Source organism: Podarcis cretensis (assembly GCF_951804945.1).
Source record: "Podarcis cretensis genome assembly, chromosome: 11".
NCBI lineage: Eukaryota > Metazoa > Chordata > Lepidosauria > Squamata > Lacertidae > Podarcis > Podarcis cretensis.
In genome coordinates this window covers 8,313,201-8,457,379 of record NC_137180.1, presented here as the reverse complement: position 1 = coordinate 8,457,379, position 144,179 = coordinate 8,313,201, and the positions used below count along the sequence as shown (strand labels likewise).

At 41.9% G+C, this 144,179-nt stretch overlaps 1 protein-coding gene across 2 annotated transcripts; it reads right to left on the bottom strand.

Annotated features, from left to right (window-relative positions):
- Positions 1–25,833: 25,833 nt before the first annotated feature.
- On the bottom strand, positions 25,834–112,762 carry DAPK1 (death associated protein kinase 1). 2 transcript variants are annotated; one of them, XM_079996003.1, is made up of 26 exons: positions 112,575–112,762; positions 111,155–111,331; positions 80,075–80,296; positions 71,999–72,137; positions 71,056–71,185; positions 63,906–63,954; positions 63,793–63,819; positions 63,182–63,334; positions 60,915–60,960; positions 60,689–60,778; positions 58,231–58,323; positions 55,433–55,552; positions 54,074–54,172; positions 53,605–53,703; positions 52,396–52,494; positions 50,475–50,672; positions 48,035–48,232; positions 43,667–43,765; positions 41,031–41,108; positions 40,383–40,605; positions 38,173–38,361; positions 35,436–35,633; positions 32,771–32,909; positions 31,383–31,503; positions 29,151–29,339; positions 25,834–28,232 (listed from the first exon to the last, which is right to left on the bottom strand). In XM_079996003.1, the coding sequence occupies exons 2-26, from the start codon at positions 111,214–111,216 to the stop codon at positions 27,000–27,002; spliced, it is 4,293 nt and encodes a 1,430-aa protein (XP_079852129.1). In that variant the 5' UTR covers positions 111,217–111,331; positions 112,575–112,762; the 3' UTR covers positions 25,834–26,999. The 2 variants fall into 2 exon arrangements, with proteins under 2 accessions (XP_079852129.1, XP_079852128.1); XM_079996002.1 differs by lacking the exon at positions 112,575–112,762 and adding an exon at positions 111,917–112,050.
- Between the last annotated feature and the right edge of the window lie 31,417 nt (positions 112,763–144,179).

Genomic DNA, 144,179 nt, shown 5'->3' with positions numbered 1-144,179 from the left:
AGAAGTGTGCATGCACACGAAAGCTCATACCAAGAACTAACTTAGTTGGTCTTTAAGGTGCTACTGGAAGGAATTTTTTTATTTTGTTTTGACTATGGCAGACCAACACGGCTACCTATCTGTAACTGAAGCCTTCTTTGTGGTCCAGCTCTCGCTACTGGGAAAACCATAGCTTTAACTATATGGACCTTTGTTGGCAAGGTGATCTCTGCTTTTTAAGATTCTGTCTAGGTTTGTCTAGGGGTTGGTTAGATTGGCCCAATTGGCGTAGACAGGATTTTTGCTTGGGGAGGGGGGGACAGAACCAACGTCATTGGTCAGTAAGTTAAGTACTGTACAGTATTTTTATTGTTTAACCTGAAGGGGGGCAGCTGCCCTCCGCCCATGGTTGGCCCCCACCATGGGCATAACAATAATGACATGAGCAGGTAATCTCTGCATTGTAGCAATGGTGGCTCCATTTTTCTCCATGTCTAGGTGTTTGTACAGAACCCAACTGCCCATCAAAAAGGCAGAGCTGGTCACCTACTTCTCATTCCTGTTTATGCCACATCCCATCATCATACCCAGGACAATACGAACTAGGCCTGTTCAGTTAATGATATCAGAAGTTGCTTTGGTACTGCTCAGGCTGCCTGGCTGCAGCTCCTAAAGATCTCAGGTGCCATTCTTAAGTTTGCTATCCGAAACCCAGATGGCAGAGACTGAACCCAGGACTTTATTCCATGCCACCAACCTACGGGCTCTGAGCTCTGCTGGCTACAGATCAGGCTTGAAACATTTTTTAATTCCCCGCAGCAAATAAATGAAAAACTCTTATTGTTTTAAATGATTGTATGGAAGCCACTCTGGGAGCCTTTTTGGCTTAAGGGTGGTGTACAGACACTCAAAATAAATAAAATTTTGAGTTGTGCAGCCCAAAATTCTCCTTGATTTTACTGCTGAGCAGTTGATATGTAGGATCATAGTCTTAGAAAACATTTTTCATTGACATCTGTGCCTTTCCCTCACAGAGGGAAACATTTTCTTTCTTTATTTTAATGAAATAAAAGTAAGAAAGTGATGATAACTAAATTTAACCTGCGTCAGACTCTGTGGTCTAGTATTGTGTACTCAGGCTGAAGGTGCTAGGGGCTCCATCTGAGACCTTAAAATGCAAGTAATGTCACCTGTCATGGACTGTGACCCTTTCCTTCACTCATTATAAAATTCTTTATTCATCTTTAAACTTACTGGTTTTGATGCAGATTTTTCAATACCTTCAGAACTCACAAAACAGGTGCACACACACATTTTTTTACATAATTCCATTGGTCTCTCACCTTCCTTAAAGCAGCTCAGATGCAGATTAATATTGTATATATTAAAACAGCCCTCCGAGCCTGTTTCCTTTTGCCCATTATCACCCAAAGAGCTCCATAGCCAAGCAGAGATCTCAATGTTCATTTCTGTGTGCTTTCAATCATAACACAGTACTCAAACAAAAAACTCCAAAACGCAATTTAGAAGTTATTGTAGCATTTTAATTTCCTTAAACGAATGCATAAAATTTTGAGGTAAACACCATAATACTCTCTGTTTGGTGTTCTAATAGTACTATCCTATGCAGGTTTACTTGGAAGCAAGTATCACTGGATTCAGTAGAAATGCTCAATGGGATTTTGCTGTAATTCTGCAATCCTTTCCTTAGGTCTTATTTTTGACTAGGCACACATAGAATTAGGATGTTGCTTAACTGTAATCCAATGCATTTGATAAATACAATCAGTATTACACTGAAAATAGCATTTCTGTTGAGAAGCAATTTCTATGTACAACCATGCAAAGGTTTAATGTTGAACAAAACCCCAAATCTAAACACATCTATACATGTGCACATGTCAGCCTCTAGTTCTCAGTAGGCTTACTTTGACATATATTTTACTGAACCATTGTAGAACATTAGTGTAAATCTCAATAAATTTAGTGACAGTTGCCTGTGGGTAGAAACATAAGTAGTTGCCTGTGAGTAAAAAACACAAGTAGAAACAGATTTGCTTTCACATATGTAACTTTAATATGCATTAATAATCCAGTTGTGCAAACAATAGTAAAAAAATAATAATTTAAAGTTTGACAGTGAAATTGTGTAATTAATAACCACAAATGGCTTAAGTTGCATTTAAGTTCAGATATTATTTTTGAAACCAATAAGACTATATCAGTGTAAGTGTAAGAGGGGTATCCTTAGATAGGTTCACATTATATAAAGTTTCCAATCCTTTGCTTCTTTTATATTTGGACTTTTACAAACGTCTGACACTTTAAACAACATTCAGGAGATTCATCTGGTAATTATTGTTATTTATATCAGGCAAATAAGTCAAATTATTTATTTAGTAATTATCAGTTGTCCAGAATTGAAGTTTTCGTGTTGACAAAGTGGGTGGGACAAATGGAGGTCATTTACCTTTAAGTTCTGGCATCATTCAGCCACTCTTACGTTAAAAAGCACATGATTTCTGAAGTCATGTGAGAATTTCAGCTGGTCTTTGAAATGATTGGATTTTCACCCTAAACTAAACTGAAAAGTTTCAAAGCACATTTTCTTCCAATTAAAAGTTAAACAGTAGCGTAGTTAGTCTGAATAGTCTGAGCTGAAAACCAAAGGTCCTTTGAACTGGGAATTTTTTGTGTAAATTTCCACAACAGCAGTGATGATTGTAGTAGGACATATGTAAAAAGGATTGGCTTTCGTTGAATTGGCAAAATGGCTTGTTAGCTAGCCAAGCATATGGAATTGCTACTAAATTTTAGGGTACACACACATAGCAGACACACACTCCACAGAAAACCACTCCTTCACCCTTCATAATGAAAGACCAGTTAACCCACCAAGGCCAAAATAATTTATTTATTGCATTTCACTTTTTTCTTCATGGTTAGGCTGAGAAAACTGGCTCAAAGTCACTCAGTGAGTTTTCTGGCTGAGTGGAGATTTGAACCCTGGTCTCCCAGGTCCCAGTTGGACACTAACCACTACACTGCACTGCCTTTTCTGTGTCCACTTTTTTTTGGAACCCATTGAATGAAATTGGACTTTACATCCACATAAGCAGGAATAGGAGGATGTAGCTACATGGTTAAGATAGTATTTTAGACAAGTCCTTTCAAACTAAGTATTACTTATTTCCTAGTGAATATGTATGGATCGTTAGCATACATTTCATGAAACAATTACCACTTAACTAAGTGGAATTTAATTCTGAGTAAAGCTACTTAGCAGAAGACTGCAGCAGGCATTTAAAGCCATGCTGACTGTTCTACAGAACCATGTTGGCAGGTGCTATACATATTTAACAAACATAATGTAAAGGCAGCATATAACAGCAGGAAAGCACAGCCCACTTTCATTCTTTTAATAATACCAGAGCAATATGGTTTTGCAGGATCTTGGATTCAAGTAGCAGCCTATATGTCAGAGGTCGGCAACCTAAGGCCCATGGGCCATAAGCAGCCCATGGGGGTCATTTAACTGGCCCATGGACCCCCGTTGCCCTCTCGGTTGGCTCCCATGTGCCGTGCTAAACCGGTGCGGAGCAGAGTGGGAACCACCTCCCGCAATGCTGGCCGGCTTCCCATTGGCTGCAGGAAGCTCCAGCCAATGGGAAGCTGTGCACGCCTCCTCCGCGCTGGAAGGAGCGCTGTATATAGCGTTTGCGCATGTGTGCATGCGCACACATACACTGGCCCACCGCGGCGTCTGCGGGACCGTGAACTAGCCCAAGCCACAAAAACTTTGCTGACCCCTGCTATATGCTATTAAGGGCTTGTCCACACTGGAATTGATAGTGTATTTGCAGAGGTTTGCATTCCCATTTTGGCCACCTCATGAGAAGAGAAGACTCCCTGGAAAAGACCCTGATGTTGGGAAAGATGGAGGGCACAAGGAGAAGGGGATGACAGAGGATGAGATGGTTGGACCGTGTTCTCGAAGCTACAAACATGAGTCTGACCAAACTGCGGGAGGCAGTGGAAGACAGGAGTGCCTGGTGTGTTCTGGTCCATGGGGTCACAAAGAGTCGGACACAACTAAACGACTAAACAACAACAAGCATTCCCATTTAATGTACAGGTATTTAGTCCACATGATATTACCACCAAGCAGCACCAGTTTCAATGTTTCCCCCCTGTAAATTTGGATTTACCCAGTGCTTTTTTTCTACAAAAATGTTTAGGGGTGCTCTCATTTTGAAACCACCATTTTATAGTTCAAATCAGGAAAAATAAATACAGTAAATGGACAAAAGTACAAAGATTCACAAAATGTTTAGGGGTATGCGTACCCCTACGTACCCCCAGAAAAAAAGCACTGGGTTTACCCAATACAGGTATAAGCTGATAAACTGAGGGAAATCTCCAAACAACTTCACTTGGGACCGCAAATGTTTTGGGGTAGGTTGATCAGCCAGCACTTTCTGCAACTCTCCTTCCCACTGCCATTACTTATTAAGTACTTTCATTTATTTTTTTTACGGCCATGCTCATAACTATTGCCATATCAACAGACAACTGTTTGGTCTCTGCTCAAATCTCTGTTTCGTCACATTGGATTCACCTGGAGGCATATTTTAACCTCAGTTCCTCATCTGCAAAATGGGAACTGCAATAGTCTCCTGGCACATGACTGGATAAAGATGAATGCGTACTTTGCACATTAAAATAGGCCGTGGTTACACAGCTGCTAAAAATAAATAGTGCCATGAGTTAAGCAGGCGGCAGCTGGGGCTGGAATTGCGTCTGGCACTGCATCTTCAACAATGAAACAACATGCAGATATCAATCAGTTCTCTTTCTTCTCTCGCAGTGGAAACTTGCCTTCTTTGGGTTCTAATGTTGCACAATACAGAACAAATTGCAGAGATCATGGGACCTGCAGTTTACTCACTTCCCAGATGCTAGCACTGTGGTTTTGGGGAAAACATTCCCTCCTTCTAATTTGTATGGGTCCTTAAAAACTGTTACTGTTATGGATATTCTTTTTAGCAGCTGTCTTTAGATCTATGGAGGGGGCAGATCTCAGCGGAAATATGGGCCCCAAATTTATTTTGCTAGTCGTGCACAATGCACAATTCGTATTATGTGCGCTGTCTTTGAAGATGTTCTGGAAATCACAGTTGCTCCAAAATAAGACTGCGAGACCACATTATGCCTGTAAGTTGTACCGGCTCTCAAGTCTGTTTCTGGCAAGAGTGGACACCCGACAGTGGCACAACTGCCATGTCACCATCCCTGTATGCGTCTGCAAGACTGCTGTTGGGTGGGTGAGGGCAGATCCATGGCACCGACCCCACCAGGGGTGCCAGCTTAAATAAAATATTGGGGGGAGGCAGGTAATCTCCACCCCACATAACTGATCACAAGATGTGGCACGCACACACTAACACACACCATGAACTTTGGGGGAGCCTCAGTCCCTCCAATATTTTATTGGGACGACGACGAAGAGAACTTAGGCCCTAGGAGTTGGCTCATATGCCAGCAGCTACTCTTGGGCCAAATTTAAAGTACTAGCTTTAGCCTTTAACACCGTGAACTGGTTGGGACCAGGTTACCTGTATATACTTAACTAATCCTTAAAATCCTTGTCATGTGCGCTTCTCTGTGTGCCCCACAAGTTAAGATGTGGCAAATTACTAATTCTAATTGGCAGCATCCATTACATATATATATTAAAACACAACAATTTAAACTTCTTTGGCGTGGATGTCCTGGTTAGCTGTTGAAAGCATGGCTCTTACTGGACTTTACTCGTCATTTTAATTCCATTTTCATCAATTTTAGGAATTAAACATCTGCCTCAGAAAAGAACAGGGACCTTTTATAGAAAGTGGAAGGCGAGGCTAATTTTACACCAGATGGGAAGGTACCTTTTACAGTTGAACTACACAGTACAAAAAATGGTCTACAAAAATTGGTTAAGCCTGGAGACACACTGCTCCGCATTGAGAAATTCCATTGTAACCTTATCTTGAAAAAGATGCCCTTGGAATGGGAGGCACCTTTTCAACTTGTCAGTAATCCTTCCCTTTTTGCATATCAACTGGCTCTTCTGGTCACAAGTTTAGGTCGACAAACAGTCCTCAGAGTGATGAAATTAAATGCTTGTCTTGCATGGGGGGGGGGGGGAAGAACTGTAGAGTCACTCATAGAAGTAGACTGGTTGGGAAACAGCAAAACCTTCTCACTACCTGCCCAGGTCCTTGTCTTTATTACACATATTTATTTATTTATTTATTTGCTTAAAAAATTTATAAAATGCTTCAGAGCCTAAGGCAAGCATGTCCAAAGTCCGTTTCGGGGGCCTAATCTGGCCCGCCGGTCAGTTTAATCTGGCCCCTCTGGCAGTTTATTTCCTGGGGTAAAATCCTAAAAAAAACTTTAACAACTTCAATCCCCCACGGCCCTTCACTTCATCAAATCTGGCCCTCTTTGAAAAAAGTTTGGACACCACTGGCTTAAGGCGATCAAAATATAGATGGTGTTGGGGGGGGGAGCACGCAGGAGTGGCAACCCCCCCCAACAAGCCGCTGACTTTCGCACTTGCCTCCCCTTGCTGCACTCCTGTCATCAACATATGCTGTTATTTTCCTTTCTCCCCTACCTAGAAATTTCCTTCACCTTCCCATAATTTTTTCTCATGCTGCCGCTGCATCAAAGCAGTGTACAACAAGATTAAGAAAATAGAAATTCTAAAAATAGTTTAAACCATTTCTGCAAACTATTAAGAAACCCCATAAAATAATCCCCACAGATGTACACTGATTAAATGGGTCATGCCTCACAGAAAGCTTTCTTAATAACAAACTGTAAGTCATTTCAGCGGGAAAATCCCCCAGAGGGCTGGAGCTGCAACGCCAAAAGCCCAGTTTCTAGTAGAAACTAAGCACAATTCTGGGGCACACAGTAGCTGCAGGAGTGCCCCACATGAGGTCTGTGAAAACAGAAGCTTCTCGGCATGGCCTGAGTGTTTGTAATCTTATCCTTTTCCTTTCCTTTTGTTCTAAAATCTGCAGACTCAGCAATGTTGACACCAGCACAGTTGTATTATTGCACCAAACCCCTAAGATTAATTCCTGAAAGTGTTCTAAAGTGGCTTTTTTGACGCTTTTCCTGTTGTTGCTGCTTTTTGTTGTTGCTGTTAAAACCTATCGCTCAACTTGACAGTTTGCAATTTTTCGATAACCAATGGTTGTTAGCAAATTTGACTGCATGACTGACTCAATGGTTGGCTTATATTTACGATTCTGATTTTTACCATCTGTTGCCATTTTATGGGAAGCCACCATGGATACACTTTGGTGTAGAAAGGTGCCTTAGAAATTATTTTTAAAAGATTTATTAAAAGCAAAAGAAAGAAAGAAAGAAAGAAAGAAAGAAAGAAAGAAAGAAGAAAAGCTTGGTACTACAGTGGTACCTCGGGTTACATACACTTCAGGTTACAGACTCCGCTAACCCAGAAATCGTGCTCCAGCGGCACGGCAGCAGCAGGAGTCCCCATTAGCTAAAGTGCTGCTTCAGATTAAGAACAGTTTCAGGTTAAGTACGGACCTCCAGAATGAATTAAGTACTTAACCTGAGGTACCACTGTACTTGAAAGATTATTTCCAGTGTTTCAAGTGACTAGCTGGTTCCACAAAAGCTATTATTGCATTTACTCTGCATTTAAATTTTTACCTATGGAAACTACTTTTGGTAATAATCAATACAATGTTGAAGCTTTAGTTCATAAAAAATTGTCCAGAGCGTCAGAATTGAGTGCAGATCAGCTCAGCCCTATAGGCCAGGAGTAGCCAAAGCAGTGACCTCTATATTTTTGGGACTACAACTCCGATGGTTGGGGCTGATGGGAATTGTAGTCCAAAATACACAGAAGGTATTATGTTGGCTCACCCTACTGTAACCTAAGTTTTTAAAATTGATGATTACTTTTGTATTTCTGCCTACGTTAGTCGTGATCTTAACTTTCAGTGGGACTGCTCTGAATATGATGCTGTAGCTGAGATTTCTGCACGGCAGATTAAATGACACTCCCAACTCTACAATTGTATGATTCTATGATTCTGTGACTAACATTGAAAAAAACCGAGAGCAAGGAATTGGACCTTGTGGCCCTCCAGATGTTGAAAACCACTCACATCACCCTTGACCATAGGCCATGCTCAATGGGGCTACTGGGATTGATGCCACATGCAGGGTGGCAAGTTCCCCATACCTGCCCTAGGTGAACATTCCAACACTCAGACCATTCAACAAACATTTTAACCTTTTAAAAAATATTCCTTTTTAAAGCTCCTAAAGTAGTTTAAAACAAAACAAAACACCTTGCAACATTATTTTACCTTTCCACCTATTTTGCACCAGGAAGCCTGTTTACATTTCAAGCCCTCGGCTGCTCATTTTGTTAAAAAAAATAGTATCACTGTCGAATTTGGCTTGGCATCGATAGCACAATACTTTTCAGCCATCAGCCACAATTGCCAGCCTGGGAAACAGCTGCCTGCCATAACGAAGCACCAATTAGTCATCCTTGCTGCTGAGAGAATAAAAAGCCATGGAAACACAGACTGTGCTTTCACTGCAGTAGCAGTCCACATACCCTCGAGAAATTCACCACAGTCAATGACATTTGAAATATTAATATACAAGCATCTTGTTCGTGCGCTATAATACATATAGCATTGTACTGCTAGGATTCATGATTGCCAACCTTGCTTTCATATACAGTGGTACCTTGGGTTACATACGCTTCAGGTTACATACGTTTCAGGTTACAGACCCAAAAATAGTACCTTGGGTTAAGAACTTTGCTTCAGGATGAGAACAGAAATTGTGCTCTGATGGCGCGGCGGCAGCAGGAGGCCCCATTAGCTAAAGTGGTGCTTCAGGTTAAGAACAGTTTCAGGTTAAGAACGGACCTCCGGAACGAATTAAGTACTTAACCTGAGGTACCACTGTATATTGTTACAGATTTGGGGTAACAGAGTTTGCGGGGTACAAGAGCACCAATTTCTGCTGGAGTTAGTGAATGTTAGAAATTGATAAATGGTAGAATTTAGATAATAGCTAAGTTTCTTTTCCAGGCCAGGACCTCACCTGGGGTAGAAGTTACTATCACAAAAGGTATTGGAAGCAAGGCATTCATCCAGCAATGGAAATCATCAACCAGTTTCCTCTTGTAGTCTTCAGTTGAAACATTTTGGCAGAAGTATGACAACTTTCAAGCCTGTTATTGAATGCCTAGGAAAATTGCTCGTAAATTAGACTTGTGAATATTGGTAGCCTCACTTTTTCACAGGTGTGTCCGTCCCCCCATGAGCTTTGGGATCACGCCTCTTCATAGAGCTTCTAGAAGAAACTCCCTCTTACACACCCTTTTGTGCTTTCCAGTTATCCTGTCCTTGGTAACTCTTGAGACAGTTGGTAAGGTCTTGACATCGCATGTCACCGCCTTTCCTGTACAGTGTTTCCCTTGCCTGTTTCCATTTCTGAGAGTGTTTGCATTTTAAAAGTGTTCTACTCTCCAGTGACTGTTAGTACTTGGCTGTCTTCTTCGTAAATAAACAGAGAAAAGCAAGCTTTTTATGAATATAGAAGGCCAGTAGCCACTGCAATTATATAAGAATACAGAAGCCAGAAGTACAACATCTTATATATAAAACCTCAAGCAAAGTCTTTAAAGTACCGTTCTCCAGCGCAGACCAAGTTAAAAGAAAACTCTGTGGGGAGGAAGGTATATCTATCAATGGAACAGTTTTCTGTTTCTCTCCTCCACCTTGCACCCAAGCTCTCAAATTAAACTTGGGGAATCTTCTGGAGAAGAAGGAAGGAGAGTAAGGAGGGAACCCATTGCAATTCTTGCTTGGAAAAAAAGAAACTCGACATAGCAACTCTATTACCATTGATTGGCTTTGCAGATCACTTAGGCTGAACATAGGCACATATGACCTTTCATATTCAAGCCTTCTTAGCAGATTTGCAAATCTTTTTATCACAGACTTCTGCTACCCCAACCCCTGCTATGTGAATAGCAATTTTAAAATCTCTCTCTCTCACACACAAAGTATAAACCTCTTGGTTATAAGGATTATTTTGAAAATAGGGTATTAGTGTACCAGTGTACACTTGCACAAGAAAACCCACTTTTGTAGGCTACGATGAATACAAAAGGGTAGTAACTGGAGAAATGAACTTTCCACTGCCTTCTTGATGTACACCAGCTGAAATATTCTGTAGGAACTACCAATGTGTATGACAGATTGCAATCTTTCTGAAGACACAAATCAAGTGACTAGGGTTAAGACTGGTCAATCAGTCTACATTCCTGAGTGTTTGTCATACCTTTGTCATTCAGATCTTTGCTCTTTCTCTCTCTCCCTTCAGAGATGTCACATGCCATCTGCCCTTCCCTAAAGTGCTTGCCTTTTGTTTGACCAGTAAGTTATTTACCAGCTCAGCCAAAAGGAGATAAATCTGTTATTTTCCTGCAACTAAAGAACGCAATATTGCAATCGCTTTTTTAAAACTAACTTCTTAAAACTAGCACCTCTCCTATCCCTGTTCACTAAGATTTCAGCCCCACTTAACTTCCCATTAGACAAATATTTGTTCACTTGTAAGTATTTTAAGAGTACCTGAAATAGTTTTGTTAAGTGAAGCACAAAATGTCAAAGAATGACTAAGAGACTCAGGTAATACACATGTTCTGCTGTTGGTAATGCATGGCTACATAGTCATTTTGCTAGTTTTAAAGAGTCCGAATAAATATTTGTTATACACAAACTTTAGCAAAAGAGAAGTGGTTTTTCTAAAAACCTGGAACCATTGAGAACACTTGGTATTTATTATAGGTTATTGCACTATTTCATCAGTCTCAGTTAGGAAACGTATACTGGCATTTACACGGGGGTTACGTTCTAGGCTCCCACATGCATAAGTGTAAGTTGCATTAGTGGGGATCACCCTTTAAGAAGCCTCTAAATGCTTGTTTTTCCTCTGCTCTCCCTCCACAGAAGTAAGTAACTAAAGTTTATGCTCTGGGGCTGGCTGGAGGCTGACTGGCTGCGCTACCACACATGTCAGCTGCTAGGCAGGGAGGCTGAGTAGTCTAACCAAAGCCCTCCGGTCTTTACAGGGCTGACATCCTCTTTGGGCTCTGGAGAGAGTCTCTTCACGAGCCACAATGACTCTCCGGTTCTCTCCCGCCATTTTCAGGTTTGAATATTTTTATTTTTTTATTTCATGGCGCAGAGCCAATATGTGGTGACATGTGAGTTGATCGCACGTAAATGGGGAGACGCTTGTATATTACTTGTGATTACCCATGCTCATGTCACCACCATTGGTAATCCTTGCAATGAGACCCAGGGCTACAGTTCAAGATAGTTAAGTGCATGTGGGGGGAAAATACCTTCAGGTATGCCCGAAATTATTACCACATGTCTGTGCATATTATTTACCAGTCTGCTGAAATCATGAGATTCGTGCTCCCTTCCGGACGACCTTCCAACAGCCAGAGACAAAAGTGAGTAAAGCAACAAAGGCACATATTGCCCTTTTAAAGGTAAAGGTAAAGGGACCCCTGACCATTAGGTCCAGTCGTGGCCGACTCTGAGGTTGTGGCGCTCATCTCACTTTATTGGCCAAGGGAGCCGGCGTACAGCTTCCGGGTCATGTGGCCAGCATGACTAAGCCGCTTCTGGTGAACCAGAGCAGCACACGGAAACGCCGTTTACCTTCCCTCCGGAGTGGTACCTATTTATCTACTTGCACTTTGATGTGCTTTCGAACTGCTAGGTTGGCAGGAGCAGGGACCGAGCAACGGGAGCTCACCCTGTTGTCGGGATCCGAACCGCCGACCTTCTGATCAGCAAGTCCTAGGCTCTGTGGTTTAACCCACAGCGCCACCCACGTCCCTATTGCCCTTGTACAGTTGTCTAAATTCTAGACACAACCTTCTTTATTATCCATCTATGCAAGCCAGAGGCATCCTAACACACCAGAGTTGTTGTGAGGATAAAATAGCAAGGGGAATATGTATGCCATACACACATAAATATGTAAGCCAGCCTGAGCTCTTTGGAGGACATATAAAATAAAATAAAATAAATCTAGAGTTTGCACTGTCGCCTACAGTATTAGTTGGTTGCTAAACTGGCAGAGAGTATCCCACACTACGACTCCCTCAGCAATTTATCTTCATGCAATGATCTCAAATACGTATAAAACTGTTACACCAATTTTGTGCAGTATGCAGCAGAGTTCAAACAGTTCAGAGATAGATACCTTTTATTCTGTACTATAACTTGCTACCGTCTTCACAGTTAACCAAGTAGAAATGTTGAGATGCTTTGAATGCATGAATAATTAAAAACTATTTACTGTGAACACAAATAAAAGGAGATGCAAGAGAACATTCCAGAAATGATTTGGAAATGCAATTTAGATAGCAGAAGGGCAGCCTGCCAGAGGCTGCCTAGATCAAGGTAGTGTCTCAGATCTATTAACTTATTTTCATTTTATTCTGGAAAGTCTTTTTGAAAAATGGTTATTGAGTATATTATATACACTCCTAATTTTAGTGTCCAAATATTTTCATAATATACATGTTCATGGCCAGTGGGCTACAATCTCTGGTCGACTCCCTGTTCTTTATAGAATTTGGTAAACAAACCATGGTTTAGTGTTACGTGTGTCTGAGGCTGTACCACTTCAGAGCTTCACATCACTGAATGCACATAGAAAATCTCCAAAAACTAGATGTCAGGCACAACACGTCTGGTAAATTTTGTATGGAGTTGTATTCAGTCATGTCAGCTTACACCTGCACTAGGCAGGGTGGGTATAGACTAGGGGTCAAGAGTAGGGAATCTGTGTCCCCTCCAGATATTATTGGACAGCCACTTCCAGCAGCTCCACTAGCATAGGCAGTAGTCAGAGTTATTATCCAACATCATCTGGAGGGCAACATGGTCCATACCCTCCAACATTTCTCCGATGAAAATAGGGACGTCCCATTCCATAATGATAATTTTACTATTGATATCCCACACATCTTACTGGGTTGCTCCAGACACTCTGGGCAGCTTCCAGCATATATAAAAACATAATAAAGCATCAAACTTTTTTTTTTTTTAAACCCCTATAAAAGATTGCCTTCAAATGGCTTAAGATTTGGCAGAAAGCGTGTTCTCCTTCATGGAGAGCACGTGTTGCGGTGGGGGCCGCCAGGACACTCCAAAGTTGGGGGGCGGGCTAATTGATCGTTGGCCACTGATGCGATTGGGGTTTCCCTTGTTGTTGGGAAGAAGTTAATGTTGCCATTTATTGACTGACAGCCAGAAATAGTAAAACTCCTTGCACGAGGCTAGGGCTTCCTCTTTTCGCCCGTGCATTGGATTGCCCGTCCCTCCCTCCGTAGAATAGGGTTGTTCGCTTTGACCTTGCTATGCCTGTCATGGGGTCGTCTGCTTTGGAGCGGGGGCCTGGTAGGAATTTTGTCCATCTGGCTGATTGGCTGGGGCCATTTGGTTTTTGCCTACTGCGTAGCAAATCGTCACAACTTGTAAGGTTCGCAGTTAGGCATTGGTGTATGGTTTGGTTGGTTGAGGGGCATGGATTGGCTGTGCCTGCCCCTCTAATGCTGCTGCTGCAAGGGATTCCGTTAAAGGAATTGGGAGCTAACTATTGCTTGTCCACTCTGTCAAGGGGGCTTGGGCCATAGCAATGAGCTCCTGGTTGCATTTGGGGTGAGGGCAGGTTCCCTGCTCCGCGTAACCCCCAAGTGTATTCTCCCATTCTGACTTTCGCAGGCGTGCGGAATGTCAGTCTGTCCCCCACGGTGGGGGCAGATAGTCGCAACCAATGCCTACGCAACCACTCACAAATTTGTATTTTAATAAAGTTGTGGCCAAAATTATGCCAAAAATCTTAAACAAAAATTTCTGTGTGATGTGTGAGTTATTGGGGTGGACCTGGGGACCTCGACACACAATAACTGCATACCCTCCAACATATCGCCAGTGCAAATAGGGACATCCAAAGGAAAAGTGGGACATTCCAAGATCAAATCAGAAACCGGGACAGCTTTTCTAAATCAGGGATGTCCTTGGAAAATAGGAACTTTTGAAGAATATATTCCGTCAATTGTAAAGACAATTTTGACTTTACATTTTATGCTCAAGCTATGGCTAGCTAATCTATGATATGACTTTTCTCCCCAAAGGCAGGATAAACATTTCTTCAGAGTATTTCATTTCACTCCACAACAAAGCCCCTTGGGGCCTTTAAGGTAGAATGTGTTAATATTATGGGATTGCAAATGGAAACATTGCTATTAAAGATAGGTGGTTTGTTTTGAAGTAGCTGGCTTCTGTTCTACGTTAATAATAACGTTTCTAGGAGGGGGGGGGAATGGATAAAAGCACATTGCCTCAGGGGAAGTGTTTTGTATACATGAGGGTCTGTTTCTCATTTCCACCAAGCCTGCTGAGAGAAAACACTGCTGTGTCCGCAATCCCGGAGGTGTGGTTCCTGCTGAGTCACCAAAGAGCCTGAATATGCTTAGTCAAACCAGTAGAATCTGCTACTAAAGGAGCTCAACCAGCTTGGCAAAACAATTTCACCTCATGCATCATTTTGAAATAGAAGAAGCATCGCCTTTTTTTCCTATTGTCAACAAGACAAAGTCAAGGCTGGTTTACAATCAATCATGTTCTATTGTGGTCTCCAGCATATGGACCAGATATTCTTCTCCCATAGCTGTCAACATTTTCCTTTTTTAAAGGGAAATTCCCTTATTCTGAATAGGATTCTTCGCAAGAAAAGGGAAAAGTTGACAGCTATGTCTTCTCCACTTCCACCAAGGATCAATAAAAGAGATCTGCAACCAATTTACTCCGTGTGGCAAGAGCCCCAACATGGAGTGAATTAATACATTACGCGAAAGAAGGAACGTGTAGGCTTTTCCTAAGTCACTTGCGATTGTGAACAACCACATTAAAAGTCAAGTAAGAATTTTAAGGCCCAAATGGAAATAGAATAAATCCCAATTTGAGGCACAAAAAAACCTGTTCGTCTTGCTTGTGAAGGTAGTGGATCTGTAGATCATTGGTAGTGCTGTATGAATGGCATCAAGAATATTGGAAAGGCTATCTCATGTGGAGGATGGAGCAAGTTTTAAATTAAAAGAGGATTTTGATAATAGAACATTAGGATCGAGGAAGTTGCTAGCTGTTTGACAGTGGAACAGCTTTCCTCAGAAGGTGGTGGTCTTTCCTTCAGTAGAAGTTTTGAAGCAGAAGATGGGTGACCACCAATCAGGGATGTTGTAAAAGTAGATTTCCTGCTTCAGAAGGGGTTTGGATTAGAGTAGTTTTGAGGAACCTCCCGACATTATGAGCAATATTCAACAAAGCCACCGCATTATTGCAAGGACTTCAAGTCCACACAATGGGCATCTCTTCAATCTGTTCTGGGTTTCCCCTCAGCCCTCTGGATATTATTATTGCTATTCTTATTGTTACGGTTATACATTTATTAAGCATCCTTCACCAACAGTTCCAGGTAAGGTTACAACAATCTAAAATTCAACGTTAAAACAAAACACATCTCAGAGGTCAAAGGCCAGGGTCAAGAGGTGTGTCTTCAGCATATAACAAAAGCTGTACAATGGAGGTGCCAGCCACACCTCTGTGGGGAAGGAAATTCCACAACCTAGGGCAGGCATAGGCAAACTCGGCCCTCCAGTTGTTTTGGGACTACAACTCCCATCATCCCTGACCACTGGTCCTGTTAGCTAGGGATGATGGGAGTTGTAGTCCTAAAACATCTGGAGGGCCGAGTTTGCCTATGCCTGACCTAGGGGCTACCACAGAGAATGGTCACTCACTGGCCTCTACCCTCCCCCACCCACAAATTTCTGCGGGTGGTGGAACTACCAAGCTGCCCCCACTTCACTGATCTTAATACTTGAGAGGGTCTGTATGGAAGGCAACATTATTTGAGATATTTGGGGTCTAAGTCATGTAGGCCACTGATGTGAGCACCTTGAACTAAAGACTCTTTATGGACTAATACGTTGCAAGATAGAAATGTTATGTGACGGCTAATGTTACCTCTTGCAATAAATGGTTAGGAAACTTGAAAATGAGGTACATTTTCTGTATATTCTGTGGCTTCTATGTGCAGTGTGTGTGTGTGTGTGTGTGTGTGTGTGTGTGTGTGTAAATCTACATATAAAACAACACCCTTCTCTAGGAGGCCTAACTTGATTAAGCAAGCAACTGCAAAATAACTTCAAGTCTATTTCACCTTGAAGAACCAGAGGAAGTACTTCCTCAAACGTGAGTCAGTTTTTTAAAATAGGATGCAGCCTACTAGGAATTTATCTCCTCCACACCTACATAATAGAGCATTCAGAGTTCAGTCATACCTGCTATTAATAACACATCACCACTGGATTTACTGATACACTCCTGCAGCCATTATACCAATGTAAACCAGTGATGCAAACATGCTGCATTTGATAAAACCATGTAGTATACTTCAGCCATGTGTAATAACACCTCCAGCATTATCAATTACTTTTGGAAAGAGGTGATATAAAAGGGATTGGGGGGTGGGGTTTAACCTTTCTTTTCTCCTGAAACTGCACTTCTACAGCTGCTTTTTCATTTGTGTTTGATTTCAGAATTTATCTCCATCATCACCACCATCACCATCATTAGGTACAGCGCCACCTGCGTCCCTAAATTACCATCATTATCATCATGTATCCATCTATATCCCGGGGGACGCAGGTGGCGCTGTGGTCTAAACCACAGAGCCTAGGGCTTGCTGATCAGAAGGTCGGAGGTTCGAATCCCCGCGACGGGGTGAGCTCCCGTTGCTTGGTCCCTGCTCCTGCCAACCTAGAGGTTCGAAAGCACGTCAAAGTGCAATTAGATAAATAGGTACCACTCTGGGGGGAATGTAAATGGCGTTTCCGTGTGCTGCTCTGGTTCACCAGAAGCAGCTTAGTCATGCTGGCAACATGACCCAGAAGCTGTACACCGGCTCCCTTGCCCAATAAAGCGAGATGAGTGCCGCAACCCCAGAGTCAGCTACGACTGGACTTAATGGTCAGGGGTCCCTTTACCTTACCTATTTATATCCCACCTTTTTCCCTGACAGGGACTCAAGGCGGCTTACAGATAAAATCATTAAACATCTCCACAGCTTGACCAATACTTATTTTCCAGAAAGCTTAAAGTGTGTTTGGAAATCCCGTACTCTGCTTACATTCATAGCGAATAAGTAACATATCGGAGCGTAAAATTTGTAAATAAAACACAGCTTGGATATGCATGCTGCTTTAGAGATATAGAATCGATGCCTGAAGACATATGAAACATCATTAACGGCTACCGAAGCTGGATAATTATTTTAGGGAGGGAGCTCTGTACTTTACGGTGACAGATTAGTGCACAGGTCTGTTGTGTTCCTCCTCAGAATCCACACCCAACTCACGCGAAGTTCTACAAGGTGGTGAGAGTGGGCTCCCTTTTGCCGTTTACATCTTTCTTTCGTTCAGACTGGTAAATTAGGGCTGCTGGAAGTGTGGCTCTTACTGCTTGGATTGTAATGGGCATTTGGGGAGGTAGGACATGATAGCCTGTTCACTTGTGGCTCTGCTTCAGCCAAATTAAGCAACAACAACTGCTGGAAGAAAAAAAGAATGTAAAAGGCAGTCCATAATAATTTAAGTAGGTTGAATTGGTACCCTATTTGCAAAATTTTACAATTCCCAAATACAGACGCGCTTTCAATTTCGCAAGATTCAATATACTGCCTTTGGCTGTACTTGAGGGTCGATTTCAAAAAAATCCGCTCAAAAAACGATTGCCGGTATGTCCCTGTGGAGATGGCAGTATGGAGTCAGTGGCTCATGTGCTTCTGGCTTGCACTCTTTTATAAAGATTTGAGGAGTGATGGGTCGCTCAACCATTGATACTGTTCCCATTCTTCAAGCAGATCAATAATAAATAATAAAATTTTATTTATATCCCGCCTCCCCAGCCAAAGCCGGGCTCAGAGCGGCTAACAACAGTAAAATAAATACAACATTCTAAAATCATTTCATTATAAAATTAATTCAAATCAGATTAATGGCAACCATCATTGGGCTAGAGTTCTGTGAGGATTGCCAAAGGAGGGGGTCAGGCTGTGACCTGGCCAAAGGCCTGGTGGAACAGCTCTGTCTTGCAGGTCCTGCAGAAAGATGTTGATCAAGATCAACTTGATCGGGTGACAGCAAAAACTGCAAGGTTTTTAGCGGGCGCAATTAGAATAAGATCTATTATTTGATTATTGATATAAACCTTCAAAATGTATTTTGTATAGTCAAGTTTCTACCTCTATCTTCAGTACATTTTATTTTATTGCAGTGGCCAGTGGCTGAGGCAAATAAAGATTCTTCTGATCTGATCTAAGTAGGGTGAACATTTGGAGTGTCTATGTGGATTTAAACACACACACACATTTAACACTTATGCAGAAATGTGATGGAATGGTCCGAAGGAAGGGCCCACATGGAATGGAAATAGGAGGTCTGTTCATCCCAATAGCGTTTTTTACACGACAAGGAATGAGAGCCAGGGCCACACAAGACAGTGTGTTGAATGCACAAAAGCATTTGAGGCATTTTTAAATTTTACTTTGAGAACAACAGCCTTTGGGGAGCAGGGTGGTAGGAAGGAGAATTAGGATAAGGGCTACAGTATGTCGAGGTGGGAGTAATTGTATTGGAGCTGCCCAAGTGAATAGCAGATGAGTTGTGGTGTTGGGGATCACAACGCAGGAGCAAAGGTTTAACCCCCTTCTCCACATGCCAAACTGCTCTTATTTTTAAAGTAAAGGCAAGAGTCTTTAATAAACACACACACACACACACACACACACACACACACACAATAAATGCATACACACACTTTATACAAGGTTGGTAAAGCTGTAGCCCTCCAGCTGTTGCTTGACTCCAACTCCCACCAGCCCAAGCCAGAATGGCTAATAGGGATGACGAGAGATGATCTACAACAAAATTTGAAGGGCCACAGGTTCTCAGCTGTTGAGGCAAGTACTGAGTAGCAGTCAAAACTACTTCATGATCCATTTAGAACTGCTCCGGCACATGATTGTCTTAAAAAGAGCAGAAAGCATTGCTACTGGTTTTTATCTGTCTGGGCAGAATGACACACCCTATCTGCAAGAAGCTGATTTGGCTACCATTTGCCACATTATGAAAATTAGTGGTTTTCTAGAGAACAGAATAAATTACAGGTGGAGAAGAAAACAAAACTCTACAATGGTTCAGAAATCACTCTATGGGTTGTGTACTAAATTATATCTCAAATGGAAAGTTCTTCAGAACCCTGTCAGTCACTCTTCTTAGTGGGCAGCAGCCGTGGTCAGTTATGAGCCACCATTTTAAATGTGCCACAATTCCCAAAAGCAACACGTTGGCAGCATTGTGAGACATGGTGGCTCACAGATCCAGTTGCCTGGTAGATGTTGTCACTAGGCCTTCAGCAGCATTGGATTTGAAAAGCAGTTTTTTTAATTCACTGGATGTAATTGGAGTCAATGATTGCTGGAAGGGTAGGAAAGGGAAAACAGGAAGTGGGTTAGAGAAGGTTTGAAGAGTTTGAAGGGTGTAGATTACATTAATTTCCTAACAGTTCAGCATATAAAAGTAGCAAACCCTCCAAGTGTCCCTATTTTCCAGGGACAGTTCCGGATTTACAGAAGCCATCCTGGTTTCCGATTTGATCCTGCAATGTCCTGCTTTTCCTTAAAGGTAAAGGTAAAGGTACCCCTGCCCGTACGGGCCAGTCTTGACAGACTCTGGGGTTGTGCGCCCATCTCACTTAAGAGGCCAGGGGCCAGCGCTGTCCGGAGACACTTCCGGGTCACGTGGCCAGCGTGACATCGCTGCTCTGGCCAGAGCCAGAGCCGCACACGGAAACGCCGTTTACCTTCCCGCTGGTAAGCGGTCCCTATTTATCTACTTGCACCCGGAGGTGCTTTCGAATTGCTAGGTTGGCAGGCGCTGGGACTGAGCAGCGGGAGCGCACCCCGCCGCAGGGATTCGAACCGCCGACCTTTCGATCGGTAAGCCCTAGGCGCTGAGGCTTTAACCCACAGCGCCACCCGCGTCCCCCTGCTTTTCCTTAGGATATCCCTATTTTCACTGGAGAAATGTTGGAGGGAATGAAGTAGGGAATGAACAAAATGAAGAAATCAGTCTTCCTTTCTACTTTATGTTAGCTGAAATACAAGCAGCAGCACAAACAAGATATTTGACTGTGACGTGTTGTAGCTGTGAGTCAGAAGATGGAAACTGCAATCTTAACAAGACCAGCACTACGTATGTCACTCCCTTACTCCTTTTTGTCGTGCCTCAGCAGGACAGTTGGGAAAGAAAAACACTAAACCTCACATTTCAGTCATATGATTGATTGTTGCACAAGTCATACTTGCTGTTCTTCACATTCTTTCAGATTGTAAGCTTCTTGAGAACAGGCACCTGGCTTTTACAAATAAAACCCCTCCACAATGCCCCACATTCATGGTATGGTGCAAATATAGGCCTAATAATTATTACATTCTCAGGGAAGGACTTATGACAGTCCTAAAGAGAGCTTTAAATGACACACACATTGATTCTACTTAAGTTGCACATTGGCCACAATAAGACTACAATAAATGTTACGTGTAAAACATATTCCAGGTAACATCTAAACATATTTCCCTAATGCTAAGATCCTCAAAGGACGCAGGTGGTGCTGTGGTCCACACCACTGAGCCTCTTGGGCTTGCCAATCAGAAGGTCGGCGGTTCAAATCCCTGGAACGGGGTGAGCTCCCGTTGTTCGGTCCCAGCTCCTGCCAACCTAGCAGGTCGAAAGCACACCAGTGCAAGTAGATAAATAGGTACCACTCCGGCGGAAAGGTAAATGGTGTTTCCGTGCACTGCTCTGGTTCCAGAAGCGGCTTAGTTACGCTGACCACATGACCCGGAAAAACTGCCTGCAGACAAATGCCAGCTCCCTCGGCCAGTAAAGCAAGATGAGCGCCACAACCCCAGAGTTGTTTGCGACTGGACTTAACTGTCAGGGGTCCTTTACCTTTACCTTTAAAATCCTCAAAAAGAGAAGGAAGTTGAAACAAGGATTTTCTTTCCATCTTTTGAGGGGAGGGGTATTTGTAACACCCTCAGTGAAGTAAGTTTGATTGTCCTAAGCTCATCATTTATTTATTTATTGCCCAATATATAATTTCTTCCTCATTCACAAAATGAGAAAGCAAAACTATGAATACAATAAAGGGTCATTCATCTATCATCTGTTTTTCTGGAGAGGTCTTTAAACTGAACTTTATTAAAAAAAAATTAAGAGAAATCCTGAGCCATTTTGTACATCACACTTCTGGTAGCTTTACTCATTTTTAAAATGCCACTTTGAAAAACTGTGGCTGGAAAATTATCTTTAAAATGATATAGAACAGGAGTACTGTTATGTACTGAAGTTCTCACCCTGGGCCAGCAGGAGGATAATGTAGATAGTTATGCAAATGAAGGATCGAAAAGTGACGTTCAGTGATTGGATAGTTTGTATGCAAATGAAGGATCGAAAAGTGACGTTCAGTGATTGGATAGTTTGTATGCAAATGAAGGATCGAAAAGTGACGTTCAGTGATTGGATAGTTTTAGAAAATGGCAACAGTTACATTGTTCTGGAGCTCTATATAAGCAGGCTGACTGAGCTCCTCAGTTAGTTAGGTTCCAGCTTACAATAAAGAGCTGCTTTGGAAGAATCGCTGTGTGGTCTGATATGTTCGCCCACAACTTAACACTGGCGACGAGGATGGGATCGATGGACATCAGAGCACAGCCAGATGCGGCCATCCTATGAACTGAGCTGAATCACTGAGCAAAATCACTGGACAGAACCAATTCAGAGCTGACTGTTCTGGCTAGAGCACTGCGTTCCATCCATCGCCCTGAACGCCGGCATCGGAATCATGGCTTCACTTGTGCCTCTACCACCGATTGCGCCAGCCTCTGAATCATGGGACTCCTACCTCGCTCGGTTCGACTGCTACCTCCAAGCCAACGAGCTGACAGCAGCATCAAAGGAACGGAAGCGGGGCCTATTCCTCAGCCTCTGTGGGCCTGAGGTGTTTGAGACGGCCTGAGCATTGGTTGCGCCTGAAGCAGTCCAGGCAACACCGTGGGACACGATCCAAGAGAAGCTCCGCAACCACTACGCACCAAAGCCGTCCAAGATTGCTGCCCGCCATGCATTCTACCACCGGAACCAGGCAGAGGGAGAGTCAATCAACAACTACACCACCGCCCTGCGACAGGCTGCAATGCACTGCGAGTTCCGAGACTTAGACGATGCCCTGATGGATCGAATCGTCTGCGGGGTCCGGGACATCCATCTGCAACGGCGTCTCCTCGCCAAGCCAGACCTCACGCTACAGAAAGCCATTGAGGAGGCTGTGGCCTCAGAAGCTGCTGAACGCTCCGCCCAGGAGATCCGCAAGTCCAGCAGCCCGCGTCTTGCTAGGAAGCCAGTTCCAGTGCGTCACGAAGAGGCCAGCAGTGATGAGGCATCCTCCAGAACTTAACAAGTACCAACATGAATAAAATGTTGGGGGGCCCAGGTAGGGCCCCACCCCACATAATCAATCACAATACAGCACCCTCATTTGAATAGCAATGCTCATCAACTCGGGGGGCAGCCCCCTCAAATATTTTATTGAGGGAACCGAAGGGATCTCAGCTCCTAGGAGTTGGCTCCTATGATATAGAATATGCAAATTAAAAACGGTTCTGTAGGTTTGCCATTTTCATGGAACTACCTATTATTTTAAAGGTAGTTCTCACTAACAAATAGGAAGCTATTAAAAATGATTGCTACCGCAACAATGGTCTTTTGATTGAAAATGGTACTTCTTGGTAGGCATTACAAGGTCCTCATGATGAAATCTATCATAGTTTGATTTGCACATTCCTTTGCTGTGTGGCTTGTTTTGTGCGGCTGCGTGCAGTTGAACTTTTCTCAGTTCAAAGGTTAAAAAACAATTATAGCTAAGCTATGTGGAAATGTCACTGAGTTTAACAGGACTTAATCTCAGAAAACACCTTACCTGTGTAGGCACAGGCCTGGACTAAACTGGAACGCTGATTTAAATAGGTATAAGGCGGCTTCCTTCCCTTGAAGACAGGAGAGGAACACCTATCTACCTATGGAGATACTTATATATTATATATACCGTATTTTTCCTTCTATAACACGCAGATTTTTTCTCCTAAAAAGGAAGGAGAAATGTCTGTGCGTGTTATTGAGCGAATGTGTGGTCCCTGGAGCCAAATGGTGCAAGGGGAGGCAAAAAAAAGCAGGCAAAAATCAAACCGCACGTTTCCTAGAAGGGAAACTTGAAAAGAGGAAGCGGCTGCTTTCCGGCATTCTGCCTCAGGGTCTTACTGCCCACCCACCTCTGTTTCCTTGCTGTGTTTGCTCAAACGGAACAAAGAGCAGGGAAAGCCCCTCCCCTCCAGGCAAGCAGAGGGGAAAGCAGAGTGAAAACATGCAGGAGGGAGAGAGAGAGAGAGAGCGCGAGCTGGCTGGCTTGGGTGGGTAGGTGAGGGAAAACTTTTGCCTTCCTTTCCTCCCTCCCCTTATACCCCTCTCCTGCATTCTTAGCCAGCTGCTTCTCTGCACACCCCTCTCCTGCTCCTTGTCCCTTCTGTGTTTTTCCTTCCCTCCCCACTTAAAATGTGGTTAAAAAGCATGGATCCACATGGATCCTCAGGATCTTTGCATTGGGTCAGCCCAAATTCATCATCAGATCACACAGCATGTCCATGGCTACAGCCTGCCCCCAAAAAACCACGCACCCACTGTTGCCTGGGGCTGCAATGGTGCAAAAACGTGGTTAAAAAGCATGGATCTACATGGAGCCTCAGGATCTTTGCATTCAGTCATCCCAAATTCACCATCAGATCACATAGCATGTCCATGGTTACAGCCTGCCCCCCCAAAATCACGCACCCACTGTTGCCTGGGGCTGCAATGGTGCAAAAACGTGGTTACAAAACATGGATCCACATGGATCCTCAGGATCTTTGCATTGGGTCAGCCCAAATTCACCATCAGAGCACATAGCATGTCCATGGCTACAGCCTGCCCCCCAAAAATCACGCACCCACTGTTGCCTGGGGCTGCAATGGTGCAAAAACGTGGTTACAAAGCATGGATCCACAGGGATTCTCAGGATTTTTGCATTGGGTCAGCCCAAATTCACCATCAGATCACATGTCTGTGGCCACAGCATGAAGCACAAAAATGATACATCCACTGTTTCATTCAGAATGTTTTTTCCCTTGTTTTCCTCCTCTAAAAACGATGTGTGTGTTATGGTCAGGTGCGTGTTATAGAGCGAAAAATACGGTAATAAACAAACAGGTCCTCAAAAGGGCCACATTGAGGACCTTTGAAAATCTAACTTTTCATGCTCTGCCAAAATATAGACCCTGCAAAGGAGCCAGACCACCTGGCTACCAGACCTCTGTCAAAACAAGCATATTCTGCCAGAGGAAGATTTGTTTTAAGTGCCAAATAAGATATGCCTTAAGGCATATTTTCATTATAAGCAGTGGGTTTTTATAAAATCAAGTAATTGCAAAATATCTTATTCCTAGAAGCAGCACTGCCATCCCACTGTGGATTTGTAGGGTGCACGTAAGTATTAAAATGAACACAGAAAAAAGAAATCTCGCTGCATTGAAAAATCATATGACTTTTAGAAGACATTTGAAAGCAGCCTGCATAGGGAAATTTTCAATGTTTGATGTTTTACTGTGTTTGATCTTTTAATTTGTTGGAAGCCACCCAGAATGGCTGGGGCATCGCAGTCAAATGAGCAGCATGTAAATAACAACAACAACAACAACAACAACAACAACAATAATAATTGAAACCGTGAGATTCCTGTCCAAAGATCCCTGGAAATTGAAACCGAGATCCCATACTGATAGGAACTACTGCTGAAAAAAGGAAGCTTAATCACAAATTACGTTTTATGCACTCATGAATGCAGCAGATACCATCTGCAGAAAGTAATCCTGGATTCTGCTGTCTGGTGATGGTGATTCACTCTGCATACTTAAGCAAAGCCACACCCTTCACTGTCACTGCTGTTTCCAACTATGCAGAATCAGCACTTTTGGAGGAAATTAACACAGACCTTGGCCAGAAATCATTGTATTTACACAAGAAGTCATTTCCTCTTCACACACTTTAAAAAAAAAAGATGATTCAGCAGAGGAAACTCTTCAAAAACATGTTTGCATATGTTTTCACCTTTGTGTCTTCCAGAGTCCTCCTCTAGTGTGCACAAGCTATTTGTTCCCTTTTTGCTTGACTTACTTGCAATATCCGAATCACTACCAGAAGCAAATTACAGCCTTTATCCTAAATGTTTTAGGGATGGCTCACAAATCACGGCAGACTTTGGAAGAAAGGTGGAACATAAATGTAATGGTGGCTACCAAGTTGGCATGCCTACAGGTTAAAAAAGCAGGCCATGCCTAAAGGATAGCCTACAGCAACCTCTTAATATAAAAACTGCAGGGAGTAATATAGCCCTGCAGAGTTCACAGCTGCTGCTAAAAAGTCAAGTTGTTGGAACCAACAGCTAGCAATGCTCAGTTTGCTGGTTTACACGAATGCAGCTAGGAAATGAGGAATGATGAAAAAGTTGCAACAGGCAACCATTTATTTGTAAAAAAAACTTTAAAATTTTACTACAACAAAGATTAAGGAAAAACAGTATTAATATATATACATACATTGTATATGTATATACACATAATGTATCTTGTACAATTAAAATTACATGCTTTTCGGAACAGAAGAGTCTTGATCCCTCATACCAACTTCTCTGACCGCAAGAAATTCTTGCTTTCCTTAATTAAAATAAAAATAAAAATCAAACTTTCAAGTATAAGAAATAAGCACACTAGTATCTGAAAGTGAAAAAAACATTTGCTTTGCACAAATGATCACTGTTAAGTACAGAGTAAATCTGTTTAGCTAACACTTGTATATGTGCCTTGGTGAACTTTACAACTGTGTAAAATCTTTACCTGAGATATGTGGAAAGAATGGAAGGTGCGAGTTCATGGGGTTTCAATTTTCCATTCCACTTCAACGGAAATAAAAACTTAATGTTTGTCTTAATGTTTGTACTTGCACGGTATTCAACATGAGAGCTCTTCAGCAGAACAATTTTCATGTTACCAAGTATCTTAAACTCCAGAAAAACACAGAGGCAAGCACCACTTATAGCAACCAGCATGCAGAGACAGTGAAATAGAGGTAGCATTGTCTTATAGCTTCAACAGGATCACTTGATTTTAGCCACATTATCTTCTGCAAAAGGCACTCACTTTTTCATTTCCAAGTCTGGTGTTAAAATTGAAATATACTAGCATTGTTTTACTAGAAATGTTTTTTTCGTTTTTAAATTAAACAAGCACGATAAAAAAGGAGAGGACTTAGGAAACGAACTTTGTATCACTAAGTATACTTCTTCTGTTTGGAAAAATGACTTTAAAAACCTCTAGGTACCGAAAAGCTAGAGTCCTCCCAGTTAAAACGTCAGTATTTAAGCAGCACGATGTATAATCAGAAACAAACTGTGAAATACCCAGAAATACACCAGCCTTTTATAACTAAAATAAGAGCAAGAGGTCACAGTAAAAAAATAAGATGATTGGTCACTTAAAAAGTGGTGCTGGGAGGCAGCGGCAACCCATGAATGTAGAAACTTATAAATACATACAAAACTGTCGTACTTAATCCTTTGTCGCTATCTGCTATTGGAAAAGTGTGTGCTTTCTCGTGTTTGCTTTTACCGAGAGACAACTGAGCTAATTGAATTATAAGATGTCCCGCTGTTACAGCTTGAAGCATAGGCTTCTTGGCCATTCACATCTAAACTGACTCTAAACACAGAGGATGCTTTCATTAAAAAGTCAGCTGCATCTCTGCGCCCCAGTTCCCTCAGTTTAGACATTAGGGTGCCCACAGTACTTTCAGGGCTATTTCCCCATTCCTGAAGAAGAGCATAGGATGGGCTCGGGACAAAGTCATTCTGACTCCCATTGTTTGTATTATATTTCGCAACCAGATCAGGAAGGCCCAAGTTCATAGCAAGAAGGCACCAGTCCTTGCCCATGGGATCAGGTGGATCCAGAAGTCGACTCAGTTTCCTTCGTGTAAGCAGATTCAGATCAGACACGTGGATATCCATCCCCAAACTCCCCTGTGAATAGACATCTAGACACCCAAAGCACAGTATACTGCTAAAGCTTTCTTTGTAGCCACCCATGGTATTAGTCAATGAGGTCTCCTTTTGACTTTGTGCGCGGAAAAAATCTCTCGGGTGGTAGATCATTATTGGCTCATGGTGTTCCCTCAGCTGCTGAGGACTGAGATAGTGTTTGACTGTCAGGAGTCCTGGTAATGTTGTGGCCATCAGGTTATCAATCGTACTGCACACAGAGTCCAGGAACAAGCAGCATTTTATCTTCTCTGTTTCCAGGCCTCTAACTTGAACCTCAATACCCTGACCATTGTTCACAAGGAGGACAAGGAGCTCAGCTCCACGGTTCACAATCTTTGATCCATTGATCCACAAGCGTATGTCTGCATCTCCCTCTGTGCTCTGTTGGTGGATCCATCTACAAAGATTCACCTGAACTTTGTGGAATATCCCACAAGGCAGTGGGGTGAGGTGTTCCACAGGAACAATTCTAACACCACCATAAATCATAACTTCATCCTCCTCGTCAGCCCAAGACCTATGGAGGCTATCAGTCTTGATTAAAGCAGGAATGTCAATCATTGTTCCACTGCTGAGATCCCTGGCACAGATGTCCATAGCGTCCAAGATTTGGATGAGTTCTTCTATATCACTATCTGGGACCAGGCGCTGGATGTCCTCTATGGTGTAACGGCCTCTGTAGTGATGGAGGGCCTTGGGGTTCTCCACGGACAGGAGTCTTCCAAGCACATTTGAGCACAGCCAGCGAGGATCTAGCAGAACAACATCTTGGACTGTCTCGCTTTGCATGATATTGATCTGTTGAACAGAAGAAAAGCCACAAGTCAAATCCAAATATGAGAGAAAGGAATAGTTTCGCAGACATCGCAGCTTTAACTGTAAGAGGACTACAGGTTCTCATACGGTCCATTATCTACATCCAATGAAAAATGTGAATTTGAGAAAGGGAGGAGAGCTTCTCCTTGTGCTGGCATACAGCACTTACAGGTCAGTGCAGACCACAAGTTATGGCTGGGTATCAAGCTGAGCCAAAATCCATTCACCTCTTTTGATGGCCAAACTGCAAAGAATGCAGAGTTACTGTATTTTTCGCTCTATAACACACTTTTCCCCCTCCAAAAATTAAGGGGAAATGTGTATGCGTCCTATAGAGCAAATGCAGGCTGCGCGGCTAAGCCCAAAGCCAGAACAGGGAGACGGAGTGCTGCGGAGAGCTCTGTCTCGCTATTCTAGCTTGGGGATGGCTGTGCGCAAAGCCTCTGCAGGGCAGTGGGGTGCCTTCACCCCACTGCCCTGAAGAGGCTAGAAAGGCTGTTCCCAAGCCAGAACAGGAGGACGGAGCGTTGCGGGGAACTCCGTCTCGCTCTTCTAGCTTGGGGTTGGCTGCACGCAAAGCCTCTGCAGGGCAGCGGGGTGCCTTCACCCCGCTGCCCTGCAGAGGCTACAAAGGCTGTCCCCGAAGCCAGAACAGCGAGGTGGTCTCACTGTTCTAGCTTGGGGATGGTAGCCACCTGAAGCCTCCAGAGTGCAGCGGGAGTTCCCGCTGCGCTCTGGAGGCTTTGGGTGAATACACCTTGAAAGCACCTTGTTTTAGAGGGGAAGAACAAGAAAAAAAATTTCCCCCCTTGTTCTCCCCCTCCTATGGTCCGGTGCGTCCTATAGAGCGAAAAATACGGTACCTATAGAATTAAAATTGAATTAATGAAGTTTACTTACTTCTCCTATACTGTGTAGCTGCTGGGCAATGTGCCTCAGCTCATCTTCGCTTGCTAACGGGTTAAGCTGATCTTGCACATCATACACAAATTGCTGCAGTGACATGAGCTGGTTGGGTCCATTCACTTTTCTCCATGAAGGTAGCGTGGAGACGATTTTTTCGCACAAGTGTGTCATGGGTGGACATGTCTATGGAAAACACCAGATTGGACATTAGCTCTAATTTGAGAAGGTAAACTGTTATCTTTTCACTTAAAAAAAATATATGCCATCAATCACTCATATCCTAGCAGGAACACACCCAGTGCGGTGGAACAGAGTCACAGAGCCGCACTTCTGAGACTGGTGTTACTACAGCTTAGCCAGATGGGTCTGTGGCAGGGCAGGTGTGATGCTACACAGACACAACAGCAGAGCCAATCTGCTGCCGCCACTGGTGCATCTGCACAGTCTCTACCTGGCCAGGTAAGCTGAAGTACTGTGAGGGCTGGCTCCATGGCTCTGCCACACCTCACTGGATGCTGAAGAATAGAGCATTGATTCCATTTGGCCATGTATACTCCTCTATTGGTAATAATGCTAGAAGTGGAAGCTATTTCCACAACTGATGCAGCCCTGGCAGTACTAGCTTGCATGCTCATTCTGCTGAATGTGAAGGCTGTGCTATTCTGTCATTCCCATTTCAAGGCGATGCATTCTGTAAAGGAATACAAGAATGAAAGAAGCTATCAAATCACAGATTATGCTAAGTACTTAGTCATAGTCACTCCTGCTCCAGGCATCATGTAAACTGTATTTTCTTAAAAAAAACCAAACAAACCCCAAAGCAAACTGCGACAGCATAACTGTAACACTCATCCTTTTTATATTTGTAATGTGAAAGTATGTCACAGTACATTATCCTCAGTTTTTGACAAGACAGTTAACAAGCCTTTTCTTTTATATTTCAAACGTTTCATAAAGACAGCACAACGTGTTAGTATGGCTTGCATTAAATCTGTACTGGCATAAGGAGACAGGCTCTTGAAGTCTTTTTAATGGAAAAACTGTGCAGTACCATGAACTTTCTGAAACAAAACAAACCCCGTTTCTTGGCACCATTTGCACAAGTTAACAGAATGAACTTCAAGTGCATGCATATGCTGTAGAAAAAGAGCAGTAAAATGATCACTAGTTTAGCTGAGTGGTTCTGGCAAAGAAGGACCAGCTTTTCACCACAACATTACAATCTACGAAACACATGAAAGCAGGAATCAACACACACTGCTTAAAAGGGGTTGCATTCTTCAGAATCCTGCCTCTGGCGAAAACTCATACTGAAACGAACTGTATAGCTGTTTGACAGCAAGAAGCATTGTTAAATACTTATTCTGGGAGTGAGAAACATTTTATACACCAAAAAAATCTGGTGCCAAACCCAGGAGTAGAAGAGTGTAAGAATTATGAAGCAGAGGAGAGATAGTTGATCTACACAGAAAAGTATGCTTCTGTATGTATACTATGTTTTGTTTTTTTTTTACAAAAAACCTCCCACACAATTGGATGCCAGACAAATTCATCCCTTTTCAAATTTGTTGGAAGTGAAAGCAGCTGAGTAAATAAGCACCACTATGGTATGCTGTGTAAAATATTGGACTAGGACTAGTGTTCAAACAACCACTCAACCATAATACTCAGCACGTGACCTATGGCAACTCATGTGATATGAGAATAAAGTGGAATAGCTCATTTATTCCACCATGAGTTCCTTGGAGGAACGGCAAAGTATAAATGAAGAAAACAAAGATGACTCTCACTGAAAGGTTCAGAATGGTTTGGTCACATGGAATTCAAGTGGCCCAAAGCGTTTCAATTCAACACTGCAGACACATGTTAAAAAACTTGCTATACTTCAATAAAATATTTATTAGGCCGTTTCTGCAGAATGAGACAAGGATATTTTCTATCTAAATTTACTTGCCCCCTTTTTTTACAAGGCATAAGAAAGAGCTGAAAGAATTTATGGGCTCATGATCTATTTAATACTTCTTGCTCGCCACCAGAGGGCACTCAGGCCAGTGAATCTAATTTATCCCATAAAGACCTTGTTTGTACTTGATCCATATTTCTAACTGTCTTCCTTCCTTCCCATACTTATAACCACAAGGCAACTTCATAATTCAAGGTGCACTCAAAATGGAAATACTCTCATGAGGCTTGGGCCAATGGATGTACTAAGAAGACGTGACTTACAGAAATAATTTGACTACGTAATTCTTGGAGGTGGTTGCGGAGAATCTTCATATCTTTAGAACCAGATGCCCCAGCATCCAAAATAAATAACCTGTCTAAAATGTGAAGGTCATTTCCAAACCTGAAAGGAAAAGAATAAAGAACCTGTTTATCATTTTACAGTACTGAATCCATCTTTTTCATTCTTATTCCATGTATTAATTGAAGCAGTTTGAGGAAGCAAGTTCTACTAGTATCACATATCTACTAAAAAACAACAACTTGTAACTTGATCCTATTTCTATATACTCAGATCCTTCCAAATTTAGTGGTGCTTATCCCACAGTAAGTGTGCATATTTTTGTGGTACACAGTGCCCTGGTTTAGTTGAAACTACGTTGACCCCCTCATGCATGAGGGAAGGAAATTGAGACCTTCCCACTTTCTATTTTGAATTAACTGCGGTTTCCCATTATGCCTGGACTTAGAAGGCTGTGGGTTACTCTAACTGTGCTCACTTCAAACACTATGTGAAAACCATGGCTTAGTGATGCTTTGCTTGACTTAAGAGTTCAAACAAAATAGAAAATGGATTAACAAGTAAGATCCACCCTCTATTGTGTGGGCAGGTAATCCCTCCCCTTACCTGGCCTGGTTTCCCTGGCAACGCTTCCCCCAGGTGGGATTGGACAACTCACTGGGGTTAGGCGGGGACCTCCAGGTATCCCACCTGAGGGAAGGCAAAGCCTATGCTGATGGGGCCACTCCAGATCCAGGGCTGCACGCGTCCACGCAAAAGGCGCCCCCCGTTTTAAGTGGGGAGCGGTCATTATGCCTGGACTTAGAAGGCTGTGGGTTACTCTAACTGTGCTCACTTCAAACACTATGTGAAAACCATGGCTTAGTGATGCTTTGCTTGACTCAAGAGTTCAAACAAAATAGAAAATGGACGTCTGTTCAAAATGGAAAGCAAGCAGATGCTTGTATGTGGAAGTAGGGAATGCCTGAGCTCATGTTTGCTGTGGCACGTTTTCATAATGGAAATCCATTGTTTTAGACATTTTAAAAAAATGCCCAGGATTTTATATCTACTGATTTTTGTATTTTTTTTTACTTTTGCTACAATAATAACTGTTTTGTTTCTGATGTTTTTGATCTGTTTTATATTTGCTTTATGGTTCTCTATAGTTAAAGATAAAAAAGGGAATCCACTGTTTCCTTTCTGCGTCTGAACCGGTCCAATGAAAGGTGTAGATTTTCTTTATTTGTATGCAAGTACAGCCTTTTCTTTTTTTTAAAAAAAAAAAAGTTTAGCTCAAGGTCTTAACATGCACACAAGTTTTAAAATATACTAATTTCTTAGAAAAGAAATCGTTCCTTTTTAAAAAAATACAATTCCCCTGCCTTACCTGTTCCTGATTTCTTTCAGAAGGGATGTATCTTTGTCATACTGGAACTCTCCTCCAGCAGAACGCGGAAGATTGACAATGTCGGCATGAGTAGCCACCAGTGCAACATGGAGTGGGTTTTTTAGCTTTCCTCCAAATGCTTCAGGAGAAAAAAAACAAACACAAGGAAGACTTTGAGGGGGAAAGCTTTCTCTTTAACTTTAACATAAAATGTAACATTTTATGGTATGTTAAATTGTTATAATTAGTTGACCATTTGAACTTGGACCAGCAGCTTAACCACGGTTTGTTAACCATGACAAACCATACCTGTAAGCCATGGTTTGTTACTGGTCTATAAACTTTGGCTTAGCGTTATATGTGAACCTGGCGCTCAAGTCAGGGATTGATTAAATGTTTCCCCAAACTTAAGAGGCTGACTGTGGCTAGTGTGGTTACATTCACAGCACAAAAAACAGACGTTCATCATTCCAAAGCAAAATTGATGGTCCATGTCATAAAACAGAGACATATTACAAATCACAATAAATCTTTGTAAACCATCTATTTCGTTTCTAACAAAAAATATATTTGGAGAAGGGGCAATGCTTTCTTTCAGCTATAGCTACTTTTTAAAAAGATCATTGACCGCACTAGTCTACAATACTATGGTTGAGAGTATTATAGGCAGGAAACAAACGATCTAAAAAACATTCATACAGTGGTATGAATGCAATTTTACAGTACTTACACAAACAAAGAATTCTCACATAAGTGAGAGTTAAGTAGGAAAGCCTGGGAGATACCATGAAAAAGAATGAGAGAGAAAGAGATACAAATGGGGTATGAATGAGGTAACAGCACTGAACACAAATTTGTACAGCCTGCTTGCTTATACATCATCTTGATAAGATGAAAGTATTTTGCCAAATTTCGGAAAATACTGAATTTAACTTTATTGCTATTACCTGTATTGTGGCACATACTCTAGAGGCAATACCACAAAAATCCGTATGAGCAAGGGCCATCATATGCTAAACACACACATTCTTCAAATGCAGAATACAGATAAGCATACTTCAGACTTCCATGGAACATAAGCATGCCCAATACAATCCTTGGTTTCTGTTTTGTGCTCTTTGAAAATTCTATGCAAATCTAAAGGTAAAGGTAAAGGGACCCCTGATCATTAGGTCCAGTCGTGGCCGACTCTGGGGTTGCGGCGCTCATCTCGCTTTATTGGCCGAGGGAGCCGGCGTACAGCTTTCGGGTCATGTGGCCAGCATGACTGAGCTGCTTCTGGCAAACCAGAGCAGTGCACGGAAACGCCGTTTACCTTCCCGCCGGAGCGGTACCTATTTATCTACTTGCACTTTGACGTGCTTTTAAACTGCTAGGTTGGCAGGAGCAGGGACCGAGAAATGGGAGCTCACCCTGTCGCGGGGATTCGAACCACCAACCTTCTGATCGGCAAGTCCTAAGCTCTGCGGTTTAACCCACAGTGCCACCCACATCCCATGTGCAAATCTAGAACACCCCAAATCCCTATATTGGTTCCAGCACAAATATGATCTGTATTCATTCTAATGTGTAGCAGATCATGTGCTTTGCATGCAGAAGGTCCTATGTTCAATTCAGGTAGAACTGGGAGAGAGCACTGTCTCAAACTCCAGAGAGCCATTGGTAGCCAATGAAGACCAGCGGTGTTGTCAGATGACAATTCCCATCAGGTCTGACCATTGGCCATGCTTGCTGGGGCTGTTCAGCAACATCTGGCAGGCCAAAGGTTCTCTACCCCGATATAGACAATGTTGACCTAGATGGACCAATTAAGTGGTTCATCTTATATTCTTATATTCATAACAAGCACTATGGTCTTTGTTAAACCATCAGTCCCATGATCGTTTAATTAATGGCTTTGTTGCACACATTTCAGCAACTTTGCTGTTGATGAAGTGAAGACAGACATCATGGCTTTGTTCTTCCAAAAAACTTCCACAGTAGGTGAAGAGTAATTTTACCATAACGAAGCTAAATTTCTGCCCCTAAAGGTAAAGGTAAAGGTACCCCTGCCCGTACGGGCCAGTCTTGCCAGACTCTGGGGTTGTGCGCCCATCTCACTTAAGAGGCCAGGGGCCAGCGCTGTCCGGAGACACTTCCGGGTCACGTGGCCAGCGTGACATCGCTGCTCTGGCGAGCCAGAGCCGCACACGGAAACGCCGTTTACCTTCCCGCTGGTAAGCGGTCCCTATTTATCTACTTGCACCCGGAGGTGCTTTCGAACTGCTAGGTTGGCAGGCGCTGGGACCGAGCAGCGGGAGCGCACCCCGCCGCAGGGATTCGAACCGCTGACCTTTCGATTGGCAAGTCCTAGGCGCTGAGGCTTTAACCCACAGCGCCACCTGCGTCCCTATATATTTAATACTTCTCCAAAATATGGAGCAACTAAGTTCGTTGGCATACGCAACTTTAAAGCAACATGCCCAGTTAAAATATTTGACCAGTGATCTCATTTAAGAAGTATATTGAACAGCAAAGAATTCTAAAAAGGTTAATTTGTATGAATCAAGGCGGTAGAGTAAAAAGAAGGATGGAATGGTTCAACATAACTACAAAACCATGAAGAAATACTGCTTTCTCTCTCCCATGTTGAAGGGCTGGCAGAGATAAAGTACTTGTGGCATACCTATGGATTCTTCGACTGGAACAAGAGATTTTAGGAAACTAAGCCAAAAAGTCACTTGGTTCAATTGTATTTCATAGGGCTCTTCAAGACTAAAAAGTACAACGTGAACTGAGGTGGGATCATTTGCAGCAAAATAGTCATAGCAGCAGAAATACACAGGATTCCCAGAGAATTCCCACACACTGAAATCACCAACTCCTGCAACGAGCAAATATATATATTATCAAGACATTAAGTAGAACAAGTTTTACAAACATTTTTATTATTGTTGTTGTTGAAGTATACATAACAATCATTATTGTTATTATTATTAGCTATTATATTCAGAGACAGAGGCTGAAATCCTGATCACAGCTACATTTACTGATTTCAAAGAACCAAGCCATGCATACTGGGTGCAAGACTGCAGTCAAAATAAGACAGGTTTATCCACTGAAGAAATTCAAGTCTTTTTTTTTTTTTTTACCACAGTGCATCTTACACTAGAAGACAAACTTTCCCCCACAACTTTTCTGTAAAAACTATAGAAAACAAGGCACAATACACCTACCACTAAAGCTGTAGTTTGTGCAGAAGTACACATTAAGACCACTGCAAGAGAGTTAATTGCTAAAATATTAAATGAGTAATTTTACTAGTTTTGTCTTGTTTGACAGAATCTGAAGCATACTATTACACAGGCATATTACTGTGCTATATAAAGTGTCAAAACAGGGGTTTTTCTTTTTTAAAAAATCAGAACAGGCCATTTTGTTTCACAAGACAGTAGAATAATAATGTGTAACTGTAAACTAAGAGAGAGACTAGAATAGACATAGTTCATTACTAACTGCCATTTTATGCAACACTTTATCATGCAATTTTTATTTTTTAAAATTTTCTGAAGCTGAGAGAAGCATATGTTTATTCTCTGTCCTCCCGAGAGTAATAGGCATTTTTACAAACTTTAATTAGCAGGATTTATAAATAAATGCATCTCAGGAAGGCAGGAGCACTAGAAAAATCCCTCAGCATTTTAAAAGGAATTGTAATTTCAGATATTAGTAGTTCATAAATGTTATCTTTATTAATCTGGAGGATTTGAGCCAATACTTTGGCTAGTGTAATAATCTCAATCTGTATATATAAACAGGATGTCAGGCTACAGCTGGTAGTGACAGTATGCTAATTCCAGGCTGGAATTTAAGCCCCAATGCATACTATATTTAGGAATTCCTTCAAAAATTGTGACATTTTCCTAAGCTCCTGGCACCTTTGACAAATACTGTGTTCTACGACGGTAGAGATGCAATCTATTCCTCCTTCTCGTGGAATATTTGGCTGCTGTTTTTCGAAGCTTTGAAGAATAACAAGTAAACATCTGAAATATCTACCCATTAGTACACCTGCAGGTTGGAAGGAATCAGCCTTTCTTTGGGTACAGGTTGGCTGAATGAGAGCTTCTTAAACAGCAGTGAGTAAGCCCTGAGTAAGCACCTCACAGTGTTTGTTCATCAGTGGCAGAGTGAATCCCTCAGACTACAGATACAATGCTCCCATCATGTCTGTTCAACGCTACGTTGAATACCCTGGAGAAGACCGTCCCTCGTATAAGGGTTTCTTTGCAGGCTGTAAAAGGGCCTATATCTCCTCAGACAGAGAATGGCTCTCTCCAGCTTGTATTCCTCATAGAGATGCTTGTACAGAGCAAACAGCACGTTAAATCACACTTCTGGGATTCCATCAATAAATGCAGCTCCAGCTGAAAATGTAATACCACCACTGGCTTTGGCCCGTATCTCTTGGCTCTCAGAGGATTAGTGCTGGATTGAGATACTACGCTGACACTGAAGAAACTTTAAAATAGTAATGTTTCTTGAGATATTGTGTTGACATAGCAAATGTTACACCTAATTGTAAGCTTTTATTGTGCTGGTAGAGAGTCTGAAATTAGGGATAAAGGTAAAGGGACTCCTGACCATTAGGTCCAGCTGTGACCGACTCTGGGGTTGTGGCGCTCATCTCGCTTTATTGGCCGAGGGAGCCAGCGTTTGTCCGCAGACAGCTTCTGTGTCATGTGGCCAGCATGACTAAGCTGCTTCTGGGAACCAGAACAGCACATGGAAACACTGTGTACCTTCCCGCCAGAGCGGTACCTATTTATCTACTTGCACTTTGACGTGCTTTCGAACTGCTAAGTTGGCAGGAGCAGGGACCGAGCAACAGGACCTCACCCCATTGCGGGGATTCAAACCGCCAACCTTCTGATCGGCAAGTCCTAGGCTCTGTGGTTTAACCCACAGTGCCACCTGCATCCCTGAAATTAGGGATAAAGCACTGATATCCTTAAAGTGTGCCCCCTCTTAGAGAGGTTTGAAGGGTGGAAACTATAGGGGAACTATTATGTCTGTAGAATGCTCTCCCCAATGATGCTCACCTGTTTTCACTGCCAGGTTAACACTTTCTCATTCCCAGGACACTTGATGGAACATGATCCAGCTGTGCTCTGGGTTACAGATAATTTTTTGTTGGTTTTCTGTGGCGGCTGGCACTGTTCTATGTATTTTGTTTTTTGTTAATTTTTCATGGGTGTTTCAAACAATTATGGATTTTTTCAACCCAATGTAAGCCACCTAGAGCTTGCTCTGTGTTCAGCAACTAACAAATTAACCAATAAATAATTTAAGTGGATTTCAGACTGAAGCGTTTTTGCACAATTAGTTACATTAAAAGAAGAGGATTCAAGTTCATGTTTTACCATTCAAATATGCATTCTGAACGTCAATGGCCTTGGTTGACTGGTCATCTGCTGAGCAGTGGGAATGGTGAGAGGGCGAAACAAAGACTTCCAACATCCCTTTGGTAAGGCCTGGCTCAAACATCATGCTCCGGCTTCTCACACTAACATTCTCACAGCCAGGATACAGATTTGTAATACTTACTGAAACTGGATCACAGGAAGAAAAGGAGAAGGGCAAAAGAAGATTATAAACCTTGAATTTTTAAAAAGAGCATTGTTACAAAACCATGTGGACAGACCATTGTGGTAGTCTCCACAGAGCAGGTTCAAGCGTTGGTGGCAAAAATAAGGCGCTGATGCTATCAGCAGCTGCCTGGAATATTCTCTTTTCAGATATACAAGTACACAACAATCAATCACAACCAAAGCCCTCCTATCTCCTCTAGAGGTGAATCAGCAGTTCAGAACAGCCCCTTAGTGCCAAAGGAGGCCACTCCCAGTTCACAGCTGGGTAGATTACATATGGTTGGAGACCTTCTTTTTTGAGGGGGTAGAGGCACTGGTACTTTACTTGTGAGAGCAATATTTTATCCCTCACCAATTATTACTGCAGGGATCAATGATTTGAACAAGTATGTTATTACAGTGGTACCTCAGGTTAAGTACTTAATTCGTTCCGGAGGTCCGTACTTAACCTGAAACTGTTCTTAACCTGAAGCACCACTTTAGCTAATGGGGCCTCCTGCTGCTGCCGCGCCGCCGGAGCACGATTTCTGTTCTCATCCTGAAGCAAAGTTCTTAACCTGAAGCACTATTTCTGGGTTAGTGGAGTCTGTAACCTGAAGCGTATGTAACCTGAGGTACCACTGTATCTAAATATTAAGGAGACTATCTATAAAGCATCAATTTGAATAATAAATAGCAAAGGTGTATCTTTTCCAAGTGGAAGCATGAAGGAGCAGAGCCATTTCATTATCCGTAACTTTTTCAGGATTAACAGAAACCATGCAAATTTAGTAAATATGTATAATGAGTACTTTTGGTATTGAACTAGCCTCCTCTAGTGGTTGAAATAATTAAGGCACCCCTGACATTTCTGAAGGTGCAAGTCAGCTTTGATCAACTTGGTGCCCTGTTTTTAGACTACGACTCCAATCAGCCCCAGCCAGAACGGCCCTGGAGGGCACCCAGTTGGTGAAAGCTGAAATAAATATAAATACATATTTTAATGTGAAAAACAGTATTAACTGCACCTTTAATGCTACACTGTAAAGCATTCTCATCCATCTGAATAGTGATGCATCCACTCTTGTTAGAAACCAAGTACTATGTTAGTGTACTACTGAAATATAAAATGTAAAGTGCCAAAAATGAATGGTGCAGACCATCACCACTCCCCAAGCAAAGCTCTGCCATTTTGTGGGTCTTTCCTTCTAAAAAACCCAAAACATTTCTTTCCAAGAGTTTAACACCTGCCATCTTTAAAGCTGCTATGCACCGTATTTTTCCATCTATAAGACGCCCCCATGTACAGTGGACGCTCGGGTTGCGAACGTGATCCGTGCGGGATGCACATTCGCAACCCGCGTCTGCGCACGCGTGGGTAGCGATTCAGTGCATGTGCAAAGCGCAATTTAGCACTTCTATGCATGTGCAACTGCCAAAACTCGGAAGTAACCCATTCTGGTACTTCCGGGTTTCGGCAGTCCGCAACCAGAAAAAACGCAACCTGAAGTGGACACAACCTGAGGTATAATTTTTGGGGACTCAATTTTAAGAAAATGAGGGGAGCTGGCCCAAAATTGTTGAGCTTCTCCTCCTATGCAGCTGTGGGCAGGAAACATTCCCTAGATCGTTTCCCATATGCGGCAGCATCGGGGGAAGTTGCGCGCCCGCCAACCAGCTGGCTGGCGGGCGCGTTGCTTCTCTCCCCCCCTCAGGCCACTATCCGTGTATAGGACAACCCGTTTTTGAAATGATTTTTGAGTCAAAAAACCTTGTCTAATACACGCAAAAATATGGTTTCTAGCAAGCCCCACCTTCCTGCAGGAAGGCTATTCTTCTGCCTTCTCCAGCTTTGCATTAAAAGTGATCACTGCATTACTGTAACTAGATTAGGCACAGCACAAACACCACAAATTAAAACAGTTGCTGTAAACTAGTAAGTTCACCCAATGCACTGAGGTAAAAAACAATGACTATTAACATAAAAGGCCTTAAAATGGTACCTGATGGCTTATTAGATAAAGGTGAAGGGGGGAAACGGACAGAGTTTGTAGAGGAAAGCCTTGGTCTGCGCCTTCTGAAAAAGCTTCTCAGGAGCCCACACTTCAGAGACTCCACAAGAGTAGTTTTCCCAGATGCCGAGTGTCCAAAAAGCTTAAGTTTTATTCTCGGCTGCAGATTATGAGTAGGTCTAAGATGCTGGATGAAAAGTGCTCTGTGTGTATCCTATAAGGCGAAAGCCAAGAATAAAACAAACACGTAATTGTGAAGAGAAACGCCAAACATCAAAATGCTTCTAGTTCTTTAAACATCCCATAATTTCCAGAGTAAAGCAGTTGTGCAGGAATTAGTATTCTGATTCAAGTAGCAGAAATATAACGAATGACGGGAGGGATAGGGGAGACAAAGCCCCATGGAACAAGGGGAAGCCTTTGTGCTAATGGGACAACTTTGCTGGATACGACCCTGCTTTCCTCTAGGGAAAAGGGAATGCTTTACCCTTTGGGCGATTTTATTAAAATTAAAGTGATATCTGTTAATGAATTAATAACCATTACTAAAAATTATTTTTTTGATCTATTATTTTTCATAATATTTTAGGTTCAAGTGAAAAAGCGAAATAAAGTTCGATTTCTCACTCATCTCCTCACCTTTTTTAATCTTGTAAGCAGACTGGCTACGTGTTCATGTTGCTCTGCTCTAGCCAGATCTTCTGCTGTTTTTCCATCCTGTTAGAAGACAAGGGATTAGCTCCAATGACTTTTAGCCCACAAGAGAAAAATAGAAACAAAAATGTTCCAATATCCTCAGGGTGGTAAGAAAATAAATTATGTCAGAAGCAAATGGATTAAGGAAAGAAATAGCAAGGAGCTCCTAGCTGGAATCTCTATTTTGTTATCTTTCTGTTCTTTTTTCTCTTAATGCTTCTTTTATAGAAGCATCCTGATATGACAGAAACATTTTCAGCGTGATTACTCCTGTGTTTACAAAGAAACACGCAAAATGCTTTTTCCAAGCCATGTGTTCCTAATACTGCATATGAACAATATGAATCTTTAAAATGCAACTACGATGATCTGTTGGTGCTCATTTAAACAGGATGCAAGAAATCATGAATTGTGTTTATATAGCTATGAGAAATAGAGAGGGGGAAATGAATTACTTGGTTACTTAGTCCATCATCTCTGGGAGGTGTTAGTGCAGGGAAGATGACAGCACAGCTTTAAACAGCTTAAGCAAACTCAGAAGCGGAGCAAATCAGTCTTCAGCATTCTGCTTTTGACTTTTAATTACCCACATTTCATGAGTCAGCAGTTTGGTGTGAAATGAAGTATAAGAAAAATTGCTTACTGCAGTAGCCTCTTAAGGCTGCATTCGTGCAACTGTTATACCTTGAGGACCTACCCATTCTGTATTTACAATCTTTTCTGAAACAGAACTGCATTTTCGATTTAAGCAAGGAGAGCTAATGCAGTCCTTCTGATAGTGTGTTAGCATGTCTTCAATTAAGACCGCCAAGATCAACAAAATAGCGGAACTCAAAGTGGTTCTTTTCTGCTAACCATTTGAAGACACTGTGGTACCTCATCTATCCAAAACTATGCTTCCATAATCACATATCCCTTAAGCTACTTAAATGAATGCACTTTATACCCATCCATTAAATAAAACACAAGAGTGTGGTGAAAGAATGAAAAAAGCAAACTCCCCTCCCCCCTAGTTTTTCAATACAACCTTATGATGCTGACCAAGTAGTAATTCTAATTGTTATTAGCTAGTGTGCATGCAAGTGTGGACATAGGTGGAGTTATTCTGGATTCTGAGTTCCAAGTAAAAAGTTAAAATCTTCAAAATGAGGCCACTTTATTTCCCTGCTCTGTAGTACAGTTCATAGAGATTCCTTTGAATATGTGAATTAGCTTTAAATCACTGCAAGTGCTGCAGGGGTGATGATGATGATGATGATGATGATGATGATGATGATGATAATAATAATAATAATAATAATAATAATAATAATATATTATTATTTGTACCCCACCCATCTGGCTGGGTTTCCGCAGCCACTCTGGGTGGCTTCCAACAAAGATGAAAAATACAGGCACATAAATTGCACACGGGACGTGGGTGGCGCTGTGGGTTAAACCACAGAGCCTAGGACTTGCCGATCAGAAGGTCGGCGGTTCAAATCCCTGTGACGGGGTGAGCTCCTGTTGCTCGGTCCCTGCTCCTGCCAACCTAGCAGTTCAAAAGCACATCAAAGTGCAAGTAGATAAATAGGTACTGCTCCGGCGGGAAGGTAAACGGCGTTTCCGTGCACTGCTCTGGTTTGCCAGAAGCGGCTTAGTCATGCTGGCCACATGACCCGGAAGCTGTAAGCCGGCTCCCTCAGCCAATAAGGTGAGATGAGCGCCGCAACCCCAGAGTCGGCCACGACTGGACCTAATGGTCAGGTGTCCCTTTACCTTTACCTATTATTTGTACCCTACCCATCTGGCTGGGTTTCCCCAGCCACTCTGGGCGGCTTCCAACAAAGATGAAAAATACAGGCACATAAATTGCACGCAAAAATTATCTCTTACTGGTTCTCTTTACAGCAATGTTGTGAGCCTATGACATATAACTCTTTGGCTTGCAGCAGGGGAGCCCTGACAACTATGCAGGTAGACCGAGGGGGGGGCACACATTTTGGGTGCAAGCTCTATGCGCCTCCTGCAGAAAACCCCACACGTTACTTAGTTAAAATGCAGGCGATGATGCGTGTGATAGCTATTTGGTTCTTCAAGAAGGTCAGTTTTAGGAACATTACTCAACCCTGGTGAGAGCTGAGAAGACAGCAGGTGGTGCTGATTGGAGGCAGTGGCGCAGATCCGTTGGACAAGCAGTAATTGTTTTACAAGCTCACCTGCAAGCTTGCTGATCCATTCACTCTGCCTCCCACACATGCCAGTACACTGTGAATTATCCTTCTTATTTTTAGCATGAAAGCTTTCCAGAGGAACTAATTTCAAAAAGGCCTAAATATTGTATTTATAGGTTTTCAACACACATTGTCAGGGGAATAGCTAACATGTTACTGGAAACGAAGTAGCTGTGTTCTTAGCAAGAATACTGTCGCTAACCGCGTTCCAAATTAATTTATTTTAGGCTTAGTGTCAGAAAAGCCTGTATATTGTGTGTAAGATTTTTTAAAAACCTAAGTGTTATAGCTCAGAAGCTCTTTGTGTGTGTGGGGGGGGGGGAGATTTCAGAAAACTGCCAAACCCATATCCTAGGTCATACTTACAGAAGTTAACGCCTCCACATTTGCTCCACTTAGGCAAAGGTACCGGACAACATCGAGAATTCCATTGTTCGCTGCCAGATGTAAAGGTGTCCTACCATACTATAAAAGATAAAATAAGACTTCTGCTGAAACAATAATCCAGTCAAAATAGTAAAATGTTGTGATTGGCTTGCAGACAGAGACATGGTCTTGCACTCATTCCTCCTTCCATGCAGCTGAAAGGAAGTGTTTGGTGAACAGCAGTTTCCTGTTTTTTCCAAACTAGGAATCAAAGTTTATCACTAACTGCGGCTGGTTTAAAGAAGTCTCATTTCCTGAACCATGGTTTGAAGTTAGCTTGTTTTGAAACTGGACCATATCGTATTAAACTATGATTCCTGGATAAAGTGGATCGTATTAAACTATGAGAGGGACACAGGTGGTGCTGTGGGTTAAACCACAGAACCTAGGACTTGCCGATCAGAAGGTCGGCGGATCGAATCCCTGTGACGGGGTGAGCTCCCGTTGCTCGGTCCCTGTTCCTGCCAACTTAGCAGTTCGAAAGCACGTCAAAGTGCAAGTAGATAAATAGGTACCACTCCGGTGGGAAGGTAAATGGCGTTTCCATGTGCTGCTCTGGTACGCCAGAAGTGGCTTAGTCATGCTGGCCACATGACCCGGAAGCTGTACGCCAGTTCCCTCAGCCAGTAAAGTGAGATGAGTGCCGCAACCCCAGAGTCGTCCGCGACTGGACCTAATGGTCAGGGGTCCCTTTACCTTTATTAAACTATGATTCCTGGTTCAAAAGAAGTGGGTAGCTGCAGTTAAGCAAAAATGAAAGGTTTCAAACTTCCTCTTGGCAATGTGAGAGAAAGGAGAAGAGGGAGTTTGCAAGACCAAGGCTCCTTATGCGCAGCATTATATCTGAACAGGGTCATACTCTAGGAGCCTCTCAATATACCAGTTTGATATAATCATGCCTCTTGCAGTTTAGTGACTAAACCATTCAGCACACCGTAATCTAGCAAGGCAGTTTGTAACCCAAGAAGTGAACTCCCAAGGCTTAATCTTCAGCAGAAGCAAGCAACTTTACAGTGGTGCCTACTCACTTTTTCCTCCTTAAAGAAACCTTTAAAACTTCCATGAATCAGTGTTTAGAAACAACATCTGAAAGGAATGTTGAGGTCACAGTACTATAGTAATTCATCTTGCTGTTTGGAGAGGGGAACTATGGATTCACACTAAACACATTAAAGGAATTCCTACACTTGATAACTTTTGCTTGAGGTCACTCTACTGCCCAGTCATGAATACTGCAGTACTAAAATCCTAGATATCTGCATTGTTTTTTATAGGCAGCTCTCATTTCCTCGGGGGGGGGGGGGGAGGAGAGAGGGGGGAAAGCATCTAAAACAGCAGTGGCATCATATATATACAGTGGTACCTCGGTTTAAGAACTTAATTTGTTCCGGTGGTCTGTTCTTAACCTGAAGCACCACTTTAGCTAATGGGGCCTCCCACTGCCGCCGCGCAGCCGGAGCACGATTTCTGTTCTCATCCTGAAGCAAAGTTCTTAACCTGAAGCACTATTTCTGCGTTAGCGGAGTCTGTAACCTGAAGCGTATGTAACCTGAAGCGCATGTAACCTGAGGTACCACTGTGTGTGTGTGTGTGTGTGTGTGTGTGTGTGTGTATATATATATATATATATATATATATATATATATATGGATTCTGCTATGACTATATTATTTAGGGATTTCTATCGGAGTGCAGAAACACAAGTGTTTGTATATTTTAAAGCTTGTATTAAGGCTTCTAAAGTTTTACTTTTAAAATATGAAGTTGTTGCAAATTACATACAAGTCTGTGTTCTTTTTGTAGGATAATTACAACCATGTATGTTGTTAATTCTTCCATCGTTTTTGTTAAATCCTGGCTTTACTGCCAGACACAGAATGAACATTTACTTGGTTAATACATTTTCTGTGCTCCTTCTGGGCAAAGCTGCTTAGTGATATTACCTTATCTGTGCTGCTGTAATTTCATCAAATATTATGACCTTTTTGAGCACATGCACAGAAATATTTCACCTTTCCTTAATTAATCTGGAGCAGCAGCAGCAAAGAAAGAAAGTTAATAAGAGCTTGGTGGTTTGAGAACTACTTGCATTTATAACTCCTGGCATCTCCAGTCAAAGGATCTTCAACTGAAGAGCTGGGAAAAATATTTTCCCCAAACTCTGCAGAACCCTTGTCAGTTAGAGTAATCTCCACTAGGCTGAACAGATTATTTACCTGACACTATACAAGACTGTGACATATCCAATAAACTGCTTAATGTCACGTTTAAGGATCCAGAATGGATGCTTCATTAAGTCTATCATTCCTTGTCAAAAGATTTGATTGTGAAGATGATTTACAGTTAGAATGTTTTGTGCTCAAAGTCGAACAAGCAAGTTGAATAAAATTCATGGCATCTAATGATGTCACAAACCGAAAGAGCTTAAGGTGCAAACCATCATACATGTGTAACGAAACTACTTGACCTCTTTAGATATAGGGGTTTGCTTTTTCCCCCAGGGGGAAACTGGTGCCAAGCCATTGAGACCAGTATAAGATTTTCAGCCATAAAGTCAAGCCTTTAGCTGTATTAACTCTGCTTCCCTGAAAGCACAATTTCTATCATGGTTCTGCATTTAATTGCTCAATCAGTCAGGATTAAGCTAACATAAGAGGGCAGAGGGCTTATTATCATAAGCTTTTTACTTGGCAGCTGGTGACACTTAAATTTAAAAATAATCCAAATAAATGATTGCACAGGGTCAGCCAAAAACCCGCAACTTTCCATGGTGGGTTGTAGCACAGAAGGTCATGAGGGGTGTTTAGGTGGTCAGGTTGTAACTGCAATATTACAATGTTCCTTGAAAGGAATGCAAGGAATCTTGAATTGAACAGATTTGTGTCATATAAAAGCTGCATTATCCTCCACTTCTGTAGCATTATAGAATCCAAGATTTGCCTCCCTCCCTACCTATACACACACAGTGTGTCAGCTTTAGGATCTCTAAAGCCATTGAAATTAGCTCCAGGAAAAATCCGGAAGTTCTACAAACTCCTACATGGAAAGTCACAAGAGTCAAACCTGTTAAGTACTGTATTTCGCTTTCCCACATACTGCCGAGCCATTTTCACAAAGAAGTAATACCAACACCACAGAGGCATACAATGTTTTTGCAATGCAATTAACAGCAATCTTCTAATGCGCAAAGGAACAAGAGTTGCTGAGATGTATTATTTACCAGCTGCATGGAAGCAAAATAAAACATGAGAAGCTGTCTAAGGGATCTAAGCTTTTCCACCTTAGGACCTAAAAGCATCCTTACACCCACATGCTACCTATCACCAATGCACCTTTCCCCTAGTTAATTACTAGTTCGCTTAATGCAGCAATTTTCTTGCTCGCTTCTGCTACCTCAGAAGCAGCTGAGCACTGCCAGAAGGTAAGTGGCCAATCTGCCAGGAGGTGGGTAGGCAATGTTGCTGAGAAATAGCTTGAAGGGGTCTATCTGCCTCTATAATGCCAGAACCGAAAACTGCACCGATAAATTTCTGATTGCACAAGAACAGTATGAAGAATTTTGTGTAAACTGGGACTGTGTGTCAAATTCAGATTCTCAGCAAATAAAATGAAGAGTGACTGAACCTGGCAAGATGAAATAAAAATACAACTGAATTAATGAACATGTCTAGAAGATACAGTGGTACCTCACTTTAAGAACACTCCTGTTTACGAACGATTTGGTTTACAAACTCCGCAAAACCGGACTTTACCTCGGTCTAAGATCGGAATCCGAATGGTGGAAGGGCACCGGCAGCAGAAGGCCTCATTTGGGAAAGCGCCTCAGTTTAAGAACGGTTTTGGTTTAAGAATGGACTTCCGGATTAAGTTCGTAAACCAAGGTACCACTGTATAAGTATATTAGCCTGCTTAGTATGTGAACAGACGAGGGAGAATAGAGTGTAACTTCTCTGGATACTGAGGCTATTCAAGTAAAATAATATAAAATTCACCAAAGGGCATGGGGGGTAGACAATCATGAGAACTACCTAATAGGTACTAATTACACTGAACAATGAGCATTCACTCTTGAAATGGAACCACGAGCTGTAGAGAAATATCCCCTTCCCTCCCTCAGAGATTAGCAATTGCATTTTCGGTACTCAGAAAATGGGAGTTTTCATTTAATTGTAGCCTTTTTTGGAGGAAAAAGAACTGTTTGATCCCTCTCAAGTGCAAACCTACTGTGCATTCAGTGCTGGAATGATTTGTCATCTGGAAAAGCCCTTAGTACAAACGCTGTAGGGTTGCTGTTTTTTGTATAAGTACCTTATTGGTTATATCGATGTTACAGTTTGCTTCACAGAGTGCCATCACAATGGGAATGTTTCCATCTTTGCAGGCCACATGGAGAGGGGTGTTCCCGTGTCTATCCTGGAAATCTATGAAGCATCCCTGTATGATAAGCATTTTAACCACTTCCATCTGACATCTTCGGACTGCAAGGTGAAGGGCTATGTGTCCATCCTAAATGCACACAAAAAAAGAATGACCAGCTATTTCTTGTATTGCAAACAAAATCAGTAACTGTTTTTTTAACATGTTTCTATCAGAAGCAAATACAATAATATTCAGTCATTTTGAGCACCACAGAGCTCCTTTTGGGCTTTGTGGAACCTGATAACTTCCTAGTTAAGTCAGTGTCTGCAGTTGGATGCAACACTAAACCGTGGTTTAAAATTACTAGAACAAGATTAACCTCCCTCTGGACTGCTGTGCTCCCTCTGTCCTCACATGACTGTGAGGAGGCACATTACTGTGAATGCGTCTGGAATCTTCCATTTCAGATTAACTGCCATTGGTGTGTCAACTGAACTCTAAAGTATGGTTAATGTCAACTATGTATATAAACTAGCTTAATAACCCATTAACCAACGTTAAGATTAATCACACTTTAGAGGTTTCAGAAAGTATCCTAAACCGTAGTTAATTCTAAAGAGGAAACCAGATGCTTCCATTCTTTCTTGTGGAACACCAAGGAAGGAGGAAAATGCAGGAACCAGAGGCTAGGGTTGTTCTTGTATGCTAAATTATCACATTACTTCTGAACCAGCCCCACTGTGGTCCAGTGGGCTGTGGGCTGGATTGTAGAGGAATGTTCTTAATGCCCTGCTTGACCATGAAGCCCATTTGATGATCGGGAGTCATCAACTTCAGAGTTGCGGTTAGGATAAAATGGCAGTCACCATAGGTTCTCAATCGTGACCACCTTGGACTGAGGTACAAATGGTTTTGTCCCATAAAAAGTTACATCCTTTCCTGGCTTGTTTGGGACCCAAATGAAAAAAAGAAATGTTCTAGATAAATGAAAGAGTAGATTTAAATAGCACAGCTTAGCCCATGTACATTTCCCTGGTACTGAAAGCTACTCCTTGCAGGTGTCAAGAAAAAGACCAAACAGGAACTTCAAAACTACCTCATGAAAAACTAGTCCTGTTTAATTAGCTGCACATTCAGTTAGCATTGTGCAGTGCTTAAAAGGTTATGAGGAAATTTCTATATAAATCTATCACAGACAAAACCACTTAATTTTTTCCACTTTCCACAATGATTCTTTTGCTGTAAGTACAGTACAGATGCAGAGAACTGCAAGTAAGTCTCACAATGAAAACTCTTAAAACTGCAAAAGAAACAGCTATTTAAAGAAACCCCGAATTTCTAGTAAGAGAGAGAGAATTGTATTTTTCTTCTTCAGTACGTCTTGATGATAATGAATACTGCTGAGTTTGTACTCATTGTGACACTTCTAAACAGTAAGCGGAGCTTTGCTGGAGAGACTCTAACCTCATATATTGGAAAGAGTCCTTTTTGGTAAACGCAGGACTCAAAAATACACTAGAGTTTCCTGGATTTCAGATACTTAAAAGTTGGAAATAAAAGATACATTTGCTTGCTCCCGGTATATGGGAAAGCATCTCTGAATTATTCAAAAAGGGGGCCCAAATCTAGGGTTATTGCCAAAGACTTTTACATTTTTGACTTTGTTTCTTATACTGCTCTATTGCTCTGTGTCTTAGAAGTAATTCACACTGAATTCAATGCAGCTTACTCCCAGGTAAGTGGGAAAAGGACTGAAGCTTGAACTTCTTATTCAGCTAAAAATGCCTTGTTTCTTTCCCCACTTTGCCTTTTAAGTGTCTCTCTGATTGATAAAGAACCAAACTGAGCTCCTGCTGCAGGCAGGATAGAGGGCTCTGACCATGGATGAGAGCCCATCAATCCAGACTATGGATTATCCTTTCATAGGGTCAAACTGGAGTCAGAGTTGGATCAATCAATCTTCAAAGACTGGATGCGGACAAGGAAGAAACTGCAAACTTCTAGTAATCTATCTGTATGCTGAGCATCATATATTTTCACCATCTTATTTCTACTTCAAGTATTTAATAAAAATTTAAAAAGTCTTGCTATCATTTGGGATGTTCTGGTTATTTTCAGCAAAACATGGAAGAGCCTTAAGTCTCCCAAAATGAACAGCTGAACCACAGAGGAGATCACTATACAGTTATATGAAATAAGCATAGTAAATGCAATTAATTAATTTTTCATAGTGCTGTATCCTACTTCTTAAGACAGCCTTCATTTAATGATTAACAATGACATGCAATATCCAAACAAGTTATGAAAGCTATTGAAAGCTCTTCTCTACTATTCAAAACCTTTATAGACAATTTCTTGCTAAATGCGACTCAATTCAACCATAACTAACCTTGTCAGTTGCATCAAGGTCAGCTCCATGCTCCGCCAAACATTCCACAATATCATGGTAACCTCTAGCCGAGGCTGTCAAGAGTGGAGTTTCCCCTTCCTTATTTTTAACATTCACATTGCAGCCTGCCTTGCAGAGCGCTTTGGCAACAAGGTAATATCCATGCCAAGCAGCACAGTGCAAAGGAGTTTCTTCTTCCTATAAAACAATTTGGTAAGATTGCTATTAACAAAGCTGACCTAATGCTTAAACAACACTTCCAATTTTGACTCAGTAAATCTAACTCCTAGGCAAATGTCACAATCCCATTAAAAAGTTATTAACAGGATGTGCTTCGTATTTGTGAATTAGTGCCCTTCAATGCATCAAGCAGGCATAGTGGCCCATGCGCTGGGGTCGATATCTGAAGGAGGAAGCACACACAAGTAGGAGATTTGTGCATAGGCTTCATTCATGCAGATGTCCTTGTCATGATCTCCAACAGCAGTGTGCTCCAGCTCCCCAATCGACACGCGACTGACTTGTGGAACTGCAAATTCTATTAGTTTCATATCTATAGATCACAAACAATCCCAATAGTTAATTCCCCCATCAACAAACACTGAAAAGAATATTATTACTACTACCACCATGATTAAATTGGATGATATCACTAGTAATACATGCAGTGAATGTACTACTGGCCTGCCTCAAGGGATACATGGTAAATCCCATGTAGCACAGCTATGAATGGGATAGGGAAGGGGGACTCTTTATAAAAAGGGGGGAAAGCTTATCATTTATTTGCAGAATTTTTACTTAGGACCAGATAGCCCAACAATCTGAGTGAACACATGGGACGTCCCAGCCATTCTGGAGCAATCACAGCGGGGGAAAAACTCATAAGACTGCATTAAACAGAGGAAATAAGAGTTGCAATTTATTAAATCAGCAATGACTATATTTGTGATTGACTGGGTCAGATATGCTTCTCTACCAAGTTGGCAATTATAATATATTCACAGAAACATTCAGTGAGAAGTAGCCTTAAACAGGCCTTTTCAATCCATTATTAATATTTAGTGTTGGTGTTTATATTAATTATATTAATTATATTAATATTTAGTGTTGGTGATTAGTTGGTAAAGGGCCAAAGTTCAGAAGTAGAGCACGTGGTTTGCATCTTCAGGTAAGCCTGGGAAGGACTGCTGTATGAAACACTGGGAAGCTGCATGCTGTTACGTAATCTTGCTATATTTATAGTACTGAAATGTGGCTTTTGGTATGTTATATTTTGTTTTGCTTTGTTACTATGAAATTGTTTTGTAGCTTGTTAGAAATGCATCCCTGTTTCTTTGCTGTAAGCCATCTGGAGCAGGCTTTCTTGTGGAAAGTAAAGGTAAAGGGACCCCTGACCATTAGGTCCAGTCGTGACCGACTCTGGGGTTGCGGCGCTCATCTCGCTTTACTGGCCGAGGGAGCCGGCGTACAGCTTCTGGGTCATGTGGCCAGCATGAGTAAGCCACTTCTGGCGAACCAGAGCAGTGCACAGAAATGCCGTTTACCTTCCCGCCAGAGCGGTACCCATTTATTTACTTGCACTTTGATGTGTTTTCAAACTGCTAGGTTGGCAGGAGCAGGGACCGAGCAACGGGAGCTCACTCCGTTGCGGGGATTCGAACCACGGGGATTTATTTATACAAATAAAATGAACAAATGAATGAATGAAATCTGCTACTAGTACGTGCATAAGCATGGACTACAGGCCTCATTAGGTGGTTGACAACTAGGTTTTGCGCACAGTAGACCGATAGAAACTGGAACGTTAGGCCCACTAATTTCTACTCCAAGTAAAAAACCCACATGGTAATTTCAAGTACTGAATGGGAAGGAATCCTGGTTTTCCTTAGCAGCAGAATAAAGCTTAATCTCTACTACTCACCTTATCTTGAAAATTTGGATTTGAGCCAATGCTACACAAGACTTGAACCACATCAACGTGACCATACCGAGATGCCACATGGAGTGCAGTTTCTCCAGACTGAGAAGAAGACAAAACATACACAAGCGTTATTCTTCATGCCACACTGTTGAATACAGTGGTACCTTGGGTTACATATGCTTCAGGTTACATACGCTTCAGGTTACAGACTCCCCTCACCCAGAAATAGTACCTCGGGTTAAGAACCTTGCTTCAGGATGAGAACAGAAATCGTGCAGCGGCAGCAGGAGGCCCCGTTAGCTAAAGTGGTGCTTCAGGTTAAGAACAGTTTCAGGTTAAGAACAGACCTCCAGAACGAATTAAGTTCTTAACCCGAGGTACCACTGTACTCCCAACATCATGGATTATATTGGTTCCTATAAATACTGGATGGGAACAATCTATAGAGAGATGTTTGCCCTTTTTCTCCCATGCCAGTTTCAAAGAAAAACAACAACAGCAGCAGCAATAATATGAATACTACAAATAAACAAAAGGGTTCTGCTTTGGAGCTTGTTGTGGGCTACTGCTGGCTGGAAAATAGCTTGGGATAGCATTACCTACAGACATCCACACTGACTGGTGGAGAAACCACCCCATCCCAGTGCAGGTCAACAGACCTGTGGCACATACTAACCTTACTCTAACAGAAAACTTCAGGAGTTAGCATAGAACAAGTACTTTAACAGAATTAATGTTATTTAATTTTTAGAAACACTGTAAAAGGTAAAGGTAAAGGTACCCCTGCCCGTACGGGCCAGTCTTGACAGACTCTGGGGTTGTGCGCCCATCTCACTTAAGAGGCCAGGGGCCAGCGCTGTCCGGAGACACTTCCGGGTCACGTGGCCAGCGTGACATCGCTGCTCTGGCCAGAGCAGTGCTCTGGTTTCGCCAGAAGTGGCTTAGTCATGCTGGCCACATGACTCGGAAAAACTGTCTGCGGACAAACGCCAGCTCCCTAGGCCTGTAAAGCGAGATGAGCGCCGCAACCCCAGAGTCGTCTGTGACTGGACTCAACTGTCGGGGGTCCTTTACCTTTACCTTTCTTAGGTCCCACTGAAGTCAGTGGGGCTTATTTCTGAGTAGAGAAGCTATACGATGGCACCACAAGGCTACCTAAAATAGAAGTTCTAAAATAATGCTCCAACAGATTTAAAAGTTTGCCCTTACCTTGTCTCTAACATCCAAAGGACATTTATTTAGATGGAGGAATTTCAGAGTTTCGACGTGACCATGTCGAGATGCCCAGTAGATTGCATTAGATCCTGCCTGTCCAAAATATTTGATGATGGCAATCAATAAAACCATAAGCAACATATTCCAACACACTTAGGATAATGTTACACGATGAGGAGAATTATCAAGATCTAACAAAGCGACTTTTCCAAAGTGGAAACATTTTGTTTAGGTATTCATTCAAATAAAATGAATTCATATGGGTATTAACTTGCTGATACTAACAAAAGGGTGAGAAATGCAATTGCTCTTTGCCAAATTTAGAATATGACTGAGCTGCAGGAATGACTGCAATCTATAATCTTCATTTACAACAATGTAAACAAATGTTCAATCTGTTTCCTTCTAAAATGCACTGCAAATAAGTAACACATTTAGATACCAATCTAAACAATTGTCTCACCTTATCTTGGACATCAATGCGGGCACCTCGCTTTAGGAATAACTGAAGCATTTGAATATTTCCACATCCAGCAGCAATCAGAAATGGAGGTGTCCCATGCTGCAATGAACAAACTGTTAAAAACTGATCACTTTTCTCAATAATAATAATTTATTATTTATACCCCACCCATCTGGCTGGGTCTCAAGAGATTATGGAAGAGAACAACATTATATATATATATATAGAGAGAGAGAGAGCGCGCGCGCTAGTTGATAGTCTCTGATTTATTTTTTTAACAGATTTTATTATATATGAAGACAAGATTGTAAGCTGCTTTGATTTTTTAATGATATAGTGGTATATGGATATTTATAAATACATATAAATGTTTTAGCTGATGCAAAATCTGTGTACGAAGAGTAAGCGTCTGCTTTTGAAGAGCTGCATCAAAATCGCTCTGAAAGTCCAGATACATTTAACAAACATCCAAAAATGCAATGCAATGAGGTTCTGAGAAAGATTTAGAATGGGTCTGGTGCACCATGTACGAAAGCTCTCTATGTGTAACAAAACCTATACCAAACATGCAGTGTCTTTATTTTTCATTATTAGGATTATTGTTTTCATAATGTAGGTGAGAGACAGCACTGCTAAATTTAGCTTTGTGAACATTTATCTAGAGCATTGGCATCGTATTTCAAAAAGGATATTGACAAATCATGAAAAACCAATTCACTGGAGCGATGCAAAGACAATAAAAGATTCGGAAGATAAATAATGATTTAAGAATAAAGGCACTGAGTATTTTAATTATACAGAAAAGCAAGTTTTTCAGGGCTGGATGTACACTGGCGGTTTTCAATGAAAAGGAAGAGGAACAGCTAACTATGCAACACCTCATTCTCACAGCAACAACCATCCATTCTACTCACTTGTGTAGGTAGCACCAGGAACCTCCCTCCCAGGACCACCCAATGAGAGGAAGGAATGGTAGCTTTTTGGTTTTTTTTTGGAGGGGAGGCCTAAACTGCACATAACAGCCTTAGATTTTCCTTCTACTCCACTCATCACTGCTAGCAAATCTGGGCAAGGACATCAAGAATGGAAGTAACTGTCTATAGATGTTGTGGTATTTCTCAAAACGGGTGTTAAAAGCTAGATTATATAAATTGATATAAATTATCAAGTGGGAGAGATAGGTCCTTGTCCACACATGCAAATAAAAAACGCCAAAGAAAACTGCTCTGTAACCTTCCCAGGAAGATTTTCCTGAATTGATATTGGAATGCTCACGAGTCTTTGGGCTGATCTTTGTTTGTCAGTAAAAATGATAGCTTCTTCTTCTTTAGCTGCTAAATCTATTCAACAACAGCATACCTTATTAGGCTGATTGACATCATAATTGGTCAAAGAGCCCAGAAGGTGCTGGAGACCAGGAACGTTGTCATCATTGATGGCATGAATGATGGCTTTCATTACAAATGAATCTTCCTCGTCCTCATAAATTAACCAGAAAGTAGATGGGAAGGGAGAGACAAGAGAAAAGAAGTTATTAGCTTTGAGAGGGAGGACGGTATGGAAAGGAAATAAACTCTTCAGAAGCAATATATTGTCATTTCACAGTATGACTGCCATTCCCAATGGGAAACAAGCTGTTATAACATCTGCTTAAATTCTGGAGGTAATTTACTTTCTCTAATAAGAGTCTCCTTTTTTATGCATCAGCACATATCTTTGACCCTGATTTAAAAGAGCTCTATTATGCATTTCACAATTCATTTTCTGAAAGCTACATCAACATAAAAACAGGAATAAGAAGCATCTATTTCCCAAGAACAACATCTTGAAGCAGAACAGTGCTATAAATTACTCCTATCTAGAGTTTATAAGGTTTTAAACTACAGAGGCACAAGGCTACAATCCTACTGGGAGCTGGTTTTGCAACGGTTACGATTTCTGATTCAACATTAAAAAATAACAGCACATCAATTAGCAGAGATTTTATTTACAAAAATGTGGAAGTTAGCAAAGTGAGATAAAGAGTGTAAGACAGATAGACTTGCCACTCTGCAGAATTTTTAATGCCTAAGGACTTTTAATTCTGAGGGGAAAAATGTTTGCATGATACTTATTAAAACTACTATAGTGGTACCTCAGTTTAAGAACAGCTCTGTTTACGAATGATTTGATTTACGAACTCCGCAAAACCGGAAGTAGTGTCCTGGTTTGTGAACTTTACCTTGGTCTAAGAACAGAATCCGAAAAAGCGCGCCTTGGTTTAAGAACGGTTTCAGTTTAAGAATGGACTTCTAGAACGGATTAAGTTCATAAACCGAGGTACCACTGTATTTAAGAACACATTTCATAAAGTACAGAATCAAACTTTTAAAAAGAAATCTACAGGATTTATGCACCTCCAAGTGTAAATCAGAAAACATCAAATCAAAACAGATAACATACCTGCTTTCATGTGAAAGCAAAAAAAGGAAGTGTTGCTGGTTTAAGCTAAACACGCAATACATTATGATGTCTAAATTAAGAACAGCTGTTTCAACTATGGTTTATTAAAGCAAACCAAGACCAAATATCACAATCTGAGCCTGGTTTGTTTCAAAAAACCATAGTTCAAAGTAACCACCCTTTTGCTTAGTGTAGACATGATGAGAAGCTAAAGCAAGTTTAAAACCAGGAAGCAAATGCTTCCAGTTTCTGCATTGTGGTCACTAAAATACGGTTTAGCCTTAAAACCATAAACTATGGGTGCTACTCGTGTTTTACTCAGCAGACCCACGGAAATTAATGGGTCTAACAGTTATGTTTATTAATTTTAATGGGTCTATTCTAAGTAACATTTAGTTGGACATCCCTATCTGAGAACCACTGTGGTGTAGTGGTTAGAGTGTTGGACAAGGACCTGGAGGAGTCCAGGGTTCAAATCCTCACTCAGCCACGAAGTTCACTGGGTGACCTAGGGCCAGCCACTGCCTCCCAGCCTAACCTACCTCACAAGGTTGTTGTGGGGATTAAATGAGAAGGGACAGAAAACTTGAGCCCCTTGGAGAGAAAGGTGATATATACATGCAACAAATAAACAATATTTTGTGTGATAAACTATAACTTATGACAAACTTTTGTGGACACACATGCTGGGTGTTCAACATGGAGTTCATAGCCTGTGGAGTAATGTACATGAATTATATATCTGGCATGGGTTCACAGATCTGGGTTCTGAGTGCAACGCAGCAGCTGGTCTTGGGAGTTGTACAAATCTATAGTCATGCTGCCTGCCGACATCTTATTGGGAATGGCAGAATCTCTCCTCATATCCCTTGGCCAGCTACATGGTTACACTAAAGCAAATAAGGTGGCCACACCTCTCAACTGTATCACACTGATGGCAGCTCAGACAAGCGGAAGGGGGAGAATCTTCTTACACTTTGGTACCCCAATGTCCGCCAGCCAAGCCACTGCTGTAATTAAGGTGACTGGTATGAAGAAGGGAGACAAAATGCCAGCCCAATTTTCTGCTTGATACCTGCTGTTCTCCTCTATCTACTTGAGAGACTTCTGGCTTGTTTCTAGATTTAACCCATTAGTGGTGCTCAAATAGCATTGCAATGAATTACAGTGGTGCCCCGCAAGACGAAAAACTCGCTAGACGAAAAACTCGCTAGACGAAAGAGTTTTCCGTTTTTTGAGTCGTTCCGCAAGACAAATTTCCCTATGGGCTTGCTTCGCAAGACGAAACATCTTGCAAGTTCTTGCGAGTTTGTTTCCTTTTTCTTAAAGCTGCTAAGCCGTTAATAGCCGCTAAGCTGCTAAGCCATTAATAGCCGCTAAGCCGCTAATAGCCGCTAAGCCGCTAATAGCCGTGCTTCGCAAGACGAAAAAACTGCAAGACGAAGAGACTTGCGGAATGGATTAATTCCGTCTTGCGAGGCACCACTGTAGCTTCATCCAGAAATATGGAAAGCAGAACTGACTGAGCAAAATTTAGTCATCTATCTTAAATTAGATTACAGGTATTGTCCACATATTGTCTTTTGTCTGTATTTATTGCTCAGTTCCTTGGGATCAATTTGAAACACCTGCAAGGGACATTACAGTTCCAATTACTGCAGTTCAGAAGATGTTATATTCTATGTTAATCCCCATACTCCCAAGTATTTACTTACCAGAGTGTCATCGCTCCTAGCCACGCTCATGTTACTTCTGGACAAAAAGGATCTTGATAATCTTTGGCATAGCGATATTAAGCGCACTGATTGCTTTTGTAAGAGAAGAGACAAATATTTATGTGAAACCATAAAAACTCATTAGAGGAAACATTTCTGATACGAGTTCAGTTCCGCAAGCAATACTGCTAAACTGTTAGTAGTTGCAATCAAGATAAGTCTCTAAGGTCTGTATTTTTATATGGTCCATTTGCCTCAAGATAATAGTATGGTTACACACTCCATACTTCCCTGAGCATTCCAGGGGTCATGCTGTAAAATATAGTGTCCTCTAGATGAAAGAGGCTGCAGACTCACAATGTATCTGCAATAGTTGTTCAGCAGGATTGCTACAGAGGGCAGCAAAAAGATTTGCTCCTACATGAATTTTGCAGGAAGGAAATGCAGACACCCTGACAGTTGTTTCCAGTCCAGGTTAAGTCCTGCGGAAACCTTTATTCCCCCTGCCCTTGTCGTATCCAAACTGAACCGCCAACTCTCTCCATTTCTTCCCACTTTACCTTGCAGAACGATCCTCTCAGATCTGATTCCCTATAGACAAATTGCCCATCCAAAACATAAAATAAAACAGTGTCGTCTGATGGTGAGTTAGCCAATGGTACCCCCTTCAGATGTTGCTGGACTTCAATTCCCATCAGCCCCAGAAAGCACAGCTGGTGGTCCAGGATGATGATTATAGTCCAACAACTTCTAGAGTAGGTTTCCTCAACCTCGGCCCTCCAGATGTTTTCAGCCTACATCTCCCATGATCCCTAGCTAGCAGGACCAGTGGTCAGGGATGATGGGAATTGTAGTCTCAAAACATCTGGAGGGCCGAGGTTCAGGAAGCCTGTTCTAGAGGGCACCATTACAGGCAACTCCCCGGTTGTGTGGTCATTGTGCACTTGTGTGAAATCACATGTAATCAGAACACCCATTGAAAAAGCCTGCAAACACCACACTCTGTCTCTGCCTTGCCTCTTTTGGTGACATTTTCAGGTCACTTTTGGGTCCAGAACGATGCAGTAACACACATATCAGACACACCTAAAACGGTCACTGCCTGTATTTCCCACTGAGGAAAGATCCACTGATCATCAGTGAATGATTGCTAATAAGCATATTAATAAAACAGGGTTGCCAAGCAGCAACACAATCAATATTACCATTTTAGTACTATGTGGCATATCGTTCTACGTGGCGTATGGTTCAACGTGCCATTGTGGAATACTGCATTTGGAGAGGCATTCAATTTTCGAGAGCTTCTGTCATATGGTGAATATGACAAGGCATACTGGACATTAAGTATCTGCCACTGAAAACTGATGTGGCCAAATAACCTTGGAATGCCTTATTATCACATTAGAAAGTCTTGTGAGAGTCAGATCTAGGACAAATTTGGGATCTATTTTTATAGGGCTGAATTCATCAACAGCCACATCTGCCTTGCATTTGCTGATCTCGTTTCCAAGAAGGAGTTCTTTTCTTTGGTTGGACTTATTTGCTAACTCTCTCCCTACTAACAGTTATTATCCCCTGATGATGCACACTGTTCCATATCTCTTTCTTCCAAGTTATCCTACACGTCTCTTTTTCACAGTTTGCAAGAAACTCCTTGCTGCTCTTACTTCCTCCTGCTCTTCTTTCATTTCTCAAGATACGCTGGAAATACTATATGCTGCTCAGCTGTAATGCCCTGTACCAATTTCACTCTAAAAGTCTAACAAATATAGAATGGAGAATGAAAATGATGGACTATGCAGAACTCAATAGACTGACTGGAAGGATCCGAAATCGACAAGATCAGAGATTTACAGAAGATTGGAAGAAATTTACAGAGTATATGCAAAAATTAAGTGATAATCAGATAACGTTTGTAAGTTTTAATGGAGCTCTGTGAAAAGAAATGTTAGAATATTATTAGTTAGAAATGTGGAAGAAGTAAAGTTATGAAGGAATCTCAGACAGGTTGAGGGAAGTCAAAAAAGAGAAATGGGATGTAATTAAGATGTATGAATTGTATAATTTTTATTCATTGGAAAATGAATAAAAATATTATAAAAAAAATAAAAATAAAAGTCTAACAAATATACAAGAAGTTCAAGACTGAACTAAACCAAATCATTTAAGGCCCAGATGAAGCTCTCAATAGCTTTCATGTGTTAATATATACTGGCTATGTTGACACGCCATGTTAAACTACACTTAATCTTTAACCATTCATTCCCACTTGCTCCTCCTTTACTCCTGGCCCAGTTGTGCTGGGGACAATAAACCAGGATGAGCCATGGGTACCATCATGCTGCTTGTTCCATGTTAGAGCACAGTTAAGCATTATGATTTCATGTGACCCGCTGTTACATGTACTTATTCCAAAGCCAAAGAACAATAGTTACTATAAAGAACTGTTAGGTCTTACTTTCCATTTCCTTCGTGCTGCGAACTTCTTGAATTTTTCCATATTCACAGCAGATGCTTTTCTACTAAGTGCTTGAAGGGTATCCTTCGGCTGTGAGAAAATTAAAACAACACTTTGAAATGCTATATCCTTCAGTGAAGAAGAATGAACGAAGAAGATATTACCTTCTACATGGGCAAAAGAAAGAGGTAAAACTAATATAATAATCTATGCATTGCATACTAACCTTAATCCATGGGTGCTGCAAGCTGTCTTGAATTGTCATTCTCTTCCTTTTAAAGAAGAAAAAAAAATTCATTCCATTTATTACTTTTATAGTCTGTATTTTCTTTGAAGGCCTCAAAAAGGCATATACGTACCCCTTTTTTTATTCTCACAACAATTCTGTAAGGTGGGTTAGGCTGAGAAATGGGGAGTGGCCCATGGTCAGTTTCATAGATTAGTGGACACTTAAACGTTATGTCTTCCTGGTTCCAATTGGAGTTTCTGAACATTACACCGGACTGGTTCTAACATATTCTTCATGCAGTTACTTCCACTACGTATTTATACAGCACTGAAAACATGCTACAACTAACTACCGTATTTTTCGCTCCATAAGACACACTTTTTCCCTCCTAAAAAATAAGGGGAAATGTGTGTGTATCTTATAGGGCAAATGCAGGCTGTGTTGCTTTCGCTGAAGCCAGAACAGCAAGAGGGATTGCTGCACAGCAATCCCTCTTGCTGTTCTGGCTTCAGGGATAGCAGCGCAAAGCCTCTTCAACAACATTTGATTCAGGGGGGGCCACTAGGGGATCACATCAGAAGATGGCTGACAATAACATCTCTCCGACCCACACGAGGTAATTTGGAGGCTATGATGGGAGTAATTAGCCTCCCTACCCCCCCCCCAAGAAGGTGGGGGGACTGCCCTTGCCTGCTGTGCCCTATACCACCCCTGAATTTGTGGGGATGGGGGCACTAGGCACAAAGCCCTCCTGTGGGATTTCGGCGCTCCTGGACGCCGTCCCTGATCCGTGCCACTAGCTGCAAGAACTTCAAAAGAAACAATTTGGATGAAAGAATGCACATATTTCAAGGAAGGAGGGGGAGTAAAGACTGCTAACAGAAGAGATCTCTGATAAAACAAGACGAGTTGGAGGAACAAGAATAAATCATGAGAAGATACGCCAAGACTCGGTATGGCAAATGACTGATGGGGGAGGGGAAAAAACTTTCCTTTCTTTCCTTATGTGATTAAACAAGAATCCCCTCCCCTTACAAGTCAGAAATGTCGTATTAAGGACTTAAGCTGTGGATTTAAGGCTGTGTGGAGATAAACTTTCGAACCAAAGCATGTTTTAAGAAGAGCGTGGAATGTATAAGAGCTTTGGAATGACGCAGTTAAAAATGCGGTCGCCATATTGGGAAGTTCTGTCGGAGGTCTTGAGTCTGGGAGGAGAAATAGAGAAATAGAGCTGTTTTTATATTGTGGGCGACAGTTTTGCGAGATTAATGATGGAAAGAGTGATGTTATCTATGAAGGCGATGATATATGGAAACCATCTCGATTTGAGGATTGGAAGAACGGAAAAATTCACACAGGATTATTATTGGTGTTTATTGGCTTAAGGAGACTATCAGAAGAGATCATAAAGAAAAAAGAGAAAATATATGAACAAGATGTGATGTGGAAACAGCAAGAAAAGACTGGATAGAATTATGAACTCTGTTTGGATTGATTCGGACTGATTTGGACATTAACACAGTAGCAAGAAGATGATCAGAATCCCCCTTCGGATCTTGAAATATGGGTCCCCCCAACAAAAAATTAAAAATCGGCTTTGTAATTCGGAATTTATGTGATGTGATTTAATTTGATTTGATTGGCCGGTTAATAAAAATTATTTAAAACAACAACAACAACAACAACATTTGATTCAGAATATTTTTTTTCTTGTTTTCCTCCTCTAAAAGCTAGGTGCGTCTTATGGTCGGGTGAGTCTTATAGAGGGGAAAATACAGTACAGTGGTGCCCCGCAAGACGAATGCCTCGCAAGACGGAAAACTCGCTAGATGAAAGAGTTTTCCGTTTTGGAGGTGCTTCGCAAAACGAATTTCCTATGGGCTTGCTTCGCAAGACGAAAATGTCTTGCGAGTTCCTGCGGGTTTTTTTTCCTCCCCCCCCTTTTTCTAAGCCCCTAAGCCGCTTATCCGCTAAGCCGCTAAGCCAAGCCGCTAAACCGCTAATAGCGCTAATCCGTCAATGGACTTGCTTTGCAAGACGAAAACACCGCTAGACGAAGAGACTCGCGGAACCGATTCTTTTCGTCTTGCGAGGCACCACTGTAATAAATAAGCAAATGCAAATTGTATAAAGTGGTGGTAGTAAGGGCAGCAAACTTGACAGCCTGGAGGATCTCCTTCACTTTGAAAGGGATAAGGGTAACTACCAACTAATCCTGTTTGCTTGAACTTGGTATCATAAAATGAATCCCGGAAGAAACTTACTTTGGATCCTTGATTAGTAGTCTTCTTATAAAATCTTTCGCTAAAGCACTGGTGTTACTGAAGAATTCCTCCTCAAAGTCATAGTTCACTGCAGACACATTGGCTAATGTTTCTTGTTTGGTCTCTCCCAGAAACGGTGATGCACCACTCAGACTGCAAAAAAATAAGTTCGGTCACAATGATATAGTATGACTCCAGGACAAAAGGTTTGGTTCCAGGATTGAGTTTTAAAAGTGATTCTGAACCTCATCCCAATAACTTAAGTAAGGCCTCCACTATCTTCTCACAGTGACTGCAACTCTCAGAATTTACATATTTTCGCTTTTCATCATTTATGCTGACTGCATGGAAAAACGCACACTATTAAAATAAAATAAAATAAAATAAAAATGTTCCCATATAGAGGAACATAATAATAAATCGTAACATTGAAAATAAGGACAGCAACAAATTATATTTGTAATCAGTAGTTTGAAGCATGTATTTGGAAAATTATGTACTGCTATATAAAACATGGGCCTGGATAGATTAGTAACCTAGTCTATAACTTTGTGGAGTTGATTTAATAACCAAATGGGTAAAACAAAGTGATTTAGAGTGTTAATACTTACAGAATATACGTTATTACACCAATACTCCTGAAAAAAGAAAGGGTGTCTATCACTATTCAAAAAGACACAAAAAAATTACAAAACGTTCAAGTGCAGAAGAATTGTGAACTTACCACATATCTGCCTCAAGGCCCAGCGGTTCATAATTTACTATTTCAGGAGCTAAGAGACAAAGCAGAAGCTTTAGTCTATAGCAGAGCAGTTTGACACGAAACGATATATTTTTTTCAGCTATGAAGTATACATACCACAAGGGTATGGTCTAGAAAGAGCAAATGGAAAAAGCAGATTTTCCAACAGGAATCATCTGTACATTAGTTTACAAGCTGCATTAGTTCACACAAATGCAGATCCACAAACATTTTATCGTTAGTTTATTTTACAATTCATTCTGTCTGCTAAAAATTTGAATCTATTTAAAGATAATTATGAAAAATGCTGGTAAGAAATTAAGAAAGATTTAGAGATCTGGTCAAGATTGAAACTCTCCTTGTTGGGTCGAATTGCAGCTATAAAGATGAATGTATTGCCGAAGATGTTATTTTTGTTTCAGACCCTACAGATCGTGGACAGAGTAGAGTGTTTTGGGAAGTGGCAGAAAGATATTTCTAGGTTTGTCTGGCAGGGCAAAAAGCCCCGAATAAAATTTAAAATACTAACGGATGCAAAAGAGAGAGGGGGATTTGCCCTGCCAGATTTAAGGTTATATTATGAAGCTGCGGCTTTCTGCTGGATGAAAGATTGGTTACTCCTTGAGAACACTGATGTCCTAGATCTGGAAGGGTACAATAACGCTTTTGGATGGCATGCATATTTGTGGTACGACAAGGTAAAGGTTCATAAAATGTTTAAAAACCATATTGTCAGGAAAGCCATATTTATGGTCTGGACAAAATACAAAGACTTATTAGAAGGTAAGACCCCGAGGTGGTTATCATCAGCGGAGGCCAAGGTTCGAAAAAAACCCAATATGGAGGCCGGATGGCCGAAATACTGGGAAATAATAGAAAAAATTGGAGACAATTGGAGGCTGCAGAGCTTTGAAAAATTAAAAAATAGGGTGCAAGACTGGTTTCATTATGCTCAAATTCAAGAGGTTTTTAAGTCGGACAAAAAAATAGGATTCCAGGTGGAAAAATCGAAATTAGAGACAGAACTGTTAGAACCTAAGACCAAGGTACTTTCGAGAATGTATAACTTGCTGCTTAAATGGAACACCCAGGATGAGATAGTCAAATCAGCCATGATAAAATGGGCTCAGGATATTGGGTACAACATTATGTTAGAAGACTGGGAAAGGTTATGGACCACTGGAATGAAATTCACGCCATGTAATGCCTTGAAGGAAAATATTATGAAAATGATATATAGGTGGTACATGACCCCAGTCAAACTTGCAAAAATATATCATCGGTCTGATAATAAATGTTGGAAATGTAAGGAGGCTGAAGGGACATTCTTTCACCTTTGGTGGACTTGTCCAAAAGTGAAGGCCTTCTGGGAAATGATCTATAATGAGTTAAAAAAGGTGTTTAGGTACACCTTTCCTAAGAAACCAGAGGCCTTCCTCCTGGGCATTGTGGACCAAAAGGTGTTAAAGAAGGATAGAACTCTTTTTATGTATGCAACCACAGCAGCAAGAATACTCATTGCAAAATATTGGAAGATAAAAGACCTTCCCACGCTGGAAGAGTGGCAGACGCAGTTGATGGACTATATGGAACTGGCTGAAATGACGGGCAGAATCCGAGATTTGGGAGAAGAAACAACGGAAGAGGACTGGAAAAAATTTAAGGGCTATTTACAAAAACATTATAAGTTGTATGAATGTTAAGAATCTGCACGATTAGGAAATTCTAGCTCCTGCAACTAGATTGGGAAAATAGAAGATTAAGTTATAAGTAAGAAAAAGTTGAAATTTAAAGTTAATTTATGTATTACTTTAAGGTATAAATAATTGACAAAAAGTACTTTAAATTTAGAAGTAAAATATTTTGAAAGATATAAATAAGATACGAAACAAGGTAATAATTTGCTGATATGTTTATTGTAAAGAATGCAGGGTGAGGGAGATGTGGGGAAGTCCAGTTAGTAACGTAAAAATGCATTTTGAAAGCTGGATTGTTTTTCGTTTTCTTCTTTTTTTGTTTGTTCTTTTTTTGTAAATTGAAAATGTAATAAAAATTTTATATAAAAAAAATATATTTTACAATTCATTCTATCACAACCTCACCCTCTTTTAAACTTTTTATGAAACTGATTCAGACTGTTCTGTAAGATATTTATTCATTATGATCCCCTGTATTTGAAAACAACATATTCAATGTATATACTATTGCCAGATGTATTCACGTTCCCAAAACATCTGCTGTGTATTGTATGCAGGGCTGATTTTCAAGACTGTCCAGAAACTTCAGCTGGCCAGGATCATCTCACCAGAACTAAAAATGGCGACATACCCAATTTGTATCTGGAGAGATGTCAAAGTTTTTAACTTAAAAAACTATATGCATTCATTTGGGATGCTTCCATAGGAATCTGTGCATCAGATTTGGGAATGACCTGCCTTCAGTGATTAGCTGCAGAGTGGAATCATCCTGGAGGGGGTGCTATTTTCCCAGGAGGAGGAAAAGGGCAGAGGAGCTTTGGATCAAGTTTACTGTGCGATCTGCACATGCCTACTCCAAAGTAAGGCAATGTCATTCGACTAAACTGATTTCCTTCTCTCCTTTTGCCACTGCTATTTTACTGCTACTTTGTCTGTGGTTTCGTTAGGGATTTTAGTTACAAAGCAATCATGTAAATACAAAATTGCTTTTTTATTTTAAAAGTATTGTTTTAAGTTGTTTTTACCATCTTATCCACCTTACAAACTTTATATTGAAAGGTAGGACATAAACCTTTCGAATTAATATATACCATATTTTTTGCTCTATAAGACTCACTTTTTCCCTCCTAAAAAGTAAGGGGAAATGTGTGTGCGTCTTACGGAGCGAATGCAGGCTGTGCAGCTATCGCTGAAGCCAGAACAGCAAGAGGGATTGCTGCTTTTTGCTGCACAGCGATCCCTCTTGCTGTTCTGGCTTCTGAGATTCAGAATATTTTTTTTCTTGCTTTCCTCCTCCAAAAACTAGGTGCGTCTTGTGGTCTGGTGCGTCTTATAGAGCGAAAAATACGTATATATATACATACAGTATAGAAAGTCCAGGAAGTCATGACTTCCACATACAGAAAGGAAAGGATGTTAAATTTGCAAATATTCAAATTCAAATTAGTTTGAATGCAGGTAAATATTACCTACCTAGAAACAGTGTTCAAGAGGATGGGCAACATTAAGGAGAACTTGTAAAGACTGAACACATGTAATGATCACCACTGCTCACATATGAAATACAGGCCTAAACAATACTGACATGTACATATCAAACTGCCTAATAATAATGTGTTTGGCACTCTGAGAAGCTTATGTTTTTCCTAACATATAAAACACGACCACCCACTCTCGTACCATTTTCTTCTTTTATTTCTGCTTGATGAACATGTACATGTTCAACATTATTTCTTTGTTAATCTCTCTTACACTTGTTATTGTCCCCTGTTCTGCTCTCTTAACATACGGAAACATACAAGCCCCCAAATTCTGCTTTTAATGTTTTCTTGACTGTTCCTAGTTTAGTTTATGGGATATAAGTCACTTTAACTCCTTTGGTCTTGTGTGCAATGTTTTTGTGTGGTTATCTATGTTTATTATCTTCATGACATTTTTTTCTTGAATTAATTTTAGAAATATTCCTTCTCCTCCTGCTGTTCAATAACACCCCCCCCCCCAATTATTCAAATGCCTGGTGTCTTTGCTTTATGTTAACCTGAAGATTTCCCCTTTATCACAGCCCTTGTTCTATGCTCTCCCCATTTTCTTATTTCGATATGGAAACAACTTTGCTTTCTATGGTTTATTTATACAATGCTTCCTTCTGCCTTCCTTCCCTATACTCTACAGTAGGAATGTTCTACATTGTTATTGGTATTTCAACGTATTTTCCAAGCCATTATGGAGTCTATTTTAAAAACTTGCATTAGTTTCCAACAGTTTCCTCCCTCATGTAGACTATTTTTAGTGCCTGGAAGGAACTTAAAATAAAACATCCATTTTTTCCTTCTCGTCGTCTTTGCTTTATATGTTGCTACATGCAAAGAGATAAATGAACACCCTTTTATGCATTAAATTAACAGCTATTCCTTTTATTCAATCTACACACTTTTGTCAACAGCTTTTCCTTTCCAGAGAATTTCTATTTTTGCATTAACACTCATCCACCTTGCTTAAATTCCTGTATGTTTTTTCTAATATGAACCACTTGCTGGTCTCTGAACTTTTCTTTTTCAATTACACTTTCAATTACACTCTGAACTTTTCTTGTTTCCTTCCTCCTTTAGTGGCACAATGTTTTTCATCTGTGTTCTTTTTATAATTTGGTTATCTCTCACTTTTTCTGTATTTCTTTACCTTCCCTTTGACTACTCTATTTCCCCCTTCAGTCTCAGGAACTGGCCTGTAGCTCAGTCTGTACCCTTTTCACATCCAGTGGTGCCCCACAAGACGAATGCCTCGCAAGACGAAAAACCCGCTAGACGAAAGGGTTTTCCGTTTTGGAGGCGCTTCGCAAAACGAATTTCCCTATGGGCTTGCTTCGCAAGACGAAATGTCTTGCGAGTTTTTCCGACTCCCCCCCCCCTTTTTCTAAGCCGCTAAGCCGCTTATCCGCTAAGCTGATAAGCCGCTAAAAGCCGCTAAAAGGCTAATAGCGCTAATCCGCTAATCCATCAATGGGCTTGCTTCGCAAGACGAAAAAACCGCTAGACGAAGAGAATCGCGGAACGGATTCTTTTCGTCTTGCGAGGCACCACTGTATTCTAAAATGGATGTGAGATTTATTTATTTTTTAAGAGATCTATATATTCCACACGTGCTTTAGAACAACAAGAATATAAACAATAAACCAGCATACAACCAACTAAAGAACAAATAAGCAAAAAAGAGCAGCAGCAGCCAGACAGTAATACTAAAAAAAGCTTTGGACAAATTTATTTTTATTTAACAAAATTTATATACCACTTCATGGTAGCAAACCATCCAAATGGTTTACAAGAATCATAGAATTTTATAGAGTTGGGAGGGACCACAAGTATCCTCTAGCCCAGGGGTCAGCAAACATTTTCAGCAGGGGGCCGGTTCACTGTCCCTCAGACCTTGTGGGGGGCTGGACTATATATATTTTTGGGGGGTGGGAATGAACGAATTCCTATGCCCACAAATAACCCAGAGATACATTTTAAATACAGTGGTGCCTCGCAAGACGAAAATAATTCGTTCCGTGAGTCTCTTCGTCTAGAGGTTTTTTCGTCTTGCGAAGCACGGCCATTAGCGGCTTAGCGGATTAGTGCTATTAGCGGCTTAGCGGCTATTAGCGGTTATTAGCGGCTTAGAAAAAGGAAAAAAAAGGGGGGGGGAATTCACAAGACTCGCAAGACGTTTTCGTCTTGCGAAGCAAGCCCATAGGGAAATTCGTCTTGCGAAGCGCCTCGAAAAACGGAAAACCCTTTCGTCTAGCGGGTTTTCCGTCTTGCAAGGCATTCATCTTGCGGGGCACCACTGTAAAAGCACACATTCTAGCAATGTAAAAACACCAGGCAGGCCCCCAAAATAACCTAGAGATACATTTTAAATAAAAGGACACATTCTACTCATTTAGAAGGCAACTGGGCCAGATCTGGACCCCTGGCCTTAGTTTGTCCAACCCCTGCAATGGAGGAATCTTTTGCTCAGTCTCACAACCTTGAGAGTCTCACGCTCTCTACCGACTGAACTGTATTAAAAGTCCAATAAAAACAGTTACAAACAATAACATTAAAATATATTTAAAATCAAGGGTAAAAAAGATTAAAAACATCAACATCTACATGTGCAAGGTGAACATACCTAGAGAGAGAGTATTGCATAATTTGGGCACCACCACTGAAATGGACCTCTCCCCTGGTAGCCACCCTTCCAACCTCAAAAACCAAAGGAACCAAGGTTTTAGTTGATGGTCATCTGGTAGAAAAGAATCTCCCAGATACCCTGATTCCAAGCCATTTAGGTTTTTAAAGGCCAAAACCAGCACCTTGAATTGAACTCAACAATGAACTAGCAGCTAGTGAAGTTCTCCAAATCAGTGAAGTATACTTGTGGTGCTGACTCAATCTTGCTACCATGCTCTAAACTAGCTGTAATTTCTGGATGTTCTTCCAGAGCGGCCCCATGTCTAACACATGACACCAAACCTGGATGTTTTTGGAGAATGGGTACAAGAAACATAGGCCACCTGAGTATGCCGCAGCAAAGCAGGGACAAGCAGAACTCAGAGAATGGAGACCTGATTCTCATGAAGCTCAACCCCATCCAGAATAGGCTGAATACCACTTCCCTGGACTGATAAATCATTCATCATCACCACCGTCTTTATCTGGATTGAGCTTCTATTTGTTAGCTCTCATCCAGCCCATTACTGATTCCAGATACCAGCTGATACCATGCCAACACCTGGGTCAGATATAAAAGAGAAACACAGCTGGGTGTCATCAGCAGATTCCTGTAAACCTCTCTTGATATTTCTTTTGATGAGTAAGCAGGATATAAATATTTTTAAATAAATAAAAGGTCTCCCACCTGGCACCAGGAATGAGCTCCAGGTTACCAGGCATTTGCAAATGGGTAGAACTGTTTCTTATTTTCTGTTTTGAAGTCAGGCCATCCATCTGTCACAAATTTCTAAGATGGGCATATGGGGACAGGAGGGCTGGAAAAATGCGTGTGAACTTGTAATGGATGTTCCTTTATTTGCATGGCAAATGAGAAACTGGGAGAAGTACACACTACAGTATCGTCCTAGGTAAATTCTTTTGCTGTGCAATCTGGACAGGTTGTTGTTTGCCCATCCACTGCCCCTGTTCTCAGCCCAGGCAGTACTGGCGAGAGACTGAGTAGACTGAAGTTTCCAGCTCATGTGGAAAATGGAGGTCACTTCTGCTCCACCTATAAGAACCAGTCCACTTTGCCCCTGTTCTCAGCCCAGGCAGTACTGGCGAGAGACTGAGTAGACTGAAGTTTCCAGCTCATGTGGAAAATGGAGGTCACTTCTGCTCCACCTATAAGAACCAGTCCACTTCAGCACTGTCATACAAACACACCACAACAGCTAAACAGGGAAGTACAACACTCACCAACAAATTCAGGCGTCCCAAAAATGTTCTTAAACTCATTACTAAAGTCTATTTTATGCGCTAAGCCGAAGTCAATGATCTTGATACGAGGCTTTGGTACATTTCTATCCAGCAACATTATGTTCTCAGGCTTTGAAGAAAAAAAGATTGGTTGCGTGTGAGCAGTTGCAAAACACAGGAACAATTTGGAAAAATAATCTCTTCCTGACAAGTAAAACTCATATGCTCTAAGCACCACACTCAACGGAAATGGCCCCATGGCTGTGAAAACACATTGGTTCCTCACACTGAATCCTGACTTGACACAGGGTTCCCAGATGATGATTTATTATATCCAAACATCATAATATAATGGTGGGTCCTGCACAGAACAGCTGCAAGATTCACATTTGTTCTTTACAAAATCAGGAGTATTCCTAAGTACTTAAAATAACTGAGGAAGACCCATAAAAACACACATTTGCACATGCTAATTTGTATATACAAATGCAAGTTTGGAAATAAACATCACAGCAGCAAGCTAATTTATTTCTCATCCAAATGACCCTAAGTAAAATAAATTCTTCAATTAATTTGAGCCCCCCCCATCTACCCTAAATCAGCAAGTCTTTAATTAAGTTCTCCTCAATTCATTTTCCACATCCAGTTCAAAACCAGAGTCTTCCTTCAATTAATAATTACTCACATTCATTAATCATTAGGTCTGGTTTGGCACTGAGACTGCACAGGTTCTTTCAGGCGGGCAAAATGAGTAGACTAGTAGGTAGGGGCACAAAATATTTTAGGAAATAGTGCAGAAGCCCCAGGACATGCTCCACCACCACCATGATACCCTTTTCAATAGCTACCTTTCACATAAATAATGGGGATTTTTATTATGCTATCCAAGTTCTAAGTGTTGCTTTAGCCACTATTCCCCAAACTTAAAATCTATCCAACATACCTTGAGATCAAAGTGTGCAATTTGCAGAGAGTGCAGATAGTTAACACCATTGAGGATTTGCTTGAGAAATTCCGTGGCCTCCTCTTCAGACAGAGATTCCTTTTCCGCTAAAAAATCAAAGAGCTCCCCTCCTGCAACGCTGTGAGAATAGGAGCAGCAGTTATTGACTTTAGCCTATTGATTTTTTTTTCAGCTTAAGGACTTTGCACAGCCATATTAAGAAAGGCAATCCATTCTTAAAAGCTTCCTGCACAGAATCTGAACACGTTTGTTTTTGTTTTTTTAAATTGCAATTCAAATGTTTATTTCAGTCTGCCATGTAACAATGCATGCTTGAAAATTCTAGGCACCTAGAAAATTGACGATTGCCTCTGAAGAATTGTTCTGGTATACTGAACTATTTTTCTGGCTTTATTATCATAGGTTGTACTTTAATTTATGAAAATCAATGAGGTTCATACATTGTTTTGGATGACAGGAAGTAGGAGTAATAGCAAGTCTCCGGTGGCAGGAGAGAAATAGCAATATTATATGCAACTATTGATTTTAAAGCAGAACACAGAAAAGTCACACATTGTTTCCCATAACTCTATAAATGTTGACTCCTGCCATCTCCCAACCATTTCCATACTTTGGTTATAATTTTCAGTGCGGCAGCAAACTTTATTTTAAATATTTCTGTGTACCCTTTGCCTGCATAAAGACTACATTTAAAAATTTCTCAAATATTTTGATTGTAAAATCTGTCAAGAAACTCTTACAAATGAATGTGTACACACATAGTCCTTTTTCCATCCATCACTTTCTGTGATGATGAATAGCAGCTGACAATAACAGTATACTGGCTCACCATCACATCTTTTCGTTCTATACAAAATTGAATCGCGACACTCTCTGAAAACAACGGAACAATGTTCTTGGTTTTTTTGTTCCAAATATTACTTCTTTGTGTCATCATCAACATTATTAGCAACAAATATTAAGCGACAAAGACGGATTTTAAAATGAAACATTGATGAAAACATCCTTGCCTATTACCACTGTCTTTATCATATTTATTACTTATTTATATATCTCCTTCCCATTCACCAAGTGCTCTCAAAGCAACAACTAACCCATAAAAAGAAGAAACTCTTTTTATGCCTTAACCAATCTTTAGAAGACAAGGGAGAGGAAGCCAACTGGATGGTTTTGCTTGTGGAGATCCACAACACAGAGATGGAAAAGACCTTACCTATATAAATTGGAAAGGTCTGAATGGAAATCAGTCTTCCCTCAAGTAACCTGGTTTTAGGCTGTCTGTGGCTTTAAAAATTAACACCATTACTCTTTATTGTGCCTGCAAACTACCTTGTAGGCAGTCAAGCTTCAAGAGGCACAATATGTGCTCTGTGATCAGACCCAGATAACAGTGTCGCTGCATCATTCCGAACAAGCTGAACTATTCCAGCCTTCCAAAAGTAGGCTTATACAGAACACAGTATGCAAGCCAATCGGGAAGCTACCAAAGTATGTATAAAACAGCCAAGCATGTATTTCTATTTACTTTAAAGCTCTAAACCAATTGTTGTACTGTCAGGGGTAATCATGGGTACCTTCATCTCACCTCTGGGGTGTTGTGCAGGCATTAGAACAGCCCATAGACAAAGTGCCATTAAGTCCACCAGGGGTTGGTGAGATGTATCTGGAAAGTCCCATAACAGGTTGTGAAGGCAACAGCCTTCTCTGCTGTTTGTCCCACACTCCATCTTCCCTGCAAGAAACCACTAGCACACCTGGCACAAAAATCTCAACAATGGCCTTATCTTTCACTATCTGAGGCAGTGAATTCCATAATGATTTCTTGTACATATGAAGAGATGTAGAGATGAAGAGATACAACCCACACACAATCACTGTCCTATGGCTGGCTGAGGTGTTTCCCCCCCACTCTTTTTATGTTAAAAATGTTTTGCGATCGTGGCTGACATATTTACAGTGGACCCTCATGTTAGGTTGTGGGCGAACATAGCAGACGAAACAGCGATTTCTCCAGAGCAGCTCTTTATTTGTAAGCTGGACAGAACTGAACAGCAAATAGCTCAGCCGGCATGCTTTTATAGGCAGCCGGCTGTCAACATTGTAGCAACAACAACCCAGGGTTTCCCGCCTAAAATAACTGACGTGGACCTGAGTGAAAACTACCTACAGTATCCCCCTGCTGGCCCAGGGTGAGAACTTCAGTACATAACACCTCGAGTTACGTACCTCTCTGGATACATAATCTTCAGGCTGCGAAAGCGGCAAACCCAGAAGTATTTTTCCGGGTTTTGCTGCTCACGCATGCGCAGAAGCACTGTGTGCCACGCGCGTGCGCAGAAACAGCGCCTCTGGTTATGGATTTTTCAGGGTGCATATGGACCCCCGGAACGAATTAAATCCGTATCCAGAGGGTCCACTGTATTGTATTTTTGTTGTGTTTATAAACTTGCTTACAGTATTTGTTGTACTGTACGTTGGCAAGAGAAATTATTTTATGAGGCAGCTAATATATATGAATAAATGCAATGTGCCCTTTATGTGCAATCAGTTCTACTTTATAGCATAGCTGTGATCATACATTTGCATGTATGTAGGGGAATATGGCGTGCTCTGGTTCATGGGGTCACGAAGAGTCGGACACGACTAAACGACTAAACAACAACAACAACAACAACAACAACAACAACAGGGGATTATGAAAATTTCATGTGAAAGGCAGGCATGCATATGGGTGTCCCAAGGATGTACAGAGTGTTGCTTTCCCTAGCAATCTGAACTAGTCCTGAGTGACCATCAGTCGCAGAGCATTATTAATTCTTATTGCTTATGCAGCTGCATCATTTTTAAGCAGCCAGAGAGACACGCTCATACCCAGAAGAGCTTAGTCTAAAACTGGACAGAAGACACAAGGAGAGTAAAGGGTTGCAGACCAAGATTAAAAATACTCCAAATGTCAATCCATATCATAATACTCAATTCAGTTCTCTGCCCTCCACTCAACTTTGAATAGCTCAAGAATCCAAATATCCCACTCGTTAGGGCCATTCACTGAATATCCTTTCACAAATCTGTGGCCTCCAGGTGCTGATGGACTACAACTTTCACCATTCCTGAGCACTGGTCATACTGGCTGGGGCTGATGGGAGTTGCAGTCCAATAACGCCTGGAGAACCACAGGTCCCCCATCCCTAATTTTACAGAATATAATTTCATTTTAAAGTTTGCTAGTATGACAATAGCCCACGCTACTTTCATTTTCTACTGCAGAAGTTTGCTTTGTCCAAGATACATTACCTTTGAATCTCTACATCATACGCCTATTATGAATAGCTGCACTGTATAAAGGTTGCTATTTATGTTAAGTGTATACAGTGGTGCCCCGCAAGATGAATGCCTCGCAAGACGAAAAACCCGCTAGACGAAAGGTTTTTCCGTTTTGGAGGTGCTTCGCAAGATGAATTTCCCTATGGGCTTGCTTTGCAAGACGAAAATGTCTTGCGAGTTTTTCCGACATTTCCCCCCTTCCCCCCCCTTTTTCTAAGCCGCTTATCCGCTAAAAGCCGCTAATAGCGCTAATCTGCTAATGGGCTTGCTTCGAAAGACGAAAAAACCGCTAGACGAAGAGACTCGCGGAACGGATTCTTTTCGTCTTGCGAGGCACTACTGTAATGTATACCCTGCACCTGTGGCTCCTAGAAGCAGTGAGCATGCAACAGTGGCCACACACAAGGAAATGGCTTTGACTGGTCAGCTAAACCTGGAGAGGGTAGTCTATGGGACTTCCCCTGCATGCGAAGAAAGGCTGTGGCGGATTGATCAGTCAAGATCAACAGTGGGTCCAACGGTCAAGAAGGCAGTTACTGCACATGTTGTAGAGGGAACTGAGGGGCCAATGCGCTTTGTCAATCTGGGAAGGTAGCCCATCTAGGAAAAGGAAAGCTCTGATCCTAAACCTCTGCTGCCTTGCAGCTATACTCATTCATGAGAAGTGTTTTGGCAGCGAATCTGGAGGAAAAAAAATCTGTATCTGCTAAGGAGTAAACTCCACACAAATCCAGAGTGGGATCCCAAAGACGATTGGATGGTGTCTGTTGTACTGATGTACTGTTCTGCTTCCCTTTTGACCACAACAGTGAAGCTAAGTGTGGGGCCACCCAGGACCTCCATACACATTGCCCAGGCTTGCACCCTGGAGAGGTCACTTCAGTGCTGCTAAAGCAGCAAAAACAACATGGGAGGCAGGCGTTGTTACCGGTCTCCACAATCACAGCAGGCGCTGTGATTCTCCAACAGTTTGCCTCCACCCCCAGAGGGCGCACTTCATAGTCTCTTGAGACAGATAGATGTGAACAATAAAGACTGTATACAGAAAAACAACTTAATAGAGACAATTAAAGCAAGACAGTAATGGGCATAACCTATGGTTGGATTAGAGGGGATTGGAGGAAGAAAAAAAGTAGCGGTAGCCATGGGCAGGAAACAACCTTTGCTTCTCAATGTGAAATGCAGGAAAGGTGAAACCATTGTAAATGGGCAGGCATTTCACCAAATAGGCTAGAAGCATGAAAAAAAGCCCACATCTAAGAGGTTTACGAAAGCAGGGTAACTGCTAACACATCCCACATTTCAGTGCACTGCTGCTTTGTGATTCATTATAATGCCACAGCATGCACCAAGTTAAGCTTGAGCAGTTTATTCACCTTAATGGAACTAAAAAGCAAATTATGAAATTAAAATGTGAATAATCTCCATTTCACCCAGATGAAGCCAGTGGAATGTTTAAAATTCTGTTTTCAGAAGTTCACTTCTTGAACATCTGCTATAAATATTTCTGAAAAGAAATGCAGCACAGCAAAATGGTGCTAATTAGTTGATGATTAACTTGTCCTTTGAAGAAATAACTTGTCCCCTACATTAGCCGCCATATTTTTTCCACACAGGAGATTTTATTTGCAGCATATTTATGACAACAGCTGAGGGCAAGTCTAATTGATTATTTTCCTTCTGGTTCTCTAATAGGGATTACTGAGTAAATTCTGCATAGCTCCTTAAAGAACTGCATGCTCTTGAACTCTGATTAGCAGAACATTATAGTGAGTGCCACCCACAGACTCTAAATACTTCTAACGAACATAGCATATAATTACATTAAATTCAGATCATGTATGAACCCTGCAGCTTTCTCATTCAGCAGCAGAAAAGTAACCTTTCCAATGCAATTTCTCCAATTCGTACCTGAAAGTTTATACTGACTGCTTCCCCAAGCATAAAATAACACAAAGATCACACTAAGCAAACAGCAGACACTATTAGTCACTGGCATATGCTGTAAGGATAAACAACTATAGAACCAACATTTCAGCAACCTAACATTTCATTTTTGTTCTAGTTTCATCCTTAACATAAAACATTTTCCAGAAACAAGCTCTTTGAGAATTGCTTTTTCTGACATGTCGGTTAATCTCTTGTATGGAAGAAGCACCAGCAACCAAGACCAGCACTCTGATTACTGTATTGGAGGTAGAAGCAACAAGAAGCCATTGCAGAGTTGGTTTTTCTGAGACCTATATACCCAGAGCAAAACAGCTGCAAACCCAATAAAACCCCTCAGTATTTAACACACAAGAAAGCTGTATCTACAGTACTCCCTCTCTGGATCACAAGAGGTAATTATATTTTTATGCATGCATAAGGAGTTTACAAATGGAATCAACAGAAAACATACATGTGGAGTTGGCTATAGGTTCTAGTGCAAGGTTTAACTGAGAGTCTTCAAGAAGATCAAGCACTGTGTTTAACAGTAAAAAAAAAGATGCTTGCAGTCAACACTTCCATCCTCTGGGAGGAAAAATATATCACACAGCACTAGAAAATAATTATTTTTCAAAAGAAGCAAACAACTCTTTCGCAAGCTTTGGGATTAAATGCTACATCCCATAAGATATAATTATAGATTTTAAACAGTAACCTTGAAACAGATTAGCTTCAAAAACCAGCATCATCATTCCTTAATGAGCTAGCAGCATTGTACTTACATGCCTTTATTAATGAACTGATTAAATAATTAAGGTACCAGCTAAATAGTTATTGTCCCATGGAGCATTTTAAACCCAGTGCGTTTAACAAAATTAAAATGGCCTACATTGGAAATGGAGAGCAAATCAGAACAAAACAGAGATTAGCCTGATTGGTTTTGCTATTGGGGAATCTATCCTTTTTCACTGATCATTCATGGTGAAAAATGAGGCCTGAACATTTAGTTAATAGCTTTTTGCTTGCTTGATGAGATAGAAAAGCAAAGAGTGATAAAGTTGGCATAGGTGCCGACTTTAGTCCAAGATTGAGGGGGTTCAGCAGGTGTCACGTGTTTGTGACATCATGTACAAGATGTTGCTTCATCAGGAGGGGGCCAAGCATGGAGCCCAGTGCAGCATGGCTTCAGTGGCCAGCAGCTCCTCCAGTGTCATGTAGTGGTTAAGAGCGGTAGTCTCGTAATCTGGGGAACCGGGTTCGATTCCCCGCTCCTCCACATGCAGCTGCTGGGTGACCTTGGGCCAGTCACACTTCTGTGAAGTCTCTCAGCCCCACTCACCTCACAGAGTGTTTGTTGCGGGAGAGGAAGGGAAAGGAGAATGTTAGCCACTTTGAGACTCCTTAAAGGGAGTGAAAGGCGGGATATCAAATCCAAACTCCTCCTCCTCCTCTCTGGCTCTCAGGAGGAGCCAGTCACAGAAGCGACACCGAAATCAGCTTCCTCTGCCCTCTCAGCACTGTGTGCACTCTCATGTTAAATGTGTATCCTTTTCAGATTCATCCTATGTATACTGAACACTAGATGAAATCCCTTCCCCTCATGCGGCTCAGCAGCATTAACTAGTTAACTAGCAGTGTTAACTAACTAACTAACTAACTAACTAACTAAGTCAGCTAAGCAGCGTTAACTAACAAGAAGGAATAAATTATAGGGAAATATTCAGCAATAACAGACCAGATGTCCGGCAGTTAACCTTTATTGACAATTATATTTTTAAATGAGTAAGTTTGAAAAATTGATGGTTCAAGTTTCTAGCCCGACTCCCCAAACCAAATGAGTTCCTTTTTCATGCATTTGAGATATTTACTTAACAGTGCTTCGTTTCTGTCAGGAGCCAGTGCCAGGAGTAAATCAGCAATAAAAAATAAAATAAAATAAACCAAATCAGTGTAGGCCTAGTGATCATACTTGCGAGGACTAAAGGTCCCTGCTTTCCCACCGCTCTCTTAGGCTCCTCCCTCTGTGCCTTCCCCAGCAGCCTAAGGCTCCTTCGCTTTGTCTCCCTTTGCTCTGCCCTCTTCATTTCTCTGTGTGTCCTGGGAGACCAGAGAGGAAGGGAGATGGCCGCAGCAGGAAGCAGAGACCCCTTGATTTTACAGCAGCCTGCTTCATCTCTGTCCCCTCTCCTCTCCTGCCACTGAGTCTGGAAGGCTCTCTGCCCCAGCCTCTTCCTGCTCACTAAACTCTGTTGCCTCTTCAGCTTCTGACTCCTCCTTCTCCCATCTGCTCCCTCTGACCATGCATTGATGGAGCAATAGAGTGCTTCTATTGCTCCACCAACAAGCAAAATGCAAGAAACTGGAAACTGGGGGAAGAGAAACCTAATTGCCACATGTAGGTAAAAATGACAGGGATTTCCACTTCACCACTCAGTTTGATTCTCTTGTTTTCTCACTGTTCAACTCTCAAATCACTGATCTGCTATAAAACAAAATAAATTTTCTAACTCACCTCTGTGCACACACACACACACACAAAACACAATTCTTTTTCACAATTCTACCACCCAGAACTACCACCTTCAATCTGCAGGGTTATAATTGTTATTCCAATAACATTTCTCCTGCCCTTTTCCCAGCTCCATTCACTGGCTTCTCTCAAAAAGCTGCAGATATTTTATTAAGATCCGTACCACAGTTTTTTCCAGCACAAACTGACAGAAAGTTGCATTTCCAAAAACATACATTTCTGATTTTCAGAAACTGCCCCAGCCCCTAAAAAGCAATTTTGAAACTACTTACAGTTCAAGAATAAGAATTACATCCATTTTACTTTCGTAAACATCGTGCAGAGTAATCACATTGGGATGCTGGATTTCCTTCAATATGTTTACTTCTCGTTCAATGTCTTCTCGAGTCACTCCTCGGCGGCTGGATTTTGTTCTTCGTTTCTTGATGAATTTTGCAGCATACTGTGCTCCAGTGCTCTTCTCTCGACATTTCCTTACTACTGCAAACTGTCCACTAAGAAACACAAGACAGTAGGAAAGGTATTTATTAAGTATAGTACATACAAAAATATTTTCTATTGCTACACACAATAGAAAAGACAAAAATTCGGCAGTGGTATATACAAATTTGGGTTAAAATTGGAAAACTGATAAAAAATTATTCGGCAAAAAAGAAAGAAAGAAAAGACAAAAATTAAATATGAAAGGAACACAGAAATGTGCTCATACCTGGTGACACCACTGGTCCATTTAGCTCACTTGGTGCTAGCTACAGATTCAACCAATGAGCCGTGAACTTCCCCCAATACAACCACTCATTTAAAAAGAAATCAATCCCTAACTGCAATGCGGAAAAAGTTTTGGGGGTGGGGAATCACCAGAAAAGCAATTTAGCACTAATTAAAATAGGCTTTGAAATGCTGCTCATAACAAAGGTTAGAGTGAATGTGTACCAAACTGATACCACCTTTTTGATACGTCACTGCCAGAGTCAAAACCCTGACGTTTAAACAAAATAGAGCAACGCTTTAAGGTGGAATCCAATGTAGCACCAAGTCTCTCATTCCACCAGCACAATTATTTATCCATGTACAAGGGAGCACCCTCTCACTCAGTGGAAATCCTTGCACTGAATACCACCCTTAAGGGCATCTATACCTGTGGATAGTGCACCCAATCTTCTGGGGATGAATCCTAAGGAAAATACAGGATGCTGACCATTGGATGCCCCAACGTCCCATAACAAGCATGGTAAGCCTGCAACTTGCTCTTACTTTACTTAGGGGATTGACACCTGCAACCTTACATGAGTGAGGTGGGGGAAATAAATAAATGGAGAACTGGGGGAACCCACTGCCCTCCGTGCCCCATTTATTTACAGTCATGGGAAAAAGAAAGTACAGTGGTGCCCTGCAAGACGAACGCCTCGCAAGACGGAAAACCCGCTAGACGAAAGGGTTTTCCGTTTTGGAGGTGCTTCGCAAAATGAATTTCCCTATGGGCTTGCTTCGCAAGACGAAAATGTATTGTGAGTTCCTGCGGGGTTTTTTCCCTTTCCCCCCCTTTTCCTAAGCCCTAAGCCGCTTATCAGCTGATCCGCTAAAAGCCGCTAATAGCGCTAATCCGCTAAGCTGTCAATGGGCTTGCTTCGCAAGACGAAAAAACCGCTATACGAAGAGCCTCACGGAACGGATTAATTTCGTCTTGCGAGGCACCACTGTACACCTTCTTTGAATTCTGTGGCTTTACATATAAGGACATAATCACCTGTTCCTTAGCAGGTCTTAAAATTAGGTAAATACAACTTCAGATGAACAACAACAAAAACAAAAACTAATAATAATAATAATAATAATTTATTTGTATCGCGCCCTCCCCGGCCTAAGCCGGGGTCAGAGCAGCTAACAACAAGTAAAAATAGCACAATGTACAGTGGTACCTCAGGTTAAGTATTTCATTTGTTCTGGAAGTCTGTTCTTAACCTGAAACTGTTCTTAACCTGAAGCACTACTTTAGCTAATGGGGCCTCCCGCTGCTGCTGCACGATTTCTGTTCTCATCCTGAAGCAAAGTTCTTAACCCGAGGTAATATTTCTGGGTTAGCGGAGTCTGTAACATGAAGCATATGTAACCTGAAGCATATGTAACCCGAGGTACCACTATACATAAAACCACACAGTAAATTAATTCTAAAATCAATTCAGAATCAAATTAATTGCAACCATTGGGTTAGAGTTCTATGAGGATTACAGAAGGAGAGAGGGGGTCAGGCTGTGCCCTGGCCAAAGGCCAGGCGGAACAGCTCCGTCTTGCAGGCCCTGCGGAAAGATGTCAAGTCCCACAGGGCCCTAGTCTCTTGTGGCAGAGTGTTCCACCAGATCGGGGCCATGGCCGAAAAAACCCTGGCTCTGGTTGAGGCCAGTCTAACCGCCCTGTGGCCCGGAATCTCCAATATGTTTTTATTTGAAGACCGTAAGGTACTCTGTGGGACATACCAGGAGAGGTGGTCCCGTAGGTACGAGGGTCCTAGGCAGACCCAGTGTCTGCCTTTGCAAGCGGACCCCTAGAACCAAACCCTCGCAAACGCAGTGGGCCCACTGTAAATGAAGCGTGGTAATTGCCCAGTTTGGAAGCATCCCATGATAACCAAAACTCCAACGTAAAGAAGACTGTTATTTCATTTGAAGGGTGTATTTCATTTGAATTCAGTGTAACCGGTACAGCGATTCAGTTACATGTTGATATAAATTTCAAAGGTGGCTAAGATCTTCCTTTGTTCATAAGCAACAGCAACCCAGGGGGCAACCATTTTGTAGATGAGCTCAATGACTGAGCTGCAAAATAAGCGTTCAGGTGGTCCCTAAGGTTCCTTGGACCTAAGTTGTTCCAGGTTTTGTGAGTTAATACAAAATCCTTGAACCTGACTTAGCAGGAGATATTTGTAAATATTATGGAAAATTCGACATTATTTACTGCATATGCCCATTTCCCAGTGTTAATTTGTTTTTGTAATGAAGAAATATCAACCATATATATCACTGATTCATACAATTAAGGACTTGTAGGATTTTTATTACTACAGAGGTAGGTATAAGAGAGCTGAAATAAGAGAGCTTTCCATGGGTTTTTGTGGGCTGAAGTGTGGGAAGAAATCCTGAGAGCCATTTTGCTAAAAATTAACTACAACATTACTATGCTTCGTCACAGCTGCCCGTGCTGCAAATACAGGAAACACTCTGCAGGTTTCAAAAGTATAATGCCAAGTGTCATAGGTTTTATTAGAATTGAAGAGATAATTTTAATAATAATAATAATAATAATAATAATAATAATAATGCCTAGCACTCTACTTAAATAATATTAACTAGCGTATATAATTCCCCTCATGGGAGAATATCAGTTGAAGACAGTGAGAATCACAATGAAAGCACTTTGCAAGAATAAGTGCTGTCTTTTAATAACAGTGATTTGTTTGTGATCCTGCAATTCTCTTTGAATTGGTGGATAATTGCTACTCTAAATCTCCTCTGTTCAAGGTGCTTGACATCAGCCTATACAAGTGTTGTAGGCGTAATGATTTTTCAACCATCTTTCTGACCAGTTAGCATATCATCTGACAGATAAAATTGTGTTTCAGCGTTTAGACCAGGAAATCATAAGCTGCTGCTTAAAATGGGGAGGAGTGGGGAGTGGGGAGGAAGGAGGTGGTGAAGAGGGAATTCACAAATTTACGTAAACGGGCTCTGCGTCCCAGCCCTCTTGTTGCTCTCCAGCACGGATAGGGTGCACATATAAAGGATTACTAATTAGCACACCATGGGCAACAGTAACTCCCACGGCAGACCAACTTCCTTCTCTTTATAGAAAAAGACAGAAAGAATCAGACATTACTATTACTACTAGATTAAATTATAGTAAGTTGTATTTACCATTTCCAACCCGTGCACTGTAATTAATTTAGAAATTCCGTAAGACTTTACAATACCAGTTTGCTAGAAGAAATTTCCCTGAACAAAAAAATTAAGCCTAGATGTCTTAAAGGAAGCTGAAATCCCATCAGTTAAATGGATTTGATTGTATTTAGTTCTGTGTTTCATGGTCCGGACGATACTCAGAAGTTGCTTGCCCACTGAGGTGGATCCACAACATTACCTTTCTTGCAGCAAAATCAGTGCCCTCACTGAGAGGGTTGAGATGGGACAGGAGGTCTGCATGGTGTAGGCAACAGAGACGCCGGACTAATCCTGCTGGTGTGTGCACACAGCGCTGACCTTCCTGTCTCCTCACCCTTCCCAGTAAGGGGCAGTGACTCTACTGACAGGAGGCTGGGTGAGGTGCAATATGGGGCATATTTTTTGAGTTTTTGGGTTTATGTCTCTGGAAAATTATTATGTCTCATTTCTTAGAAGGAGGGGAACAATGAAGATAGGCAAATGCACACAGATCAGTCTTGACCAAATAGAGATTAGTCTGTTAAGCGACAATGGAAAAGCTATTGTTCTGTGAATAGAACTTTAGCAATAAAGATGGTAAGGGACCTCTTTCAAACCCTTCAAATTAAAGCCACAGTTTTCTTAAAAACAGATGATACTGTCATTTCTTTTTTTCTTCTTTTTTTTGTCAACTGTGTGAAAGGCGAAAATTAACAGAGGCAGCTGGAACTTAGGGAAGTTGAAAAAGGAAAATGCTAAGAAGTCAATTCATGATATATTCATAGAATGTATCACTCCCCGCCCCCCGCCCCCGGGAGATATACACAAGATTTTCCCTTATTAAAAACACTCGCTAGTATAGTAATATTTACAAAATGAACAAATATTTTAAAACCGGTTTACACTGTGTCCCACATCTGTCTGAAAGGAGTACAAAAAATCCCAACACAATGATAAGATAATACAAAATAAATGCAGCTGAAATTGAAAATGAACAAATTAAGTGACATGCTGGATTAAAAAAAAAAAAACAGCAGAAGCCTCTGTACACAAATATGCTTTGACAGAGGTGCCGAAAAAGTATAAATGGTTTTGGCTTAGTTTGGAGGGAAGGTGATTCAACATGGGATGGGATAGCACCATAGTAAAGGCTCTCCCCCTGGTTGTACCACTGCTTCATTCTCTTTATGATCCAGTGCAGATGCACAACTGCCAATCTCTTAAACATGCTTTATGGGGTGGGCTTGGCTTGTGAGCGACCTTCCCTTCTGTCTGACTTCTCTGTTCTAGCCCCAACTCATCCCTCCTTTCCAAACATTAAACATGATATAGTGTTACATCTAAATTGGCACCAACAGCATTAGCTAGCACTAACCAGAATTTGAAAAACAAAATAAAAAACAGCTTAAATCGTCATTTAAAGCTCTGGTTAGTAGTACTAAGGTAGTGTACAGCCTGTCTTCCCCAACCTCACATCCTCCAGATGTTTTGGACTACAACCATCATCAGCTAGACGGCCATTGGCCAAGGATGATGGAATTTGTAGTCCTAAACATCTGGAAGGCACCAGGTTGAGGAAGTCTGATGTAGCCTTCAGTTTGTGTTGGTGTGAAGTCTGGCTAACACTTACAAGAGAAGGAGGATTAATATGGAAGAAGGGAGGCTGTGCACAAATGCCCCCACTCATTCCCTTAACCATGGGATCAGCATGGTTGAGGGATTGTCAATATTACATCTGTACAGAGCCTATACATTCAGGCGATGTATCCATAAGCTCAGTTATGTTTGAACCTATTTCAACATACAAATCATGCTTTGTAAGGGACAGACAAATCAGGACATCAACCACAGTCTGAAGCTGGTTTGCAAACCAGTTTCTGCTGCTGACATATGAATTCACAAATCGAAGTTAGAGCCATGCTTCTCAATCTCAATGGGCTACTACAGAGACACGAAGTGAAGAACTCAAGAAGTTTTGTGCCACACATGGAACAAGATTGGGAAAGGCTGTTCTAGATACTGCAGGAATGAGTGTGCACAAAATAATCAAATACAAGAATCCTTGCATAATATTCATGTTGAGCAGGATGTAAGGAAGGTGTAGTAAAAGTATTAAGGGATGTGTCATAAATCTCTAGATTAATTTGCTGGAATTTTAATGCTGCTTGATGCCCAAGGCTATGAATTATTACACACTAAAAAGCCAATATGAAAACATTAAAAGCATTGTCCTAAAAAAACCCAAAACCCACTTACGAACTAATGTTATGTTAGTTGTATCCACCTTGTGAAAGTGATAGAAAGCAGAGTTTAAGTGCAAGTAATAATGAACAAACAAACAAACAAGCGCTTCAAATTGCACATGTAAAACACTAACTGGTGCTATTTAATCTGTTTATATTGCAGTAATTCTTAGTGATAATCTGGCCAATACATTTTATATTAAATATCAGACAGGTACATATTGTGAATGACAGATTGTGGAACATTCCCTAATCAGAACAAACTGGTTGCCTAGTTTGATAACCTAGAACACACTGTAAACATGTAACATCTGATAATAACAATAATTTCACGACCTGCTTTTTTCCAGTGGGGGGAATTCCTACAGTAGGAGGGTTTACTCCTACAAGCTTTACTGCAACTTGTTGCCCATGAGAAAGAGAAAGAAAGAAAGAGTTTGTGTGAGTGAGAATGAATCTAGTAAGGAATCTGTACACCTTTTCACCACCACTGGGCCTGTGAGGGTCTTTGCAACTATGACTAAGCATTTTGCTGACTAAAATCACTCGCATTCAGCCAGTGAATGTTAAACTGGGCTTGTTAAACTGTAGGAACTTTGTTTTGTTTTACAGCTTTTGCTTTTTATATTGATGCTTTTATTGAAAGTCACCTTAATCTTAAGCCAAGAAGGAGTGCTAACACAAACATTGCTGCAGCTAGATAAATAAATGGAGCACACTCATTTGTTTACTTTTTCTCACACACCTTCCTAAAGAGACAATAGCCCTGGTAGACAGTGTATGAAAAAGAGCAATTGATGCCTCGCAAGCCCTGCTGTTTGGAACTTTTAACACACAAACGCAAACACAGAGAGATTCAAGGCAGATCAAATTTCCAAAGTTGATCAAAGAAACACTCACCTCAGCAACATGAATCCATGACCACAAGTAAAGTCAGTTCTGATGTCAGAAATAGAAATTAGAAAGCCAGCATTTTACGGTCAGTGTATGAAATTAGTTCCTTAAACAGTAGGCTGGGATCTACCTGTGGGCCTTGTGCCAGAGCCCGCCAGGTGACTCCTCACCTGCTTGTTGTCCTCAAGCCTTTTGGCTGGACCAGTGCCAGCACCAGGCAACTTCTTGGCATGTGGAGTGAAGACAGCCAGGAAACAGAGGGGTTCGTGGGAGAGAGGGGAAGAGGATGGAAGAAATATGTTCCTCCTCTAAGGGCTGGAGAAGGTATTGAAGATAAAGGTAAAGGTAAAGGTACCCCTGCCCGTACGGGCCAGTCTTGACAGACTCTGGGGTTGTGCGCCCATCTCACTTAAGAGGCCAGGGGCCAGCGCTGTCCGGAGACACTTCCGGGTCACGTGGCCAGCGTGACATCGCTGCTCTGGCGAGCCAGAGCTGCACACGGAAACGCCGTTTACCTTCCCGCTAGTAAGCGGTCCCTATTTATCTACTTGCACCCGGAGGTGCTTTCGAACTGCTAGGTTGGCAGGCGCTGGGACCGAACGACGGGAGCGCACCCCGCCGCAGGGATTCGAACCACCGACCTTTCGATCGGCAAGCCCTAGGCACTGAGGCTTTTACCCACAGCGCCACCTGCGTCCCCCTATTGAAGATAATACAGTATAAATAAACTGGGAATAGAAAGGAAGGGAACTGAAGGAAAGTTATCATAGGAGGAAGAAGTGAATGTAAAATGAACAGGGAAGAGCAATGAAAGAAATTTGCCATTTGGGGGGAAAAGGTATAAGTTGAATGTGAGAAGGAAATTACAAGAGCTTGGTAAAAATACTTTGAAAGGGATGTGGGGTTGGGAAGGAAAATACCAACAAAAATGCCTTCTCCATTTATGAGTCTGGATTCTACCTAAAACGAGTAGAGGCAAAATTCTCACCACAGCCTTCCTGACTTGAGGAAATGGACAGGTGCTTATTTCTCAATAAATATGCATAAATTGCACAGATAATTTAACTATGCCCAGACACACGACCATCTATCTGTGCCTTTGGCAATAAGACTAATACATTACAAACTGCAGTGAAACTACTGTTGTCCTGTGAATGGCCACAATTGGTGTAATTTTCACCATTTGTATCTTCTGTATTTCATTTCCTCCTTGACCTCCCTGTTCACAATTCCTACTGATCCACAACTGTGTCTGTATATACCCCTGTAGCTCTGGTTAACACTTCATACGTCTGATGCAGTGGCCAGTGTTAGAAACTGAGATATGAAAGCAAGGAGCTAAATGGCACCTTAAACCGAGATTGTGGGTGCAATAACGGAATGTCTAAGCACACTTTTTTTTATAACAATACAAAGCTGAAAATGAAGAAACTGCAGCTAAAATAAAATGTTAATTTTTCACATGGTCTAGTCCTTCCCTTGCCCTCCCCACTAATATTCTCAAGAGGGTCTCTTCTCTAGTCTTCAAAGTAGCTGGAAATGGGGAGGCAGAAAAAGATCCTCCTTTCCTTCCACTCTGCGGTTTTAATATGAAATCTTAGGTGCAGTACTGTGCCCAGAGCTCAGAAACTGCTCATGCTAATGAAATTCCCTGTCGCAAAATGCGCCTAGAGCAATGGGAGTTTTGAACACTGGCAGTGGATTGTAGTCCATAAACATTTATTCAATAATAAGCATGTATGTCTTTAACATGCCAAAAATGTTGTTTTTGCTGCAGGAAACTATTACAGCTAAGCCTCTGGAAATTGTTGTTAAAGTTTCTCTGTTCCCTTTTTTTACATCCTCTTTCCGTTTCCTGTATCTCGTAAGAACTTCAGCATATTTGTTTCTTCCGGATTATCATCTGTGCGTGCTTCAAGACCAGGCAGCTCCTAGGAGCTCACCAAACATTGGTCTTCTGTTGTAAGCTACATGTTGAATTTCAATTGACTTCATACACCAGGGGTCAGAAAACTTTTTCAGCAGCGGGCTGGTCCACTGTCCCTCAGACCTTGTGGGGGCCCGGACTATATTTTGGGGGAAAAAATGAATGAATTCCTATGCCCCACAAATAACCCAGAGATGCATTTTAAATAAAAGGACACATTCTACTCATGTGAAAACATGCTGATTCCCGGACCGTCCGTGGGCCGGATTTAGAAGGCAATTGGGCCACATCCGGCCCCTGAGTCTTAGTTTGCCTACCCATGTCCTACACTTTGGGGCAGAATAGCACTTTTAAAGTGTACAGTATATATCTTGCTGTGCTTCATACATACTCACGAGCATTACCTAGTTATGTAAAGAGGGGACATGCAATGTTAAAAACCATTTCTTAATTTGTGCTCAACTATTTTTTAAATGTCAGTGCCACTGTGCAATTTGATAGCACATTTAAAATCAACATTTTTTTGCATTTGAGCTAGAACACTTTCAGTTAAATATATTTAATGGCAAGACCCACACAAACTAATGGACTGGTTAAGCAAGCAACTAAAATGACACTGGCAAGAAAAACATGAGTGAAGGTGTGTGGAGGTACATAGCAATTCACATAATGCAGCTCTCCGAAAGAAATAAAAATGCTCAAGCACTGGGCACAGTTCCACTTAACGTTTATCAAATCTAAAAGAGGTGTGTATTTTCTACAAGGACTGTAGTCTCCTGCTTAAAGGTTTTTCTGTCCAACAAAAAAACAACTGCCTTGGCTCTCACTCATGGGTGCAGTACTCAGACCTTTGGCCTAGCTATTACCATAGGTTTAGTCCAAAATTCACTACACAGTCTAAATATCAATCTGGTAACAAGGTGCACACTTAGGAGATTAATACTAAGCTCTAAGTACATGGCTTGGTGTTAAGGTAAGACATTATCCCAACACTTAATATACACACACTGAGCTCCCCTTTTGAAGAGCAGGCACGGTCTTACATGCAGATCATTGTTCCACAGGACTGGGCAAGCAGGCAGGCACACCTTTGAGAAAGCAGAGTTTATTCACACCACCACAGCCAGCAGCACTGTGTCCTTGAAGATGGAGGCAAGATTGACTGTGGCAGTACACTGTTCAACCTAGGCTCAGGTGCCTACCTGGGATGGAAGTGCTTTGCTAGCAGTAGGTGAGACAGGGGCTAATTTGGACACTCCCCAGTTGGCGCCTGGGACGGTTAATGTCTCTGAGGTGGGGCTTTCTCCTGACAACGTGCTCAGCCCCTCCCCAGCATCCTAATGGGTACCTCCCAAGCTCCTTCAGGCCAGCCCTGCCAAGACGTCCTCCCAGGAGTCACGACACAGGCAGCCCAGTGTGCACTAACTAAAAAACTTAGGCAACTTTTAGACTTCATGAACATGTAGACTTCATGTACAGAAATAGGTTACTTGCCTAATAGGTCATTTCCTAATCTCATTATACGTTGTTTGCCTCTATTATACAAAGCAATAGATAAACGCACAGCAAGACTCACTTTTGCTTTTACCATAAGGTACAGCAAACTAAAAATGTAAAGCAAGTCTGACTGAAAGCAAATTTGACTGTGGCTTTTCCAGAAAGCAAATTATCAGTGTACAATTACAATGCATTACTGTTAATAATATTCCTAAGAACAACACTTGCATAAACCATCCTGGAAGGGAAATTAATGTCTACTAAAAGTATTGCTTGCATAAAAGAAGGAGAAAAATTTCTGAATCATCCTATATTTATTTTAATAGACATACATACATAATTGTATTTGTATGCTGCATTTCCATAATTCAAACCACGCTCAAGGCAGCTTACAACATGTAAAAAATACATAATTCTAAATGCTACAAAAGTAATCACGAACAATAAATAAAACATCAAAAAATACACAACCAAATTGAAATTCCCATATAAATCATAATATTTTTTTAAAAAAGAAAATAAACAATATCAATAACAGCAACAACCCCCCCCCCAAATAAAACCCCCTAAACAATATCGAACATAAGAGTCTGGACATACAAGGAGCATAAATAAAAGAAAATAAGGCAAGTATTATTTAGGAATTAAGACTTCCAACTTGAAGTCATGGCAATTACCCTGTTGTATTGACACCAACAATGAGAGACAGATAAGACAACTAAATGCATAAAATGGAAAATAAACTCGACATTATTTCCTTTAAGCAACAGGACTTTCACTCTGAAGCAAGTCAGCAACAATATATTTAATTTAATTAACTGATTCAATTCATACACACGTAAATTTAATAATTTTTATTTAAACGTAAGGAATTATAAAAGTTCTACAAGAAAGAACAAGTAAGCTCATCAACTATTATCCTGTTACAAATGGAGGGGGGACAAATAAATGACACATCAACTACTCTGCAAGAAGGCAGAATAAAAAGGAACCATAAACCATAATAAGGTTCAAGAAGATAATAGTAGTACACTACTAGAAACTATATGGGACGCAGGTGGCGCTGTGGGTTAAAGCCTCAGCGCCTAGGGCTTGCCGATCGAAAGGTCGGCGGTTCGAATCCCTGCGGCGGGGTGCGCTCCCGCTGCTCGGTCCGAGCGCCTGCCAACCTAGCAGTTCGAAAGCACCTCCGGGTGCAAGTAGATAAATAGGGACCGCTTACCAGCGGGAAGGTAAACGGCGTTTCCGTGTGTGGCTCTGGCTCGCCAGAGCAGCGATGTCACGCTGGCCACGTGACCCGGAAGTGTCTCCGGACAGCGCTGGCCCCTGGCCTCTTAAGTGAGATGGGCGCACAAGCCCAGAGTCTGTCAAGACTGGCCCGTACGGGCAGGGGTACCTTTACCTTTACTAGAAACTATTTTCCTTTTAGAAAAAATATTTTTACCATTAAGTCAATTATATCAATTCCATCTTTTACGCAAGTGCATTTAAGACGGCTCAAAATCTTAAAAAAGGTTTTTTTTACACAATGCAATCACATCCCATGCAAGGGATCTTTCCCAGAGGCAGCGTATATATGCATAATCGCATGCAGCCGAAAGCTGCTGGTAGGCAAGAGAGGGAACCTTCGCATGGAGGACTTCTGGTGACTCTGATGCCTTTTCTCACTCCTCCATACATGATACCAGCACTGAGAGGGCCGTAGCAGCTTGTTTTCCGTCCTCTCCAAGGTATCACAGCAAGGAGGAGAGAGTAGGGAGTGGAAACCAGCCTCCCTTAGTTCCAAGACAAGTGGGGAAGAGGTGGAGGCAGACAGAAGAAGAAACCCCATTCCGTTCTCTTCAACTGTAGAAGAAGCTGCAGTTCCATTTCAGAGGCATTGCAGCTTTTTTCTTGAAATGTAAGATGAGAAAAAAGTGTCTTGCCCAGCACATCCAGTGTGTCTTCCCTCACCATCAAATCATCACCAGAAATAGCCTATTCCCTGGATAACAGTTGCCATGTCAGGTGGTGTGGCTTCCAAGCATGCTGGAATCTCATTATAATAGATTAAACAGAAGCATACTGTGTTGCTTACTTATGTCAATCACTGGGAGCTGTCTGTCCTGCAGACAGATTTTTTGAGCCCTTCTCTCCATTTGTGGCATGCAGCAATGAATGGCATTTTATGGATTAAGCCAAAAATGGACCTCGATAGAAAAAAACCATCTGAGGTGATATCCACTGTAGACCCAATGGAAATCAATTTCCTTGATTACGTTAGATCTTCTCCCAAGTATGACTGATGTTGTGTATCTCCCTTGGTGACCTTATGTATAAAATATCACTCCTTTCATGCAAATTTACTAGCTAATAATAGGCAGTCATAGTTGACTAAGAATGAGGGAGAGAGAGAGATGATGAAAGCTTGAAATGAAGATAAGCATATCTGTTTCTCTCTCTTCTCCTGAGATTTCAATTTAAGATTAAACACACAAATACTGATAATCCAGCTTTATTGTATTCTGCATTTGGAGCTTTGCTAAAGCAGTGTGCTAAATATAAGCAGTATACAGCTGTCTTGAACTTGAAACAAAAATATGCAGAGTTTTACAGAGATAAGGTTTCCAACTGCCACCTTAGCACTCAGAAAATTAAATACAGGAGTCTTTAAAAGAATGAATTTAGGGAATTCTCTTCCCTCATCATCAATAAAATCACATCTTTAAACTGCTGATCCAAATGGGATGACAGCTCAATTTATTGTGAAGTGGAAGGAGACAGTAGTACTTTTTCTTTTTCCCCCAGAAATTTAAGAATAGTAAGTAACCCTGATGTTTGTAGAATGGTTGGCATTGGTGTTCCAAATATTATCAAACCTTCTTAACCTGTATAAGGTTATTCAATGAAATGACTGGTCAGCCTAGAACTACTGTTATTTCAAACCATGGTTTTGAAGACTGATATAAAATGTTTTAATTTCTTTCGTTTCTCTTGGTTTGCCATAATGCATTAATTGGGGACACTGTGGTTAGCATTAACCAGCACTGACTTGGAAATGGAAGAGTGCGAAAGCCTGTGGCACATTCTCGGTCCTTCAAACTATTGTTTGGCATATTGGGATCATGATGCTCAATGACTCTTAAACCAGGCTCAAGTCAGAAAACCATAGTTTCCTGCTTTTCAAACAAGACACAGAAAGACCTGAGATCATGTGCTGCTTCCTCACCTTCAGCATAGCAGGAGACTGGAAGCTTGTATTTCCAATACAGCTCTCTGTTCTGTCTTATATCAGGAACTATTGTTTGTTTAAACCAGTGTTTCCCAAACTTGGGTCTCCAGTTGTTTTTGGTCTACAACCCACCCACCCCCCAGCTAGCAAGACCAGTGGTCAGGAATGATGGGAATTGTAGTCTGAAAACACCTTGAGACCCAACCCAAGTTTGGGAAACACCTGCTTAAACCCTAGTTAGGAAAAACAAACCAGGATGAGAAATGAGAGTTTGATATTTGGTGGTAGGAAACATCCTATGGAGATTCAGCCACTCCTCTTGGTGTGTTGTGCTCATATGCTGTGGTGGTGGTAGGAATTTCCAGTTATTTATTTACTTAGTAAGTCTAAACCCACAAAGTAGAAAAACTAAGCAGCCTACTTGGTAAAATAATTACTTTTATTTCAGGTACTGGAAAAATAAAATAAAATAAAAATGCATACTTAGAATAATAGAATCATATTTGGAAGGGGCCAAAGGGTCATCTAGTCCAACCCCCTGCAGTGCAGGAATCTCAACTAAAGTATCCAGGACAGATGGCCATCCAACTTCTGCTTAATAACCTGTTGGGTTGAAATAAACGACAGACGAATGACAAGTGTCATATGGGAGGCATCTCTCGAGCATGTCTTGGGGAGTCTCTTTTATTGAATATTACAGCATTGCCACATATGTGCTTGTTGCTGATTGGTTAACACAAATACAATGCAAGGGTTGCATATAGGCATTAATCATCAATAGATTAAAGGTTGGGAAAGGGAACACAGAATTGGACAGGTATGAAAACCTCCTTATTAAACTATTACTAGTGATTGCCAGAGCAGCGATGTCACGCTGGCCACGTGACCCGGAAGTGTCTCCGGACAGCGCTGGCCCCTGGCCTCTTAAGTGAGATGGGCGCACAACCCCAGAGTCTGTCAAGACTGGCCCGTACGGGCAGGGGTACCTTTACCTTTTAGTGATTGATATAACAAGACTTAAAAGAACATAACCATCGCATTCTGTAGATGTGGTTAACCATGCATTGAGAACAGGTCAGGGTACGATGTTTCATGAACTCAATGTGAACTAAACATTCTAGGGTGGGTGAGGAAGGAGCCGCTTCAGCTTAGAGCGGTTTGCCAGAGTCATGTGCAGAAGCAAAACTTCCCATCATCAACCACCAATGAAGGAGAGTCCACAACCTTCAGAGGGAGTCCGTTCCACTATCGAAAAGTTCTTAATGTCAGAAAGTTCTTCTTGATGTTCAGTCGGAATCTCCTTTATTGTAATTTGAAGCCATTGCTTCATGTCCTACCCTCTAGAGCAGGAGAAAACAAGCTTGCTCCATCTTCCATGCGACAGTCGTTTAGATATTTGAAGATGGCTATAATATCTCCTCTGGGTCTCCTCTTTACCAGACTAAACATACCCAGCTCCTTCAACCTTTCCTTCTAAGACTTGGTTTCTAGACCCTTGATTGTCTTAGTTGCCCTCCTCTGCACACATTCCAACTTGTAAACATCCTTCTAAAATTGTGGTGCCCATAACTGGACACAGTATTCCAGATGTAGTCTGATCAAGGCAGAATAGTGTGGTATTACTTCTCTTAATGGGACTTGGGTGGCGCTGTGGGTTAAACCACAGAGCCTAGGGCTTTCCAATCAGAAGGTCTTCAGTTCAAATCCCTGTGATGGGGTGAGCTCCCATTGCTCAGTCCCTGCTCCTGCCAACCTAGCAGTTCGAAAGCACGTCAAAGTGCAAGTAGATAAATAGGTACCACTCTGGCAGGAAGGTAAATGGCGTTTCCGTGCGCTGCTCTGGTTCGCCAGAAGCGGCTTAGTCATGCTGGACACATGACCCGGAAGCTGTACGCCGGCTCCCTTGGCCAATAAAGCGAGATGAGCGCTGCAACCCCAGAGTCGGTCACAACTGGACCTAATGGTCAGGGGTCCCTTTACCTTTACCTTACTTCTCTTAATCTGGACACCATACCTCTGTTGATGCAGCCTAGAATAGCATTAGCACTTGCATTATACCTACCTAGTTATCAAATAGGAAGGGGCCACAAGCTTGTATTGTATTCTTAAAGCATGCAACTAAAAACAACAACACCCACTCACCATTCTCTACCTCTTTCCCCTTTTCTTCCTAATGTAACACTGATGTCTCACAACAAATGAAACTGATCTGTAGAAAACGTAACTTGAAAAGAAGAGGCATTGCACATACTTTTGTAAACCAGGAAATCTTTAATAAAAATATATTTAAAAACAAACAAACAATACTCCAGCATTAGGCATCATCCAGCTACCTTGCATGGAAACAGCAGCAACAAATAACAAAAAGAATTTGCAGCCATATTCCTAACAAGCTTTGAGAATGGTAAAATTTAATACCTAATGCCTGTTTCTCAGTTAAAGACACTAAAAGAGAGCAACCTCACTAGTAATTTTATTCTAGCCATAAACTCAGTTGCTTCAAGGCTACTGAAGACACTGAAGTTATTTTCCAAATTCCTAAATGTATCTGTTCTTGGGATAAGACTGTAGCTAGAAGGATACATAGCGATTCACAATATATTCCCAAGGAAAATACAGCATCTTTGTGTGCTTTGAAAACGGGGGTATGTGGACGTTGACCACCCTGCTGATATGCTGCTGTTACTCTCTAAGACACCCATAGGAATTCTCCAATTCAGACGACTATATTCACATTACTGTACAATAATCTGTTTATGGAATTAGTTTTCTCTTTTAAGCAAAAAAATTCATTGTTATTGTTCTCTAAGCAGGTCATTAATGACCTCTGCAAACTGGAAAAGGATGGAATTGTAAATGGCATGCACTTTATATTGGCTCCATGTACTGCTCAATGCTATGAATGCAAAATTTGAAGTTGAGGTACAATTCCCAAAGTGGACACTAGTTTAACACCATCAGGAATCAGTGCACTGCTGAATTACCCCTGGCTGAACACAGGTACTTTAGAGAGCTGACAGTAAAAACAGGACAAATCATACTAGAAAAGAGAATACAGTTCCAAAGTACAGCAGACGTGCTATGCTGGAGCTGAGGGTGGTGTGGTAGGGGACACATATGGGTCAACCGAATAGATCATGTTACAGCCATCACAACAGAAATAATTTCCCTGCAGAATGTATGCACTAGTCTTGGACAGAAAGATGTGTGTATGTGTGTCTGAAGGGATGGCGATGCTTTGGAAATTGGTGCTGGAGAAGACAGCTGAGAGAATGTTGTTAAGCAGGCAAGTAATCAACTATTTGAACTCCATAGGTAAAGGTAAAGGGACCCTTGACCGTTAGGTCCAGTCGCGGATGACCCTGGAGTTGCGGCACTCATCTTGCTTTATTGGCCGAGGGAGCCGGCGTACAGCTTCCGGGTCATGTGGACAGCATGACTAAGCCGCTTCTGGCAAACCAGAGCAGCGCACGAAAACGCCATTTACCTTCCCGCCGGAGTGGTACCTATTTATCTACTTGCACTTTGAACTGCTTTCAAACTGCTAGGTTGGCAGGAGCAGGGAGCGAGCAACGGGAGCGCACCCTGTCGCGGGGATTCGAACCACCGACCTTCTGATCGGCAAGTCCTAGGCTCAGTGGTTTAACCCGCGTCCCTTTGAACTCCATAAAAGGTAAAGGTACCCCTGACCGTCAGGTTCAGTCGCATGCGACTCTGGGACTGCACGCTCATCTCGCTCTATAGGCCGAGGGAGCCGGCGTTTGTCCACAGACAGCTTCCATAGTCCATAGCAGCAGCCAAATTACAAAGTGACGCCACAAATAAAGCCATTCTGCCAGCAGTCACACATGGGAGATCTACTGAATTTGGGACAGTGTCCTAGAACTCTGCTGAGAGGCAGGTGAACTGAAAGGCAACATAGCACAAGGATAGAACTTTGCACAGCAAGTTATATTTGCACTCAAATTTGGTTTCTAACCTGTCACGGTATATGAACCAACTCTGTTGAGAAATTACTGGACTTAACTGAGGACTACTTGCCAGGAATACTAGCTAATATTTTAATCTTCTTTCTTTAGATTTAAGTCTCCTAAATTAAATTTATTTATATCAGTTATGGGGGAGAAATACTTGTCTAATAGCTGAATTTTAGGCATAAGTAGGAAGGCATCCTCCTCCAAGCACATCTATTTAGCCATTATTGTTTGCAAGGCCTGTTTCATCTACTTTTACTCTACAACTGTCAATTCATTTGCTCAATTTACTCTGCATTTGATCAGAGGATATACTGTGCACTCCAAAAAACGTTGTGGCAAACAATGATAGGAAACATGAAAGAAAGTGGTGGGAAATCTAACAGCTGTAACTTAGATCTCCTACTGATGCTAATTCACTAACTAAAAAGCACAACTTAAAAAAAAGAATTTATGGCTAGAGGCCTAGCTGATTAGATGTAGGGAACAACTGTGATCACATGGAACTAAGCAATTAGGTCAAAGCCTGCTCTTTAAATTGAGACAGATGAAGGTCAAGGAATGCATGAATGGAGACAAAAGAAGATTTATTCTGTCCTCAGAAGTTATACAAGACTTCCAGCAAATAATAATTAGAACTTTTGAAACTTTATGTAAGTAACAGATACAGTTTTGTCCTAGAACATATAAAATAAAATACACTGAAGATTTCCCAGTAAGCCAGGAACTGACAAACCAGTACTCAAGCAGTCATATGCCAATTCCTCATAGCTAATGTTTTCTGAACATGGATGCACTAATTTTTTTTTAGTGGCTATTAAAATCAAAGAAAGAAATTTCCCGCGTACATATATGGCTGATGTGCCTATTTTTCTAGCTACTGAATGATGATGATGATGATAATTTATCAATAAGGCTTACTTCCAAGTAAGCAGGCTTAGAACTGCAGCCTTAGAGACTAGATAAGGATGCTCTGAGACATGATGCAGAATGCATCCATTGGTCCATTCACTGGTAGATTTATCAAACCCTTCATATTGTGGAGTAGAATATGATTTCTTTCAGCCACAGCAAGCAGAGGAGGTGGGTGAGGGATGAGATGAAGGAACACAGGCTGTACACAGTGCCTCAGATCAAAGAAACCATGGGGTTGCTACACATCACCATTTCAGTACAAGGGCATGGGACTAGGGTAATAAGCATGCTATAATGGGGTCAGAACAGCATACCTAAACACTTTTGTAGGAAGAAGATTAATGTAGGATCTTGATGCAGATGGTTCTGAGGACCCGTGAATCATGATAATTTGTGAGGGATAGCAAATTCATGGTGATTATGAGGGTTTTTTTAAAAAAAATATTAGAGTTTCACAACATGGTTCAGTATAACACATCAAACAAACACGAATATAACAAACAAAACTAAGAAAACACAGCCAGTTAGACAATCTAAATGGCAATAAAAGGGAGTTAAATAATGGTGGGGTAGAAAATTGTGCCAACATAACTGAGCCCCTCTAAAAGGAGTTTTGAGATCACGAAGGTACCAGTCCCCTTTCTACCTTACTAAGAGAAAAGAAAAGAAGGGGAACTAAATAGATTCAAAACTCTTATGGTTTCAGAGCTCTCAAGCACTTAACTGCACACTTCAGTCATAAACACTGTCTTGAGAACTAGCATTGGGACACGGTTCATATTTTCTTTGTGGCGCTGCCAATACAAATGAAAACACACATACAGACAAGTGGATCGTTTCTTCCCCCCACCCTCAAACCTTCTACAGGGGACAATCAGAACAAATGCCACAACATTCCCAAGGCAACTCTAGCTTATAATACTTGTTTCAGAAGATGCTATAGCATCTTCTTGTTTTCTTCTGGAAACAAGCACAGCAAGATTAATTCCTCTAGTAAATGCCAAGTAACATTGTTATGGTTAAAAGGGGTTTGGGGTTTTTTTTTTGCTACACAACTATTTTTTCAACAACATATCATGGTTAAAGGTAAAGGTAAAGGGACTCCGACAGTTAAGTGCAGTCACAAATGACTCTGGGGTTGCAGCGCTCATCTCACCTTACTGGCTGAGGGAGCCAATGTTTGTCCATAGACAGTTTTTCCGGGTCATGTGGCCAGCGTGACTAAGCCGCTTCTGGCGAAACCAGAGCAGCGCACAGAAACGCCATTTACCTTCCCACCGGAGCAGTACCTGTTTATCTACTTGCACTTTGACATGCTTTCAAACTGCTAGGTTGGCAGGAGCTGGGACCGAGCAACGGGAGCTCACCCCGTTGCGGGTACTCGAACCGCCAACCTTCCAAACGGCAAGCCCTAGGCTCAGTGGTTTAGACCACAGCGTCACCCTCATCCCATATCATGGTTAGGTCCCATTTATTAACACTTGCAGTAGTAGTATGGATCAATTATCAGTTGGAAAAGGCCAAGAGACTGACCCTGTCCATGAATTCATACTATTCAAACGTATTACTGCTGCAGCAGGTGCATGAGAATGTTGATTTTGCAGAGTCCCGAGCACAGCGGAATGATGAGCAGTACGTGCCACATACTCTACATTATTTTACTTTATTTACACTTCAATGCTAAGAGCTTACAAACAAGCATCTTGCTTCTGCAAGGAGCAGAGAGGCATCCTCTCCCTCTGAAGCACGGAGAGAACTGTGAAAAACAGGAAACCAGTGTACGTCACATCCAGTCTCCTTTCCCGTGAGGAACTCCAACAGCAACTCTGAGTATGGAATGTAAACATTGCCTCGTGACAAGCACTTCGCTGCACAGTGAAGAGAGCAGAAACCAACAGTAAACTGGGCCTTATGCATGATGAATTTTTTATGTGATAAAACCCAATTTTTGAAATCCAGGTCTCTTTTAGACAAACAGAGCACATAATAGTCCTTTCAGCAACCTAGTGTTTAGAACTGGGAATTCAGTTGCTTTCAGAGTGTTTCTGCCTAGCAGTTTGGCAGACCCTCTACCTGCCATTAACTTTCAGGTGTCACAGTAAACCATAGTTATTTACTGTGCATGACCTAGTCATGTCCACTACCTCCTTGCTAGTGCTGGGGAGAAAGAAACCATGGCCCTTGGGCTTAGTATTAGATCGTAACCAGGGTTTGTTTCTATAGATTGTTTTGTTCATACAAGCTACGATTAGGAAGCCAAGAAAAGCCTAGGCTATACCTTGTGACTTTTTTCTGAGTGAAACAAACCAAACTCTTTGTCTTGGACACAACACTAAACTGAGAATTCTGATCTGATTCTTCCTAGAACAATACATCTTTAACTATAGTTTATCATGATGTTCATGACTGTTGCCATTGTCTCATTCCTAATGAGTCCCAAAAGGGAACGTAGTATAAAGGAATCTAGCACCAGAACTAGCACACTGTACAGGTGTATCAATGAGATCTCTCCTTAATATTGTTAAGAAATCAAGTGGAAATGTGAATGGGCCCCTAAATGGCTTTAAAAGAAGATTGGAGAAATTAATAAAGGATTAGGCTATCCACAGCTACTACCCACAGTTGCTATGTTCTACCTCCACTGTTGGAGGCAGTTTGCCTCCGAGTATCACGGGTCAAGAGAGAGCCACTGCTCTTGGGTGCTGCTTATGAACTTTCCACATATATCTGGTTGGCCACTGCAAGAACAGAATGCTAGACGAGCCCTGGTGCCAATGCGGCTAGATGCTTCTTATGCTAACTCAGCCTCCAACATATGAAGGGCTGCAAGAACTGTGATGTGATGGAAGTAGTGTTCTCCCTGGCACCATCCCTATGAGGTGTTAATCAGGGGGACGGGGATTGATAAAAATGCCTGAGTAGTTTCTGGGCTCACCTACAAGTCCCAATCAAACAGGAATTCTACAACTACAATGCCCAGGTACGACATCTACCCCTCCTCAAGTATAACTCTCACTCCCACACTTAGTATGACTAGCAAAACCCTATATACGAGTGCTCAGAAGCAAGTCCTACATGTTGCATAGGATTTACTCCCAGGAAAACACGTGCACGATTGCAACTTTGATTTCAGCGTGCTTCACAGCCTCTTTGCAATAGTCCTCTAAATACTCTGCAAGGCAAGGCAGCTCATTGTTCATCTGGAGAGTAGAACAGTGGGAAGGGAGGTTAAAATAAATGGCTTTGAGTGTGTCAATCAAGCTGAAAAGCAGCCTTTTCCCTAGATGATTTAACATCACTGATTTAAAAATCAATCTACCCAACCTCAAGCCTGTTTTTAAATCATTTTTTCTCAGCCAACTGCTGAAACTGGAAGCCAGCCCAACTTTTGGTGGGGAGGCAGAAGAGTTGTAGGGGAGGAATGCCAGACATGGGTTTTAAGCAACCTTATCTCCTGCATGCCCACTGCTTTTTCCCTACAAATGCAATCTCTGCCGCCCCCCCTCCTCCCCCCCAATGCATCTTGGCAAACAAAGAACTGGAAACACAAGTTTGCCAAGATAACATTAAGGTTTTTAAAGCAAGAATGTATTTTAATTACAGACAGTTACAGACACAGTTTAGTCTACTGTTTCGAAAAATCTATACAGTATAGCAAATAGTATGGAACTGAGATGGGGAGAGACATTTAATTTTCACGTGGCCCCTAGAAAATTATTTTGTGTTCCTCCCTTTACTTTAGTCCCAGGTCCAGTACTGTATCAATTGTGCTTTTATGTTCTAAGTAATATGGGCAGGTGGCGCTGTGGGTTAAAGCCTCAGCGCCTAGGACTTGCCGATTGAAAGGTCGGCGGTTCGAATCCCTGCGGCGGGGTGCGCTCCCGCTGCTCGGTCCCAGCGCCTGCCAACCTAGCAGTTCGAAAGCACCTCCGGGTGCAAGTAGATAAATAGGGACCGCTTACCAGCGGGAAGGTAAACGGCGTTTCCGTGTGCGGCTCTGGCTCGCCAGAGCAGCGATGTCACGCTGGCCACGTGACCCGGAAGTGTCTCCGGACAGCGCTGGCCCCTGGCCTCTTAAGTGAGATGGGCGCACAACCCCAGAGTCTGTCAAGACTGGCCCGTACGGGCAGGGGTACCTTTACCTTTACCTTTAATATGGGCAGAGCACAGGGCACTGTGATAAAAAGGCAGGTAAAATAGCATCAGTGAAGTACCGTAACAGGGCAGGCAATACAAAAATTTGGGCTGAGTGTTGCTGGGGTAGCAGATATGGGTTGTCCACAGCTGTAAATCAACTGAGATATGATTTATCGTTATTATTTGACTTGCATTTAAAAACAGAACTGCTGTAAAAGCTTTTCTAACACATTTGATGGGGCGGGACACAATCAATTGTGCCTAAGTGTGGTTGAAATGTTATACAGTGGTGCCTCGCAAGACGAAATTAATTCATTCCGCGAGTTACTTCGTCTTGCAATTTTTTCGTCTTGCGGAGTGCGGATTCCCCGGGTATTAACGGCTTTAAGAAAAAGGAAGCAAACCCGCAAGACATTTTCATCTTGCGAAGCAAGCCCATAGGGAAATTCGTCTTGCGAAGCAACTCAAGAAACAAAAAACCCTTTCGTCTTGCGCGTTTTTCGTCTAGCGAGGCATTCGTCTTGCGGGGCACCACTGTATTCAAACAGATTCAAAGGTTTACAAATCTGTATCTAACATGTTTTCTCCATGGCACCACTCTAGTTATGGACTTTCCTCTCAGCTTTGAGCTATCCAGTCCCAGTACTGTTTTGATTTAGGAGACAGCTTAGGACTCATTTATTTTTGCAGGTCTTTGGGTCAAAGTGGAAGTGGCCCTGCCGGTTTAATAGCATCTGTTCACTGATTGCTGGTGCTGCTGTTATTTCATGGTTTTTTGTTGGCTTTCTTCCCTTCTTCTATTTCTCATGAATTGACTACTTGATAGCCACCCCAGGCTGTTTGATAAAGGGATTCATTAATTATGGTGAGTTGCAATAAGAAATTATTTTTATTAGAATACTTGTAGATTTTAAAAGATGACAATTCATATTGCTAAACTTAGTATGCAAACCCACTTCAAAACCTAGATTCCGATTTGCAAATCATATTTTGTTAATTTGGTGAACCCATACCACAAGTAAGTTGATTTGAGTCAGTGGTTGCATTTGAGCTCAAGGATAAAACCTGATGATCTTCATCTCATACACTCCCTCAGTCTCTCCAATGCCGCTACTAGAAGAAGTTAGGAAGCTTTAGAATTTAGCATGTCCAAACCTTGACAAACTCTGATTAATCTTAACTATAGTTTGTTTGAAACAAACTGTGGTTTTTGAAGCTGGCTTGTTTTGAGCAAACCATAATTGCTGCTAGCCAGAGTTTAGGGTTCATATGTACAGTAATCCTTTAATGTGGTTAGTCAAAAATGGAAGCTAATGCCTTAGATCTCTGCCTTGCACCCAAAGGCTTGCTATGGCTCATTCCCATCACAGTGAACCATAGCTTACTGTGATGTCCAAATGCAACCAGTGTCAAGGCAGCAGAAGTTGTATTGAATAGCAAAGCTCTCACCCCCTAAAGTAGATATAACAGGACGTTACTAGAGGAAGGGTCGTTGCACAACTCTGTCACCTAGCTAGTCTGCATAGTACATTCCTTCTTTTTTAAAAGGCATCTCCAAACATATTAGAATGGATCTGCATGCATCAGGCTGTGGGCCTGCAATTTCACCAAGCATTTAGCTTAATATAAGCACTTCAAACACAATCTTATTTCGTAAGCCTCTTATTTACCACTCACTGTATTAAAACACACAGAACAGCTGAAGCCAAGAGCCAACTGAAAGGTGCACTGCTATGAGTGTTTATTCCAACAAAGTTGAAAGTTCCATGGTTACTTACTCTATACAACATACCAAAGTAGGACTCAAATAGTTGCAGCTACTAAGTATTTGCTCTGTGAGATAACATCCAATTCCTGGATAGGGACTCAAATATGGGTGTACATTCCATCAAAGATAAGATTTTTTAAAGTGCTAACAACTTTCAACTAGACACTTCAATGAAATCATTGGGAGTTTCTGAACTCTTTCTGGACTAAAGTATACTCTGATTTTTTTTTCCTGGTGGTACTCAGAACTGCAGAACTGGCACCTCCCCCCCCCTAGAAAAAAGCACTGATGGTGCCTAATAAATTAAATAAAATTCCTAGGTAGGTGTGGGAGGGCACGATCCAAAGGCATCCCAGTTTCTGACTTGCACCACCAGCTCCAGCAAAGCAAAGGCAACAACCTCCGAAATACGGAGGGGAAAGAATCAAAGGTCTGCCTTGGCAGGAACTCAGCAACCCAGGCCAAGAAGTGAGGGAAGCAGCTCAGACCCAAGAAGCCGCTCTCACTTCATTTCCCTCCCTTGCCGTCCATGCGCGCCTATTGCTTTTGTGAGGCAATGTTGCAAGAGACTCTCCTAGACTTTCCAGAGAGGCAGAGCGGAGAGGGAAAGTTTCTTTTGGGGAGGGGGGAAGCCAAGAGGAAAAACAAATGAAGTGCAATTGGGATGGAATAGTAATTGGAGATGTTAAATCAAACAAATCTACAGTGGTACCTCGCAAGACGAATGCCTCGCAAGACGAATGCCTCGCAAGACGAAAGAGTTTTCCGGTTTTTGAGTCGTTCCGCAAGACGAATTTCCCTATGGGCTTGCTTCGCAAGACGAAACGTCTTGCGAGTTTGTTTCCTTTTTCTTAAAGCCGCTAAGCCGTTAATAGCCGCTAAGCCGCTAATAGCCGTGCTTCGCAAGACGAAGAAACCGCAAGACGAAGAGACTCACGGAACGGATTAATTTCGTCTTGCAAGGCACCACAGTATTTAGGGGCAGGATCCTGCCATCTGCCTTCTGCCAAATGGATACAACTGTGCTCAGTGGGTAGTGGGTTTGAGTTCCATGTTGGGTTTAAGATTCCTGCACAGCAGGGGGCTAAACTAAATGATGGCACGGTCACTTTCAACTCTACAATTCTGTGATTCTGTAAACTTTATAGCACCTAATTTAAGCTGCCGTATGAATCAGCAGCTTTTTGCTGGCTGAAAGACTGGCTGCTTCTTGAAAACACTGATGTGTTAGACTTGGAAGGATTTAACAACGCTTTTGGTTGGCATGCATATCTGTGGTATGACAAGGTTAAGATTCACAAGAATTTCAAGAACCATATTGTAAGGAAAGCAGTGTTTAATGTCTGGACAAAATATAAAGACTTATTAGAAAACAAGACCCCAAGGTGGCTTTCACCTATGGAAGCTAAAGCTGTGAAAAGACCCAATATGGAGGTCAAATGGCCGAAATACTGGGAAATATTAGAAAGAGATGGAGACAATTGGAGATTGCAGAGTATGGAGAAACTAAAAGACAAAGTGTGAGATTGGTTACATTATGCTCAGATTAAAGAGGCTTTTAAATTGGATAAAAAGTTAGGATTCCAGGTGGAAAAATCAAAACTGGAAACAGAATTGTTAGAACCTAAGACTAAGGTACTTTCAAGAATGTATAACTTGTTGCTAAGGTGGAATACACAGGATGAAACGGTTAAATCAGCTATGATAAAGTGGGCACAGGACATTGGGTATAACATCATGTTTGCTGACTGGGAAAAGTTATGGACCACCGGTATGACGTTTACGGCATGTAATGCCTTGAAAGAAAACATTATGAAAATGATATACAGGTGGTACATGACCCCAGTCAAGCTAGCAAAAATATATCACCTGTCAGACAATAAGTGTTGGAAATGTAAGGAAACTGAAGGAACGTTCTTTCACCTCTGGTGGACTTGCCCTAGAGTTAAGGCCTTCTGGGAAATGATATATAACGAGTTGAAAAAGGTATTTAAGTATACCTTCCCTAAGAAACCAGAGGCCTTCCTTTTGGGCATTGTTGGCCAGAGGGTGTTAAAGAATGATCGAACATTTTTTATGTATGCAACAACAGCAGCAAGGATACTTGTAGCTAAATATTGGAAGATTCAAGATTTGCCCACGCTGGAAGAATGGCAGATGCAACTGATGGACTACATGGAGCTGGCAGAAATGACTGGCAGAATCCGAGACCTGGGAGAAGAAGCAGTGGAGGAGGATTGGAAGAAATTCAAGGACTATTTACAAAAATACTGTAAACTATATGAGTGTTAAGAAGAATGAGAGATTTGAAAACAACGGGCACCATAAAGCTAGTTGAAAAGATTATGAGAATGAGTGAATTGTATGAGAATAATAAATTTTGAATAAATATTATGTTAAAATTAGGTATTTAAGATCTAGATAAAATATTCAAAGTTAGGGACAAAATATTGAAAATGTGCATAATAAGAATGGAAATAAGGTGATAAATTGCTGGCTGAAGTTTTACTAATGTGGAATGCAGGAGCGGGAAATTTGAGGAAGTCCAAAAATGAAGAAAAGTTGGTTATTACATGATGCCAAATTTTATGTTTGTTTTCTTTTCTGTCTGTTTTTTTGCTTATGCTGTTCTTTCTTTCTATTGTATTTTTTTTTAAAAAAAACTCTTTATATATATATATATATATATATATATATATATATATATATATAAAAAGCTGTCGTGGGGGCAAGGCATTGGAGTTCAGGCCCCACCTCTGCCTTGTACTCAGTCTGCCTCCTTAAGTTACTTATGTGCGTTGAGCTGAACACAGTGTTTGCAGCAATGACCAGTGAAATACCTATGAAAAACTGTCAAACAAGTTTCATTGGCAACTGCATTCCCATTTGCCTGCAGCAACTGTATTCAGAGACTGAGAGAAGGAACCTGCGCATTAAATGTACAGTTGTATGAGACTTGTCTGTATGCATGAGAGACAGTAAGAGAGGCAAAGCTGCATGAGTTGTTGTGAGTCAGGCCTGCTCCAGTTCCACAATGGGAACATTTTTATAGATGCCTTCCACACATTTAGCTCATTTAACATATCATGAACGACTTGACCAGCACTCTTGCACTCAACTTTTTTGTTTTTTAATGTGCGTTTCTTCCTAGATGCAGGACAGGTCTTTGTAAAACTAATCCACCTTCATGAGGATTAAGTGTTTTAACTGTTTTGATCAGGAGCAATGAAAAAAGTTTCAGAAGAATGCAGCACTGTGGCAACCGCATACACAAAGTCCTTGAAACAACAAAGTATAATAAAAGAACTGCAGAATTGTTTATTTAAAATGCACAGCCACACTGCTTGCAACCGCAAGAGAACTAAACAGAAACAGGCTTATATTTGCTTGCATTTCATAATCATTTCCACTGAAATCTGCTTTGGTCTTCTGAAATTGCATGATGAGCCGATTGCTTAAAACATCTGTTTAAAAGATAAGCAAGGGAGTACTTATCTTAGTTTTAAGTTTGGTATTTTAATGGAGATAATGTGACTAGTGAATATTTTACATTCCAATCTCAAATATTTTTAACCGGGCATCTCATTGATTTTGATAGAACTACTCTCAAGGTGACAAATATAAGGCCTGATTCATAGTTACTGCCGCCCACATGAGAAAACATTTGGGTAATTACTTGAGTACAGCTCCACAAAGCAAGGCATTTGTGTGAAGTGGCTTCCAGTCCATATGGCAAGTATTCAGGACACTCTGTCTCGCTGGTTTAAAACAGGTAATTATTGTAGCTATTTGGCTGTAGGTTCAAATCTCCTATCACTCTGTTTATTGATTTAAAAAAAGAGATAGGGTACCTACTTCTCAGTTACAAGCATCCTGAGTTAAAGGATCTCACATACCTTTGATGTCTTCTGCTAGTCAGAATAGACTACACTGGATCAGATGGTCCAGTGATTTGACTCAGTATAGAGCTGTAACTTAATTCCATAATTAAGATAATCCAGTTCAGAGAGCTTTCTAAAACAGCACACAAATGAACATGCTAGATTCCAACTTAACTAGAAATCATTTGCAACTTATTTGCTACACTACGTATTTTCTCCATGGTGCATTATTTTTATTTTGCTTTGGTAGCACCCAGTGTTTGAAATTCCCCAAGCACCAGGCATGTTTTGTTACTGATGCAGATCCAACTGCGACTACGTGGAGATTGCTGGGCGCCAGGTTGGCAGCTGACCTCTCTATCGAGCCAGCTGATTCGCGTGTGGCAAAAGAGGAGCTTCTTGTGCTTCCATGTGAATCAGGGGCCCCTGACCTAGAACATAACCTCTGTACAAATCGGGGTTTGCCTGTGTTCGGAAACATACTTCCTCCACCTGCAGAGGCTATCATGGCTAGTAGCCCCTGAAAGGCTTGTCCTCTATGTATTTGACCAAGCTTCATTTGCAGACATCCAAGTTGATGGCCATCACCACCTCCCGCAGCAGCAGAGCTTCCTAGTTTAACTACGCACTGCATTCAGAAGTACTTTCCTTTATCTGTCCTGAACCTTCCAACAAAACTTTTCTGTCCACTTTCTCCATGCCATGCATAATTTCATATGCTTCTATCATGCCACCTCCAAGTCCCCAAATGCCGTGACATTGCACATGCTACAATCGTCCCAATTAGTTCTGATCAGTATTCTGTTGAAGGATGCATTTCTTTATTCACTTACTGGGAACAAGTCCCACTGAGCTCAGTGGGACTTACTTCCAAGCAGACATGCACAGGCTTGCACTGTTAGTGACTACCTGTTAAGATGGTACTTGGGAATCATCAGTACTGATGCAATCTGCACAAAAAGAAGCACTGCCCATAGTAAAATGGGAGAACACCCATGTTTAAATTTAAGCTGAATTATGGGAGCGCTACTTTTGTTTTCCCATCAGCCACTGTATGACGATTGCCAGAAACAAATATAAGGTCACTGAATTAAAAGCAATCAACTGTTTTACTGTACATTTTAGGGAGAAATGGATTCCCCCATAACATGTCGAAGTACAGAATTTAGCTTTTATACACTAAATAGTGCACATTCAATTCACAATTATTGAAGGGACACTGTTCCCCATCTCCCCTCCCCCCCCCCAAACCCCCCAAGTTTACAGCATTGGAATAAAAGGCTGCAGCATCAGATTTCTATTTTTGTATAACAATTTTGTATGATACACACATCACTGGTAAAAGTAAACTCATTTAAGCAAGCACAAAAATCAAGATGGAAGCCAACACAAATGCTTTTTTTCCAACCGTGAGAGCCCCTTCATCCACAGGGCAGGATCACAGTATAGACTTTGGTCAAGCCACTAGCTCAGTTTAGATGTAATGACAAACAAGAGTCTGGTGAATAGGAGCATCTCTATAGGTTTAAATGCATGTTCTCTCTTTGCATCCAAGTTCCCACTTACTACTTTTTGCTAACCATAGCTTGCCATGATGTCCAAACTGGTACACCATGGTTAGTGCTAATCTCTAAACTATTGTTTGCAGACCCACACCAAATCATGGTATGGAGGTCAGTGGCTCAACTTAATCTTCCCCACAGAGTTGTTGTGATGGTAGTGAAGAATAATAAAACACTTAGAAGATTCACCATAGTGTGAAGTTAAATTTCACCCTATCTGTGCAAGTGTATTTGCTTGCTAGAGAACCCTCCCATTTCTACTCTGGCGGTTCACCCAACCATTTTGGGGGTTCAGGAGAAAAGCCTTATTGTGCAACGCCTCTGCTTACAGAGTTTGTTAGGTAAATCCTACCCTTAGCGTACTGCAGAGTGCTATACTGCAAAGCACCAATAGTTCACCTAGTTTTTAAATTTAAAAATTAGCAATACCTTAAAAGATAAAACGCAAGCAGCAAACACAACACACAGTAAAAAGCACACACTTCATTTAGCAATTAAGCTAGGAGATTTAAAACCAAAAGCAAACTATAATCTCTAGTCAATGGTCTGGGTTTTCCAGCACAAAGCTGTGGCATAGACACAGCATTCTGTAGTATTCAACTAACAAGCTTTATGGAGACCGTGTTAAATCTACACTGCTTAATGACTATAAATCTCTTGATCTGACATTTGACTGGAATGGAATAATTGAACTCTGATACCTTGAAACCGATCGATCTGCACTGGATTGAAAACAAATGCTAGAAATTATCTGTATTCAGCCACCCTCATACTTAAAGAACCAAGCTGGAGAAATTATTAATACTGCATGCTAGTATTAATATTGCAAACTGGTTTGCATTCTTTCACATACACTAATAATTCACTACTGTTATCATCAGAACTTAGTGTGCATACAAAACCCACCCGCCTATGCAAACCACTTTTGCAATCAACATAAAAATAGACATACAAGTATCAACTGTAATGTTTCAATCCTCCAGCCTTACATACAGAAGAAAATCACTTTAGCTTAGAATCACCTTTCTACGCAATGTCATCTGAGTACATATATGTATGCAAGGAGACACCTCTCTATGAAACACTAACAGCAATGCCAAGTGTAACACATTTTGCTTCTGGCTTACATATTAACTCTTATAAGGCGCACAGGCTCTAAAATATACCACAGAGCATTCCTTAATCTGAGGCATATAAACCACAGAGCATTCCTTAATCTGAGGCATATAAACAGCTCACTGGGCTGCATTAGCAGCAAATGAATTTTACACTCCAATCCAACACAGTCTGCTCATTTCTCCTGCTTCCTCCAACAGCACCGCTGGATTCTCTTCCTCCACAGACCCTCTGCTATCTGGTCCTTACCCGGGGACCATCTTATTGATACAGGCCCACACCTCGCATGCACTTTTCCTTCCAACAAGTACGGTACCTTCCAAGTTCCTCCCCGATCTCATAGTGATCATCCAGGTTCTCTTGCCTGAAGACAGTCATGATAGCTGCCCACTCCTCAGAAAGGAAAACAAGACTCTCGGCCGCCGCCGCCGCCGCCGCCTTTCAACTCATCACATCCCTGGTAAAATCCTCCAGCATTTTGCGGCTGCAATCCCTGAAGAAACAGAGGTGGGGACGGGGAAGGGGAAAGACAGTTGTTTAAGTAAAACGCCTGCGTTTGCAAGAGGGGTGTGGTTATCCGCACACTGCAACATGCACCCAACCCGCACCGGTTAACGCCAAATGTCCCCGGCAGCGGCGATCCCGGTTTCAGAATCGCCGTGCGGATCAGTGGCGTAGCGTGGCTTATCAGCACCCGGGGCAAGGCAAGTAATTTGCGCCCCCTAACCCATGGATTTCCCTAACCCCCAGATGTTGCGCCCGGTGCGGCCGGCCCCCCCCCCCTGCACCCCCCACGCTACGCCACTGGTGCGGATCAGCCGGCGCGCGGCCTTGGGCTGCTCAACTTTGCTCTCCAGGAACCTCTGGGACTGCGCCGCCCATCCGCCTCACGGCAAATGGAAGGCGCCCTTCCTTCCCCGGCCTCCCGTCCATACACAGAGCAGAGGGGCTCTTCCTCGCCTTCCCCCAAAGCTGCAAAATGGGGGGGAGAGAACCAACGCTGGTTTCCCGGATCCAGCCCCTCCGCGGGCGAGAGCGCCAAGCGCAGCCCCGCCACCCGCGCCCAAGCGCGCCTCACCTTCCGCTGGCCGAGAAAGCCGGAGCAGCGCCGCCAGCAGCCACCATTTCCACCTCAGGAAGGCGCCTCCGGGCGCCACATCCCTCAGCGACTCCCCCTCCGTTACCCGGCCAACTAGGACGTGCTATATCGCTCCTGCTACTACTACGACGACGACACGGTTTAAAAGGCGCCTGCCTCCGAGGAGACCACGTCCATCTCGGGAGGCAGCGAGCGCCGGCCTGCCCAGGTTGCTTCCCGGGGCGCGGGGACCCTTCCTGCTTTTCCTCTCCCCTCCTCGGTGCTGGGCGAGGCCTCCTCCTCTCCCCCCCCCCCCCCCGCAGCGGCGCCGGAGAAGGAGGGAAGCGGCCAGCAGCTCGGCTCAACTAAGCGAGGGGAGGGAGCGGCGGAGGAAGGGGGGGAGGGAGGGAGAAAGGGAAGGAAGCCCTCCGCCTCGCCGCGCTACGCTGTGGCGGCGGCTGCAGCTGCAGGGGGAGGAGCGCGCGCCCGGGAGTTCTCCTTTGGCGCAGCGACCCTCTTCCCGGGTTGGGGCAGCCCGAGAGAGAGAGAGAGAGAGAGAGAGAGAGAGAGAGAAGCCGCCCCCTCCTCTTTCTCCTCCTCCTCCTCCTCCTCCTCTCCAGACACGCAGCGCTCGCTTTCTCTCGCGCCGGCGACTCACCGGCCGCACTGGCTGCAGGCGGCGACAATCGGCCCCCGCCGACGTCCTCGCTCCCTCGAGAGCCGAGCAAGGCAGGAGGAGAAGGACTCCGGCCAGCGGCCAATGGCAAGGCAGCTGCACGCGGCGCTCAACCCCCCCCCCTCCTGCTCCTCTCCTGACCTGCGCTCGGCGAAGGGGCGGGGAGCCCGGCGCGCGGACGCAGGCGCGCAAGGCGGCCGTACAGGTGTCAAGGGCTGCCGGCGCGCGCGCGCGCGGGGTGGGGTGGGGTGGGGTGGGGGTGCGTGTGCTTCGGCCGCCCGAGGGTTCGCCTCGGTTTGCCCAGCGGGGAGGAGGCGCTTAGGGCCGCTGCCGCACCTGCGGTGCCCTTTGGAGTGGCTTCGCCGGCCAGGCAGCTGGGCGCAGTGGCCCCGCTTGGGATTAATCGAGGGCGAGAGGGCAAAGTGCTAAAGCAACAACCTCAGATATGCAGATGACACAACCTTGATGGCAGAAAGTGAGGAGGAATTAAAGAACCTTTTATTGAGGGTGAAAGAGGAGAGTGCAAAATATGGTCTGAAGCTCAACATCAAAAAAACGAAGATCATGGCTACTGGTCCCATCACCTCCTGGCAAATAGAAGGGGAAGAAATGGAGGCAGTGAGAGATTTTACTTTCTTGGGCTCCATGATCACTGCAGATGGTGACAGCAGCCACGAAATTAAAAGAGGCCTGCTTCTTGGGAGAAAAGCAATGACAAACCTAGACAGCATCTTAAAAAGCAGAGACATCACCTTGCCAACAAAGGTCCGTATCCTTAAAGCTATGGTTTTCCCAGTAGTGATGTATGGAAGTGAGAGCGGGACCATAAAGAAGGCTGATCGCAGAAGAATTGATGCTTTTGAATTATGGTCTGGAGGAGACTCTTGAGAGTCCTATGGACTGCAAGAAGATCAAACCCATCCATTCCTAAGGAAATCAGCCCTGAGTGCTCACTGGAAGGACAGATTGTGAAGCTGAGGCTCCAATCCTTTGGTCATCTCATGAGAAGAGAAGACTCCCTGGAAAAGACCCTGATGTTGGGAAAGATGGAGGGCACAAGGAGAAGGGGACGACAGAGGACGAGATGGTTGGACAGTGTTCTCGAAGCTCCAAACATGGGTTTGACCAAACTGCGGGAGGCAGTAGAAGACAGGAGTGCCTGGCGTGCTCTGGTCCAGGGGGTCACGAAGAGTTGGACACGACTAAACAACAACAGCATTGTGACTTCAGGCATGCAAGAGCTGGAGCCTGTGGTTGAGAAGAGGCTCCGAATCGCAGCCCTCTCCGCAGCTTGCCCTTTCAAGCTATGCTCTCTGGCCTAATAAGCAAGATAAGCTTATTTGATAAGATAAAGGACCGTATTAAAAAGGATTGTCTTGTAGCTGCACCAGGTTAAGAAACATGAAACTTCCTGGAACATATAAGGTGAACAATAGCAAAACTGGAACAACTCACATAGTTTTATTGTTTACTTTCACAAAAGTCTGTTGGGGGGCCCAGAAAGTATTGTAATGTGTGTGGTAGATGAGCCTTTCCAAAAGTGTGACTGACTCCAGAAGGCCTAAAATGATTTAAAATTGGCTGAGATAATGTGTGTTGGGGAAGATGGCAGAAGGTGCTAGTTTAAGTCTACTACTGTGCAAGGGACTGCTATTTATAGACTTTGAGATTTACAGCAACACCTACAAAACCAAATTAAAATACTGTAAATTTCCCCATCCTTCTGTCAGTTTATCTCTAATCACAACAAGTGAGTCTAAATAGGTCTTGCAGTGCTTCTGAAAGATGCTCTACCCTCAGCTTCAAAAGGTATCTGAAGAGAAGGAGATGCATAATCAGGGGATGACCCTTATCTACATACCTTGCTAAATTTGCCTGAAAAGGGATACTGATAGGACTCTACCACTGGCTGATTTCAGATAACTAGCATCATTGCTCAGCATAGGGAAAGAAGTGATTGGTTAAAGTTTTGTTGTTCTTAGTCTGAAGCCTTTTTGGCTGTGTATTGGTCAAAACCAGTGGTTTACATTCTTTTTAGAAGCAGACACTGGAACAATGTTGCCAGTGATCGATTGCCATTAGGAGGAGATGGGCTGATTTGCTCAGCACCAAAGACGAAACTCATATTAAAAGGACATTACTGTTCAAAATATGTATATTAATTTAGTTTGAATGAATTTCCAGAGGGATATCTGTGTAAATCTAATGCAGAAAAAGGAGCAACGTAAATTGAGCCCTGCTGAATCCTGCTAGAGGCAAATCTTACCCAGTATTATGTCCTCACAGTTGCCAACTTGATGACTGTGAGAAGCCCGCAAGCAGATATTGAACGCATCAGCAGTTTCTCTACCTATAATTCCTAGTAGCTGGTATACTGAGGTTATACTTACTCGTGAGAAAGGTTTTGGGAGTAAACCTCAAGGAAAAATCCCTACTTGCTGCCTAGTGGGGCATCTTCAGGAGAAGAAAAGGTTAAGGAGCAAATCCTACACAAATCCAAAGTGAAGTCCCTAAGACGGTTGAATAGCATCTTGTATGCCTCCTTCCGGCAGCTCCGGCAGCCAAGCTGGTGCCAGAAGTATTGCTCTGCTTACCTTGGACTGTATCAGTGAGGCCTGCCCAGGACCTCCACACACACTGTGCCAGGCTTGCACCCTGGAGAGGTCACTTCAGTGCTACTAAGGCAGCAAAAACAATCAATGCAAGAGGCAGCAGTTATGAGTTACCAGTCTCTGCAGCCACAGCAGGCGCTGTGATTTCCCAGCAGTTTGCCTTCAATCCCAGAGGCACACTCCATTGTATCTTGAGAAAGACGGATACCAACAAAACTGCCTCCAACAGTGGAACATCTCTCTTGGGCTAGTAACCATTGATACCCTTGCTCTTCATGAATTTATCTAATCCCCCTTTAAAACCATCCAAGTTGGTTGGAATCACTACCTTTTGTAGGAGCAAATTCCAATCTAACTATGCTCAATGTGAAGAAGAAAGAGCCTTGTATTACTCTGAAAGCTAATGCATTTGATTACAAGGTTTTTAAGGTTAAGATCAAAACTATATCCACATTGAGTTTTCAGTTAATGTGAATTGTGATCAATTTGAGTAAAACAAATCCTGTATCCTGCTCCTGTTACATATTGACAGTACTGAAATTTAAATTGCCAAAACATAACCAAGAGAACTGCCTAGAATTAGATATAGCTTGCTTCACCAGCTGGCTTATATAATATGATGAAACTCTTGGGATGACTCAGGATTGAAGAAAGGAAACCAAACGGAGGCAGTTTGGAAAACAAAATACATTCCTAATTATACAGAAATGTTGCAGTATTTATTAAATTTCACACTTTATTACCAAGATGAAAAATGTGATTATTTTTTTACTCATTAGTAAGTAAAAAGTAAGCATTAGATGATGATTCTACAATGCTACTAAATGTTTTTGTACCCATTTAATCCAGTATTATCTTACCTATTTCTTTTCATGCGTGAGACAAGTTTTCAGGTCATACGCAACCCCAAAGGAGCATAAAACCTACTGCAGATGAGCAGCTTTTAATTTTTGTCTGTTACAGGGATCCTAATGTAACTCTAATATATTCTATAATTATCATGGTGGGGTTACTAATGGAGAATGGAAAGAGGTTCTGTGGATACCCTAACCAAACGGTGAACATAGTTCCTTAAATTTAGCAAAGAGAAATGCTGTTGCAAACCCCCCCCCCGCCCCCCTCCACTAACGTGAATACCATTCTGTATGTGCTAACATGGGCCACCACGTTCTTCAATAGCTGGAAGTTTCCAAATCTGTTTCAGATGCAGCTCCAGGAAGAGTGCATTATAAGAGTGTAATCTGGAGGTTGCCAAAGCATGAATGACAGCCACCAGTCTCTGTATTCAGGAAGACAGTGTAGCATTGCGTACAGCTGCATTCTGATGGCACAGAAGCTGCAAATGATGAAGTATTATTGCAAAATCTGTGCGTCTTGCCCGGAGCATTATCTGGATTTAAGACCATCTGGGAACCGTAAAGTTGGCCACTTAAGAGCAGAAGAGCAGGGTTACAAGAGCAACAACCAATTGCAGCCATTCAAAATCCAGACAGTTAATCTGCTAGGCTATCACTTGAGAACAACTCTGTTGGATTTTGTAGAGGGTAATCTTCATTGCCTTAAATTTGCTAGTTGTTCATTAGGGCAAAGAGAGACAAGTTATTAGAATTATCTGGCCATATTTATTTTAGCAATAAAATAAATTCTGTTATTGTGCCATCATTTGTCAGGGTCAATTAAAAATTTACTGTATTGAATTGAGATGTAGAAAAAATATATTTTCTCCCTAGCAATAAATAGTTGATCTGGTTTGAGGCAAATAATGGCTAAAGCACTAAACTGGAAGTCAATAAGTAATGCCTTTGCAATTAAATTGGTATCTTCTATTTGAAGGGTCTCTCTCTCTCTCTCTGTATTGTGCAATGGCAACCCATAATTATTCCAACTCTAGGGTTGGGTGCCAATAGCACCTACACCAAATATCACAAGCATTAATGATACTGTTCACATAGTAAGAGACATAAATACATCTAATGGTTCAGACCACGCTTGTTTCACTTCCTTAAGTGTTCCTGGACATATTTAAGGGAGAAAGTTTTAAGTGGTCTTAAAAATTGTATTACTACTGGGTACAAGTATAGATTAGTTTACTATCAACTGCATGATTATGTGCAATGTGTTTAATCTGCCACAGTTCCAAATAATGCAGAAATTATGCAGAGCAGTTGGCTGTAATCACTGTTGCTGTCCTGGGATCTCCTTGGTACCAGAGGCTGTGTCAGTGCTGGTTTATTCCATTCCACAATATTGTTCTTCCTCTCCAGTTTCACTGTGTCACAAAAATAATACTGTATGAGGATATCCTTTGGTAACCTGCTATATCCTGCTGGCTTGTTAAACGCTGTAATAAACAAGCAGGAAGGAAAACAGGCTTATCAGGCTTGATTCTAGAAAAGCTAAGTACTCCAGATTATCAGGTATGGCAACAACCCAAAAGGCTGGGCAAGTATAGCAAATTAAAATAAGCATTAATTATCATTCATTGTATTTCTTAAGCAGTAGTTTTCTAGTATCCAGACTTACTCATTTCCTATCCTCAAATAACTTTCTCCTAGATCTAATGTGTGCATTAAATATCCTGCTTCAGCTGCCTTAGCATAGCTTTGACATACAACATGATATAAACCAAAATCTCTCTTTATGGATTTATTATCTTTCTTGAACTCTCATGACATTCTATCACACTCTAGTATGAGACCCTGAGAAGGGCTATCAAAATATTGGGGTTCAATCTGGATATAACTGGAAGGGGGAGGTGTAAGATCTGATGGGATTACCAGAACAGGGAACAGGTTTAATTGTTCTGCAACGGTATGATCTTGAAGTTTCCAAAGCAAGGATCACATTGGCTAGCCTATCTCTCTATCTCTTGAGATAGTGCTTTTAATAGTTATATGTACGATGCAAAGGAGATAGAAGCACCGTGCATAAATAAACAAAGCATCACTTTCTTAAGGAGAACATAATCAAATACCCTGGAATCAGTAGCCTAAGCTACTGGCATATTTCACAGAGGGGCACTGCAAAAAGGAAGAAAACCAAAGTCCTTCTTAGCTATAAGAACACCAACTAATGGAAAATGCTAATTTTCACAGTACAGCTCACAAAGGAGGGCAACTGTTGTTACAAAGGACATGGCAGCTATGTGTGGAGTTTTCACTTCCCTCCCTCTGGTAAGTTTCTCAATTTATCTTCTGTCCTGACATCAGGATGCACATTTTCCCCACCCAGCCCTGAACCAATGGCAGCCAATGATGTGAAGCAGGAATGGGTAAATGCACAGGATGAGTTCCATTGCTTGTTACAAGGACTCATGATGGGCCTGCTGCTTTTAATCATGCACAGGTCTGCTATCCCTGGGTAAACAGACAATATTCTTCCCTTCTTGCTAAAAATGCAAGGGGCCAATATTACCCCACTTGCTGATAATCAAGGAGGCTTAACCTCCTAAAAGTAAAAGCCAAAGAGGATAAAATTGTGTTGCTTTGTTGGCTAACAACCAAATCACAAAAGCAGCTGTAGTGCAAAGCCAATATTTATGTGACTGTTTGCCTGTTATTTGTATGTAAAGATGACTGTGTAAATTGAGCATAAGTGATATTGAAGAGGGTTGTAAATCATTTGCCTAGTTGAGATAATGGGACCTTTATTTCCGTGGACCATGCCAGGAAATATAAAGGCTTTCAGCCAGACTGGATTCCCTGTAATTAATAAAAGGCATTGTAATGAATCAAACACAATTCTAGAACAGTTGGGAATTGAAGGTGGCAACAAAACATTATCATAGCTTGCTCCTTTGGGGATACATATCTGTATGTCCTTGAATGGTTTATACACTTAGGCACTGGGGAGAGAAATCCTATGCATATTTTGCAGGAAGTAATGGTCACTGAATTCTGTGTGATGTTCTTCAGGGTAAATTTAATGGAGGCTGACCCTGTATATTACCTTCCTATAGAGTTCAGTATTACAAGGTTTCTGTGCTTTTTGCTAAGGAATAGCATTGCTGTTTGTCAACTTTGTTCGGTAAAATAAATCTTTCTTATTTGTTCATCTTCTGCCTGAGTCTCCAAGTAGCTAAATTTACTCTCACACAAAACTAAAAGATAACCCATGACAGTATTGTAGAGGGGGTCCACCGCAAAACATCACAAGAACAATGCCACAATAGCATAGCAAGACAATAACACAACAGCAATTTCATAATAACGTAGCAAAAGCAATAATGTAGTGACAATTTCATAATAACATAACAAAACAAAAATAAAACATGCAAAAATCCACATTTCAATACTAAATATAACCAGGTTACTTAAACAACATGCAGCATCTAATAGCAAAAATAAAAAGGGAGCTTCACAGTTTCAACTTAGTCCAAGAAACACCCCTCCCATGATGTTACTCATCCATGGACATCAGTTTAATGTGCAGCAGGTGAATAAGCGCCATCTAAAATGTGACACAGGGCAAGAGCTTAAGCAATCCTCCTTGCTCCAAGGACAGGACCTATTTATAAGCCCATTTTATCTGAGTAAACATCAGTTCAGCAACCTTAGATTTATTAATTTTCTCCGTTCATTTAATTTGAAGTGAAAACACTGAAACCTTGCACATTAGGAAGCTGAATGTTATTCCGCATGAATATAACAGTTCCTTTTCTGTTTTGATACCAGACAGCCACAAAATGTTTTGGAATACACTGTCTCGGTTCTGTTGCCTTTTCTGCATTATCTAGTGAGGCAGGCCATTTAGCATTTGTTGCCATGGATGCTGAACAGCATAATGAACTGTTTGGGAGCTTTTTTTTTTTTTTAAAAAAAAAAAATAAAGGCTGCAATGCTGCCCACATAGACTATGTTTAAATTCCATCAGCTTCACACTGTGCTTCCAAAGCTGCTTTACATAACTCCAAACTATACATGAAGGTGGCAGATAAACCCCTGGATTTTCATGTGTAAAGTGGGAGTGTATTTTGAAAGGCTAAAGAATCACAGGGGAGAGGGATGTTAATCCATCTTCTGACCGGTAGTCTTATTCCTGAATCCTGAAATCTATTCCTCTGCCCCCCGCCCCCACATTGGTGTGTTTTGCAGGTGTAATCTGCAACATGTTGACATAATAGCACAGTTGTGGTGGATTTGTATCAGACCATCCACCCATCATTCTGTTTCATTAGTTCTGTGGAGCTTCCTGAAACCACATCATTGCACTATTGCACTATAGCACAAGAGAAGTGGGATACAAAACTCACAGCCAGAACACTTGTGTTATAAAAAGTTATATGATTTCAGCAGGAAGTTACAGGACAGGCAGCAATGGGTATAGCTGCACCAAACCTTTTGCAGATGCAAAGCAGAAAACTTCCATCTCTGTCATAGTGTCATTCCTGGTCCCAACACACGCACTTGCCATTTTAAAGCAATTTAACCCAGCTCTAGGTATCATCACAATACCTCAGACTCCGGCTGAACTTGCCTTCTTTGTGTTGAGTCCCAAAGTGTGTTCATCAGAAAACAGGACACTGACATTCTTTGCCATTTATAAAGACATGTCAGATAATGGACGGTGGAAGAGCACTGTTGGTGAACAAGGAAACCTGGTGCCACTTGGAAACACACAAATGACTATGAAAAATAACTTTTCCCAACATTTGGTCTTTCATAAGTGATGCAGAGTTAACTTGATGGACCAGAGGATCTGGTCTCGAGAATGTTATTAGCAAGGGTAAAAATACCAAGCTTAAATTATACATTTTTTCAGTCATTTATTTTCTTTTTGCAGGCAGTTGCATTTAGATCAGAAGTCTCAGGACCAGGAGAATAAGCCACTTGGTCTGTAATGACATCAAGAGTACAGGTCCGGGTTATAGGTAGTAGTTGTTGTTTAGTCGTTTAGTCATGATCCCCTGGACCAGAGCACGCCAGGCACTCCTGTCTTCCACTGCCTCTTGCAGTTTGGTCAAACTCATGTTGGTAGCTTCAAGAACACTGTCTAACCATCTCATCCTCTGTCGCCCCCTTCTCCTTGTGCCCTCCATCTTTCCCAACATCAGGGTCTTTTCCAGGGAGTCTTCTCTTCTCATGAGGTGGCCAAAGTATTGGAGCCTCAGCTTCAGGATCTGTCCTTCCAGTGAGCACTCAGGGCTGATTTCCTGAAGAATGGATAGGTTTGATCTTCTTGCAGTCCATGGGACTCTCAAGAGTCTCCTCCAGCACCAGAAATCAAAAGCATCCATTCTTCGGTGATCAGTCTTCTTGATGGTCCAGCTCTCACTTCCATACATCACTACTGGGAAAACCATAGCTTTAACTATACGGGCCTTTGTTGGCAAGGCGATGTCTCATGTCCAATGAACCATAATATAATGTTCTTCCTTTCATTTAAACAGCAAACCGTCTGAAGGTCTCATTTTACCAGAAGAGTAGACAATTTAATGGTGGACAAGGCTACCAATGGCTCCTGGCTACAATGGCTGTGTTCTACCTCCACTCTCAGAGGCATGATGCCTTTGAATACCAGCCGGGCAGAGTGTTGTTGTCTTCCTGTGTTGCTTGCAGGCTTCTTGTATGCATCTGGTTGGCCAGGATGCTGGCCTAAATGGGCCACTAGCGGATCTAGCAGACTCTTCTTATGTTCTTATGTTCTTATGTTTGAAATGGATTACAGCCATCATTTATCCATTATATCACAATGTGTTATGTTGAAGCATATTTATATTTTCTATATATGGGACTAAGGGTTCATAGTGCTTCCATACACCCGTGTCTATCCCAAGCTCAGCTTCTGAGTATCTATCATTCTGTTGTTCTCGGCAGTGGCTTGCCCGAGAGATCGCGATTCAGCCAGTTCAATAAGGATATGTGTATCATTATTCAGTCAAGGAGATCTGAGGCACAAGAAGTACCTTGCTCAAAATTAATGTATCCATTACATCAGTGTTTCCCAACCTTGTGCCTCCAGCTGTTTTTGGACTACAATTCCCATCATCCCTTGCCACTGGTCTTGCTAGTCAGGGATGATGGGAGTTGTAGTTCAAAAACAGCTGGAGGCACAAGGTTGGGAAACACTGCATTACATCTACAGAAACGCTGCAGTGGCTTCCTAATTTAAAAAACTGCAAGATAGACTCATTCAAAGTCTATCACATGTTTGTAGGTTTATTTGCATTCATCTTGTTTTATGTAAATTACCTTATCTTACCTTTATAAGCAGAAGGTGTTGCCTCGGTGTTTCTGGCAAAAAGCTCAGAGACAGCTCAAGCGATTAGAACCCGCAACGTGCCATTTAAAAACCTACTGAATAGCCATGCTCTGGCACTGCTTAATTTATTATCAAATTGCCTGTGAATCTCAGAATTCAGACTCAACAAATTATAATTAGAATCAAAGATTTCTACATCACTATAATCCAGCTGCCTGGATTTCAGCTCGCAAAGACCATCTGTGAAAACAGATAGCCTGATACAAGCTCAGAGACTTTTGTTGTCTTAACCTTTTCCCTGCCACATCCTTACATGTTCTGTGGTCAGGGGACCTTGCAAGCCTTTGTTTGACTAGGGTCAGGCTGGCAGTGTTGCATTTGGCCCAGATCTATTTTACTTCCCTTCCCCACCCAGCTGCTGCTGCAGCTTTTAATGAGTGAATGCAGGGAAGGCAGTGAGAGATTTTACTTTCTTGGGCTCCACGATCCCTGCAGATGGTGACAGCAGTCACGAAATTAAAAGATGCCTGCTTCTTGGGAGAAAAGCAATGTCAAACCTAGACAGCATCTTAAAAAGCAGAGACTTCACCTTGCCAACAAAGGTCTGTATAGTTAAAGCTATGGTTTTCCCTGTAGTGATGTATGGAAGTGAGAGCTGGACCATAAAGAAGGCTGATCGCCAAAGAATTGATGCTTTTGAATTCTGGTGCTGGAGGAGACTCTTGAGAGTCCCATGGACTGCAAGAAGATCAAACCTATTCATTCTTAAGGAAATCAGCCCTGTGCTCACTGGAAGGACGGATCCCGAAGCTGAGGCTCCAATACTTTGGCCACCTCATGAGAAGAGAAGACTCCCTGGAAAAGACCCTGATGTTGGGAAAGATGGAGGGCACAAGGAGAAGGGGACGACAGAGGACGAGATGGTTGGACGGTGTTCTCGAAGCTACCAGCATGAGTTTGACTAAACTGCAGGAGGCAGTGGAAGACAGGAGTGCCTGGCGTGCTCTGGTCTATGGGGTCACGAAGAGTCGGACACGACTAAAGGGCTAAACAACAACAAAAGGGAAATTGTTAAGACATAGTTTATTGCAACACATACATAAGCCCCATGGAGGATTTAGCAGTAGTGGCTGGTGCCTATTGCAGGTTGCCATATGTCCCAGACATTACTGGGATTTCAAAGGCGGAAGTGACAATCGGGGTGGATTTCCGGAAGGCGGCAATTTTTCCTGGAACTTCAGCATGCAACAAAATTGGCATTTTCTGTAATTTTGGGGTCTGTATAAAAACAGTTTTCGAGGTGTCCTGGTTTTTTAAAAATGCTGTATGGCAATCCTTGGGACTGGTAGGGTGGAAAATGTGGAGCCTAAATGTGGGGAGAGCGAGAGCCAATAAGAGGCAGAGCCAACTAATTCTAGTTTTGTCTCCATCCTTCTCCCTGCTGAATTCTACATAGGCAGTGCCACCCCCAGGAGGCAGGTAAGGACTGGCTGAAGCCAGAATGAGATTTGTGGGCTTTCCCCATTATCTCCAATAGAACAGCTTCCACTAGTATTTAGCAAGGGAATTCTGTAATTCCTAAGTAAATAACTGGGTCATACAGTTATTAACTGGGTTTTCACTGTGGTTTTCATATGTGCATCTCACAGTACTCAAGAGTCATGACAGATTAGCTCAAATATAAAATCAGCACCTGACTGGAATTAAATGCAGCTAAAAAGAAGACATGATCACTGGAGGGTTACAATTTTAAAAAGAAAAATAGCTTTGTGAGTGTACATTTTGTCCTGTTCCAGTAGCAGAATATGAAAGGCAGATTTATTTTCAAATTCTGGAGCTCTGGAAATAACATGTCTGAAACCAAAATGTATGATAACTGCTTTTGCAGCACCCAGCTACCCCCACTAACAAGCCAAAGATTTCCAAAAACTGCCCTGTGCAGTTGTTAGCTAAATGCTTCTTGCATGGTCTTAAATTAGCACATGAATGCACTATTTTCTGTGAGTATTTACCCACATCCCTTGTTATTTCCTAAAGTAAACACTCATGTATATGAAATGACAAGGATCAAATCTATGCAAACAGTGTCACCAAGACATTTTAGAGATATTATAATCATGTGTGGCATATTTCACAGACGTACACTCCACCTGTCTATCTTGCACACAAAGGCACAGATCAGATTAAAATATCTGGAGCATGATATTTACACACACAGAGCTGTTGCGCTTCTTTCCACTTGGAACAGAAGTACCCTCATATGCGAACACAGTTTGGACTGAGGAAACTGACGTGTGGATAAGAGGCTGCATGGATCCCACCATGTACCGTATTTTTTGCTCTATAAGACTCATTTTTTCCCTCCTAAAAAGTAAGGGGAAATGTGTGTGCGTCTTATGGAGCGAATGCAGGCTGCACAGCTATCCCAGAAGCCAGAACAGCAAGAGGGATTGCTGCTTTCACTGTGCAGCGATCCCTCTTGCTGTTCTGGCTTCTGAGATTCAGAATATTTTTTTTCTTGTTTTCCTCCTCCAAAAACTAGGTGCATCTTGAGGTCTGGTGCGTCTTATAGAGCGAAAAATACAGTAATTGGACAAGAAGTCTCTAGACAAAATTTGCAATGGGACACAAGGGCCTCTGAAACCTTACCGTCAGGAGTTTCCGGCTCTTTAACAATCCTGTCTTCTCCTGAAACGGTGCTGCAGCCAAGTCAGTTCCCCACCCATGTCCCCTGAGCCTTGCTAAGGTCTTCTGTCTCTAAATGTCCTGGGGGCCTGTCACCTGCATTTAAAGTGTGCATGTGGCAGTAAGCCTTCCTGCTGTCACTTAGCATCACACGAAAGAGCTTTCAAAACCTGACCACTGGAGCAGAAAATAGCTATGCTTTCTATGTGGCTAATGCCCTCTTCCCCCTCATTTGACTAGGATTTTTAAATATAGGTCATTCTCATCCTTTGTCACAAAAACCTAAAAAAAATATGGGTAAAAAAAATATGGGTGCAGCAGTCCATTTGAACTCTTAAGGTGGGTTTAAAAGATTGTACTTCATAGTCTCATTCTCCCTTCTCTCTTTTTAGTTTTGACTCTCGCATTTCTTGTTTTTGTTTTGCTTTTTAAATATGACACCGTGCACGATTGTAATATGCTAGCTGTAAGTGACTTCTGGGCAGTTTCTGTAAGCTGGAAAAATGGGTTATAAAAGCTTTAACTAATTTAATGAATAATGCTTCAAATTCAAAGTCATTTATCATAGAGTGGTAAATTGGCCATCAGTCAGCTTCCAATAGATAGGATAACTTCCCCTCAACATGGTACATTCCAGATGTTTTTCCCTGCAATTCACAGCATTCCTGACTATTTGCAGTACTGGCTAGGACTGATGGGAGTTGTAGTCCAAATCATCTGGGGGGCAGTAGGCTGTGGAAAATTGGACTAGGACATGCACCTATTCATAAAGTCATGGAATACTTCGCTATCTTGCCACCTCCCGTTTCCTGTCACTTATTAGTAGCTTAGGGATGTGGGTGGCGCTGTGGGTTAAACCACAGAGCCTAGGACTTGCCGAAGAGAAGGTCAGCAATTCGAATACCTGCGACGGGGTGAGCTCCCGTTGCTTGGTCCCTGCTCCTGCCAACCTAGCAGTTCGAAAGCACTTCAAAGTGCAAGTAGATAAATAGGTATCACTCCGGCGGGAAGGTAAACGGCGTTTCCGTGTGCTGCTCTGGTTCGCCAGAAGCGACTTAGTCATGCTGGCCACATGACCCAGAAGCTGTACGCCGGCTCCCTCGGCCAGTAAAGCGAGATGAGTGCCACAACCCCAGAGTCGGTTACAACTGGACCTAATGGTCAGGGGTCCCTTTACCTTTACCTATTAGTAGCTTACAGTACAATCCTATACATGCCCACTTGGAAGTAATTAAGTGGGCCTTACTCCTAAAAACTGGGTCTAGCATTGGAGCCTTAAGGGTTTTTTAAAACAATTGAAGAAGCTTCTTTCAGCTGTTTGACAGTGGAACTGAGTCCCTTGGGAGGTTGTAGACTTTCTTCCTTGGAGGTTGTTAAACAGAGGTTGGATGGCCACCTGTCAATGGATGCTTTAGCTGAGATTCCTGCATTGCAGGGGGCTGGACTAGATGAACCTTGGGGTTCCTTCCAACTCTACAATTCTGTGATTCTATTCATAGACTTGTATGGTATAATAAACTAGAATATATGGTGCAAAAGAAAGGCTGAAATCCTGTGCCCAGTTTTATATGCTATGGCTCCTTGGTATTCAAGATATGTTCCAGGGAACTTGAGATTCCTTGGAGGCCTTTCAGTAGTTCCTATATGAGAAGATCAGAAGTGATGGACAAGTTCCCCCAGAAGGCAGCTTTTCTGTCTTTATTGATCCCCCCCTTCAGCTTGAAGATGTAAGACGTATATTCTAGCTCACATTCTCCATTCTAAGAACAGTAATTGTGATGCTCAAGTAGATTTATCAACTGTGGTGGAAGAAATTCCAGAAGATCCCCCCCCCCCAAAAAAAAAAAACTGACAGTGAATTTCTACCCAATTTGACCCCTTCAGCTCACCTTTAAACCCCAGGGAGAGTGGTGGGTCTCCCCAGAGTCAACCTCTGGGGCCATGTTTGTTCCCCTCCCAAACGTCTTGTATTCTCCCTCCCTGCAGCTAGGTAGTTGATGTGCCACCTTCATAGTGAAATAATTGAAATTAAATGCTTTCTTCAGCCCAAACATCACAGCGACTGATACCAAGAAGCATCAGCACACTTAGGGATCCACAGAGTATTCACAGTTTGCATAACAGAACTCAGTAGCACAGCATTTTGGCTAATCTACGTTTATTAATGTGTGATATTTTAGTGTATTTTTGGTTTCTGTGGAAGCCACCCACAGTGGCTGGGGAAACCCAGCCAAATGGGTGGGGTACAAATAAATTATTATTATTATTATTATTATTATTATTATTATTATTATTTGCATATAATACACTCAGAGAATTCTGCCTTAGCTCCTTTCTCTTTCTCATCAGACAGCAAAGAGAGAGAAACAAAGGACAATAGCCCCACTTCACGGAACACAGTAACACCCAAACATCCTGTCTCCTTCACTTCCCACACTGTGGAATGAAAACATACACCGTCATGTGATAGACAACAATCCTATGACTGCAAACACGGAGCAAGAATCCTAACAGTTTTTAGCTGAAAGCTGGGTTGGCTTGTCCTTGCCTTCCTTCCTTTTAAATTTGTATTTGAGCTGGCCTCTTGCTCTTCTTAGCACATCTGGGTTCTTTTTTTAAGCAGTCAAGAGAATCTGCACAGGCCATGTGAATGTTCATCTGCACCTGCACCTCAGTCTTCACTACACTATTTCTCAGCCTCTTCCTGTCCTTGGACTTTATTTATGAAAACTTTCTCACATTAGATCCAGGAACGAAAAGCATGAAAGAGACTAGTTTGTTTACCTCTGCCCTCTGGCATTCATCTGCAAAATCTCCCCTCATCTCTGATTTATATTCTGCTCCTTCAAGATCATCTCATCCCTTGTTTGTTGCAAAGCGCAGAAGAAGTCATCGTACAGCTTGCAAATGTCTATCTCAACGTGGAGTGCTGTAGCAAGAGACTCTAAAGCTGTCCATTTCATGTCACTGTGAAGTGAGAGCACTGACATCTGTCTTTATAAGTGATGTTTCAACGCCATACAATTTCTCCAGGTATTCAGCGCACCATGTGAAGGATTTCCATCAGGTTGTGCAGAAAGTAAGCAAAACAAAGAAGCGGGGATTTGTGTTCTTCCTCACCGAATGCTGGACACACAATCTGAAACCCCCCTCTGGAAAAAAAAAGTATGCCCTCACTGTTGGCTGGCATGGTAGTATGAGTTCAATAGCATATAGAAGTGACAGCTACCTTGCTGGCATGTGCCTAAGCACACCTTTGTATTCCAGTTATACAAAGTCAAAAAAGGACACAAGCGAGTCTATCATATTGACTGAGGAGGAAAGCACACTGTTTACTTTGAGGGCAAATCTTCCTACATCAAATTTCAAAGCCTTCATCTCATGTTTGACACAACTGTGGATTATATGACATTTGCATCTGACTTGTACCAGATGCTGATAGCCTTGATAGCTTTATCTACTGTGAAGTTGTCTAATCCCACTGTGAAGTTGTCTAATCCTCTTCTGGAGATGCAACCATTACTTGTGGTAGCAAATTTTGTACTGTGCACTTCCTTTTTGTCTGTCTTGAAACTCCCACACTTCCGCTTTAACTTAACTGAATGACCAGTTTTATGGAGAGGGAGAAAAAAACCTATGTCCAAGTTTTCCACACTGTACACAATTTTATTCATGTTAGCTCCTCCCCTGCACTCTAAGCCAAAATCTCCTCATTGGAGAGCTGATCCAGCCCCTTGGTCACTTTGGTTGACCTTTTATGCCTTAGGACATGCCGAATCTGTGGAATTTTGTGGCAGATATGCAGTGGTTCTGCAGCAGACAAGGGAATCTACTGTACCCTGAAGGTAGACAGTTTTAAGAACTGTTTATTTGAAGACACCTGGCTTAAATGGATGCAGCTATAGCTCAGATACAGGACTACAGCTGTACTTCCTGATCCAAAGTTGTGTGCTCTCTAGTGCTTCCCTGTTCAGCTTTGTACATTCCTTTGAAGCATGTCATTTCACATTTTGAAAGAGGAGGCAAGTTTTGCAGCAAGGTTGGAAGGCCTTCTTCTCTAGCATGTAGAAAACATTAAATTGTACAACAATCAATGTAGACAACACAGATTAATTTGCTGCACAATTTGCTGCACAACTTTTTATGCTAGAGATCGTTGTTCCTAAGAAACAGAGCTCTGAAATGAAGAGGGAGATGCAGACTTCCCCGCTGCTAGCTAAATACTGTACCAACAGTTTCTCATGTTGGGTGTGATGGGGCTGCCTCTGCCACTGAAATGGAAGTAGGAGCATTTCAGAGCTCCCACTCCTGCAAGAGACTCTTGGATCCTGGCACTATTGTTTAAAGGCAACTTTAATGGAAGGTGCACAGAGCTTGCAGCAAGCAGTTCGTTGTATTAGTTATTTCATATTTTAGTGCTTGGCCATAAACATATGGTCCTCCTGATGTTGCGCTTCGAGACCCCCAACCACCCCCAAAAAATGAAGACACAGTGACACGGGATTTTAGTTTAAGTTACTGGGCAAAATTTAAGCCACAACTTTGTTGAATACAGAATGGAGTGGTATTGGCTTAGGCATTGGAATCATCCAAATTATATCAGACTCCCACCTGCATCGCGGGGAATATGATAAAAGGGTGAAACACCTCCAGAGGGAGCCCCGCCGATGTGAACTAACTCGAGCTCCCCCTGATGCCTCTGTGGGGTCCTGGTATGGCCCTAGCCCCTACCAAAGGGTTTTGGACAAGACCCAGGCCAACCCCTGATTCCTTTAACGGAATACCCTTGAACTTGGAGGGGCAGGTGATGGCTGCACCTCTCCTCCCCACACATTGCTGATCAAATGCCTAACCGCCAAACCTTACAAAGTTGTGACGATTGCTACGCGGTAGGCGATAACCAAATGGCTCGGCCAATCTGCCAGATGGAAAAATTCCTACCAGGCCCCCACTGCAAAACAGGTGACCAACAACGTCCATAGCAAGGCCAATGCACCAGATAAAGGGGTGGGCGGGCGGGTGACCTGCTGTGCGAAGGAAAAGAGGCCCATAAAACATCGCACAGGGATTAAATAATGTTTCGTGGCCACCCCAAGCCAAACCATTGGCTTTAGGGACCAAGTGACCACGAAATGACCAACTGGAGTGGAACAGGGTATAGCCCTGCCCACACCAGGAGGTGGGAGATGCCTGGGGGCCCAAGCGCAACGCATACCCTCCTTGAAGAAGATCCGATTTACTGGACTCCTGGCACCCATCAGCTACAGCCAGTACGACTAATGGTTAGGGATGATTGGAGTTGTAGTCTATCAATGTCTGTAGGGCCACAGGCTCCCCATTCGTGCTCCCCAAAATCAGCATGAGAGTTGCTTTTTTTCACCACCCTTTTCTCACATGGTAAAATTTAAAAAATAATAATACTGGAAGTTCTTGTTTCCAACATGCAGGTATAGATCGTGGTGACATGAATGCATGCTCAGAGGCTCTCTCTCCTCACATGATTTTGTCACATGTCCTGGGTATGAACTATTCAACTGGAAACAGGTTGTGTGCTAAACTTACAATTTTCAGGTGTTGATTACATGGCTCAGATTAGTAGCTGGGTACTAAGTACACTTGCTGATCCTCAGCTTCAGCCCTCTGCTTAAACATTGTAAAATTAATGATCAATCTAGCATTGACATCAAACATCTCTAAGCATCTGAACAAGTCCTTGGAATTATAATCATCACACATTTCCAAGGAGGACACTAATATAAAACCATGTAATGCCATCATTAGGATGAAGATATGGAACAGAACACAGAGCACCATGCTTTCCTGTGGCTCCACTTTCCAGCTATGAGAATGTATGACTCATCGTGCTCCCGCACAGGATTACAAACATTGTATGAAATGTTGAATATAATTGGTGGCATCTTTGCCACTGCAGAAGGTCTTGCCGATGACAAATGAAGGATTTTTGCTCATTCTATGTGGCATCAATTCTGCCTCACTTGAAATGTTTAAGGAATGTGCCATCCTTATAATCGGTCTTTATTTAGTTGGACAAAGTTGTGCTTAATATTTCATATGCTTTTATTTGATATATCGTACCTGAACCTTGAAGTGAAAGCAGAAGTCACTGACAAGAGAGCTTTACGTGCAAATCAGAATTCCCACACTCAAAGCATATTGAAATGGGGCAATTGTTCAGCATTGCCAGCGTTTTAGCCTGTTAAACAAAGACCTTTTTTGCATTATAAAAGTAGCTCATCTAATGAAAAATGAATGTCTCCTCTTAGCTAAAATTTAATCCACTGCTTTATGCATGTCTCTTGTGCACATTAATTTATATTAGGTCTTTTGTAATCACACACAGCCTGGAAGTCTAAAGAGATGTAAAAGAACCAGATGATACAAAGAGTTCTTATTGCTTGTCCATTTAAACCTACTTACTATTAAATGGCGGTCTGAGCACAATGCAAATCAATACTAATGTGAGCCTTTTTATAACTTGGCAGCATTTATTCCTCACTATAAGCTGACTTGCTCCTTCAATGCACTTTCAGAAGTTTCTTAATGGATGTAATAGAATCTAATTAAACAATATCCAATACGGATATTCAGTGTGACATAATTAGCAGCATATCTGAGTGAGTTTTCTTACTCCTATAATAGCTGAAAAGGCACTGCTTAGTCTCTGCTAGGAGAGGCGGCAAACAGTGCATTTTACATCCAAGGTTGGGCTAAAATTGCATCATCATCCTACATAAGCTGACTCAGAAGTAAGTCCCATTATGTTCAGTGGGACTGACTTCTGCGTAAACAAGCATATAATTGTACTTTTATGTCTGGTCCCACCTTGGCTGCAAAAATGCAGCCAGATATATGAAAAAGATCCAAGTGTTTTGTTACATGCCACCGCCTCTCTGAACGGTGAGAGATTGCAAGGGTTCCAGGCGCTTACTCGGGATTTGGTTTCCTCGGGATGAAGGCCAGCGGAGACTGTGGTGTCTTTAGGAGAGATGGATTTATCTGCACATATATATGACCTGAGCCTAAGATGGGGGAGCTCACAACATTAACAGAACTTGCTCCATCATTAGGACAGCCTTAGCATAACCTCCATTCTGAAGGAAATCAGCCTTGAGTGCTCACTGGAAGGACAGATCCTGAAGCTGAGACTCCAGTGCTTTGGCCACCTCATGAGAAGAGAAGACTCCCTGGAAAAGACCCTGATGTTGGGAAAGATTGAGGGCATAAGGAGAAGGGGATGACAGAGGACGAGATGGTTGGATAGTGTTCTTGAAGCTACCAACATGAGTTTGACTAAACTGCGGGAGGCAGTGGAAGACAGGAGTGCCTGGCGTGCTCTGGTCCATGGGGTCACGAAGAGTCGGACACGACTAAACGACTAAACAACAACAACAAAGCATGTCTCTGTCTCTCTACCTGCTGTCTTGCTCAGCTGATACAAAACTTACTTTGGCTCTTGACCTTCTAACTACCAGCCAGGTGAGGAGAGGAAAGGCTTATCCATTTGTTCAGAAGGCACCACCCCTTCTTTGGTTATGCTAATCATGATGCTCAACTATTTTGGTGCTCAACTATTTACAACCATTGCCTAGACAAGGGGACTGGGATTGGCAAGCCCGTGCTGATACTTTCTACCCCCTCAGACTCACACTATCCTCCTTCATGGTTCCCCCCGCCCCAGTTAATTTTCTTATGCTGCAGCCTTGGACTTCCATGGGTTTATTTGTCTACTGCATTTATAGATCACCTTTCCATCAAGTCCTTCTTCTCCTGATTTTATTCTTGCAACAAGAATAAGGCTGAGAGTGAGTGATTGGCCTGTGGTCAACCAGTGAGCTTCATGGCTGAGTGGGGATTCAAACCTGGTCTCCCAGGTCTTAGTCCAACACTCCAACCACCATGCCACACTGGTTCTTATGTGGAAGGCTGAGCTCGTATGGAGCTGAGGCAGCAAAACAGAGATGGGGGAACTGTGGCTCCAGAGATGATGCTGGACTCTGGTTAGAAAAGGACTATGGAACTTGGTTACAATATATTACTATGGCTGCGTGTCGTTTATATGCACAAAGATGGAAGGACATATTATTACCAACAATGGGAGAATGGCTGTTAAAGCTAGCAGGCTTAGCTGAGAAAAGTCATTGCTAACATTTGTTAAAGATTGGAAACCCCTTTGTAGACTTCACGTGAAAAAGAAAAAGAAATAATGATATCTGAATTTGAGTATTGAATATAATATTTGTTTATAGAAAGTGACTTAGTTGGGTGTTATACTGATTGGACGAAGTGAATATTGTTGTTTTTTAATAGTGGACAGATGAAGAATAGGAAGTTCTTTATTTTCTGAATCTTATTTTTCTATCTGTCTCTTTTAACCTCTTTTCTACTCTTTCTTTCTTTTTCTTTCTCTATCTCCCCCCCCCCTTTGCATTTTTATCGTATTTAGATAAAATTAATGGTTTGGTTTAAAAAATGGAAAAAGATATTAAGTTTTGTATTTTCCTCTATGAACCTGAATAACATTTATTTAAAAATAAATAAAATGATGCCGGACTCCCAACTCCTTTCAACCCTGACCATTGTCTTCTGGCTGGGCTTGATAGCTATTGGAGTTCAGCAGTATCTTTATATCCACAGGTTCCACATACCTATTAACTATGCATACCTAAACCAATGCAAACCATTTCATACTAATTTGTCTCAAAATGGTTTTTGTAAGGATTTGCTGAACTAACAATTTGAATTGGAATACAAGAAAGGGAGGTATGAGGAGGTCTGGAAAATAAGTTAAAAGAAAATAAGTAATGGAAATTCTATGTGTTTTTAATTGTTTTTATTTTTTTATTTTTGTTATTTTTTCTTTTTATTTTACATTGTATTATTCTTTGAAAACTTTAATAAATATTCTATAAAAAAACAAAATGGTTTTTGTAGCCAATTACCTGGTTTTGATCTAATAAATTTTAATTGCACTCAGATTTTCATGCATTTATTGCATTGTTGTCTTTATTCTTTATGCTGAATGTGTCAGTTTAGACAAAATAGCATACATATGTAACCTGTTTTCCTACCTAGTTCCGTATAGGTATTTCCCTTCTTATTGCTGCATTAATCTCAACCTTCCTCTTTCCTTTCCCAACTCCGCCTGCTTCCCCTGTCGCCCACATGTGTGGAGATCTTTTTCTATTCTTCACTTGTAATGAAAAACTCCTTTCAGTAGAAATAGACCATTTTAAAAAAACAGAGGACGTGAAAACACTGGGAAGCAAGGAGTTAATTGCTTTTGCTGTGTGTTGTGGGATGATGGAAACAAACTCAAAATGAAGGGAGAGAACAAAGTATTGCTAGACTAATTGTACAGGCTCTTTCTTAAGTGCTGAAATGCTAACTCCAAATCTTTTAAACCACAGAGTATATTCCCCCCACCCTTCGGAACTAATTCAGTTGCTTGGCATGAAGGGTATATTTTCTCCTGGTACACTGGAGATTTCTGTCCCCCCCCTTTAATCCTGTAGAGATATCAAATGCTGGTGAACGAGGGAGGCGGAAGCACACTGTGTAAATGCAGTAGTATTTCATCTCAAGAGAACAAGATTCAGCTTCAAACATTAAATTGCCTTAGCAGAATCAGTCTAATAGATGTTGGTTCCCATCTCATCATCAATAGGGAGAGCCCCCTTCAATTATACGTGAAAAGGTAGCAAAAAGTATCCCTAAGTATTCCTTTGCACTTGGATTGCTGAAGAGGTATTTTGCAAAATACCTCCCTTTTAACAATTCCAAAATCCATCTTCACTCCCTACTGGCCTGCTGTATAGCTAGCTAGCTACATGCTACACTCCTCCCCCAAATTTAAACCTCGTATATAGTTAGCTACTGGGGAATATGGTGGCAGGAACATTATTGACAGACTGAAGAACGAGTGGGAGTTGATTGCACATTGCTGAAAACCTGAAAGAAAGCCAGTTTGATATAATTTCACTGGGAATCTATTGCTATAGCAACAAAGAACATTTTTTAGGAAAAGGTTCCAGTTCAAAAGAATCACAAAAGCATAATTAAACCCCCTTTTAAAGTTGCTGGTTTATAGTCTTATTAATTCAAATATCTGGAGTGGGGGAGCTATTTCTTGTTCTTTGGCATCAAAGCTAAAGGATCTCTGCCAAAAAGTTCTCTCTCTTTTTAAATGTTATTTACTTGGAAGCCAGACACAGCGTGGACGGAGCTCTGTTGCCACCTTCAATTTGTTTTCCGCAAGACGACAGTTATTCCTTGGCAAGGCTATGAAGTTTGAGAACCAAAGCAATGCTCTTAAAAACACTTGTGCGCACACATACATGCGAATGTAGCAAAGCAAATGTTATTCCGTCTATGCGGTTGCATACATACTAACTGATGCTTCGCAGGTAAGATTCACCTTCTGTTGTGTGGGCAGGGCAGTCCCTCCCCCTACCTGGCCAGCCCCTGGAAACATCTCCCCAGGCAGGATTGGGCGATTGGCTGAGGTAGGTGGAGACCTCCAGGTATCCAGCCTGGGGAGGACAAAGACAGCCCCTACTGCCAGGAGCTGCACTGGGATCTGGTGGGCTGCGTGCGACCACACAAAAGGTGCCCCCCATTTGATGTGGGGAGCGGTCATTGTAGCAGGAAAATGTAGTTTTTCCTCAATTGGGAATCGGTCGTGTTCTTCCTCATCAAGCTGCTTTCAATCTAGATTGATTCTAGATACTGACATCCAGAATGGCAAGAATGATAATACTTCTAGACTGTGTGTGTACTATTTTAGAAAAACAAGTACTTCGTCTGTATTAATTCTAGAATAAAATGTTATGTGTACACAGGCCATCTCTACCTATGCTTAAGGATAAGCAGGGTTTTATATGAGCCACAGCTTAGATCTAGAACAAGATTGGCCTTAGGAAATAATAATAAGGAACAATAAGTAATGGTGCGGAATAGCTGCAGAGTGCAGAAGAACATGCACAACGATGCTTTTAAATGAAAATTGAGGGATATATGTTTTCTGTGGAATTGAGAGCTGTGTGAAAAGCAACAATGCAGCAGTGTGCAGGGAAGACACACCCACAGTTAGGAAGACAGATAAGGCATTGGCCCTCAGTAGCACAGCTGGTCACACAGGAGCTGAACGGAACTGGCTTGCTTGCCATGATGCAATTCAACACCAACCCAACAAACGTGACATGCCCTATCTGTTCCTCTGCTGTTGCAAAACGAACACAGAGCGGAAATGTCAGCCAGAGGACAGTGGGTGGATGGACAAAATTGCTCAGCTTGCACATAAATTTGGATCACGATTCTTAAATAAACAGGCCACGGGACACGTTGGGCCAGATTGGAATGATGACTGAAATGGACAGGCCATTCATCACAGGCATATTTCTTCCTTTGTTATGGATGATAATGATACTGACCCAGAACACTCAGAAACCAATGAAACATGCCTTATGTGTCGTTTAGCAGTTTCAATGTATGTATTTAATCCTTATTGTAAAAGGTTGGGGTGGAGGTCTGTGAATGGAGTCTGGCTTACGGAACAGAAGGCTCTCAGCTCCCATTAAACCTATGCGCCCCCAAAAGACTGTTTTAAGAGCTTGAGCGCCACTGTTGGGGTGAGGGGGAATCTACTCCCCCCCTTGTCTGCAGAAGCTCTGCTTGATGCAAGGCCTTCTATGAATAGGCTCCTTCCATTCGTGGAAGGGAACCTGGATCCATGTTTCTAGCATTTCATCACTTGTTACAGCATAACAAAGAAAAACATTGCATTAAATATGTTGCAGTAATCTATACGTTATATGCAGGGCTGCCGCTGATGAGGGTTTGGAAACTTCAGCTAGTGCAGAATTCATCAGCCAATTTGCCCACCAAAGCAAGATGGTTTGAGCATATTACACTGATCCTGGTCCGACTGCACTGGCTACCAATTAGTTTCCGGGCCCAATTCAAAGTGCTGGTTTTAACTTATAAAGCCTTAAATGGCTCAGGACAGCAATACCTCAAGGACTGCCTCTTTCCATATGAACCTACCTGGACCCTGAGATCATCTTCTGAGGCCCTTCTTCATGTGCCTCCTCCTCGAGAGGTCCGGAGGGTAGCAGCACGAGAACGGGGCCTTTTCTGCAGTGGCTCCCCATCTGTGGGCAGTTCGCCTGGCACCTTCATTATACACCTTTAGGCGCCAGGCAAAAACATTCCTTTTTAACCAGGCCTTTGGTTGATTTGATTGACAACCTATGCCCTTTTAAAATGTGGTTCTTTTTGGGTTGTGTGTGTTATTGGTTGATGCTGATGATTATATATATTGTGGTTTTATATTTTGATTTTGTTCTGTGAACTGCCCTGAGACCTCTGGGTATAGGGAGGTATATAAATTAAATTAAATTAAATTAAATTAAATTAAATTAAATTAAATTAAATTAAATTAAATTAAATTAAATTAAATTACATATTGCAAGGTAAATATGCAAACTTTGTCAGTATTTCTTGCCTTCAATGTAAAATGGCATTTTCCTGGAAAGCGTACAGGTTATCATGAATAAGTGCTGTAAATTGCAACCCCACGTATCTTTAGCATATGAAACAGCTCTTTGAGATTCAGGTAGGTAGATAAATAGACCCAGAGCCTGGACTGTCAGAGCAAAGGGACTGACAGGCCAGCCGGCCTCTGAACAATCCCGACAAGGGAGACGCCTCTGAGATTTCATTAGAGCAAAAGAAGCAGTTCCACAGCTGAAGTTTCAGACTGCACACACAGAGAAGACCTTAAATGCACTGGCTTGTAAAGTTGTAGCTGTTTCCTATTTGCTTTCTGTGGGCTTTGTCAGTAGTTACCACAACTGTGATCATGAAGGCTAATTACACATCATTTAATTTTTTTATCTTTACTGCTGGAAGAACTGGACTTAATCATGGCTAACCTGTTAGCTCTTCTATACGCCAGGCCCTTAGGCAAAAGGCTTCTGCAATGTTCTTGCATTGCATTAAGACCTAGGGCTTGCCGATTGGAAGGTCAGCAGTTCGACTCCCCGTGACGGGGTGAGCTCCCGTTGCTCGGTCCCTGCTCCTGCCAACCTAGCAGTTCAAAAGCACATCAAAGTGCAAGTAGATAAATAGGTACCACTCCGGCAGGAAGGTAAACGGCGTTTCCGTGTGCTGCTCTGGATCGCCAGAAGCGGCTTAGTCATGCTGGCCACATGACCCGGAAGCTGTACGCCGGCTCCCTCGGCCAATAAAGCGAGATGAGTGCCGCAACCCCAGAGTCGGTCACGACTGGACCTAAGGTCAGGGGTCCCTTTACCTTTATGTTAAAGGGATGGTCATATCCTATGTGAGCCTAACAAACGCTATCCTGATCGTACCTGAATGGCCTGCTTTGCGTCTTCCCATCTTCCAAAGTTAGGGGATGACTGGAGAACAGGGGCTTTTCAATTTTGGGGAAAGGGTTGCAGTTCAGTGGCAGAAGACCTGCTTTGCATGCAGACGGTTCCACGTTCAGTCCCTGGCATTTCCAGTGAGGACTGAGAAGGTCACCTTCGTGAAACCCTGTAGAAATGCTGCCGGTTTGTGTAGCCAATACTGAGGTAGATGGAGTACGTAGTTGTTTGACTTGGTATAAGGCTGCTTCTTGTGCTCCTATTTGTAGCACTTAGAATTAAATCTGATGCCTTTTTCCAACAAGCTGGAGAACTTTTTTAGTTGCCTAGGCATTCCATAACCTCAGCTGATTTTATCCAATTATTTTTATGGTTCGAATGGTTCTTACTGCTCTCATCTGTTTTTCTTGCTTCTGCTGAGTTAATTTCAAACATATTTTTTTTTATTCTGAGTTCTGTACTGGATATTCTTTTGTTCAGAGCTACCCTGAGAAATTTTAGCAACCTGGTGTACAAATGGTTTAAATAAATGAACAAACAAACATTCGGTCAGATTGCCATGACAACTGCAGAATCATCTTAAATGCACCAGTGCAATGACAGTTGCGGCCCTGGCTGGAGGGTTAATTGTAGCCACCTCCAGTTGTGACAGTAGGGCAGGGTAATTTAGAAGGAAGATTTCAATATACCCTGCCATGGAGGTGCCCTCATTTCTCAAATAAAAGCATTATCAGTACAGAGCAGCAATATTTGAAAACAATAAACTTGATTGTATCTGTGTTTGTGTTTTATAAGGTGCCTAAAGCTTTATAGACACTGTACAAAAAATTAAAATATGTCAGAGGCCCTGCCCTCAGGCTTACAATCTAAAAGATACAACACAAAGGGAAAGGAAGATAGCCCCAAACAGATGTACCCCTCCTATAGGTCACTTATGATGTTACCTTTTACTGAAATATTTTGTGAGGCCCCTGTCTCAATATGTATGTCACTGGACATTTCACAGCAAGTTCAGGGGCAGGATTGTGGTTCAGTGGTTAGAGCATCTGCTTCGCATGCAGAAGGTCGCAGTCTTAATCCCTGGAATCTCCAGGTAGGACAGGGAGACACCTCAGCCTAAAACCCTGGAGAGCTGCTGTAGACAATACAGTGGTACCTCCGGTTGTGGACGGGATCCGTTCTGGAGGTCCGGTCGGATCCCGAGGTTTCCACAATCTGAGGACTACTTCTGTGCATGCGTGCATGGCGAAACCTGGTCAAATACTTCCGAGTTTGCCGCTTTCGCATCCTGAAGTTTACGTAACCAGAGGGTTACGTAACCGGAGGTACCACTGTACTGAGCTAGATGGATCGGTGTTCGGACTCATATAAGGCAGATACCTGTGTTCCTTTTTCCCAAACAATAGACAATATTAACAAAAATCAATCCTGTTTACGGTCTAAAAACTTGTGTGAGGGGGTGTCCACATGATTTAGAGGTTAGTGGGGGCTGTACAGCTGATCATACATTTAAGATATGGGGACACTGTGCACATAGGTTATCCCTCTGAAGAGATCAGAATATAAAGACAGGATACTGGGGAAAGCTCATGACTTAAGGGCAAAGAAACCCCGCTGCCCCTTGATTGATTGGACATCTCTTCATGTTATGTACTGAAGTTCTCAGCCTTGGCCAGCAGGGGGATACTGTAGATAGTTTTCACTCAGGTCCGCATATGCAAATAAGGAATTGAAAGTGACGTTCAGTGATTGGATAGTTACAGAAAATTGTTACTGTTGCTTTGTAGTTGAGCTCTATATAAGCAGGTTGGCTGAACCCTTCAGCCCAGTTCTGTTCTGGCCTGTGAATAAACAAGAGCTGTCTGAAGAATCGCTGGGTTGTCTGATATGTTCACCCACAACTTAACACTTCACACAAGTAAGGTCTGAAAGGAAGTACTCTTGCAGTTGGCATACAAGGGAGATGTTCTTATAATCCACATCATAGATGATCTATTATAAAGAAGAAAGAGGAGGGACCTGTGTTGAACAGAGCAGACTAATAAGGCCTGGTTCTCATGTTCCTTGCCAAGAGGAATAAATCACATTATTTCCGTCTTTTGGAAATCTGTCTGGTTGCTTCATCAATGCTTCATACGATTCTTACATATTCACAGAGTATTCCTGGGCTGCTGGAAAAAAGATTTTATTGAGTTGATGAACTCTACATTTCAGATGGCAGGGCTGCAATATACGAAAAGAGGGTGATTCCTTTTTTTGCTTGACAAAACAGGGATTGTCTATATTGTCTTGTATTTGTAGCAGTGAAGATGGATTAGTTGGGCAGCTGTAACGGTGCATGGCATGTTCATGGCTATTCCATCTGCCGAGGGAACAGACTTCTCAGGAAGTTGTGGAGGACTGTTCGTGAGATAAAGAAAAGTTGCCTCACATGGACCCTAGGAGCAGGAATAGTTTTGTGGGGAAGGCTGAGGACCAGAATAGGTCCCAGAATATAGTGAAGCTAAAAAGCAGGAAGCCCAAGTGATAAAGCAGATGAACATAGGATACAATGGATGAAAAAAAAAAAAAAGAAATCTGAGGAATATACAGGGAGGGCTTGAGAAAAAAGGCAGAGAGGTTAGAATTCACATAGCAGTTTAGTCTAACCAGCTAGTTCTTTGGTTGTAGGCTTCTACTGTAGATATAAAACAATTCATGCTTTTTTCCATAGGATGCACAAAGACGAAAAGCATGCTCCATTTTTATTGTGTCTTTCGGTATTTATCTGAACAGTAAGTGTAAGATGTCCAGGCCTGCTATCCTGCCTCTCTTTAGATTATTATTATTATTATTATTATTATTATTATTATTATTATTATTACTATTATTATTATTATTTCTTTTAGATGCAGCACCAACAGCAGATGGTCACATTACTTTCACCTGCCATGAAGTGTTTGCCAGCAATTTCAAAGGCAAAATCAGTTTACAGCTCTTGCAAATCTCTTTTCTCTCTGTAAATGTCCTTGATTATTAACTGAGGACATAGCACACCCGCTGTTCTCCTGTTGAAGTGAGGGCGCACGTTTTGCAGGCGTACAAGCAACCGGAAAAAATAGTTTGCCACTCTTCTAGGGACTGAACTGCAAGTTGTACCCTCCGACTTACGCCATTAGTTGGGTTGTGCGTTGTGATCTAATCGGTGCTATTTCATTCCCAAGTAGGCTCAAATAAATATTGATTTAGTTGCATTGATGTTTGTTAGCCAACTGTGCTGTGGCGGCTTCTGCTTTTTAAAAAGAGGCCTGTGGTTGAGCATAAGATTAAAGGATCAAGAGGAATGAAAGGTATGCCTGAACGAAAGATAACATCTCCCTAAAAGTCAGCAAATGTTTCCCCTTCACTTCCTCCCTGAGAACCACATTTTCTCTCACCTTTGTGCCGCAGGCCAGGAGACAGCAAGCATGTTTCTGCCACGAGGCAAGTTTCGCTAGGCTATGTATGGTACAGTTCAGTAGGAAAAAGTATCAAATGCAGAGGAAAATGAATTTCAAGAGCATGGTGCACAGATCTGCATGTTTATCTGCTGAGAAATTCCTAAATGATACTGCCTTATGTGAGGGCAATGACCATTAGGAATGCCGGAAAATTCTAACAGAAACAGGAGCAGAAATTGCCAGTGTTTGCTTATCAATATCTGGAACAAAAACCAATCCAGTTAATACAATTATTCATTGTTGTTGAGAGGAGTAAGCAGAGGTGTTTAATTAATATTATTACTGATAAAAATTAGAGTTAAAAACAAGTGAACCAAAACAAATACGAAATTCAAAATACGCATATAAATAAAACCAGCAGTTATAATATACACTGTAAAGTAAAATTACGTGTTATAATAGATGCCAACTTTATTTATTTGGGTAGCCTTGCCTAAACAGCACAACAAAGTTGCTCTTGGAAGAGAAGCTATTCCAGCCTCTTCCTTGGAAGCATATATAGACCTATTAAAAAAGGTTTTATATTGTGAAGGAGATAAAATAGGCTTTATTTTGTATTTTGGTGGTTCTGAAACATTTAAAGCAAATACTATAAATAGGGAGGTGATGGTGATCTTTTCAAGAGCAGATGGTTCTCTCATGCCTAATGTGGGAGTTGACTTCTGTGCAACTGTTAGGTTTTTTGTTTTCTATTGCAGTTCAGATATCTGGGAGTGCACTGCTGCAAGAAAGAAGCTTCCCCAAATTCTGCAGCTTTTCATTAAAGTATTTGTCAAATATTCAGAAGTTGTCATTTTGGATCACAAATCTCAATTTCTGAACATTTGAAATACAATACAGTCATACCTTGGATTGAATGCGCTTCAAGGTGAGTGCATTCGAGTTGCGCTCCGCGGCAACCCGGAAGTAATGGAGCGCGTTACTTCCGGGTTTCGCCGCTTGAGCATGCGCAGACGCTCAAAATGACGTCATGCGCATGTGCAGAAGCAGTGAAAAGCGACGCGTGCGTGCACAGACGTGCCATCACTAGTTATGTTTGCTTCTGGATGTGAACGGGGCTCCAGAATGGATCCCGTTCGTATCCAGAGGTACCACTGTATTTGAATTAAAAACATTATTAGGGGTTGAAACTTCACAATCATACCTTTATAAAAGCAAACTGAGAGCCCCAAACATGAAGTTTATCAAAACTCAGAAAATATATACTCAAATGTACAAAAATATCTTTTTGATAATATTTGGATTTCTAAATCGAAATTACAAGCGTAGTATTTCTCTGCAGATTTCAGTCCTACACTTTCTTTTGCCAATTATTCAGGTATGTGAGTTTTCAAAGGAGGCAACTGTTCAAGTTAATGCAGAAAGAAAATGCCAAACAATTCAACAAGGCAGCGTTGCAAAACAAATATGGCATCTAGAAGTCGTCCCCCCACAATGATGTAAATTCAAGAGAAAGAGAGAGAAAATATTATTGAAACGGAACCCTAAGGTTTAATTAAGCAATAATTTTTCTAAAACTACATATGGATGTTTGCTGAATTAATCTACAAGTAATTCCAGGCTAGGATTATGGAACATTTGTCCAAGGCAGTGGAGAAAGGAATAAATCCAGCAATAACTCTAGTTGTGACACGTTTGGGGGTTTGATGTTACTGAAATTGCCAATGCGATAAATGGTTGAGCTGGAAGAATCTGCATGTGTGTACTCTATGTCCAATAATGACAGGAATGTATTAAGGGTTATTACCATACTTATCTTGTAAATGAATAAGATGCTGTTCAGCATGAAACTCCTAAGGCAACACAGAAAACTCCCACAAACTTAGGAGTAACTGCTCAATGGCTCCTTCTTCTGTAGAAATGCCAGTAGATACACGACAAGCTATACCAGGTGGAATCTCTTCTTTTATGCAACGGTTAAAGGTTCCAAAGCCCTGTCTCCTTTTCATATACCCACAAGCCCTCAGGAATTTTAGCAGATATCTGTAGTCCTCACGACTACGGAGAAATGCTTGAAAGTGAGCCGAGATAGTAGTAGCCACCAACTTGGATATCTTCAAAAAGGGTTTAGGCAAATTCATGGTGGTTATCAGTGGCTACTACCCATGACTGCTGTGTAGTCCCTTCAATATGAGAGGTGGTATGCCTCTGACCTGTGTATCACAAATGGCTGTTTGTGGCTGACTATGGTGAGATCGTGGG

Excerpts from the sequence above, each read along its gene's own strand:
- DAPK1 (XM_079996003.1), bottom strand. The coding sequence starts at position 111,216 with ATGACTGTCTTCAGGCAAGAGAACCTGGATGATCACTATGAGATCGGG. Across the intron at positions 80,297-111,154 it reads ATCGGGGAGGAACTTGGAAG|TGGACAGTTTGCAGTAGTAA; the intron begins GTACCGTACTTG and ends TGTGTTTCTTAG. Across the intron at positions 32,910-35,435 it reads TCCAGTCGAAGAATCCATAG|CATTTGGAGGAAAGCTAAAA; the intron begins GTATGCCACAAG and ends TTTCTCCTGAAG.